Raw genomic sequence first — 144,179 nt, 5'->3', positions numbered from 1 at the left:
CATTCTATCATGACTGATCCTGTATCCTACTCAATCTCATACACCTGCGTTCTCGCCAATCCTTTGATACCCTGACCAATCAGGAAACTATCAACTTCTGCTTTAAATATACTCATGGACTTGGCGTCAACCATAGACTGTAGCAGAGCATTCCACAGATTCACTAATCTCCGACTAAAAACATTCCTCTTTATTTTTGGATACCTCCACCATAGCAAACAACCTCTCCACATCCACCTTATCTAGTCCTTTCAAAATTTGGTAGGTTTCAACGAGATTCCTCCACGTCCTTCTAAATTCCAGTGAGTACAGGACCAAAGCTGCCAAATACTCCTCATATGTTAATTCCTTTATTCCTAGAATCATCCATGTGAACCTCCTCTGGACTCTCCCCAATGACAACACATCCTTTCTGAGATACAGAGCCCAAAACTGTTGGTAGTATTCCAAGTGTGGCCTGATGAGTTTTCTTATAAAACCTCAGCATTATCTCTTTGCTTTTACGTTCTATTCTCCTTGAAATAAATGCCAACATTGCACTTGCCTTCTCTACCACAGACTCAACCTGTAAATTAACCTTCTGGCAGTCTTGCATGAGTATTCCTAAGTCCTTCTGCTCCTCTGATGTTTGAATTTTCTCCCCATTTATTGAATTGCATTGAATTGAATTTACTTTATTTCTTAAATCCTTCACATACATGAGGAGTAAAAATCTTTACGTAATATCTCCATCTAATTGTGCAATGTGCAATCATAGTAATTTATAATAATTTAAAATAAATAGAACAGTCAATGTAGCATAGAAATACACACAAATCAGCGTGAGTTAATCAGTCTGATGGCCTGGTGGAAGAAGCTGACCTGGAGCCTGTTGGTCCTGGCTTTTATGCTGTGGTACTGTTTCCCAGATGGTAGCAGCTGGAATAGTTTGTGGTTGGGGCTCAGGTCCCTAATGATCCTTTGGGCCCTTTTCTCACACCTGACTTTGTAAATGTCCTGAATTATGAGAAGTTTATAACTATAGATGCGCTGGGCTGTCTGCACCACTTTGTGCAGAATCCTGCGATTAAGGGAGGTACAGTTCCCATACCAGGCAGTGATGCAGCCAGTAAGGATGCTCTCAATTGTACTCCTGTAGAAAGTTCTTAGGATTTGGGGGCCCATACCAAACATCCTCAACCGTCTGAGGTGAAAGAGAGATGACGTCTTCCCTGAAGGCCACCTCATTATTGTATGAGATTAGGCCATCAACGTAACGTCATCGGAAAATTTAATTAGCAGATTAGAGCTGTGGGTGGTGACACAGTCATGGGTATACAGGGAGTAAAGGAGGGGACTTAGTACACAACCCTGAGGGGCTCCTGTGTTGAGAGTCAGAGGGGTGGAGGTGAGGGAGCCAGCGATCTGACAGGAAGTCCAGGATCTGGCTGCACAAGTTAGGGTTAAATCCAAAGTCTCTAAAAGCATTATCATACATTTTCCAACACTGCATTCCATCTGCCACTTTTTTGCCCATTCTTCCAATTTGTCTAAGTCCTGCTGCAATCGTATTGCTTCCTCAGCACCAGCTATCCCTCCACCTATCTTCGTATCATCCACAAACTTTGCCACAAATCTGTCAATTCCATTATCTAAATCATTGACAATCAATGTGAAAAGTGGCCGTCCCAAAACTGACCTCTGAGGAACATCACTAGTAAATGACAGAAGAGGTCCCCTTTGTCCCCACTCGGTGTCTCCCGCCTGTCAGACATTCCGCTATCTATGCCAGTATATTTCCTGTAACGCCATAGGATATCACCTTGTTAAGCAGCATCATGTGTGGCACTTTATCAAATGCCTTTTGAAAATCCAAGTAACTGACATCCACTGCTTCTCCTGTTTGTTACTTCCTTGAAGAACTCTAACAGATTTGTCAGGGAAGATTTCCCCGCTCACTTTGACTTATTTTATCAATAGTCTCCAAGTACCCTGAAACCTCATCGTCAATAATAGACTCCAACACTTCTCCAACCACTGAGGTTAGGCTAACTGGCCTATAATTTCCTCTCTTTTGCCTTCCTCCTTTCTTAAAGAGCGGAATGACATTTGCAATTTTCCAGTCCTCCGGGACCATGCCATAATCAAGTGATTCTTGAAAGATCATGACCAATGCATTTACTCATACGTACCTGTGCACAAATACGTGTGTGTGCAGGTCCAATGAACAACTTTTTTGCAGCAGCATGACAGATACATATCATGAGCAGCACAACATTCATAAGAGAAATGTAAGTTAAATATAAATTATACGACATTTTTCACATTCTGGCAATTTGTAGAGCTCCAATATAAACTACTCAGGGTAGCTAATGGAAATAGATTTATATTTCTCTGACATTCAGAAGATGATTTTGAAATATATAAGAACTTTTGGGTACATATCAAGATGTTTGCATTCAAGGGAGAACCTTGAACGAGGGGAGATAGTTACAAGATTAAGGATGGAGTTACTTCAAAATGAGGTGTATAGAAACTTCTCATAAAGGGCAGTGAATCTGTGGAATGGAGGTTTGTTTACTGGGGGGTATTTAAAGAGAATGTAGGTAATTTTTTGAAAACTCAGGAAATGTAGACTGTGGGGATCTGGGACAGAAGAAGAGATGAGGCCTGGTACAGATCAGTTTTAATTATATTGAATGGCAGGGAAAGTTTTGAGGAGCCAAGTGGCCTACTTTTGCACCTCTTTTTATGCTCTTATGCTCCTTATAGTTGTTCTTTCGGCTTGAAGGAGAGACAGATAGACAGAGAAACAGAGAGGGAGACGCCTTTAGAAAATGTCATTGATGGTTAGGAGACCTGTGCTCATGATGGAGCTGGCTGAGTGTACAATCCACCGAAGCCCCTTGCGACTCCATGCATTGGTGCCTTTGTACTAGACGGTGATGCAACCAGTCAGAATGCTCTCCACTGTACAACTGCAGAAAGTTGCTAGAGCCTTTGGTGACATACTAAGACTCCTAATGAAGTATTGTCTCTAGAATGCCTTCTTCATGATTGCATCAATATGTAGGGGTTATGAAAAATCCTCTGAGATATTGAAGCCCCAGAACTTGAAACTGCTCATCCTTTCCACTGTTGACCCCTCAATGTTAATTGGTCTGTGCTCTCCTGACTTCACATTCCTGAAGTTCACAATCAATCCTTTGGTTGTGGTGATGTTGAGCGCAGTGTTGTTAATGCAACACCACTCAATCAGCAACCTTTTTTGTTCCTGTACTCCTCCTTGTTGCCATCTGAGATTCTGCCAACAGTAATGATGTCATCAGCGAATTTATGGAGTGTTGAAGGAGCAGAGTATGCAGTCTTGAGGTGCGCCAGTGTTGATTGTCAGAAACGAGGGGATTTTATCACTGTTCGTACCTACTGTGGTCTCCCAATGGGAAAGTCAAGTATCCAGATACAGAAGGAGGTACAGAGGCCCACTTTCTGATGAGTACTGTGGGGATGATGGTGTTGAATGCTGAGCTGTAACCAATAAAATAGTTTGATATAGGTATTACTATTGTTTAGATGGTTCATAACTGAGCAGGTTGTAGGCAAATTGCAGTGGTTCCAGGTCCTCGCTCAGGCAGGAGTTGACTTAAGCCAATACCATCCAGTCAAAGCAGTTCATCACCATAGATATGAGTGCTGCCGGGTAATAATCGTTGAGACACTCTGCTCTTCTTGGGCACCAGTGTGATTGAAGCTCTGACTACAGCCATGGGAGGTCAAAGATACCCTTAAACACTCCAGCCTGTTGGAGTTACAGTACCCTGCAGGGTACAGAATTGGGGCTTGACACCTTGTGAAAATTCACCTTATTGTTGGCCTATGATCAGCTTTCAAACTATTTCTATTTTATCCATATTGTTATCACAGAGCTTCAATCTCCACTGATGTTACAAGCGATATTTAGTAATTGAAATCACCTGTGTCAATAAAGACTGCTGATGTTTAGAATGGCAGCTATGAAGTGTTTATAGTGACTGCAATCACTTGACCCTAATGCTAAGCACAGTATTTATACATATTCTGATTGGTTGTCAAATATATACATATCTCATCAATACTGGAAGTGACAGCAAATGTGACAAGTCACAGATGATCTGCTGGTAGAAGTCAACAGCTCGACCCAAAAAGTGGACTGTTCTTTCCCTTGCATTGATGCTACCTGACCTGTTGAGCTCCTCCAGCAGCTAATGTTTCAGCTTTTTGACCATAAGGTTTTGTAGGATACACAGTTATATCTGTGGTCTGTCAATCACTTGTCAAACCTTATAATTGACTATAATGTCTAAGTAATGCCCTGGTTAAGATTTCTACTGCTATGCTGTGAGCTGTATTTTTTTTTATTTTAGCAGTTTTCTGCAAAAACAGTGTCCTGTTGTAAGAGTGTTTGGGCTTTGGCTAAAGATAAGGAGCCATGATGTCCAACTTAGGAGTGTTGTGTCAGCCAATCAGGATTGTCCAGGTATGCGTTGTAATTCATATTTCTGAAGGACAGTATTCTGGTTTGGGGTCTTTTGGCAGGAGCGGGACACAAGGGAGGATGCCCGCAGTATGCTGCCCGAAGGAGAACCCATTGTAAGAAGTACATTGTACAGACAAATGGTTACAAGGAGGACTTGTCAATACTTTGGAGTTAGCTAGTTTGTTCACGATGGTCTTTGAGGGAAGTCTGAACTGGGTTCTCAGGAAGTGGGTTCAGCGCATGAGTAAAGTAATACACCCGACTACTTCAGAAAGGAACTCCAAAGTTTATGTACACATTGGACTGGTTTAACTGTAGGGGGCCTTTTTATCTTTCTTTTCTTTGCCTGTTAACTGTTTGATAAAGTGGAAAAAATTAGTAAATACACTTTCTTTATAATTTGATACTGGTGTACGATCTGTCATTTCTTGGCAACTGTTTATTGTGTGTGAGCCAGTCTTTACACAGCATTCACTATAATCAATGTTCCTTAATTGGAACATCCCAACCTTCCAGTTTGGTTGATCGCAAATCATTGCAACCCTAGATGTATTGTGCTTATGTAAGGAGGCCTTCTCACCACTCAGTCACATGGCTGTTAGCAGAGTTAGCAAACGAGCCAAGTTGGTACCTAAGCCCTGGTGAGAGGGTTACATTTATACAGTAAATGAGAATATATTTTGATTCTCCCAACTGATTTCCCTGAATTTTATATTAAGATTGCATAAAAGTTTGTTACATCTACTACCACAGATATGAGTGGCTCCTTATCTACAACACAAATTTAAGATAGTGGGCTGGCTACTAAACGCAAAGCCTTGAAGGCGGATGATACGATAGATCTTGACGTAGTCTGCAAAGCAAAAAATGTACCATAATCAAAACCATCATCAATATATACTATAATGTTACGTAAAACCACTTTAGTGCTGCTGTTGGAGAGGAGGTCCAGTTGGTGAATTTGAATCAGAATGAAAAGTTATAAGTACTGCATTTGAGATTTCCCCTTAGTGTGCCACAGTAGTGTAGCAGATAGCACGCAGGTTTCCAATGGGTGCTCCGGTTTCCTCTCACAGTCCAAAAAAGCAACGGTTAGTAAGTTAATTTGTCATTGTAAATTGTCCTATGATTAGGCTAGGGTTAAATAGGTGGGGAGCCAGGCAGTGCAGTTTATTGGACTAGCATTCTACGCTGTAACTCTAAATAAATTTTAAAAAAAATGTTTGCAAGTGGTAATTTTCTGCAATGAGTTTTGATGTTAAACACAACATTTACTGTGGTTGAAAAATGATGGAGAATAGGATCTGAAGGAATCGTTCCGAATGTTTACTTCTACCACCAAATATAGTGAATACACGAATGGATGGTGTGATAGTGTTTCATCTTGAGCTCAAACTCTCTCTGTGATTGTGTTAGTTTGTGCTGGGTCCTCTGGGTTCTTCCCATACGACAAAAGTATATTGCAAGGTTTATATTATAATTGTACTTACTACTGTAGATTATCATTTAATGTAGGTAAAAATCAAAGGGGAGTTGATGGGTATGTGGGAGGGAAAAAGATGCAGCGGAAAAGGAAGGGAATTGGGACTGATGGGATTCTTTTGCTGGACACTCACTTAAGCCTGATGAGATGAATGGTCTTGATCTGTGCCTCAAAGAGCAAATAGAAACCAGATTTCAGATTATTGGAAATGGGATTAAGTGACTAATTAATGTGTTTTGTATACCAGATAAATTTGGAATTGCACAAGGGTACTTAAGAAGAAAACTCAAAGTGCAGGGTCATTACTCCATTAATGTCCTTTTCTTTTTCTTTGATCTGAGAAATGCTAAGATGTCAAGAATACTTTGACTAATACTTGATCGGATGAAGGGTCTTGAACATAAAACGTTAACGCCGTTTCTGTCTCCAGGACACTATCTTTCCTGTTCTGTAATTCTATCTTTTTTTTATTTTGGCTTTCATTTCAAATTTTCAGCACCTGCAGTTTTTTATTTAATTTACTTTGATTATCATTATTGTTCCAAAAAACATCACTGACTGGCGATTGTTGAGATGTTGGATAAAATATGAGCATTTTATCTGGTGACTACATTTAAATTATTTCCCACTTTACCCTCTTAAGATTTAACTTGTTAATCTTTCGATTGCTCACCCTGTCCTTCAATCATAAAGTGACCATACCAATATTAGTCAGGAGGAGTCTGAATGAATTTAGTCTGGTTTAAGCTCAATTAGGCTGTAGTATCAGGCTTAATATTATTAGTAATTTTCTGTTATTAAATACACCGATATGATTAAAAGATGAAGGAATATTCCGGGACTCAGTGTAACTTTCCTTTCTGATGTCAATATCAGTATCAAGCATTAACAGCTTTGGTACAATAGTGGCCAGGTATAACGTGAAGCTCCATGAAATATTTTTGAATAATGTACCTTTTATATATAAAATCCTAAAGACAAAAAATTTATGATTCTGATTCTCTCTCTCTCTCTCTTTATCCAACTTCTGGGACAATGAATGCCTCTAAACTATATAAACATTAGCAACACACACAAAATGCTGGAGGAACTCAACAAGTCGTGTAGCATCCATGGAAATGAATAAACAGCTGATGTTTTGGGCCAAGACTCTTCTTCAGGACTGAAAGGGAAGAGAGACGATGCCAGAATAAAAAGGTTAGGGGAGGGTAAAGAGGCTAGCTAGAAGGTGATAGGTGAAGCCAGCAGGTAGGATAGGAAAGGTAAAGGACTGGAGAAGCAGGAAACTAATAGGAGAGTAGAGTGGATCTTAGGAGAAAGGAAAGGAGGTGTGGACGCAGAGGGAAGTGATAGGTAGGTGAGAAGAGGTAACAAGGCCAGAGTTCAGAATAGAAGAAGAGGGGAGGGGAGGGAAGCATTTTTTTAACCACAAGGAGTAATCAATATTCATGCCATAAGTTTGGAGACTATGCAGATGGAAGATGAGATGCTGCTCCTCCACCCTGAGGGTGGCCTCATCTTGGCATAGGAGAGGCCATGGACTGACATACTGGAACGGGATTAGGAATCAGAATTAAAATGCTTGACCTCCAAGAAGTTCCACTTTTGGCGGATTGAATGGAGGTACCCGACAAAGCAGTCCCCTAATTTATGACGGGTCTCACGGATGGAGAGGAGGCTGGATTGGGAACACCGGACGCAATAGATGAAATATTGCCTCACCTGGCAGGACTGTTTGGGGCCCTGAATGGAGGTGAGTGAGAGGTGAGCGGGTAGGTGTATCACTTAGGCCACTTGCAGGAGTAAATGCCAGGAAGGAAATTAGTGGGGAAGGACAAATGGACAAGGGAATTGGAGAGGGAGTGATCCCTGTTGAAAGCAGAAGGTGGATACTTAAGGATATGTTTAGTGGTAGGATCCCATTGGAGATGGTGGAAGTTGCAGAGGATGGTGTGTAAGATGCAAAGGCTCATGGGGTGGTAGGTAATAACAAAAGGAACTCTATCACTGTAATGGTGGTGGGAAGATGGGGTTAGCATGGATGTTTTTGAAATGGAGCAGATACAGGTGAGGGCAGCATCAATAGTAGAGGAAGGGAAACCTCATTCTTTGAAGAAGGAGAACATCTTTAATATTCTGGAAAGGAAAGCCACATCCTGAGAATTGATGTGACAGAGGTGAAGAAACTGAGAAAAGGGAACAGCATTTTTATATGAGGTAGGGTGGGAAGAGGTATAGTCAAGATAACTGTGGGAATTAGTTGGGAATTACCTAGATTAGTACTAGGTAATGAACCGGGTCAGGTCATAGATCTCTCAGTGGGTGAGCATCTGGGGGACAGTGACTACTGCTCCCTGGCCTTTAGCATTATCATGGAAAAGACAGAATCAGAGAGGACAGGAAAATTTTTAATTGGGGAAGGGCAAATTATGAGGCTATAAGGCTAGAACTTGCGAGTGTGAAGTGGGATGATGTTTTTGCAAGGAAATATACTATGGACATGTGGTCAATGTTTAGAGATCTCTTGCAGGATGTTAGGGATAAATTTGTCCCAGTGAGGAAGATAAAGAATGGTAGGGTGAAGGAACCATGGGTGACAAGTGAGGTAGAAAATCTAGTCAGGTGGAAGAAGGCAGCATACATGAGGTTTACGAAGCAGGGATCAGATGGGTTTATTGAGGAATATAGGGAAGCAAGAAAGGAGCTTAAGAAGGGGCTGAGAAGAGCAAGAAGGGGGCATGAGAAGGCCTTGGTGAGTAGGGTAACGGAAAACCCCAAGGCATTCTTCAATTATGTGAAGAAAAAAAGGATGACAGGAGTGAAGGTAGGACTGATTAGAGATAAAGGTGGGAAGATGTGCCTGGAGGCTGTGGAAGTGAGCGAGGTCCTCAATGAATACTTCTCTTTGGTATTCACCAATGAGAGGGAACTTGATGATGGTGAGGACAACATGAGTGAGGTTGATGTTCTGGAGCATGTTGATATTAAGGGAAAGGAGGTGTTGGAGTTGTTAAAATACGCTAGGACGGCTAAGTCCCCAGGGCCTGACGGAATACTCCCCAGGCTGCTCCATGAGGTGAGGGAAGAGATTGCTGAGCCTCTGACTAGGATCTTTATGTCCTCGTTGTCCACGGGAATGGTACCGGAGGATAGGAGGGAGGCGAATGTTGTCCCCTTGTTCAAAAAAGGTAGTAGGGATAGTCCGGGTAATTATAGACCAGTGAGCCTTACGTCTGTGGTGGGAAAGCTGTTGGAAAAGATTCTTAGAGATAGGATCTCTGGGCATTTAGAGAATCATGGTCTGATCAGGGACAGTCAGCATGGCTTTGTGAAGGGCAGATCATGTCTAACAAGCCTGATAGAGTTCTTTGAGGAGGTGACCAGGCATATAGATGAGGGTAGTGCAGTGGATGTGATCTATATGGATTTTAGTAAGGCATTTGACAAGGTTCCACATGGTAGGCTTATTCAGAAAGTCAGAAGGCATGGGATCCAGGGAAGTTTGGCCAGGTGGATTCAGAATTGGCTTGCCTGCAGAAGACAGAGGGTCATGGTGGAGGGAGCACGTTCAGATTGGAGGATTTTGTCTAGTAGTGTCCCACAAGGATCTGTTCTGGGACCTCTACTTTTCATGATTTTTATTAATGCCTGGATGTGGGGGTAGAAGTGTGTGTTGGCAAGTTTGTAGACGACACAAAGGTTGGTGGTGTTGTAGATAGTGTAGTGGATTGTTAAAGATTGCAGAGGGACATTGATAGGATGCAGAAGTGGGCTGAGAAGTGGCAGATGGAGTTCAACACGGAGAAGTGTGAGGTGGTACACTTTGAAAGGACAAACTCCAAGGCAGAGTACAAAGTAAATGGCAGGATACTTGGTAGTGTGGAGGAGCAGAGGGATCTGGGGGTACATATTCACAGATCCCTGAAAGTTGCCTCACAGGTGGGTAGGGTAGTTAAGAAAGCTTATGGGGTGTTAGCTTTCATAAGTCGAGGGATAGAGTTTAAGAGTCACGATGTAATGATGCACCTCTATAAAACTCTGGTTAGGCCACACTTGGAGTACTGTGTCCAGTTCTGGTCACCTCACTATAGGAAGGACATGGAAGCATTGGAAAGGGTGCAGAGGAGATTTACCAGGATGCTGCCTGGTTTAGAGAGTATGCATTATGATCAGAGATTAAGGGAGCTAGGGCTTTACTCTTTGGAGAGAAGGAGGATGAGAGGAGACATGATAGAAGTGTACAAGATAATAAGAGGAATAGATGGAGTGGATAGTCAGCGCCTCTTCCCCAGGGCACCACTGCTCAATACAAGAGGACATGGCTTTAAGGTAAGGGGTGGGAAGTTCAAGGGGGATATTAGAGGAAGGTTTTTTACTCAGAGAGTGGTTGGTGCGTGGAATGCACTGCCTGAGTCAGTGGTGGAGGCAGATACACTAGTGAAGCTTAAGAGACTACTAGACAGGTATATGGAGGAATTTATGATGGGGGCTTATATGGGAGGCAGGGTTTGAGGGTCGGCACAACATTGTGTGCCGAAGGGCCTGTACTGTGCTGTACTATTCTATGTTCTATGTTCTATGTTTATAAAAGATGTTGGTTGACAATTTCTCTCCAGTGATAGAGACTGGAAAATTGAGAAAGGGGAGGGAGTTTCAGAAATGGACCAAATGAATTTAAGGGCGGGATTAGAGGCGAAGTTGATGAAACTGACGAGATCAGCATGGGTGCATGAAGCAGCACCAAAGCCATCATCAATGTAGTGGGGGAAGTGTAGGGGAGTATTACTTGGGAAGGTTTCAAACATGGACTGTTCTACGTAACTGGGGCCCATGCGAGTGCCCATGTCGACCCCTCGAGTCTGCAGAAAGTGGGAGGAGTCAAAGGAAAAATTGCTGATGGCGAGGACCAGTTCTGCCAGACTGAGGAGGGTGGTGGTGTAGGGGATTTGGTTGGTTGTCTCATTAAGAAAGAAGTGGAGGACTCTGAGACCTTCCTGATGGGGGATAGATGTATATAGGACCTGAACATCAATGGTGAAAATAAGGCGATCCGTGCCAGGGAATTAAAAGTTACTGAGGAGATCAAGAGCATGAGAAGTGCCACTGATGTAGGTGGGAAGGCACTGAACCAAGGGTTATAGAATGGAATTGAGGATTTGAGGGCACTGGTCTAGAGGGGTAGGAGCAGGCAGAGATAACAGGCCTACTTGGACAGTCAGATTCATGCAGCTGTGTGGGGTAAGACAACTATGAGGTTGGTGGCAGTAGATGGGAGTTCTCCAGAGTTGATGGGGTCAGTAATGGTGTCCGAGATAGTTTTCTGATGGTCCAGAATGGGGTCCTCTTCAAGTGGTAGGTATGAGGAGGTACCTGAGAGTTGCTGTCTGGCCTCAGCAAGATAGAGGTGAGTGTGCCACATTACAACAGCACCCCCTTTGTCTGCAGGTTTGATAGTAAGGTTAGGATTGGTGCAGAGTGTGTGGAGGGGTTAGATAAACATTATACTGAAAGCTGTATTTAAGTGAATAGCTTCAATACTGTGGTGAAATGGAATAAATTCAGGTAAACATATTTTATTTTTAATGCTTAAACTTATTTTAATTTTATTAATCATATTACCTTTTAATTTTATTTGAAGGACCCAGAAACAAATGTACAAATTTCTACATAAACACCTTCCCTGAGGGTTGTAACTTTAAATCATTTTCTGAAATTCTTACTCATTCAGTGACATAAATGTGAATAAGATTTTGAATGGTTTGAAGAAGTAATTAGTCATTTGTTCTTTTGCTATTATACTAGGTGAACAGCTAGTCAAAAGAATATATTTTGAGGACCAGAACTATGGGTAAGATTCTATACTTTCCACAATGTGACCACATTGTGCTTTAAATATTTATGACAAACAATATTTAATATGACCTGAACAATGTTCAAATATTATGAACATATCTTCTCATTTTGTTGACATTTTACTTTACTAGATGTTCATTTGCTGAGTAACATAAACCATACATAAATCTGCCAATGTAGCTTTGGGACAAGTATCCATTTAGCTAATAATAGCTAAAATCTATGATTTGTATGGAAACATCTCTGGATTTTGTCCAAAATATGCCAGTGACTAGGATTTTTGAAAATAAAAATAGAAGGTATGTAACTGTAACTGGCTTCCAACATGCTATCCTCCAACTGATACATTAATTTCATGCACAAACATTTTCATCCATATCCAAAGTGATTTGAACTTAGACAGGGTCATTCTTGTTCTTTAAATTAGTGTGATACGACATATTAATGGGATGTTACTGTATGAAATTGTGATTAATCTTCAGGAATTATCTGTAGCAGTTTCTTCTGCCCTGAGAATTAATGCAAAAATTCCTGTTTGACTCAGTTGGTCAAGATTCCAGTTTTGAAATGAAATGGTTGATGAGTTAATGTTTCAAGATTACCTGCACTTTAATCCACCAACAATGACATGTGTGGTGATTTTCATCAAGCTTATTCTACAGCAAGGATTCCCAATATTTATGTCATGGACCAATACCATTAAACAAGGGGGCTGTGGACCCCAGTTTGGGAGCCCCTGCTCTGTAGCTACAGTACCTTCTGCTGTCAGCTTTGTTGAGGTCATGGAAGAGTTGAGGGCCTGCTCATGACTTTAACAGCTGAATAAAGTTCCATATAAGTGAACAACTGTGGAAAAAAAGAGTTGGGAAAACCAAACAGGAAAAAAAATGCAGCTTTGATGGAGTGAACAGCTTTTCTTCTTTCCCTTTATCATTCTATATCCTGCTTGTGTAAAAGTAAGCTGTCACTTTGATTTACAGATACTTTGCATTCTGTTCTTAATACTCTGATCCTCTGTTTGGAAGCTGAAATTTGGTATGCTTCCTTTCAGAATAAGCACTTTTGACAGCTTGAAACTATGCCAGATAGTTAGGCAAAATAAATCAAGCTCAGATGTTTAGCTGGCTAAGTAGCCTTTTGGCCTTCCATGAAAGAATTGTTGATGGGTACATGGAAACCAATGACAGGAACTCGGCATAAAATTAATTCGATATTGCTAAAACATTGACTATACCTTTTTTGGCAAGGCTAGTCAAGCAGGATATCAAAATGGTCAAAACTAAAAATGAGTGCTTGAGACACAAGGTTTGGACACAAACTTTCTTGTATCAGTTTTATATATATAAAAAGCCCTTTACATACATTGAAACAAAGCAGCATATTTCCCTGATTATATTACATAGTTAATTATCAGTACTCATCTAGACTGATGCGGAGATTTGAATCAAAGGTTAGTAATTCAGGATCTTGGACCTTCGATATAAATCTGGAATTCACATTTAAAATAGTTTTAAAACAAAAATAGTTCTGTCTCAACTTAAAACACTGTACTGCATATTAATACACTGGCTGGTGGTATAGTGGCATCAGCGCTGACCTTGGGGTGGAAGGTCCTGAGTTCGAATCCAGCTGGCTCCCGTGCACACTTTCCATCCATGCTGGGTTGAGCGCCGAGCTAGCAACTCGACCTCGTAAAAAACAAATTGCCTGCTACAGAAAGCTGATAGCCTATGCTCTCTAGTGAGCTTAAAGGCAATATCGCTTCTCTCTTCTTGTATATTAATGCAAAATAATCCATATGCAGAGTATATTAAACAGAATAAAAACAAATATCATGTACAAAAAGATTCTGAGGGGCAGTAATTTGAGATTTTTGGAGTTTAGTTTTAAAAGTCAGATGTTTAAAAATCAACAGCAGTTGTCTGACAGGGTGGACATAAAGAAATATTCTGAATAGGTCACTAGAGATTTAAACTAGAAACCATCTCTGGATTGCCAGTGAATCAGATATGTACCTCTACTGCCAAAGAAAACAGATGAATATCCATCTTTAGATTGTCATGGAAAAATGCACAAGAACCAATAAATCACCATGAATGCTTTTGGCCAATTAAACACACCATGGTGCACATGCAAAAAGGTTACATAATAATATACTGTACTATCTATTTGCATTATATTTTAAAGAGGTGCATGATTTCCCATCTAAACTGACCCCAATTTGGGGAAAAGTATGCTAGCTAGGATTTGACTTTACTGTTTAAAAATAAATCAGACAAATTACAAAGTAATTGGTTTTTGAAATCTATCAAATCACCACCTAGAATATTTCTATAAGATTTCTGATACACAGTATAAACCATAAGCAAAGTTATTTATTTATGTATCTAGATATAGAGCGTGAAACAAGCCCTTCCGACCCTTTAAGCTGTACCACTGGCAATCATCTATTTAACCCTAGCCTAATCATGGGACAATTTACAATGATCAATTAATCTACCAACCGGTGTGTCTTTGGACTCTGTGAGGAAACCACAACATCCAGAGGAAACCCTGGTTGTTTATTATAGTTAAATAAAAATGTTTGAGTATCAATGTCAAGATCACACAATTGACTTCCTACATTCTAAATGAATACTTAGTTTCACCTCGAGAGCATGCTGCCACACTCCACAGCAATTACCAATAAGCCCGATGATAATAACTCTCTGACCTCTGGGAATGAGTACTTTATTGTCCTTATTTAAAATTCTTCAAATGTGCAGAATTTAGTTACTTTAGTGCATTTTCTTGAAGTCAGTGCAATATATACACTCTTCATGTTTCCAGGCACGCATTAAGATTGTCTGGGGAGGCTCATGCTTGATGATTGTGTCCTTTCTCAGTAAAAGGCTTTGTTTCTCTCATCCAAACAACCTAATCCAGACTGGAGAGGTTCGCCCTCTACTGGAAGATTAAGTGTTAATATTAACAGAATCTGGGATTCTACAACATACCAACCTACCATCTTCAAGGAAGGAGATGCCCAAGTGTGCTCATTACAAGAGTGGAATTTCTGTTGTCTCTCACTGGGAATATCATTACCAGGGTCTACCTTCACTGCCTCTCCTCAGTAGTTAAAAAGATGCTCACCAAATTGTATTATTAAGGGGCAGAGTGTATATGATCTTTTCTGATTAACATCAAGAAAAATGTAAGCATCAGCATCAACCACTACATTTGACCTTTTCTGACATCACTAAAGCATTTGATAAACATTTTGGTCGAACTATGGTACACACTCCTCGAATTGATGTGCACATAAAATTCATCTCCATTTTGTAATTGCCCCTTGAGAGCTGGTAAGACTTGACACTAACAACCAGGTCTAAAGCAGAGCCAATCTCAGTGAAGATTGGTGTCAAATAAGATTGCATCATTGTCCAATCTTTCCTGATTGTCGGAAAGTGTATGGTCATGCATTTTGTTGGAAGAAATAAATAGGCAGACTATTATTTAGATGGGGGGAGAATTCAAAATGCAGAGATGCAAAGGGACTTGGGAGTCCTTGTGCAAGATACACTAAAGGTTAACCTCCAAGATGAGTGGGTTGTGAAGAAGACGAATGCAATGTTGGCATTCATTTCTAGAGGTATAGAATATAAGAGCAGGGATGTGATGTTGAGGTTCTATAAGGCACTTGTGAGACTACGATTAGAGTATTGTGTGTAGTTTTGGGCTCCGTATTTTTGAAAGAATATACTGACATTGGAGAGGTTTCAGAGAAGATTCATGAGAATGATTCCAGGAATGAAAGGGTTACCGTATGAGGAATGCCTGGCAGCTCTCGGGCTGTATTCCCTGGAGTTCAGGAGAATGAGGGGGGATCTCATAGAAACATTCCGAATGTTAAAAGGCCTGAACAGATTAGATATGGCAAAGTTATTTCCCATGGTAGGGGATTCTAGGATAAGAGGGTATGACTTCAGGATTGAAGGATGTCCTTTTAGAACTGAGATGTGGAGAAGTGTGGTAAATCTTTGGAGTTTGTTGCTATGAGTGGCTGTGGAGGCCAAGTCACTGGGTGTACTTAAGGCAGAGATGGATAGGTTCTTGATTAGCCAGGGCATCAAAGAGTATGGGGTGAAAGCAGGGGAGTGGGGATGACTGGAAGAATTGGATCAGTTCATGGTTGAATGGCAGAGCAGAGTCGATGGGCCGAATGGCCTACTTCTGTTCCTATATCTTATGGTCTTATGGTTTTATGATTCAATGTTTTGCCTCAGCTGCAGCTAACTTCCATGCTAGGGAAGATAACCTTCTGACCCAATTCAGAACTACATCTCAGAACTAAGGTCAACAAAACTACAATAGATGAGCTTTGATACATTGATGATGTTTGCTCTAAGCAAAGTCCCAAGCCACTGTCAGCTTTTTCACTGAAGCCTACAACCAATATCTAGTGGACAAATGTCCTTGCTGTACATATTTCCCCTCATCTTTTTTTAATATGCTCCAATAAAGATTCATGTTAGGACCCTAAACATGAACCACTTCTCATCTCACAGACATAGATAGTAAAGTTCTTCACTGCCTTCACTGCGCTAACAGGTGGTCTTTTGTCAAATAAACTAATATTTGAAGGATAATTCATCAGGCTTGACCCAAAAATCAAGGACTATTAGGCTGCAGTGATCTCTGTCCTCTATGCTTCTGAAACCTGGACTGCATGCAGCAGGTGCCTACAGGTACCTGAAAGATACCATCATGCCTGTTTCTACAAAATCCTCCAAACTCACTGGAAGGGTGGCTGAACCAATATCAGTGTTCTACTTCTATGCTAAAATTTCCTGCATTAAATCCTGGTTACTCTCGGTCATCTATGTTTCAGCATTATTAAATCATTGCATTATCTTTAGCATCGGGTGAGGTACCAGAAGACTGGACAGTAGCTCATGTTCTCCATTCAAGAAAGGTGGTAGGGAATAGCCAAAAACTGCTGGTCAGTGAGCCTAATGTCAGTCGCAGGGAAACAGTACTTACAATCACTTGGAAAGGCAAGGACTGAGGAGGGGAAGTGAACATGGGAAATCCTGCCTCACAAATCTGACTTGAATGTTTTGAGGAGGTTACTCTAAAAAGCATTGAATTGAAGACCGTAGTTGGGCTATACGTGGACGTTTGCAGTCTTTTGAGGACCTTATTCAGAACATTAATGAAGTCAAGTCAGTAGCTGTGGTATACAAGGACTTCAGCAAAGCTTTGACAAGGGCATAGATAGGGTCGATAATAACTATCATTTTCCAAAGGTATGAATGGCTGAAACCAGAGGATATAGTTAAGGTGAGAAGGGAAAACTTTAAGGGAGATCTGAGGGTCAGTTTTACTGCAGACAGCGCAGCAGGTATATGGAACAGAGTCCCAGAGGGGATGACAGGGGAGGTGCAATTACAGTGCTTATATAACATTTGGACAGGTACATGAATAAGAAACGAATCAAGAGATATGGGCTAAATACAGGAAAATAGGATTAGCATAGACTGGGATCTCAATCAGCATGGGCAAGTCAGGCTGAGGGGTCTGTTTCCATGCTGTATTTCTCTACGCATATGACTTTACATCTGGTAGGCCACAGCAGTATATGCCCATCACTAGACTAGTGAAGTGCACACTCTGTGTTAACTGCTGTCATGAAGACATTAGGTGCACAGAAGAAATAAATCCAATGAGAGGCTCAAATTCTCCTTGATAAAGTACACCATCACAGCTGATTCTTGGGAACTGTTGTCCATTGACCACTCAAAGTACAGACTGAGAACTTGGGATGAGATAGAGAACCTCAAAGTACATTGCAAGAACACACAGAGGCCTTGGATAAATAGTAGAATGAGAGACCACCCTATCTAACCTTTAGGGCATCTTCTGATTCACCACTGGAAGGGAATCCAATTCCCCCCTTCCACCACCCCCCCTCCCCACCCAACTGTATCAGCTCCCTCAGTACTCGAACAACCAGAGTAGAAGCAAGTCACTCTCAATCCCACGGGGCTTCCGAAGGAGAAAAAAAATGACTAAGTTTAAACCAGGTGTAGAAACGAGGCAAAGAAGTAAGTGGGACCAGATTGACACTGACACTCTAGATATATCAATACTAATAATGTAAGAGAAATATCTCTCTTTCACTAATAGTACAGTGGGTTGTGAGAGACTGATAGGTGATGGTGTTCACAGGAACTTAGCTGTATAGCCACACAAACCACTGAAAATTCATATACAAATTTATTAACCAATTAGGTGGAAAAGATGTATTAGTCTTTATTGTATATTTCATAAGAAGAGAGAGTCACTTTGAACCAGTTATGGAGAGACCGGAGAGATTGTATTTTGACTATTGTGCCCTGGTTTGCTCTCTACTTATTGAAGGATATACTTCAATAGTACATGTAAGAAGGGTAATGTAGTTTCACCAGATTAGGGGGTCAAATTTTATATCACTCAGCATTGGATTTCATCTCTGTAATACAGGGATGTTGGGGATGGATGTCAATTAGATATCACTATGTAACCTGTTGGTCAAGTTCTTCCCAAAACTAGTGAGTCCTGGGTCGTGGCGATGCGATGACACAGGACAGGGTGGAGATAATAAGTGGACTGTCAGTATCCTACCACATTTTTACAGGAGTAGAAGGGGCAAGTCTAACACTGAAATCAACTCTGATGGGAGTTAAAAATATATTCCTCAAAATGTTCCTTTTAGTGAAAATTGCAAAGGCTTGCAAAATTGAGTACTTGTGCTGGATTTGATGGCAGATGTCTTGCTGCTGATTTTCAAATGTAAGAGGTATAAAGGTAGTTGTAGAGGGATGCCCATGGTCACCGGTTTCCCATGGTGGGTACAGCTGTGGGAGAGATGAAATCTGACAAGAGAAGAAAGCATGAAAATTGATCAACTATATGTGTATTTCTACCCATAAACCACTATAATGGGGATCAATTCTTCCTGCCCCGGTTTCATTTCTAATTCTCTTCCATGTTAGACTTTAAACACTGTATGATGTCTGATTTGAAACATGGTACTGTTCTCAGAAAAACAGGTGACAGCCATACACATCAAGACTTTTAACGGTTCCTGTCAGCCACCAGCGCTCAGAAGTCAATAAACTGTTCAGATCATTAAAAACAACTAGGCCACTTTGGAGGCATATGCGTACAACACAGTTTGTGCTTTCTGAAGTGGAAGTAGATTCCTGAAAAGAGCAGAACCTTTCTATTTTTAACCCTTGCCTTTCCATCTTGTTTATCATCTATCACTTGTGGCAACATGGTTAAACAAAGCTTTATGTTTAGATATGAACTTTCAAAGCCTATAACAATTTAAATCAGATATATTTCCCTGCCAAGGTTAGGACCTAATACACTCAACTGCTACTTTCAGTAAATTCAATGTCAGTGATGTTGGCCTTTCTTCATCAAAACTATTCTTGTTGCAAATTTGGATTCTTCAACATCTGTCAAAGAAAGGCAGCAAAGATTACATGAAAAATCATCACTAGCTAATTTATCTCAGAATTAAGACCAAAATGATGGGTAATTTAAGTTTATAAAGAGAAAAGAATGCTGTGTGATAGTAGGAGAATTGCCAAGGTGACCAATAACACTTCAGGTAAGGTTGATTTATCACGAGCTTTCAAAAGTCTTGGAGAGGATTGGCAAGTCTGGGGATTAAGGATGGCAGCTGGAGAGAGAGGAGAGAGTAAAAAATCACTGCTGTGGACATCCATAGGAGGCTGGAGTTGCATTGCAGGGATACTTGAGGTAGATTATACAAGGCCAAGTAGAAGTTAATCAAAAGGAAGAAAAAGTAACGACAAACAACATGGATGTATGCTGCTTTATTGATGAAAAAAAAGATTCCAATATGCTTCACAGGAAAGTTATCAAATGAAATACCGTGCTAAGCCACATAATGAGAAATTAGGTTGAATGCTTTGCCAAAGGGGTAGCCTTCAAAGCAAGTCACACCAAAATAGGTAAAGAGGCAGAGAGTTTCAGGGAGGGGCTTCCAGAGCTTAAAGCCAAGCATCCAAGATGGTGTCGCCAATAGTTAATTGAATAAAATGTGAAGTATTTAGAATCAGACAGACATAGCAGTTAGTAAGAGCAAGGCAACGAAGGGGTCTGAAATTTAAAAATCTAAAGTCAGTATACCACGGATAGCAAACCCCAAGTACAACTAGAATATGTTGATAATAATGAATCCAAACACAAAGAAATTATTTATTTTCAAAGCTTTATAATACATTGGTTGATTGATGAATATCAATGCTCAAGGTGCTTTACACAGCGCTGAGAAGTCGGAATGAAATGCATAAGGAACTGCAAACTGAATTGTCATTTTGCTGTCATTTATACTAAAAAGTTCCTTAATGAATCTGAGAGTAACCAACAACTTTACTCTGACTGCTTCTGGACACCTTGTCCTCATTAAACAGGCATCAGTCATTTGATGGAGTACTTGCGCATTTTGGAAATTAACCTGATGCGAACTCTTAATAAAAAACATATTGTGACTGACAAAACACGATTAATGCAGTTCAGGAGAAACTCACCCTTACCTATTTGGCTTTGTAAAATAAGTACATAAGGGATAGAACCGGAATTAGGTCATTTGCTCACTTGCTTTGCCATTCAGAAAGCTTCATTTTGCTACATTAACCCCATAGGTTTAATTCCTTTAATACATAAAAAATATTTTCTCCAACCTGCCTCAACCAGTTCCTTGAAGGTAAGACTGTTGTCTTTGCCATCCCATTTAGAATACCATTCCAAGACTTGGTCATTTTTTACATGAAGTTCTTCCAAATATTTGAATTAAATGTTCTTATGCACCATTCTTTCTTGTTTCAGTATGTAAGTCTTCTTTGAAATACTGCTTTAGATTTTGCTAAAGAAACATCTGTTTTGGTCCTAGAGCAATAAAACAAGCAATTCTGAAGGTGGTGAAGGCATTGGGTGATGGGTGGTGCCAGCATATATTACTGCACTCATATGGGGTAGTCTTTGGGATGGAGATACTGGTGGAATATAAGAGGCTGAGGACAATTTTGTTGAACTCGAGACAAGGACCAAATAAGAGAACAAGTCATTTGGTAAAGCTGTCAAATTTGTGTGTGTGTGTGTGTGTGTGTGTGTGTGTGTGTGTGTGTGTGTGTGTGTGTGTGTGTGTGTGGTGTGTGTGGTGTGGGAGTTGCGGGGAGGTTGAAAGGCTAAAAGTATGGTTTGATCTTTCTAGTATATAAGCAGAATAAGTTGTAGGTTTCAAAGATTAGCTTTTTAAGTATGATAGCACAGAGGCTTTGCTTGAGGAAGACTGAAAATCAGCATAGATGAATGTAGACATTATATCCAGAGAAAAACGAGGAAAAGGATGGAGGGTAGATACAAAGCCTTCAATGATTTTATGCGTAAAAGCTTTGAAAGGTAGAGTTACAAGGCAGAACAGAGTCTTGTATCTACGCTAATATACATGAATATCCACAGGGCAAATAAATGGACAAGTGTTTATTACCAGTGAAAAAGTGGTGATGAGTTCCACACTTAAAATACTAATGTCTTTACCTGAGCAGGCAACCTTCGTGTATGCACATCACACTATTTAAGAAATGAGGTCAACCTTATCTTCACCTGAAATTTGCACACGGGCAGGCGGCATTGGATAATGTGAGGAATAAGGCCACTGGACGCTTTCCCCATTTCCAGTCCAAGAATAGCAGCCCTGCAATGGAAAGCAGTTAACATACCACATAATGATAATCAAAACTGGCATCTTCCCACCATGCACCACATGGGGTAGCATGCCGAAGCAAGGAAGGAGAGTGCAAATAAGTGTTAGAATTTTTTTTTCATTATGACAGTTAATTATCATCAATTGTCTTATGAAGCCTTCTGCAGATATCTGGAGCCTACATGGGCCTATGTGAAGAGAAAATAGAAAAGGGGTTGTGTCAGAGTTGTGAGACAACCATAGGGGCATTTGAGACTGCCTTAAAATTCCCTGCAGGAAAGTTATTGACAGGTCTTGGAAATTATAATCACTTACATTTTTGATGCAGAGAAAGGAGTACAGACCAGTTTAGACAGTAGACTACTCCATTACTTATATGTCCCAATCACAGTTGACAGTAAGCTCATTTCTTCTGGGTATCCTATGTCCTCAGATATAAAATCTCCTTCATGTACTAAAAGCTGACGTACTGGTGAAAACACAGAATATAATAGAAATATTACAAAATGAAGACAATGGAAAGCAACCTTTATGCTTCATTAAGGATCTCAATCTTTGTAAAACAGACATTTGAAATAATCAGGTCTCCTTACACTGAAATTGAAACTGAAAATGTTTGCATAACTATGCATTTATACATTGTATTTCATCTTACAGAGCTAGTGCTCCAGTCTCTGCACAATCTGCATAAATTCAGACCTGGGGCCTTTTGCACACACTTGCCAGTTTGAAGGTTATAGGCATAAATGAAGAAAAGTAGTGAGTCCTGGGGGATAGCCCTTTGCATGCTTAAGGGTTTAAAGATGACATTTGATACTTTAACCTGCTGAAGGCTGCTGGGGAGGTAAAAGCTGATTCAGCAGATAAGTTAAGATTTCAGATACTGATGTGGAATTTGAAATATGCACTATGTCAAATACGCCTCAAAAAACTTGCTTCTATCTAATCCAATTGCAATAGTATACTGACAGTGAAAAGCCACGCCATTTTTCGTACCACTGTCTTCCCCCGAACTAAGTTGTCATCTGAAACTCTGCACAATTCTAAAAGATGAGTTTATAGAGATATATTAGACCATCTGTATTTCGAGCTTGCCCAACAAAACTTCGCAAATATATATACATTTGGTAGCCACTTTATTAGGTACACCTGTACACCTGCATGTTAATTCAAATATCTAATCAGCAAATCATGTGGCAGCAACTCAATGCATATAGGCATATAGACACAATCAAGAGGTTATTTTGTTGTTCAGACCAAACATCAGAATGAGGAAGCAATGTGATCTAGGTGATTTTGACTGTGGAATTATCGTTTGTGCCAGATGGGGTGGTTTGCTGGTCTCATGGGGGTTTCATGCACTGCAGTCTCTAGAGTTTACAGAGAATGGAGTGGAAAACAAAAACTTCTGTGAGCAGCAGTTCTGTAGTGAAAATGCTTTGTTGATGAGAAAGCTCAGATGAGAATGACCACACTGTTTCAAGCTGACAGGAAGGTGACTGTAATTTAAATAACCACGCATAATAACAGTGGTGTGGAGAAGAGCATCTCTGAACACAGAACACGTTGAACCATGTTGTGGATGGACTACAGTGGCAGAAGTTCACGAACAAACTTTCAGTGGCCACTTTGTTAGGTACATATGAATACACATATAAATATATGTACATATAAATACTTCTGTACTACTGAGATATTTCATAATATCTATATTACCTGTAATAATTATCCTTCTCTTGAATTTATAGGATTCATAAGGCTTCCTTCAGTTCCAATAGGCAATAATTTCCTCTATCCCACTTTGCTAATACTACTGATTTGAAAGATTTTCATCCTTTTTTATGTTGTTGTGCTTCATATTTTAAATAATAAATATAATACAAAAATGCATAAAGATTTTGTTAAACCATTACATAGAGAAGTAATATATGGTTAGAGATAATCACAGTTATAATCATAACTTAAAGATCATTGCAACCATCTCAAACGGAACAAGTGATTGATTCAATTATTAATTGAAGCAACTAAAATACAAATCTTTTCTTCAGTTAAGTAGATAAAAAGTTGAGTTCGTAAATTTTCATTTATGCCTCACAGAATATGCTATATAATTGGAAAATTAATCATTTAGGCAGCTGTAACTTGATTGCGAACAACAAGTAGTTAAAATGCTTCAACATTTTAATAATCTTACAAATGGTCTTATCCCAGCCTTGCCCTGAATCCATTGGACTAGGGAATGTTTTAATGAGCATCTGCAGTCTTGTTTGATAAGCGTAACTTTCAGCAATAAGGATATATTCTCTGAATTTATCTGAATGTCTCATAGAGGCTACTTCCAACTTGTACCACATGTTGTTTGTGGAGAGGTGATTTCTGCAAAGCTATTTCATGAGTCCAATTTTCTGTTTCATGATTTCCTAGGTGATGCATAGTAGGAAGTGCAGTCTAGGTTGTGAAATTACTGTCTTTCTCTCAAAATAATATAATCACAGATATACATATAGACTAGTATTGGCTGCAAAGAAAAAAGAATATAGCCACCTCAACCTCGAATTATTTATCTTATTTCTAATAGATCTGGATTTTTAGTGATTAAAACACCAGTATATTTACCATATACAGTACTTGTTGTAGATTAACTTGCCATTTGGAGTTATTGAAACAGCAAAATCTTATTTGATTAGTGCAAGTCAAAGGAGTTCAGCTGAGAAACAGATGTGAGTCAAAATACAGTAATTTTTATTCAGTTTGAAACAAAGGCAATGATCGGATAACGATATGGCCCATACAGAGTGACTTGACAAAATATTCAGCCCCCCCAGCAACTTTATTCACATTTTACTGTCTTGTGTTCTAAATTTAAAATATATTGAAGTAAATTTTTAAGCTGATCTAGAAAATGTTGTGCATCTTGTCAAATCAAAAGAAAAATTCTAAACCTGTCGATATTTTACTAAATTATTTTAAAAATATAAGTGTGAGACTCACAAAATTGTTAAAAACAATGAATACTAAAAAAAAAATTCATGCCCTATGTAATTATTATGCTAATTTTCCTCAGGAGCAGTATGTATTCCCTTAATTGTTCATCTTTAATATTCATTAATACTTTTGATGTAGAAAATTTAAGGATCATCTATTTTCAATGAATTCATAAAGAAAAAAATACCCCCTCACTCTATCAGATCCAACAGTAATAATAGAGAAGCACAAATCTAGGGAAGGGTACAAGACCATATCAAAGGGGCACTGAACATACCTCAGAGCTCATTGCAGTCCTTCATGAAAAAGTGGAAAAAAATATGAAACCACTGCCACACTGTCTAGGTCAGCCTTCCCTTCTAAATTTATTCACTGCAGATGAAGGTAACTTGTAAAAGCAGCTACTATGATGCCAACAGTCACTCTGAGTGAGGTGTAGAATTCAGTGACTGCAAATGGAGATAAAGTTCATGGCTCTACAATCTCGAAGACTTTGCCTAAAATGGATCTTTGTTGAAGAATGGCAAGGAAGAAGCTCTAGCTAAAAAACAACGCATATCCTTGTCCATAAAGACTTTGTGAGACGTCACTTAGAAGATACTGTAGAGATGAAGAAGAAGGTTTTATGGTCAGATGAGACTAAAGTGGACGATTTTGGCCTCAATACCAAGTGGTATGTGTGGCGTAAATCTAATACTGTGCATCAGCCAAGTAATATTGTCCCTACTGTAAGGTATGATGGAGGTAGCATCATGCTATGGGGATGCCTTCAGCAACAGGGACTGGAAGTCTTAACAGGATTGATGGGAAAAAGACTGTTGCTAAATTCAGAGATCCTGGATAAAAACCTGCTGGCCTCTGCCAGAAAACTTAAACTGAAAAGGAAGTTCATCTTTCAACAGGACAGGGAACCCAAAGCATACTGCCAGAGTAACCATGGTGCAGTTTCAAATGAAAAAAAAATTGATTTTCTTGAGTGGCCCAGAGTCCGAACCTGAACTCAATTGAACATGTCTGGTAAGACCTCAAGATTGTTGTCCACTGCCACTCCCCAACTAACCTGGCACAGCTCAAGTAATTTTGCAAGGAGGAATGGGCAAATTTTTTTCCATCATATTGTGTAAAACTAAGAAGAGACTTATCCAAAACTACTAGTGGCTGTAATTGCTGCGAGTGGTGGTTCAACTGAATACTGAGCAAAAGGGGATCGATACTTTGAACTGCTGGCATTTAAATTTTTGACTTCTAGTTTTCCATGCATTACAATTTTCCCTGTTATTTTTTGGGCTGTATGGTGAAAAAAAAGGAACATGTGATTCACAAATAAAAATTCTCAGTTTAATTGATCAAAATCCTTGGTTGTAATACTCATTTACATGAACAAAGTATTGTGGGCTGAATGATTTTCAAGGTACTGTATGGTTGTACTATCTCTCTGGCTAGCCATCCTATAGGATGATGATGGTTCCTTTCAGTCAGTTAGTGGGGTGGTACCCCACTCCTCAGAAAGGAATAGCATGTGTATGAATGGATTTTAGGTGAGTAGGGGTTTGCACGGGTCCAGAACTACCCTCTCCACATCCCCTCCCGGATCCAGCAGCATGGTGGGGTCCAAGACGGCTGGGGGAATGTCTGTTGCAGTGAATGGCCAGACCAAGCTTCGATGCAAGGGATGCCCTTTCCGCGCTTCATGGAACGTGTTTGCTAGATGGCCGTTGACCCGACGAGAGGGTTCATCCGCCGTTTGACAGGTCTTGTTTTTCGTGCTGCAGTGTGTCTAGCCACCCTCCTCACCAGGCAAGCCTGGTGGGGGAGCCGGTTTAGTCGCCGACCATCTGACTATGCGTCAGGTAGTAGTGGGTTACATGGTCAGTAACACTCAGGCGAGTGACCTGAAATGGTTGTACTAGTGGGCAGATGGACAATTGCCCGTCCCATTGCATTGCACACAGGTTTGAGTCAAAGGGATCTTCTTGTTACATTTTATACCAGGCACCTGAATTTCCACATATATTGGGACTCTGCAACCCAACCCACACATTTATACATAAACTATACATAACACTACTGCTCACAAATATCTAGCTAGTATTCACACCCTGTGCATTTGTTCACTGCTCAACCACTCTTTGATCCCCATCCTTCTTTTCTCAATGCACCTGATGCTCAAGGCTCTGTTGCAGGTCATCATTCTTATGTTGCCTGATGCCATGAATCCCATCCGGACAGAACTGCTGAGCTCAGATTGGGCCCAAGTATTTCTTATTTAAAGTCAAGCATTCCACTTGCTCCATGGTTATCTTAAATTCGCAGTTTATTATAGCACAGAATGTTTATTTAAGACTCATGTATTTTTATCAGAGGCATTTAAATGTGATCATAGAGAGGATCGAAGACTGGTGTCTTAAAGTTTACTCTATATGTTCCACCAACCTCTGACTAACCTACATCTATAAATAATGTCTGTCCCTAACAATAGTTAAATAAGATGAAAGGCTGTGATCTGATTTTTGATTATTTAATGCCACACAGAATAAGAAATTTGCTTAACATATAAAATAGTGTCAGCAAAAACTACAGTACGTAATGTAATGTTTCACTCTCAGCTTAAATCATCCTCATACTCTCTTGTAATTATATTTTCTAACAGCATAATAGTAAACATACAATAATCTGATAAAGTGAAGAGTTTCAGCTTAAAGGTTGACTTTAAAAAGTTAACTCTTGTTTTTCTTTCCACTGATACTATTTGACATGCTGGTAACATCTACTGTTTTCTGTAGGAGTGACAATAACTCTTTACCAACATTGGTATTTGTGGCATTGCTGATGGAACCCACATGTGCTGATTGACCAGGCCATTGTCTTACCAATACTGCCTTTTCAACACATCACTTCAAATTAGTACACCAGGTAAACAGTCAACAGTCTAAAAGAACCTTTACTTTAGCATTTTCATAATTATTCATATTTAAAGGAGGTGGAGCTTAGGAGACAATGGTGCCTAACGGTGATTCTTCTGTTTGCATATTCAGAAAAAGCTCTATTTCTATCTTTCATATCTCTACTTTTCCCTGGAGTTACACATTGACTTTGTTTCTTTGCGAGAATGGAACCTGCTCTCAGGGTCTCACGACTGGCCACTATTCAATATGCCAAGGACACGGCCTAGAAGATTAGCGCGTCTTCAGATTCTGGGATTTCGTGGCTCTGGAGGCGGGCACACATGAGGTCGGTGCCTCCGCTGGAATTTGGTGTGTCGTAGGAGTACGTGGAAGATTGAAACCACCAAGCTGGCTGCTGGCTGTGTGCCCAGAGACCTGAGTTCTTTGGGCACAAAGCTCGGTAAAAGCGATGCAACAGACTTTACCATTGTAAATCAGCAAGTTGTTTGTTATGTCTCACCTCTTGCTGTGAAATGAGGATACTTCTTTTTCCCTTATTAGGGAGAGAGAAAGCCTGTGGTATGTCGAATTACCGGGTGAACGAGTAGTGTTAGGGGTACTGCAAGTCTGTGTCCTTATTGATGCTTTGCTGCACACTTCAGTGCTCGGTGGGGGGTGCTGATGCTTTTTTTTTTGCTGGTGGGGGAGGGGGATTGTTGATTTGCTGCTGCTTATGCATGGGAAGGGGGAACTGTGGGGTTTGCTTTGGGGTTCTAACACTTAACTGTCATTCATTCTTTGGGGCATTCCTCTGTTTTTGTGGATGTTTGCAAAGAAAAAGAATTTCAGGATGTAAATTGTATACGTTTCTCTGACATAAATGTACCTTTGAAACCTTTGAATTTCACTTTTTTTAAGTTCTGATGACCCTGTTTGAGAACTAGCTGTGTGGCATTATTGTGTTGACAGGGGGCCAGAACCAAATTCGCACACACAATTGAAATACAGGGCTGTTGCAGTATTCTTGCATGGCAAATTTCTCCACTAATTTCAACTTAATTCTCTCAAACTAATTTCCTTTCTATATGATTATTTCACAATAAAAAAACTGCTTAAAGAAAATATGTCAAGATGAACAGATATAACCACATTCCCAGGAAATGTCAAAATTAAGTCATTTTTATTTCAAATGATTGCTATTACTGTCTAGACAGGGAACAGACTCTAATTTCATAAAGAGTGTAGAGGACAATACCAGAAATTGACAAAATGTATCTGAAGCTAATGTGCCATCCAAATGAAGTTGGAACACAAGTTAACATGTTTGCTAAACAAGTCTACAAACAATAAATTCAGTCAAAGTCCTGCACTCCTGTTGCATTCAGTCCGGAATGATGGTGGACAATTAAACAAGGGAATGCCAAGAAGATTACCATCCTTGGTGGTGGAAGAGACGAGCACACCAGACATCTGTGGCCTCTGTAGGACCAATGTTGATAGTCTATTAAGTCACCACTACCTGTTCAGATGCAGTTATGGATGGGCTATCAAAACTACCTTACCAGTGTCACTCTCATCTTAAACATTAATAGCTCTGTTTTAAAGTTCAACTTTTAACCCATTAAGTATGAGAGATCTGAGGTCATGTTTATGCAATAAATATTTGCTTAATATGTTTTCTTTGTTCATATTTCAAATTGACTCATCTTCCATTCAAGGAAGTTGAAATTAGGAAAAACAGTTCTTTTAACTAAAGGAATGTTACTGCTTCAAGCTAGTTTCCCCATGAGACATCATCAGACCATCCACTTCATGATCTTTTGCTGAATTCATTTCAATAAAATGTCTCTTTCTCAACCTGGAAATGTCACAAAAGCCAAATGTGACGTTCAGAGGAAGTTCAGCACTCACAGGAATTGCTTTCAATAACACACAAGCTGGTGGAAAGTCTGACAGTGGTACAGTTATATAACAAGCTTATTTAGAAATCTTCAAGCCACTTCCACAAGCTGAATGCAGTACCCATTTTTAAATATATTCAAGTATAGCATGCATGCAAACGTCTACATAATTATTCTAAATGTTCTGTTGTACTGGACAATTGAGAATGAATGACCCCAAGAAAAAATTATTTTTTCAAATAATCTGCATGTAGATTTCCACTCTGGTAAGTTTGAAATGGATAAGATGCTTTGTTTCAGCATTTTGGAACTTCTCATATAAGATAGTAACAAAAACTCGATTTATCAGAAGTAAAGGATTGTCACTTTGAGCTTGTTAGAAATTTGAACAAAGTCGTTCATCAGAACTGATTCTCAGCTTCCAAAAACACATATGTCACTAATATTGTTATCCATGAGAAGGATATGAACTGATACTTAACATCTGGTTGACAGACCAGAAGCATTTTTTTATGAATGGGAGTATGCTGTGTATCATCTGCTTACAATATTTTTGGAAAATGGATGGACTTTTTGATATAATCTTATATCTTGTACAGAAGAACATATTTCTAAATAACATTTGTTTAGATATTGTGCATAATGCATGCAGCTCTCTCAAATTTTGGGAAATTGGTGACATGTTAACTTTCAAACTTTATTTTCCCTGTAAGTAATGCATTAAAAGTTTCCTCATTATTTGCCAGGTATAAATAGAAACTAGATCTCGGGATCAAGCATTTGCATGCTTAGCTTGATTGCAAGACACCCAGATGTTGGCAACATCAACTCAGTTACAAATTTAGCCAAACATAATGTATATATTGGCACAACATTACTCATCTCACTTGAAGAGGATCTTTCAGGTGGAAAATAAAAGCATTTATAATGATGTTCTCCTAATGTTAGAAGCATATGTATCTTGTTAGAAGGAAGTAAAGGAACAATTTTTAACCCTGAGGCATAGCTAATCAAAATTGGAAAACCTTTCCTTTCTTTAGCAACAGCATTTTTCATGTTGAAGAGTGGAAAATCACAGCAGAAATATCCTGCTGCCCAGCAATCACTGGCTGCTTTCCCTAGATTATCGAGAATGGCCATGGGGGTATTGTTTTGTGAGAGTGTTGACAGAATGGCTTTGACTAGGGTAATGCCACAAATCCAGATTCATTAGCTGTCAAACTTTCACCCTCATCAAATATTCCTGGATATTCTTGAAATGTACAAAAAACCTTTAAAGTCACCCAAGATCTATTAAAACTGTCAGAGCAATGAAAATATTTTTACGTAATAACCTGAGGAAAAAAAACAAATGCTTACACTTGTGTGTATACACAGTACCTATCCATCCCTTTCTAGCACATGCACTCACACACATACATGCACATATGTACGTACACACACATATGCACATATCTTTAAAAACAATTTAAAACATCTACAATAATTCAATTAAATTCAATTCCTTCCCGCCGCTGTTGTAAAGAGTTTGTACTTTCTCCTTATAACCATGTGGGTTTTCTCTGGGTTCTGTGGTTTCTCTCCACATGCCATAGACAGCAACACTTGCGGGCTGTTTCCAGTACATTCTCGGACTATATTTGTCATTGATGTAAACAACACATTTTACAATATATTTTGATGATTCAATGTACATGTGACTAATCAACCTTTCAACTTTAATTTTTAATTACTCATCTTCCCCAGGCAGTGATTTCTTCCATTGATCTTGTTGAGGTTCCTGCATCCTGATGGAGGTCAAGATGCTCATGGTGTTCTGTTGGACACCATCAGTCCACCAGTACAACTCTGCTATCCTGAGCTGAAACACTGCTTGGGAATTACCCAGATACAAGCATTATGCTAGCAGATTTGAGCAGATAATGCAGAAAATTTGCCCAAATGAATGTTTGGAAATATCTAGTTTTATGCAAATCTAATTGTACAGAATTAGATGTCTATATTGTTCTATAAGCATCATTGCATTCAATTTATAATGAGATTATATTTTTTTTATTTTTTGCTTGATCTATAAAAGAAAATCCTTTCAAATTTATTTTGCTTTCTTTGTTTGCAATTATTTGGTGTTTTATACCCCTCACACTCATTTGCATGGCTTTATAATTTGTAGTAGAAAATAAGAGCAAGAAATCTAAGATTAATTGTTAGTTTGTTGGCAGTAATGTTTATTGTGATACCCATTGTGGACTGTATGCCTGGAAAAGCAGAGTGGTTTTAAGCAATTGAAAAATATTTCAAGATAATTTAATTCGCATATAAGGATGATTGTTTTTGTAGACAAGCTGAACTTTGACTCTCAATGTCACTGTATTTATACATCTGCCACTGTTAATTATGGCATCTGCCTCATGAAAAATCATGATGTTCTTCAACATATTGTGAGCCAGAAGGAATGGGGGCAAATGAATACAAAATAACCAAAGGTTATCAGGATAAATCTTTGAGGGTACAATTTGTTTTCAATAGAAAACTCTAAATTAATCACTTAGAAATGTAATAGAGATTTCACACTTTATAAATATTCAGTATATTTTAAGAATTTGAGTATTGGAATCTAAATTGAGCATACTTCTTGAAGTCAGCACTCTCCACATAAAGATTATTAACTGTGATGCCCATCACTTTCAATTCTTGTGTCGAGGTCATTGCATGCTGAATATCTTTGAATGTAATGGTTGGGTTGGAGTCCATCATGGCAACTTCTGTCAGCAAAATATTAAGCAAGTTTCAAGATAAACCTCATGAACTTTGCAAGAATTTTGTGTACCCTGGAGTGACTTTGCAAGGGAAATCCACTTCATAAGCTATGATTACTGCCTTATAATCAACATCATTTTGTTTTCATTTGTTTAAGCATGTGGTCACTATTGACTGGATGGAAATGCAACAATTAAAATAATGACCATAAAAATTGATAAATCCTTTGCTTTAGAGCTCCGTGAGCAGGAGGACCTCCTGTTGCTATGTTGCAAAAAGTGGTCTGTTTATTTGTATAATCTTTGATATTGAAGTATTCTAATTCAAAAGTAAGAAGTGGACTGAAGACATGTAAAACTCTAAACCCTAAACATGCTGTTGTCTTGCATTCGTTCCAATAATTCTGAAATTCATAACACTAGTAATAACCCTTTATGTCTGTGAACTAGCACAAAATGCTCTTAATACCTCAGGATATTCTTAAACTGATAGTGTATAGATCCCCTATTGCACTTGGAAGGCAAATAGAACCTCTCACTTAGAACATGCTGAGATCTGTGTTGTCTCTAGCCGATGGGGAGCTGCTGCCTCTGCAAACTGTCCTGATTTCCTCATTAGCATCCTGACAGAAAGGTTAACAATTCCCATTCCATTGTTTGAGAAATGCACAAATGTATTTCTACAAATTGGAATGACTGAAAGATAGCAATATGATTGGTTTTATTGTTCCATCATGACCACTATCCAAACATTGAAATGATTGAACAAACTATGAACTCACTTTAAGGACTCTACAACTCATGTTTTCAATTTTATTTTATTTTTTATTTGCAGTTTGTTGCCTTTTGCACATTGGTTGTTTGTTCATCTCTGTCATGTGTGTTTCTTCATTGCTGCTATTGTGTTTCTTTCTATTTCTTGTGAACTGCAAGAAAATGAATCTCAGGTTAGCATATGGTGACATATATGTACTTTGAAAAAGGATCTGGTGCTTTCCTGGCATAGATGACGAATAAACTCTTTTCGGGCTTTCAGCCAGGTACAGGTATCGATTTTAACTGACGTTTCGAAGGCAAACTCTGCAATGTCATTGAAATGTCAGTTAAAATCAATACCTGTACCCGGCTGGAAGCCTGAGAATAGTTTATTCGTGATATGAATCTGATAATAAATTGACTTTGAACCCCAATCTTATTCTCCCAAATTTGATCCATACAAAGATTTCATTTTATGTCGAGTTGCATTACAATTGTGTAACTAAATCACATCTAGGGTAAGGCTAACAGTGCTTCAGACTCTGATGGGCCCTTAGTCTAGCAGATGGAAGTACACAAGAGTGTCAATGTTATATTTCAAATCCTCTCAGGCTATCACTAATTTACTTTTCAAACTCTGGGCTGCAGTCAAAGGATACTTCTACTGTCACAAAAACAAACATGCTGGAAGAACTCAACCAGTCAAGCAGCGTCTATGAAAAGATAAACCAGTTAATGTTTCATGTTGGAGATCATTCATCTAAAGTTCTGATGATGAGTCTTTGACATGAGATGTTAAACGTTTTATCTTTCTACAAATGTTACTTGTCTGACGGAATTCTTACAGCATTTTATCTTCGTGTCAGATTTTACCACCTGCAATTTTATTTGTTTTCCGATACTTCTGTGTGTAACCTAAGCTAGATTGCTTGGATGTGTCTAGGATTCAAAGGTACCAAATGTTCCCATTAATAAAGAATTCTTCACAATTGAAAAGACACCACAACCTACAGGATCCCAGCCAACTCAGGCACTGATGTTTTGTCACATCTGTTGTAACTAAATCCTGGAACACTCCACCCAACAACCCTACAGATTCCAGTGTTTCATGAAGGTGCTCAGAATAATTAATGATAAGAATAACATACGGCCTTGCCAATGATGCCTACATCCTGAAAAATGAATACAAAAATCTTGTCTTTGCTTGCTCAATATCTAAGTTAATGTAGCATGACTCTGAGATCATTACTGTACCCTGGTTTACTGGAATATATTTGCATGGTCACCTCATCTTTGTTCACTGTAAGATTAATCAATCTTTGACATAAATAACCAGAGGGAATAGTTACCAAATTTTAAAGAGAGCATTTAGAAGAAATGGCACTTACAGTAACTTGAAACTTTATTAAGCTCTGTAGAATGCCAAAGCAATAAAAAGCACTAGTGCTGAAAATGAATCTGACCCTTGCAAAATGTGCCTTTACCTCTTGTTGCAGTAATGTGGAATCATTGATCCATCCTCCCTCTCTCTGCTGGCTTCAGGCTAATTGCAATCTGACAAAGTTCAGAATCCTTTTAAAATATGGCGATGTTGGAACATGGGATGTCCATTCATCTCATTGGACCTGTTCAGCCATTCCATTTGATCAGTCTGATTTGATGCCTGTCCTAAATATTTATTTGTTTCGGTTCTACTGATGCCCCCAATAACCTTGCTGAATTAACATTAGTAATTTCAGAACAAAAAAAGTATTAAAACCAAGATATACATAATTGCAATCAGAAGAATTGATATCCACTGGATTCCAAGCAGTGTTTACTCTTACAAATGTAACCAAAGAAACATTCAGTAAACACCTAGCTGAATGTTTATAATTCACTGGATGCTTTGACCCATTGATCAGTTCTAAACACTTTAAATGATCTGTGAGACAGGCCCTCATTCAAGGACGATGACAGCTATCCATCAAACCCTTGTCATGCAGGTCTATATCAGCCAATCTGAGGTATACCTTCCCTGCAGCCTGGAGAATTGATGAACTACAGAAGAGAATACAATATATAATCCTTTATGGACAACAGCACTTTGTATCTGTCATAATTCTATTTTTTTAAAGAAATTGCTTTATCATATTATACTGAAAGTGATGTATCTACTAACACTATAGATCCTATCCCAAGTACTCCTATGCTAATTCCATCTTGGATAATTATATCTCATATTTTGAACTGTTGTATCTCAATAACATTGGAAGACAGAGCAGCAGAAGTAAGCCATTCGGCCCATTTAATCTAGTCCGCCATTCCATCATGGCTGATTTATTATCCCTCTCATCCCCATTCTCCTGCCTTCTCCCCATAACTTTTGATGCCCTTTTGATGCCTGTGGCAATGAATTCCACAGATTCACCAGCCTCTGGATAAGGGAATTCGTCCTTATCCCTGTTCTAAAGGGACAATCTTTTATTCTGAAACTATGCCCAGTTTATGAGGCTTCCTGCTTAAGTGTCCAACAATAATCAGCCAGCATTGATGGATTCCAGTTGCCCTGATACTGTTTCGCATGACTGCAATGTTCTGGTGAAACCACTCACCATGCTTGTCACTGACAGCACGGAGATTTACAGGAAAGAAGCCTAAATGAGAACACAGAAAAAGAATCTTTAGTGACATGTTGCACTTCATGGTTTTAAATGCTTGAAACATGTTGTCAACCAGCTGCACATAGTCAAAATCAGAATCAAAATCATGTGTCGTGGAATTTGTTAACTTCGCAGCAGCAGTTCAATGCAATACGTAATATAGAAGAAAATAAATAAATAAATAAGCAAATCCAATACTGTAATAGGTAATTACGGTATACTCATATTGAATAGATTAAAAATAGCACAAAAAAACCCAGAAATAATAAATATTTAAAAAGTAAGGTAGTGTTCATGGGTTCAATGTCCATTTAGGAATCGGATAGCAGAGGAGAAGAAGCTATTCCTGAATCGCTGTGTGTGTGCCTTCAGGTTTCTGTACCTCCTACCTGATGGTAACAGTGAGAAAAGGGTATGTCTTGGGTGCTGGATGTCCTTATGTCCTGAGTACTTTATAGGCTAGTACCCAAGATGAAATCAACTAAATTTTTTAACCCTTTGCAGCTTCTTTCAGTCCTGTGCAGTAGCACCCCCCCCCCCACCGTACCAGACGGTGATGCATCCCATCAGAATGCTCTCCACTGTACATCTTTAGAAGGTGTTGAGTCTATTTATTGACATACCAAATCTCTTCAAACTCCTAAAGAAGTATAGTCACTGTTGCCTTCTTTATAACTGTATCGATATGTTGGGTGCTCTGCAGTAGCCAAGAAAAATTTCGCAAAACACCTTTGAATGCCTTCCAAGCGATTTTCTCTGATCCCACTAGAAGTTCTTCGAAATATCAGTCATTGATAAACTGTTTGATTTGTGGACCAAAAAATGCCTTCCTTAATCTTTACATCAATTAATCTGATCTGAATTACAAATTTTTAAAAAATGACCAATTTCAAAAAAATGGTCCATGATAAAGAAATTTCATGGTGAGTTTCATGATCAGCAGCCCAAAATCCATAAGATAGGCCCAAAAGTATTCAGGAAGCAAAATTTTTGTTGTCCAGTGTTATTTTAGACAGGACACAGGTTACTAAAAGATGAGAAAGGAGTCAGTCCATTGATTAGAACCTGCATCTCATCTCAGAGTATGCACTTCTGTGCTTGTAGCACTGTGTCAGTTTGATTCACAAGGTTTGTTTTGGTTTCCTAAATATATGCCAAAAGTTACTTTTTCATTAATAATGTTTTATTTTGCTGATTATTGATGTCTTATGGACTGCAGTATTGATATGCTTTCAAAACAGTGATATTACTTTGTTGCCATTCTCTCCTGTACTACTTTGATAACTTGCTTCTACTAATATTGCATAATTAATTAATTAGGGTCACAAACAATATACAGTAGAGTCTTTTCAACTAAACTTTCAATATGATCAATGGCGTCAAAAGGACAACAGAATAAGAGAATTCCAAATTGAGAATGAAGCATTACCCTTCTTCAGAGATCTTAATGCCAAAAGACCAATTGTTTAACTTTAACCAAACAGCAGCATTTTAGGTTCAGCAGAGAAGTTTTCATTGCCAAATGTTATTGATTGAACAAAGACCTACAGTCACCCTTTGAGTTAGCAACAGTGTTACCTATAGCTGTGAAGGTCACTGCTGCCATGAATGTGTATGCTAGTGGCTCTTTACAGGCTGTAAGCTCTAGGGAGTGATTATGCAGGTAACTCACAGTCAGCTATGACCATCAGCATACAGGAGGTCACTGATGCATTGCTGATTAGGGATTCCCAATACATACATTTTCCTAAAGCATGGTAGCAGCAAATTGGCAATGATTAAAGGCTATGCAGTCATTTTCTGAGAATATCTAATATTGTCTGTTTTATAAAATTAAATTGGAATGACTTTGCCTCTATACAGAAGAAAATATTCTATTAAAATCAAACTACAAGAGGATCCTAATGTACAGAAATTATTATACAAGTTCTGCACAAGCCATTATTTGGTTGTATATATGTACAGTCAGGTGGCAATAAACTTGAACTTGGCTTGGACGAGCTTGATAAGATACAGATTCTCACTGTGTTACAGTTTTCATACTTTGCCTTAACTATTGCTAAACTATTCTCATGATTAACAACCATCCTTGAAAATCAAATGTTCTGGGGCAATGATATGCTACCATTTAATGTGAAATTACACATTTCTAAAAGACCTCATGCTCATAATTTTGTTCTATAGAAATGAAATATGGATAATATATAAGATTAGAAAAAAAATCTATCCCTTCACAAGTGCTACACTTGTATTGCAATTATTATCATTTGATATGATGAAGAGAAGTTGTGGATCATGCCCAGCAATTAAGTACTTTTACCATTCTAAATAATATTGGCTTATGCCGTGCTATTTGTCTAAAGAAAAGGCAACAGTATGTGCCCAAATGCATTTTATGTAAGGAGCACTGTTCAGGTTCAAAAATGACTGCAAAACGGACAAGGCATTCAGAGCAAACCAAAGTATTTGGGAAGAAATAGCTGGCGACAAAATCCCACGTGGAAGCAGAAAATAATGATCATTGAAAATGAGTGCACCCAACGAGCATATTACAACATTGATATTGGTATTGGTTTATTATTGTCACATGTTCGAAATTTTAGTGAAAATCTTGTCCTGCATACTGTTTATAGAGATATAATCTAATGATTAGTTCATTGTGCATTCAGCTAACAATGCAGAATAATGTAAAGACTACTGATAAAGTGCAATGCAGATCAATGATAAAGTGGAAGATCATAACAAGGTAGATTTGAGGGGAAGAGTCCATTTTACTGTACAAGAGATCTGTTCAAGAGTCTGATGACAATAGGATAGAAGCGGTTTTTAAGTTGGTGGACATGCTTTTAAGCTTTTGTATCTTCTGCCCACAAGAGAGGACTGAAAAGAGAATATCTGGAGTTGGTGAGTCTTTGACTATGCTGGTGGCTTCACTAAGGCAGCAAAGAGTATAGACAGAGTCCACAGGAGGGGAGTCTGGTTCCTGTGAGTTGTTGAGCTGCAGCCACAACTCTCTGTAATGCAGCATCATAAAAGGATCTGTTATCCCATACTAAAAATTAACATCATAAATGATGCTGCTCACAAGCTCAATAAAGGAAGTATTCAGACTATTATTTATTACAAACATTATGCTTATTGTAATCTATGCACATTACTTTCCATGCTTTTGTTTCTTATAACATTGTAAAAACATTCTTATAACATAGTGTGACATTTAGGCATTAGATGTAACAGTGTTAGATGTTGAATTTATTGCCATTAACACTTATTACACTGTGTAATAAGGATCAGAAATGTTCTTTTCTCTCTGGATGTTTTGCTGGTTTCCATTCTTTGTGGTCCAACACATTGAAAGCAATTACAGAGATGGCAAATAAATTCCTGACTAGAGTCATCTTTTCACACTATTTTAAACAATTTAAGTAAAACAGATTAACTGATGTAAATCACTATGAGATCTTGCTGTGCATGAATTTTATTGCACATCCCCCTTACTACATGAGCTATTTGTCAAAAAACTTACTTTGGTTGTAAAGCACTCTGAAATAGTACTGGCAGTGAAAGGTATGGTAAGCAGGTAAATCTTTATTTGTTCAAGTGAAAAGGGACAGATTATTCAGTTTGACCATATGTACAGATAGACATCTATAAGCTGGCATCGTGTTATGATGTCATTGGAGTTTAATGGGTTCTGTTTACTTAGCTCTCCAGGTGGCTTTTCTATCGCACATTGATCCTCTATGATACAGAGGTATGTTTTGAAGAGGAAGGGAGGACAAAACTGGGGAACATCTTAAACATTGGCAAAATATGGAAGATTGGAGCACGTCCAAGCAGCAAAAGAAAAAGCATAGCATGTTGAAATAGAACAGAGCAAAAATAACCAAAGCCAGTTTATGTCTTTCCCTGACTGAAGCAAAAATGGACAAATATGGTTTCATGCTGGTATACTTTTGGCAATTTTGCATGATTTGTGCTCCTAACACCATTCCAAATGATTAATAATATTAGATGTTATCCAGATTAAACATAATATCCCATTGTTTGAAAAGGAAACTGAGTTTCATATACTTTGCTTGGTAAGAACAGTCATCTGCATATCAAAGGAACCATTCAGGTAGCAGGCCTCTGTTATCTTTTCTATTGGGACAGGATATAGATAATAAACACAGCAGTTTAAGTTATGTCTATTTCAGTCATTCCTGTACATCTGAATAAATCCATGTCATTGTTTTGCTTTAAGCAGTGTAAATATTCAGTGGTCAGGAAAAAGAAAATATTGTATGATTTAAAGTTCCTTGAAGTCTAGGTTTGTGCTATTGTCATAGGGTTTCATATAGTTTGGCAGCAAAGAACTGCAGCTCCCAAGAGCAAGCTTTACTTTGTTATCCAACCTTTCAAACAAAGCACTTCATTTATAACCGAAATCCACATATATGAACTCAAACCACCCACAGTTGTAAGTAGCTTTGAGCAAACACAACATACCTAATTCTTCTGATTTCAGAGACAGAAATTTAAATCTGAAGAAAATTAAAATTTACCAGAATTGAATAACACAGAAGTGTTCTTCAAATATGCAATGCTTATTAAAATAATTTATTCTATATCAACATGATCTATAAACTTTAGGATAACACAATATTTAAAGATTTTATAAATAAATATAAACCATCTCTCTGTACCTTGGGTGCACTTGTAGTCATTGTGGTATTAAAAAAAGCAGTTTCTCAAATTCTTCATCATTGCGATGTGAACTACACCTCTGGAAAACTTGCCCACACATAGGACTGGATTACATTTGTTGAACAAGACTGCTCCTGGGTATGAATTGCAGCTCTGCAAGTGCGACAGAAACCTCCTGGGGAAAATTGTAAAGACACATATTTCCAATTTGTTTTGGGCAAAACTTCAAAGTTCTGCCTAGGTTAAAAGATCGAGCCATAAGTGTTACCATTTTAAAACCAACATCTCCGCTAATAAATCCAAACACAAATGCTGCATCTAACTCTTGACCTTACCTTACAGGAGCCCTGATGTTCTCTTCATACTAAGCTAAGAAAAATACTTCCATTTATTTCACTATTACAATTTATTTCTTCAGATAGTGAGTTCATTGGTTAAGATTCTCCTCCTTTTTTGCTCTCTGACAATATTCTCCCCCAATAATTGCTTCCAAATCCAGCTTTTCTTGATGACATTGGTCATAAAACCCAGAAGCGTGAAATGGATTTCTTTTAAGTAGAACTCTCTTCCTAAACAGCAGATGATCAAGCAGAGTTTTGAAGATGAATGTTATACTCATCTTTCGATATGGATGTGGACTGACCAGAAATGTTATCCTATGGATTCCAAACTTAGTTTTGATATCAAAAGAAAAATAAGAACAAGTTTTATCTACCGCTATTCACTGACCGGCATTTCTTGGCTTATTTTGTGAATATCAAAGGCACAAATATAGTTAATGAGGACAATGTGAAGGGAAAAATGCAGCTTTTGATAGCTAAGAAGAAAAAAAATAGCGATTACAAAGCCAAAGAACACCTTTGAAATGTTGTCAATGCCATAAGATACATCATGGTGCAGTCAACTTGTGCACAGCTCCCTGTAAATAGTACCAATAATAACCAAATTGGTGTCTAGACTGCCAGTTATTGACACCTCATTTTCGCAGCATTGTGCAACTTAAAATCAATCAGTTCCAGAGTGAAACAGAATAACAAACAATTCTAGATCATTTTGTATCACTTCAGAAGGTCAGCTATTTATTTCCTAGTCCCAATAATCTTTGAAGCCCTAATATAATTGTTGAGTCAGGTCATGCAGGATAGATCATTCCTAATACAACATCCTTCTGTAAGACTGAAAGGCAACCAGGACCATATTGCCCCAGGAACTCCCATACTTGGACACTGCTGGGATAATGTACCCTTGCCAGCAGTGCAAGGAAAATCAGTGATGAAGGGGGGCAATCATTTTAATTGTTCAAGGACATATTCCACCTAACTTCATTTTTATGGCTCTCCTGCATCGCACTCATAACTATTCCTACCCTTAACTTACTATCTCATTCCTAGGCAAACTCATAATTGCTTCTCTTTAACCTGAGGTCTGTTTTGCTGAGATCTGTGCTGATGTGTGTCCAGACACCTTGATTTGGCTGACTTAACAGTTCAAAAGCAATTTAAGATGGACTATAAATATTCAGGCAGCAGCTTGGATTTATATAGCACCATTCGCTGCTTTGATTTGTTCCAAAGTATCTTATAGTCAATGAAACACTAATAAAAAGTGGTTATAGTCGTAATGTAGGAAATGCAACAGAGAATTTGTGCAAAGCAAACATTCACAGATAGAGATATTAATTACATAACATTAGTTGGAGAATAAATAGTAGTAGGCAGCTGTTAATCCCAGAGGATCATGGGTTTGCACCTCTGGTGGACTGTGTCCTCTCAAGGGCGCAAGCCTGGATGGGGAGATTTGGAGAACCGGCTGTTGCCCTTGCAGTGGGTTCCCTCTCTCCATTTCACTGATGTAGTCCAAGGGAAGGGCAAGCGCCGATACAGCTTGACACCAGTGTCATCGCAGAGGTTGCCAGAGTGAAGTTGTAAACAACATCAAACTACCTTAGGGACCCCGGCTCCAGATTTCTTCTTCAGGGTTTACTCCCAAAATCTTTCTCATGGATGGGTGTGACCGTAAGGCAGCGGAGGTTTCAAATCAGAGTTTTCCTTCTACAAGGTGGGCTGCCGTCCAAGCCTGATGAGCCTCATCTGCCAGAAGCAATTGGTTTAGAGGCACCAGTGGTCTGTCTTTGCCCCTTCTCTTGTCAGTAGAAACAGTTCCGCTGAACCTAGTAGCTAAGCCACACGTGAAGGCTAAGAGTTGAACTTGGTTGTCAGAGGCTGTTAGAGACACTCGGCATTTGGAGCACTTTATAGGTAGTGGGAGCTTATCCCACTATGACAACTAAGGAGAATAAATATTGCTCAGAATATTGGAGATAAGTCCCCTGTTCTTCTTCAAAGTTATGCTGGGAGAAGCAAAAATAGTTTGATATATTATTTGAAAGGTAGAATCATCCTCAATGTAAAACTCCTTCAGCCATTCTGTCAACTATCCAACTGAACTTTTGTGCTTGAGCATCATGACTGAAACCTGAACATTCAAATCATCATTTTAAACCTCAACTGCACTTTCATTATTAGCTTTCAATCTTCAGACGTTGACATAGTTTAAAGTACTGTGGCTCAGTGTAAATTCAAGGAATACCACATAATTCTTTGAAACTCAGCATTGAGTTGAACAAGTTTAGATAAATGTTTTGCTCTTTCATCTGTTTTATCTAGACCAGGGGTGGCCAACCTTTTATATTCCACGCGTCAATTTTTTTCACTCACGAGTTCAGATGCACCATACAACTCTTGTACCCCCATTCAATTCTTGTCAAAACATGTTCATATAGAACTCGTGTGTGAGAAAATTGATGCATGGAATGTAAAAGTTTGGCCACCCCTGATCTAGACAATCTTTTGTTTCTACCCTTCTCCTGTTAATATACCTATTCCCCTATAACGTACTTCTTTTCTTTTATCATGTCTGACTTGTAATATATGTGTGCAACAACTAATATCAGTCAATGAAAAATAACTGTTGCTTTACTGTTGTCATCTTTTTGAGGATTGTGCTATGTGATTATCCATTGAGATGCATTATATGCAGACAGTTCCAGAGGCAGCTGCCTTGGAAAAAAGCCATAGAAAGAAAGCATTCAAGCTTTACAAGCTCGTTCACCAATATATTGCATTTCTTGATTGCTTGAATGTCTGATTACTTTTCAGTAATCAGAGAGAGAATGAGACTGATACTGAGACATGGCGTGAAAAATGTTCATTAAATGAAATTCAGATACTGATTTCCCAGTATGATCCCTCCCAATTGAACTGATGGGTAGGCATGAGACACAAGTTATGCGATTAATTTACAAGAGTTGGCAATAGAACAAATAATGCCATCCAGACTGTTGGGACTCTAGAGATTTAATCTATCTAAATGAATGGTGGCAGAGGAGGAAGAGTTAATGCCATATACTGAGCTGGCTCCAGTAGATAAACCAGAACAGGTAAAAGCAAAGATTTTATTGATTCGTATCGGTCACAAGGGGTGAGGATTGCAGCATTACGTAAAACTCTCATATGTGATGCTGGGGAATGCAATTGATGTATTACAAGTATGTTTCTACCTGTCTAGGAATGAATTTGTTAACTGTAATAAGTTGTCTACATTGAAACAAGAACAGAGAGATTTTTAACAGAGCTAAGACTGGGTACAGATCATGTCAATTTTGCAGATGAACTCATGATTATCAGAGATCAGATTATATGTGGAATTGGGGAGCCCATGGCTAATACATAATAAAGAGATAATTCCTTCTTATGGAGACAACATGAGAAGCTGAGAGATTGTGTAATGTAGAGTGGCAAATCGTTTCTGCAATTAGAACATGATAAAGAAGATGTTGCAAGCCCACTGAGCGGCTGAATTGAGCTGTGTAGGGATAGAGAGAGGATGAAATGCAGACTTATTGTGTCAAGTGAGATAAATTTATGGAAAGAACATGCTGAAGATGTGCATGCATCAAAATGTGGGTGTAAAGGCACCAGTTAAATTTTATCCAGACTCTGGAGTTACCTATTATGCCTTATTAATGTAAATCATTAACTTACAGTCAATGCAGTTGGAACTAATGAGTTATGCACTATTGATACAAAACAAATCCAATCTATCTAATCATCATTTAATCAGTCATTAGCAAAATGATGAAAGCTTGTATATGTTCAAGAAGCACTTTTTCACCACTGACTTATTCACTGCTACAAACGTTGAGTTTCTCAAGGATCACGCTACTTCATACCTCAGAGGCTCGGCTTGAATATGAACCAGAGATCTGAATTCAGAGGTGAGGTGAGTAGAATTGATATCAAGGCAGTATTTACCATGTATGTTATCAGGCATCCCTGTTTCCAAATGCAACAGAAAATGGTTCAGCCTCAGGCCCTTCCAGGACAAAGGTCAAATTATATCTGTTACAACCTTATAGGACAAGGTGAAAGAGTGAAAATGTGATTATTGGTTATTTTACTACATTCTGGAAAATAGTCTTCTTATAAACTACTCATTCATCAATGATGAGTCCCCTGTTCAAAGGATGTTAGTCCCAGAGTCATGAGGGACTAGGCTATGGTTCAAAATAGTTAACTTTGTGATGACTGCAAAAAGCTTGAACCTCATCATCTTCCTTTCCATGGAGTGATGAAAGAGTGGAGAACAAGGTGAAGGAGGCCTAAGAAAGGCTGAAAAAAGGCTAAGTCAGTGCAGTCAAGTCCCTACTTTATCATGCAGGTCTTCCCCATTAATCCACCAAAAGGACAAGTAAGCAGCCTTGCAAAAAGATGGAAGAGATTGTATTCACAACTTCTAAAAGTTGGGGAGCTAACTGTTGGTTGATGTCGTCATTATCAGAGAAAATAATAGAGTTGCTTTCATTTGTTCCATTATTCAAAAATGAGAAGAGAAAAAATAAGACACAATAGAACACATCTTTTATATTTAGAAATAAAATTATATTGATAATGCAAAGCTCGGCAAAGCTGGTAACATTTTCATGACATTGTACACATGTTAAATAATAAAACACTATTGAAAAATAACACAGTGACCCTTTTAACAAATAAACTTTTCATTATAACTCAATAGAAGGTGAAAGATCAATTTGTATTGTCATTGAAAACCAAAAGCAGCAATAAAACTTTTGCCTGATAGAAATATGATAAAAGCCACTACATAATGCTGACAAACTAGCCTCTTTGACATAGAAATAGAGGTGCTTAGGTCACGAATTTGACCACTTTGCATAATTCAAATTACTCTGTTTTTTTTTGCCTTGTTTATTGATTTTTGTTATTTATGTGAGCTCTTTGGTTTGTTTGCCATAAATAAAGGGAAATTAGTAATCAGAAGATCATGGGGAGTACCTGAGATAAATCATGTGGCATACAGTGATCTCAACACTTGTTAATAATTTATTGATTTTGTCCTACTGTTATAATGTGTTGGCTCATTGGAAAAAAAGAGGGATATTAAATCTGGAAGTATACAAGTTTGAATAATTAAACCTCAGTATGAGTTCAAGGGAGTATTACCTTGCTAAAAATTTATTGCTTGTGAGGATAGGTAACATCCAAATTTAGGAAGTACTAGGCAATTATTTTTGAAATATCCACACAAATTTATATATATTTTAATTCTATTTTATTACCTGCCAACCCTTCACCATCCAAACCAGAAACAATTTACTGTAATCGGTTATCTTACCAGTTTGTGCATTACTATTACCCTGGGTAACAGCCACGTTATCACAAACTGCACATAGGTAGTACCCTAGGTTAGAATTAAACAGAGGTTGTTAGATCTATGAGGCTGCAGCACTCAGCACTGTGTCGCTGTGCCTACAATTGGTAAGTCAGCATTGGCATCAAACTATTTTTGAATAAAATAAACAAAAATTGGAAATTCTCTGCATTTCATGGAGAGAGGGAACAGAAGAATTAATACTCTAGGCAGTTCACCAAATTCGTGTGTGGATTCCAACATGCCAATGCACACCTCCTCCATTCCATTTTCTGTTTTCTCCATCACCTGATCACCACATGCTTTCACTTTGTGTATTTTTCTCATTTGTCATGTAATCTCTGCTGCTTTCTAGTTTAATAGAGAGATTCATTTTGGTTCTATCCTTCTCTCCTCCTTTTCCTTCATTTGAAAATGTGCTTTGTCTGAAGGTCATTGACCTGAAACATTGTCTATTTTTCTGGCCTGTCCTCTGACTTGTTCAACATTGCCATTTCTTTTTTATGTCAGATTACCAGAATCTTTGCTGTTTATTTAGCAATGAAGAAAATACTGAAATTAGCCAGGGATAATTGGTGAAGCCTTGGATTTTCATGAATGTGAGCAAATCTACTACAAATATCCTGGCCAAATCAACTCATAGTGATAAACAAATAAATTATGATATTTTCTGTTTTATAACAAAATCCAAGAGTTAAGAATGTACACTTTCAACAGCTTTTTAATCCTTCAAACAAACTTCCTTTTTAATATTCATGTATTTCTGAAATGATTAAAGTTAAGATTAAAAAATTCCATTGAGGAGTATGGGGAAACTGCAGCATATTTCTATTGATATCTCCAAGTATGCCTCAACCTGATTGCATTGGAATTATGAGGATGATATGCACAATGAAGCATAGATAATTTTAATCTAGCATTTACAGTGGTCCTAGGTACCTGAATTTGGGCATAGCTGACTCCAATGAAGCCATTGACATTTCTTTTATTATTCCATCAAAATCGTTTGCCTTCAGAAGAAGCAAAAGAATAAAGTGTCATTAGGTTCAGGCCATGACAATAAAAGAAGACTGTAATCTTCAGTATGATGTGAAAAAGTTAATACCTTAAAAGGAAAAAAATATGAGTGTGTTTGTAAAGAGGATACTGTTCAATAAGTCTCAATGAATATGCTGAAACTTTCTGAAAGTGTAATTTGCAAATTCTCACAAGGTCATACACTGCAGAAACAGGGCCTTCAGCCAATGAGTAACTATCACCCATTACACTAATACAATCTTATTGTCTACAACTTCCCTCAGATTCTACCACTCAGCTATACACTAGGGGAAACATATATCTAATTAATCTAACTGGACTATCTGAAAGAAACCCACACAGCCACAGGGAGACATCCAAACAGCACCAGAGGTCAGTATTAAACCCAGGGCACTGGAGATATGAGACAGCAGCATCCTAGCTCTGGCTTTGTATTGCTCCCATGAGATTCCAGAAATGTTAAGACCAGAGGACACTGTCTCAGACTAGAGGGGCGACCTTTTAGAAAGAAGACGAGGAGGAATTTCTTTAACCAGAGAGTGATGAATTTGTGGAATTCTTTGTCACAGGCAGCTGTGGAGCCTGCCTTTATGTATATTTAAGGCAAATGTTGATAGTTTCTTGATTGGTTAGGATATGAAGGAACGTGGGGAGAAAGCCGGAGATTGGGGCTGAGAGGATTGGGACTGGGATCAGTCATGGCAGAGCAGACTCAATGGGCCAAATGGCATAATTCTTCTCCTATATCATATGGTTTTATGCACAGGGTTTGCTCTAATTTGATACTGATAGGTGATTTGTATAAAATATTCAATATTTTGTCCATGTTGGGAGGCCACTGGGTAAACTGTGTTACCACTATATGACGCAAGAACAGATTTGTACTGACCAGAAATTTAGCACTTTGGGTTTAAAGCTTTTGTTTGATCATGAGTGAATATTGCAGCTGCGAAGACATGATAACTTAAGTACAGAATATTGGAGTGGGTTTTTCATGCTTTCCAGCTGCCGTATAACTAGTTTGTAGAAACTCTCAGTGACAGCTTTGACAGTAGATCAACAATCATTGCTGATGGATGGGGACCCAATTGAACAAAATTACTTCTCATAGGACAAGATAGCCCAATATCAGTTTCAAAAGCTTCATAGAGGAAGTGAACATTCAAACATTCTAAAGGAAGGAATATCTCTGACAGTTTAACACATTTTGATTAGAATCCTAAGGAAAAAATGTGGTCATCTCTCACACAACTAGAGGTCAACTACCTCATAGACATTATAGAAACAGAATATTTTAATCTTATATTTTCTTGCTGCAAGTTATCATTATATTATACAGTATATTTAGAAGGAGGCAATCTTCCTCTGCTCTTTAATAATTGGTGAGGACAGAGAGTAACAAAAAAGCAGACTACACCTAGTCTTTGGCAGCTTCACAGAGCTCTAAGGTAGAAGACAACCAAGGTATCTCTCATGTTTCACATGGCTGAGCACATTAATCCACTGGTAACAATGTAGCATTGACATTCCATTCAAATACTATTTAATATAACATAATAGTGCACTGACAATAGGTGAGCCAATATATGGAGTATACAGTACAGGCTTACACTGTTACACTGGGCATGATAAGAATTCTTGGAGCAGATAGACAAGTGATTATCTTAAAGATGTTCTAATGACAAAAGTGCTTATCTTTATCTGAAATTGAGATGAATCATAGAATTGTTATAATGTTATCTGATATCAATCCACATAGGCTTCCTAACTATTAAAAACTATCTAAAAACTATTAAAAACTAAGAAAATTATAAGTTTTTACCAGCAATACTGCTCCACTGGAATATTACTTCAAAGTTCAAGTAGAAAGTAAAATTTATTATCAAAGTACATACATGTCACCACAAACAATCCTAAGACCCTTTCTCTGTGGGCATACTTAGCAAATCTATAGAACAGTAACAGTAAACAGGATCAATGCAGAACAAACTGTCTAATGCATTTGTACAGATATAAATAAATAGTAATAAACAATGAGCATGAAATCACAAGATATAAGAGTCCTTAAGTATGTGTAGTTATCCCTTATTGTTCAAGAGCCTGATGATTGAGGGGTAGTAACTGTCTTGAACCTGATGGTGTAAATCCTGAGGCACTTGTACCGTCTACCTGATGGCAACAGCGAAAAAAGAGCATGGCCTGAATGGTAAGGATCTTCGAGGATGGAGGCTGTTTTTCTATGACAATTCTTCATGTAGATGTGCTCAATGGTTGGGAGAGTTTTACCTATGATAAACTGGGCTGAATCCACCTCCTTTTGTAGGATTTTTTGCTCAAAAACATTGATGTTCCCAAACCAGTCCATAATGCAGCCAGTCAGCACACCTTCCACCATACATCTATAGATGTTTGCCAAGGTTTTTGGTGACATGCTGACTAACTTGAAGAAGTAGAAGCACTGTTGTGCTTCTTTTGCAATAATATTTACACAGGTCTTCTGAGATAGTGACATCCAGGAATATAAGCTTATTGACCCGCTCCACCTCTAATCCTCAATGATTACTGTCTCATGGACCTCTGGTTTCCCTCTCCTGAAGTCTACAATCAATTCCTTGGTCTTATTGATATTGAGTGAGAGGTTGTTGTCATTACACCACTAGTTCTGATACATGCCCATGGGAAATATCAAATCTTTTTCTTTCTCCGCAGATGCTATCTAACTTCTTGAATATATCCAGCACTTTCTGTTCTACTTCAAATTTCTAGGTTTAGCATTTGTGTTTGCTTTGGATTTTCAATTGCTTCACAAGCAACCACAATTGAACACATGATCTTATCTTTAGGAAAATATCTCCACCAACATTGTACATCGATGTCATAAGCTCTAATTTGGGAATTACACTGAAAAAAAAACTATCATGCCTCATTTTTACTCAGAACCTTAAGGACAAAAGCTCGATACAAGTATATAGAAGAAAATAGATGACTAGCCAAGGAAAGTAATGGAAATCTTGATCACGGTTGTTAATGGTGGGTAGGAATTGTCTAAAACCAGATGTAGATAAGCAGACATCTCTACCAATATGGGGGGTAGAGGGTAAAAAGATGTACAAAATCTTAAAGAGCAGAGCTTTCGAATTGTGAATGAGGGCTTGGCAATCTCATAGAAATGGGGGAATGGAGTTAAGAAGGATATGTGGAACTGCTGCAAGTCAGTGCAGTGGCACTTGATAAGCTTCCATATTTAGATATGTTTAAATGAAAGAGCTCAAGAAGATAGGTAATAAAATAAGGGGGAGACCAGCCATCCCTTCAAGATGGTCTTGACATTCAATGACCTCATGCCTGGTTGCATCACGGCCTAGTATGGAAACACCAATGCCCTTTTAGAGAAAAGCCTGCAAAAAGCGAAAGTAACAGATACAACCTGGTCCATCACCATTGAGCACATCTACACAGAGCACTGTTGCAGGAAAGCAGCATTCATCATAAGGACCGCACCCACCCTCCCCCCGGCTTATAGGCTGCCATCTCTTCTCGCTGCAACCTCAGGACCGGCACTACCAGGTTCAGCAACAGTAATTATCCCTTAAACACGAGGCTCTTGAACCAGAGGGGATAATTTCACTCAACTTTGTTCGCCACATCACTGAACTGTTCCCACAACCTATGGGCTCACTTTCAAGGACATTTCCTCTCATGTTCTTGATATTTATTACTTATTTATTTATTATTATTATTTTTATTTTTTCTCAACTCAAGCTGGTAAAATCTGAAGTATGGGCATTGCCAAACACATTCATTTCTCAATTGCTAGGATCTTTCAGACTATTCTAGTGACTTTTGAGAAATTTACACTGATATTGCTGTGTAGTCCTAACTGTTTAATATTATTGTTCGGTGACCTTAGGATGACACCAGTAGTCAATATTACCCTGTTCATGTTCCATAGTCTATCAATTTCCTCTTTTAATTCAGCATGTTTCTGGTGTTTTTCACTTATTGATTTCTGTATGTTATGTGTGTTTAGAATGGCTATATCTAGTAAGCAATACACACAAAATTCTGCTAGAATGCAGCAGGCCAGGCAGCATCTATAGGAAAAGGTACAGTCGATGTTTCGAGCTGAGACCCTTCGTCAGGACGAACTGAAAGAAGAGATAGTAAGAGATTTGAAAGTGGGAGGGGGAGGGGAAAGATCCGAAATGATAGGAGAAGACAGGAGGGTGAGGGATGGAGCTAAGAGCTGGAAAGTTGATTGGCAAAAGGGATACAAGGCTGGAGAAGGGAGAGGATCATGGGATGGGAGGTCTAGGAGGAAAAAAGGGGGAGGGGAGCACTAGAGGAAGATATAGTGAGAGGGACAGAGGGAGAAAAAAGGGAGGGAAAGAAAGGGAAAAAAATAAAAATAAATAAATAAATAAGGGATGGGATAAGAAAAGGAGGAGGGGCATTAACGGAAGTTAGATAAGTCAATGTTCATGCTGTTAAGTAAGTTGTTCTTGCTTGTTTATCCTGTATTATTATATCTAAATGGTTATTGTGGATTGTCCTCTATATAATAGTGGATTAGACCATAAAACCATAAGACAAAGGAGCAGAAGTCGGCCATTCGGCCCATCGAGTCTGCTCTGCCATTTTATCATGAGCTGATCCATTCTCCCATTTAGTCCCACTCCCCCGCCTTCTCACCATAACCTTTGATGCCCTGGCTACTCAGATACCTATCAATCTCTGCCTTAAAAACACTCAATGACTTGGTCTCCACTGCTGCCAGTGGCAACAAATTCTATAGATTCACCACCCTCTGACTAAAAAAATTTCTTCGCATTTCTGTTCTGAATGGGAGCACTTCAATCCTTAAGTCATGCCCTCTCGTACTAGACTCCCCCATCATGGAAAACAACTTTGCCGCATCCACTCTGTCCATGCCTTTCAACATTCGAAATGTTTCCATGAGGTCTCCCTTCATTCTTCTAAACTCCAAGGAATACAGTCCAAGAGCGGACAAACGTTCCTCAGATGTTAACCCTCTCATTCCCGGAATCATTCTAGTGAATCTTCTCTGTAAGATTGGTCGTAGTATAATTTGTGAGACTCTGACTCTAAAACTGGACAGTTTTGTATTTACAGGAAGGTATAGTTTCTTTTATGAGTTTGTATTTTAAAGGAAGATTTTGGTGAATGCTTTGCCGCTAATAATAAAGATATTATTTTTATTAGTATTTCTTTGTCTATTATTTGTTTTCTTTTTTGCACATCCTCTTTCATTGATTCTATTATGTTTCTTGTATTTACTGTGAATAAATGTCTCGGCCTGAAACGTCGACTGTACCTCTTCCTAGAGATGCTGCCTGGCCTGCTGCATTCACCAACAACTTTGATGTGTGTTGTTTGAATTTCCAGCATCTGCAGAATTTCTGTTGTTTGTTTTTACTGTGAATACCCACATTAAAATGAATCTCATGGTTGTATGTGGTGACATATATGTACATTGATAATAAATTTACCTTGGACTTTAAACTTTGAAGCATGGACTACTTCGTCTGAAGAAAAGAGGGTAAAGGAACCTAACATTGTGCAATTGCCAGCAAATATCTCCTCTTCTGATCTTATGATGCACAGAAAGTCACTAATGAAATAGCAGATGATAGTCCTCCCTAGGGAATCCTGCAACTCTGGGTCTGAGATGATTGACTTTTAACAGCCACAATTATCTTACTTTCAGAAGATCTGATTCAAGCCACTGACTTCAGTTTACCAGAGTACCTTGATGGCACACTTGGTTAAATGCTGCATTGATGTCAGTTTTACTCATATAAATAACGTAATTCATTGACACAATCTCACAGCTTCTTATTTCATTTTGAATTATTCAATAATATTCTTTGATACACTTTTAATTAAATAAAATAGCAGCTTCTATGTGGCCCTGTATAAACAATAAACCTATTTAACACTGCAGAGGAATCTGCCGCTTAGTCATTTCAAATGTGAAGTGAGTGTTGTCAGCTGGCAGCTTAGCTCCAAGGTGGGATACCTGACTCCCTGAACATTAAGCAGAATCTTGCCATTGAGTAGTCACAGTCTGGAATTTTACTTCTGATTGAATTACAGAGGAACTCAGGCACTGAAAGTCAAATAGAGATTACATCGCTTTCATCAGATGCAACATCGGAGAATGTTGTATAAGACAAGATAAAAGTCTTCAAATAGGTCATTTCACATAAGCATTTGATATCATTTGGATCAAAATAATATATATTAGCTTTCTCCATAAATTATGCATAAGTATAGTAAAATTAATAAATTAGTAATGCTAGTCATCTAAATTAAAATATGCCTGGCATCTGAAGAATGAATTAATATTATAAGAAATGCAAAGGTGTCTTTATCCTCAATAAATCCTCTGTAACTAGTAAATATTCATGTCCTGGTGATGTAATTCTTCATTGAAGTAAATTTATGTTTCTTTAGCATCCTCACTTTATAAGATTCAGAGTGGGATGTAGTATAAACGCTGAAAAGATGGGCCAGTTCAAAGGTTTGCAGGGCATAACAAGGTCCAAACGAAATAAAGAACAAAGAATTGAATTCCAGAGGTGAGGTGAAAATAACTGCCCTTGGCATCAAGGAAGCTGATCAGACTGAAGTATGTTGACATAAAGGAAAGCCCTCCAATGGTAAGAGTCATACACAGAGAAAGATAATTATGGCTGTTAGAGATTAGTTATTCAAGAACAATTCTGCAAAATTCTTTAGGCACTGACCTGCATTCAGACCTCTTCAGATGGTTCATCAGTGGCCTCCATTCCATCATAAGAACAGAAGCGGAGATATTCACTAATGTATACACCAAGTTTAATTCCATTCCTAACTCTTTAGCAAATGAAGCAGTCTAAGCCTGCATCCAGTAAAATCTAGACAACATTTTAGTTTGGGCTGATAACTGATTAGTATAATTTTCACCACAGAAGTGAGAAGCAATGTTCATCTCTAACATAATAGAATGCAATCACTGACCCTTCCAATTCAATGGCTTTACCATTTCCAGTGTTACACTATCAATATCCTGAGGGGTCATTATTTACTGCAAAAGCTATGGCTACAAGAGAAGGGTGTTCTGGATTAAAAAGCTCAATTCCCATTGGGCCTAATTCTTTTCATCGTCAATTTTTAAAAACATTTTTTGGAATTTAATCATTACCGCCTTCTCTAAGATGGGAGGGAAGGGGTAGATCGTGGAGGGGTCCTCGAGTCATTTGGTGTGGAACAAATAATGAGCTTCAGGAGGAACTGATCAAAAATTGAAAGTTGAGCTTACTGTCATATATACCTAGGTGCAATTAAAAACTTACCGGCAGCAGCATCATATAAGCAGCAGTCACAAGAAAAGTGATAAATTGAGTGTAAGCTATACAAATTTTTTTACAGGAAAGCACAATAAGATCAAAAGCATCAAATTCTATATTAGTGCAAGGTGATCAAAGTGGTCATAATGTTGCTAAATTGCAGAGATTGGGGTTTAGCCGGTGGGTTCAAGAGCTGAACGGTTGAAGGGAAGTAGTGGCTCTTCAACTTGGTAATGTAGCATTTCAGGCTTCTGCATCTCCTGCTCAGTGGTGGTTGTGAAAAGATAGCATGGTCTGGATGGTAAGGATCTCTGGTGATAAATGTTGCCTCCTTGAGGCACTGCTTTCTATAGAGACGTACCAATGGTGGTGAGAAATGTATGAGGAATGCAGAGTCCTCTGCACCTTCTTGTGCTCCTGTGCATTTGAATTACCAAACCAGACCATGATACAGCCAGTCAGGATACTTTCAACAGTACATGTGCAGATATTTGTTAGATTGTTCAACGACAAGCCATACCTCCTTAAGCTCCTAAGAAAATAAAGGCACTAGCACACCTACTGTATGAATGCACCTTTCTACTGGGCTTTCTAGTATGTTACCGACCAGGAATTTGTTACTGACTGTCTTTGCTGCTGATTCATCATTGTAGACTAGTAATTGTTAACCCTTCTTTCCCTTCCAGAAGTCAACAACCAGCTCTTTACTTTTGCTGACAAGAGGTTGCAGTTGCGGCAGCACTCAGCCGGGTGCAGTAAGCTGACTCTCCACCATCTATGCTTCTGACAACACTCGAATTGTTGGTGAATTTGAGGATGGCATTGGAGCTGTGCTAGGCTGTAGAGTCATGTGCATAGAGAGAAGAGCATGGGGCTAAGCATGTACCCTTGATGCCACCTGTGTAGACTGACAACGAGAAGGGGATGTTGTTACCAATCCTCACTGATCGAGGTCTGCTGATGAAGGAATTGAGTATCAAGCTGTGATCAGCAGAGGCCCCTGACTTGAAGCTAGATGATGAGTTTGGATGAGATGATTGTGTTGTCTGCTGAGTTGCAATCATTGAGCAACAGCCTGACTGATGATTCCTGGGGGACTGTTTGCCTCCAGTGCTGTTCATGGAGGTCAGATGATAGTGGGACATGTAGCAGACTTTCTGTGTGGATATTAGTACTGTGTTTCCTGGTTAGCTCATCAATGGGAAGAGCTCTGCATCCCTGGTCAAATAAAAAATGCTGTAAAGGCACGAAGCTCAAAGGTGCTATGCGTGTTCCATGTTTACAGCGTCTGTGTTTTCCCATAGCCTAGAAAAGCCAACTGCTGTCGTCAATAGTTGACTATATGTGAATGACCAACTCATTTCCCTCAAGCAAATTGGCCACATCAGCTTCATTTCAGCTCTGGAATAAATCAGAAGAAAATGGCTTCTGAGACAAATTTTGTTACTTTTCCAGATGCTCCTATCTCTAACACAATCAAACCCCCTTTTCCTGGAGGTAAAGTTAAGACCACATTGTCCGAGATAAAGCAAATCCCAGTGGCCCAAGAAGCAGAATTGAAAAACAACCTGGTTACATTTCCTGTCTGAGCAGCATAGAACATAAGGACATTAGAAATGGAGTTGGAAATGGCCGTTTGACACATTGCGGCTACTCTGTCATTTAGTCTCCACCACCTTCCATCTCAAATATCTGCCCAAGCTACACATTAGAGACACACTATGTCTGTATTCTATATTTGGCTTAGTATCTAGAAAAACAACAGTGTACCTCTGAACTGAAAATACTAAATTGCTGGCCGTCACATTAATTGGGCAGAGAAGTCCTGAGATTCAAATGCCTTTGAAGGAAGCTATTCCTCCTCTCTTCAATCAGACACAATATTCTGAAAACTTAACCATTCGTTCTCCAGCCAACGGAAACATCACCTTACTTCTATCATAGCAGGCCCTCCAAGAATTTTATATGTTTCACTTAGTTAATTTGTTCTTCTGAACTTGAGGTATTTCTCAAAGAGCAGCCCTGGTGTACCAGAAATCAATCTAAAGGAACTTTTCTTTGTCGATGAATACTTCAGTCCCAGGTACTGATTATTTTGCTACACCAAGCAAAAGAGTCTTCTAATCTGAGAATGACTGATATACTCCTTGGCCTTGATGTTAGTCTATTAACTCAATCCATGCTGATATATTACCGAACACGTGCACCTTAATTCTATATGTTAAGCTGTGTAATAATTGGCAAATAACATTGATATCACAGAAAAGTTAGCTAATGGTCATTTCTATGTGTTAATCTCTTGTATAATACTTCATGGAATGCATATGTCATATTTTTGTGAGTATGGCTTGTCATTCAAAATTTTGAAAATGCCATTTATTAGGCTTTGATTATAGATTATCATGTTTTTTTCTTAAAGAAATACCATTGAAAGAAAAAGAAGCAACCAGCAATTATATGAGATCCTATACTGTGCTATTTTTCTAGATATCTCAAAGCAGTTTACTGCAAATTTAATTGCTGTTGTAATACAAGAAAAATGTTGTTGTGTTTGTAAGTTCCTTGATGCTGCTAACACAGTGCCACAATGCTTCTGGTCAAGATGGCACCAGAAAATGATTCCTCAGCATCTTCCAGATAGCAAATCTCTTAAATTTTTCACTTTTTCAATGCCCTCTGCTTGTTCTTTTTGTCTTGATGGTTTTTCCAAAAATGTTGAGCCTGTAATGTGCATTTCAAAATTTGTTCAAATGACCTAGCCTTCTGCTGTCCACAGAGAGGACCTTGTGCATGAGCTGCCTCGTGCAGAAGACTAAAGACAAGGCACGGGGCCATGATCGACTGCATTTCAAAGCATTGAGGATGGTTGAAGCATCGAAGTGTATGAGGACATTGCTCTCCACAGAGGAGTCGATGGCAGTTGGTAGCCGGATTGGTGACGTTTGGAAGGCCACAGATCAGTGGCACAGGGGTCCATCTTCACGGAAGGACTGAGTTTGAGCAGCCCTTCCTCAAATCTGACGGGAGGATGTGTTTGACATTCTGGGATTTATGTTATTATTGGACTTCAGTTTATTTTGGTCTCCTTCGGTTTTCTGAGTCTTCTGTCTTGTTGCCAATTGGTGGGTTGGTGCTCCAGGTGGGAAATATGTTAGTTTTTGTTCAAGGAAGGGGTTGGGGATTCGAGGTCTGATGTTCCTGTCAGTGTTTTTCTGTGTGGGCGATTTGTTAGGTTTTGTGTATGAGATACGGGGTTGGGGTTTGATGCTATTGTCACTGTTCTTTTTTGCAAAGGAGGGTGTTGGGGGTTTGATGTTATTGTCACTGCTTTTTTTGTGAGGGAGGCCACTGGGGACTTGAGATTTGATGTTCCAGCTGCCATTTTCCATGTGGGCTATAAGTTAGTTTCTTTGTGCGAGGGAGGAAGGTGGATGGATTTTGGAGGTTGTGAATTTTGCTTATTTTTGCTTTTCATGCAGGGGAGAGGGTTGCTGTCTTTTCTTTCAATGAAACCCTTGTGTTTTTTTTTGTTTTGGCAGTTCATGGCTATCTGGAGAAGACGAATATCAGAGTTGTATTGTACATGCATATTTTGATAATAAAATGAACCTTTGAACCTTTAATGACTGAGGCTAGCAATAGAGGGAGAGTTATCAAAAGCTATGCTTTATTGAATGCAATCAGATCTTAACTAAGAGCAGTGGCTGGTGCATCAACATCTCACAAAAAATTCCCTTCAAAAAAAGAATAAATCCATACAACAACTTACATAGATAAAATTCTTCCATCTGTTAACTATTTGCAGATATGAAATTACATAACTGACTAGTTTTGGCAGGTGGTAATCATTGCAAGAGGTCATTCACCGGTGATGCAGTGTGAGGTTTAAGATGAGCTCACGTGTCTTTTGGACTTTTCAGCAAGCTGCAAACATAACAATCTACTCAGCCCTCAGCAGGGGCCAATGAAAAGTAGTGAAATGCAGGCGGAGAAGCCACTGTAAGAAAAGACGGTACTAAATTGCTCAGGCTTTGGCTCTACAGGCCTTGGCAAGCATGGGCAGAGGTTCAAAGTCAGTTTCTTTTTGTTAGTACATAACTAGTGCACTGAAAATGGGTCCAGAGTTAGTGGCATGTTCCTTGTGTGAGATGTGGGAAACTTGGGAGACTTCCAGACTCCCTGATAACTACATCTGCATGAAATGCACGGAGCCATAGCTCCTTAGGGGTTGTGTAAGGAAATAGAGCTGCGACTGGATGACCTGCAGATCGTACTGGAAAATGATGAGGTGATATATGGGAGCTACAGGGAAGTAGTCACCCCTAAGTTGCAGGAGGCAAGTAATTGGGTGACTGTCAGGAGAAGGAAAGGGAATAGGAAGCAAGTGCAGAATATCCTGTGGCTGTTCCCTTCAATAATAGGTATACCATTTTGGATACTGATGGGGGGAATGACCCACCAAGGAGAGCTGATCTCTGGCACCAGTTTGTCTCTGTGGTTTTGAAGGGAAAGAGGGGAGAAGAAGAGTGCAGTAGTGATAGGGGAGCAGACTGCATATTCTGTAGATGTGAAAGAGACACCCTGATGGTATTTTGCCTCCCAGGTGCCAAGGTCAGGGGTATCTTGGATCAGGTCCATAGTATTCTAAAGGGAAAGGGTGAGCAGCTGGAAGCTATGGTATATCTTGGTACCAAAGACATAGGTAGGAAAGGGAGGAGGTCCCAAAGAGAAAATATAGGGAATTAGGTAGAAAGCTGAAAAGCAGTACCTCCAGAGTAATAATCACTGGATTGCCGTCTGTGCCACGCACCAGTGAGAGTAGGAATAGAATTAGAATAATTTGGTAGATGAATTTGTGGCTGAACAATTGATGCAGGAGCCAGGGTTTCAGTTTTCTGGATCATTGGGATGACCTGTACAAAAGGACGGGTTACATCTGAACTCAAGAGGGACCAATATTCTAGCAGGTAGTTTGATAGCGCTGTTGGGGGAGAGTTTAAACTAATTTGGTAGGGGGATGGGAACCAGAGTGATAGGGCTGAGGTTGGGGCAGTTGGTAAGCAACGAATGCAGTGTATAAAGAGATTATGAGGAAGGACAGGCAAATGATTGGGCAAATTTGCAATTAGTGGGATGACTTTAAGTCTAACATGGGGACAAAAATCAAAAAGGGTGATGAATACAGGACTGATAGAAGATTGGCTGATTGGCAGGAGACAAAGGCAGGGAATGAAGAGGGTCTATTCTGGTTTGTTGCCAGTGCCAGGTGGTGTTCTGCAGGGGTTTGTGTTGGGATCACTTCTCTTCACTTCATATGTCAATGATTTGGACGAAGGAATTGATGGCTTTGTGGCCAAGTTTGCAGACAATACAAAGATAGGTGGAGGGCTGGTAGTGTTGAGGAAGATCGTGTCTGCAGAAGGACTTGGATGGTTTGAGAGAATGGGCAAAGAAGTGGCAGAAGGAAAACAATGTTGGTAAGTGTATAGTCATACACTTTGGTAGAAAGAATGAAGGCATGAACTATTTTCTAATTGGGGAGAAAATTCATCAAAAGTGCAAAGGGACTTAGAATCCTTGTGCAAGAATCCATAAATGCTAACTTTCAGATTTTAATTGGTAGTAAGGAAGAAAAATGCAATGTTAGCATTCATTTCAAGAGGATAGGAATACAAAAGCAAGGATGTGCAACACTCCTGGCAAATAATGGCAAAAGTACCACCTCTCTTAGACAACAAGTATCTAGTGCTAGAAGATTTTGGCAGCCACAGTGTTGGTTGTCAGCATTTCAGCAGTAATGTCATTGGTGGCCTGGCTCATACCATGTGGCACTACAGCTGTATCATTAGGCTGTTTCTCCAGCAGTGCTAAGGCCATGTTAATCCTTTAACAAGCCAGTTTGGCAGGTCCCCTGAACAGGAACACTACAATTAGTTTCTGTACCCCTTTGTTGGTATGTTAGTGCTATATAAGTCTGCAACATGCTTTCAGTCATAATATAGATATCTATCCGTTTCAATAAAAGGGAGGAGTGGCTACCTTGTGCATGGGATATCCCAAAATTATCTCATGTGGAGATAGGCCTGCAACACAGTTTAGAGTGCCGCATGTTGTTATGTGGGCCGGTGCACTTGCCTCTTGTCACTTCAGCTTGGTCTCATTGCACAGTTTAGTTAGTCTGCATTTCAGGGCCCTGTTCTGTCTTTCAGCTGCCCTATATGATCGAGGGTGGGAAGGGCAGGTGAAATGGTGCTTACGTTGCAAGGCTTTTGTCCACTGCTATATAATTTTACCAGCAAAACAAGGGCTGTTATGACTTGAGATTTTCTCAGGAATCTCAAACCTCGTAATAATTTCTGGTAATTAGAGGTTTTGTAAGTTACAGCATTATTTCTCTGAGTTTGATAAACTTCTACCCATGGAGATAACAAACACAATAACAAGTACTTAATCACAACCCATACATTTATGTAACTGCATAAAGTCCATTTGGAGACGCACAAATAACCTCCTGCAGTGGGTCCAGCAGCAGCTAATGACAGTGTCGTTTGGGGTTAGGTCTCTGGCAAATCAGACAGTTACTTCTACTTGCTATGGGTGAGAATCTCTCATTTTCGATTATATCCTTTATAGTCTTGCACATACAATGCTTTAGTTCACAAAGTCTTTTCACCCACTGTTGCATCATGCTGTAATTATACTAGTTCAGCATAGAATTTGGGAAGTCGAAACACCTGATCGCACTAGAGTGTAAAGTGGCCATAAAGATTGCTACTGCTGCCTTATCAAAGGAGTCAGCTCATTCCTTCCCCTTAGTTATTTCATCATTCCTGTTAGCAGGAACCACATACTTTATGACAACAATTGCAGTAAGTGATAGGAATATAAGGTTCATAGTTAAATCAATGTGTTCTGAAGAGTCCACACAGTTTTCATAATTGCCAATTATCATGTGCATAACGAGATTCAGTGTAAATGCTTACAGCAGCTCCGGCTGCAAGAACGCAGGCTTTAGTTCAGGTGCTTGAGCAAAACAGGAGGGAAGGAAGCTGTGCCAGTTCAGCTGCTATAAATAATCTTCTGGAAATACTAGGGGACTGAGGGTCTAGTGAGATGGAGGAACTGAGGGAAATACATGTTAGTAGGGAAATGGTGTTAGCTAAATTGAAGGGATTAAAGGCAGATAAATCCCCAGGGCTAGATGGTCTGTATCCCAGAGTGCTTAAGGAAGTAGCCCAAGAAATAGTGGATGCATTAGTGATAATTTTTCAGAACTCTTTAGATTCTGGATTAGTTCCTGAGGATTGGAGGGTGGCTAATGTAACCCCACTTTTTAAAAAAAGGAGGGAGAGAGAAACCGGGGAATTATAGACCGGTTAGCCTGACATTGGTGGTGGGGAAAATGCTAGAGTCAGTTATCAAAGATGTGATAACAGCACATTTGAAAAGCCGAGAAATCATCGGACAAAGTCAGCATGGATTTGTGAAAAGAAAATCATGTCTGATGAATCTCATAGAATTTTTTGAGGATGTAACTAGTAGAGTGGATAGGAGAGAACCAGTGGATGTGGTATATTTGGATTTTCAAAAGGCTTTTGACAAGGTCCCACACAGGAGATTAGTGTGCAAACTTAAAGCACACAGTATTGAGGGTAAGGTATTGATGTGGATAGAGAATTGGTTGGCAGACAGGAAGCAAAGTGTGGGAATAAACGGAACCTTTTCAGAATGGCAGACAGTGACTAGTGGGGTACCGCAAGGCTCAGTGCTGGGACCCCAGTTGATTACAATATATATTAATGATTTAGACGAGGGAATTAAATGCAGTATCTCCAAGTTTGCGGATGATACGAAGCTGGGCGGCAGTGTTAGCTGTGAGGAGGATACTAAGAGGATGCAGGGTGACTTGGATAGGTTAGGTGAGTGGGCAAATTCATGGCAGATGCAATTTAATGTGGATAAATGTGAGGTTATCCACTTTGGTGGGAAGAACAGGAAAACAGATTATCTGAATGGTGACCGATTAGGAAAAGGGGAGGTGCAACGAGACCTGGGTGTCATTGTACACCAGTCATTGAAAGTGGGCATGCGGGTACAGCAGGTGGTGAAAAAGGCGAATGGTATACTGGCATTCATAGCAAGAGGATTCGAGTACAGGAACAGGGAGGTACTACTGCAGTTGTACAAGGCCTTGGTGAGACCACACCTGGAGTATTGTGTGCAGTTTTGGTCCCCTAATCTGAAGAAAGACATTCTTGCCATAGAGGGAGTACAAAGAAGGTTCACCAGATTGATTCCCGGGATGGCAGGACTTTCATATGATGAAAGACTGGATCGATTAGGCTTATACTCGCTGGAATTTAGAAGATTGAGGGGGAATCTTATTGAAACGTATAAAATTCTAAAGGGATTAGACAGGCTAGATGCAGGAAGATTGTTCCTGATGTTGGGGAAGTCCAGAATGAGGGGTCACAGTTTGAGGATAAAGGGAAAGCCTTTTAGGACCGAGATGAGGAAAAACTTCTTCACACAGAGAGTGGTGAATCTGTGGAATTCTCTGCCACAGGAAACAATTGAGGCCAGTTCATTGGCTATACTTAAGAGCGAGTTAGATATGGCCCTTGTGGCTAAAGGGATCGGGGGTATGGAGGGAAGGCAGGTACATGCTTCTGAATTGGATGATCAGCCATGATCATACTGAATGGCGGTGCAGGCTCGAAGGGCCGAATGGCCTATTCCTGCACCTATTTTCTATGTTCCTATGTTTCTATATGAGGTAGAGGAAAAGCTAAAGAAAATAAGATATGGGCTTACATCAGTCAGCATTTTACAATGGGCAGAATTAAAAATCATACAAGTTCTTAAAAACAAATCTATGGATCTGGTTGTAGTGGAGGCAGAAGCTGTTATCATAGTTGCCTTGGCTGAGGGCATCTCTGAGTCCAGTGTTAAAAATGAAGTTTACAGTGAAATTTTAAGAAGTTCATCTGGGAATGATTCACCAAAACTTGGTCAGATGTACAAGTTAAAATAATATTCAAATTGTCTAGGACAGCTATCACAATACTTTTAAAACAATGTACAATATTGCCCAGAGGCTATAGTGGAGCAGTGGGGAAGTCTCACACAAGTATTGTCTCAATTCCCCTTAACAGCTTTAATCCAGAACAATTGTAATTCCTTTTGGCAATATTATAAAACACTCATAATTTTACTTAACTCTTCTCTTCTCACACAAGTAACAGTATGACATTTTCCTTTAACCTAGATTGCAGTTTATTTACAATAACATTTATTAAGAGGGGCGTATTGGCTTCTAGATTTAATCTGGAATGCTTTTAAAAGAATGTATGCATTCATTCTACATATTCATTATCGTCACTGTCTCCTGTCCAATACTTATTTTTTATGCCAATCTACAGTGCAAGGGGAACATTTTCTTAGTGCTCTTACTAGATCAATTCAAGGTACATTTAAATCAACATTTCACTCATCTCCTCTGTACCTCTCTGCCTCCCATCTCCTGTAGTGCTATTGTGAACCTCCACCTGCAGCAGGGCCTCACCATATACGCAAGAGGTGCCACCTGGCATAGGCCTTGGTGAAAAAGTGCCTGCAAAATCTAGGGGTACAGCACCTAATGCATGCTCAGATTCTGGTGCTAATTGTTTTTTTTAAACTATGATCCTGTGCTTATTGTGGAGCCAGACCAGACCAGGGCATCCCCATTTTCTTGTACTTCCTGTAGGATCCAACTTGAACTAGGGCAACTTTTTTTTTTAAAAAAAAGCACTGCAGCTTTCCTTCTGTCGGTGACTAAGCTGTTGGTGTACGTTGACTACTCTATACAGGAGGAAGTTTCCGTCCCAGCTGCAGAGTCAGTCCCATGCTCAAATATGAGCAGCCTAAAATTTCGGACCAGTTAGCTACCAGAGTCGAATTCCTTTCTCCTGTATATCGAAGCCATCTCAGTGGAACACCTAAGTAACTGTTATCACTGATAGTAAGATCATCATCATTTTCCATGTCGTATAACGCAGCAAATTTTTTTAAAATATAAAAATAGCTTGCCATTGCCTTCTTCTGGTCAGTGTCTTTACGAGACAGGTGATGCCATTCATTATCAATAACCTTCGGAGATTGGCGGTAGTGGCTGCATAACCAGTTTGTGATATGCAACAACTACTCATACAAACATCCACCACTAGGTCCCATGGCTTCATGTGACCCTCAGTGGTGGTGGGTTTGGGGGGGGCGTGGGGGAGGGAGGAAGAGCTGGGAAACACTTGTGCTACACCTTGCCCAACAGTAATCTGCAGGCTACTGGAATACCTTACACTTCCTTTGGTTGAGACATGTCTCCACCTTGCCACTCATAATAAAATAACTTAACATAAAATAATTGAACACAGAACACACAGACTCCTGTGACTCAAACATACTTTATTTTACTTGTGCAGAAGGAGAAGAGCATGGTCCCTGTCACCACACTTTTCTGAAGCCAGGACAGAAAACTGCCATTTTTATACAAAATTGGCTTATCAATTATGATGTTAATCATTTGGTAAACTATGCATGTTTAAATGCCTTACTTGCAAGATCAATCTCATTCACAATGGAGGTGTTAAAAAGTCAATAGAAACTACAAGATGACAACCAATGAAACTTTGAAGTTAGTAAAGCAATTGTCTCTTAGTCGTAAGCAACACCCATAAAAAATACTGGTGAACGCAGCAAGCCAGGCAGCATCCATAGGAAGAGGTACAGTCGATGTTTTGGGCCGAGACGCTTCGTCAGGACTAACTGAAAGAAGAGCTAGTAAGAGATTTGAAAGTGGGAGAGGGAGGGGGTGATCCAAAATGATAAGAGAAGACAGGAGGGGGAGGGATGAAGCTAAGAGCTGGAAAGTTGATTGGCAAAAGGGATATGAGAGGATCATGGGACGGGAGGCCTAGGGAGAAAGAAAGGGGGAGGGAGCCCAGAGGATGGGCAAGGAGCCAAGAACACATCTCTCCCATTTCATGCACAACTGTTGTCACCCCATCTTCCTGCCACCCAACTAGGAATAGGGTTCCTCTTGTCCTCACCTACCACCCCACCAGCCTCCGGGTCCAACATATAATTCTCCATAACTTCCGCCATCTCCAACGGGATCCCACCACTAAACACATCTTTCCCTTCCCCCCTCTCTCTGCTTTCCACAGGGATCGCTCCCTACGCAACTCCCTTGTCCATTCGTTCCCCCCATCCCTTCCCACCGATCTCCCTCCCGGCACTTATCCTTGTAAGCGGAACAAGTTCTACACATGTTCTTACATTTCCTCCCTCACCACCATTCAGGGCCCCAAACAGTCCTTCCAGGTGAGGCGACACTTCACCTGTGAGTTGGTTGGGGTGATCTACTGTGTCCGGTGCTCCCGATGCGGCCTTCTATACATTGGCGAGACCTGACGTAGGCTGGGACACCGTTTCGCTGAACACCTATGCTCTGTCCACCAGAGAAAGCAGGACCTCCCGGTGGCCACACATTTTAATTCCACGTCCCATTCCCAATCCCATTCTGACATGTCTATCCACGGCCTCCTCTACTGTCAAGATGAAGCCACACTCAGGTTGGAGGAACAACACCTTATATTCTGTCTGGGTAGCCTCCAACCTGATGGCATGAACATTGACTTCTCTAACTTCCGTTAATACCCCACCTCCCCTTCATACCCCATCATTTATTTATCTTTTATTATTAAATATTTTTTTCTCTCTCTCTCCTTTTTCTCCCTCTGTCCCTCTCACTATACTCCTTGCCCATCCTCTGGGCTTCCCCCCTCCCCCTTTTCTTTCTCCCTAGGCCTCCTGTCCCATGATCCTCTCATATCCCTTTTGCCAATCAACTGTCCAGCTCTTGGCTCCATCCCTCCCCCTCCTTTCTTCTCCTATCATTTCAGATCTCCCCCTCCCTCTCCCACTTTCAAATCTCTTACTATCTCTTCCTTCAGTTAGTCCTGATGAAGGGTCTCAGCCCGAAACATCAACTGTACCTCTTCCTAGAGATGCTGCCTTGTGTGCTGCGTTCACCAGCAATTTTTATGTGTGTTGCTTGAAATACCAGCATATGCAGATTTCCTTGTGTTTGTGTCCCTTAGTTGTTGTGTGCTTTGGATCACATATCTCATCTCCAGACCCCTAATCTGCAAAGGGAAATTATGTTCTTCAAAATCTTTTCTTACCTGGGCTATCTGCACTCTATCCTTGCCTAGATATTATGTTAATCCTTACCTTACTGCAACTTCCACAATACATTCATTTGGTCACTTAATATTATTAGAAAACTTTTCACTCAAGAGTTGTAGTTAATGCACAGACTCTATTCCAATCACAAGTATTATGCCTGATATGTATCAGTTCGAGGTGTCACTTTAATATAATGTATTCAAATGTATCACTTCAAGCATCATTTGTTAACGTAATACCAACAAACATCAATTACTTCAATTGCTATAGTAATGCTTTGTATTTGGTACTTCTCTGTAAATCATAATTTCTATCCCTGTACTTTTTTTACTTAATGTCCTCCATCTTGGTGCTTCTGCTTTCATCCCGTCATGTATCTGAACTCCCACTGATTCCTCGTTGACCTTTCATCTTTTGCTCTGACGTTTTTGAAGTCACAAAAACATATTCTCTATCTTTCCTTTTCTGGATCATCTCCATGTTTGTATTTCAACCATAATTGTTTTCAGTGTCTTGTGTACCATGTCTAGGTCTGATATAAGTAAGCTGCTGCCTGGTGTGAAATAGACGATGGGACCTTTAGACTATTAAACTGCCTCAACATTCTGATCCTCTTGACACAACCAACTCATTCTGTGCTTGATATAGACCCTGCCGTACTTCTGTAAGCAACTAAACCCTGTGATTGCTAAGCTCTTCCCTAAAACCTGCAGTCTCCTGCAGCTATATCATCAAATTCAGCTGAATTTACTCCTTTACTGCACCCCATGCTGAGCCTTTTGTTTTCTGCCTCTTCTTGTAATGGCACAGCCATTATGCAGAAATACTGGGAATTAACTCTGGAATGCTGTGTGTTCTGATTATTGGCTTTTCATCTAACATATTTGCTATTGATATCATGAAAATTTCTATTGGTCTAAAACTGATTCATCACAGTTTAACTGATATTCCAAAATCAAGTTGCTCAATCAACTTCCTTCACAGGTGCATTTATTCTTTCCTTTACAAGGTTAATTTTACAACACCCTAGTGGCCTCCTCAGACCTGCTGTAATGGTAATCTTTTCCCATAGTATTTCATTGCCATCGTAATGTAATATTTACTACTATCTTTGGTTGGCCAACATGCAAATAGTCAACAGTGCAAATCCTACTTGTGAAGGATATTCTTGATATTGTCATAAAAATGCTACTATTACCATCATTGTGAACTTATTTGATTGTACCTCAGAAATGTGCCATAAGCAAAATGACTTACTTTTTACCACTATTTCCATGCTGATAGTTGTTATGCATGATCACTGAAAGGTTAAGTATGATGAAATTATCTCAATTGTCAACCTGCACATTAAATGACTCAGGAATGCTTGATATGAAGAGGTCTTAAAGTTGCACCTTTTTTCCCCGCCAGTTTCTTTTACTTGAGTATATATTTCCTACATTTCCTCTGCTGCATTGTTATTTGCTGAAACATTCTTAAATGCACTAGATTAAAATGTCTGTTTTTTTTTCATAAATATAAAATCCTGTTCAGAGATCTTGTCTGTAGCTTGTGGCATTATTTCATTCACCAAGGTCTCATGGTCTCTTGTACTGTTATCTGTAATAATATCACCTTTTTCTTTTTACATTTTGTTGCATTAATCTGTTCTGTGGCTCTCCTAGGCCTTCAGTGATATCATATACCTTCAGGAATATCTCCACTCATTTCATACATATGGGAAAATGATTAAGACCAGTTGTAATCTCTCAAGCTCAACAATACAGTATATCTGTCAGCATCATTGTTTTCTCTGCACACTTAATCACAATTTTGCTATTCTGTACAATAACCACATCCTAAAGTCAACATCAATATCCTTCTTAAGCATTGTAAGACATAGAACAAACAAGAAAACATTTTTTACACAGCTTTTATGAAAGGCATTTGACTCCAAATTAATATCTGGGGCTAGCACAACAGCATCTCAAAAGTCAATTCACCTGGTGAAAATACCTAACGAGGTATGCAAACCTTCATATCCACTCAGTGGCCACTTTATTAGGTACCCATTGACTTAATAATCTGCTTCAGTAATGTCTAATAAGTACTGGGCAGAATACTGCCCTTTTTTGAAATGAATACCAGCATCTTTCATCTCCTCCAGCACTAGACTGAGACTCATCCACAAAAAAAATAACAGCACCTTCAGCCATACAGCACTATGGTAGAGTGTCAGCCTTTTGGAGATCATACTGATATTGAGAAGGAAACACAAACTGATGAATTAGCTACTGGATAAACTTTGTTCTGCATGATTGATGCTTTTTTTGAAATCCAGAAGAACATAAGTGTAAACAGGGTTTCTGTTGAACCACCTCTGTACATATAGATTTAGCATGTAACATAGTTAGGGTGGATGACTTAACTATTTGCAATTCCCAGTGCAAATGGTATCTGCACAAGGGGTTCATTATGTAGATTGTAAGCATTTTAAAAAGAACTCTTATTACAACAATAAGCTTTGAGCAACAAACTGTCAAGATTCAATTAAGGCTAGCCAAAGCTAGTAGAAGAATTATGTGGAGGGAACTATAACCAGCCATATCTTTGATTATTCCGTGTTCCTGTTTCAATGGATATAACAAGAAACATGGAGATTATTACATAGAAACAACCAGTAGCTACTCTTCTCAGATACACTCTCTACATTATGTAGCTATTTATACTGTAAATAACTTTGGACATTTCTCTAGTCATGGTAACTCTCCTCTTATAAAGTGTGATTGTAGCTATTATCAGGATTTTCTTCAGAAATGTAACATTTTAGATATACCAGTGAAAAGGAGTGTCATGGTGTGCTCTCAGAGGGCTGGACCCAAACACAGAGGACTGGCAGATTTCCCATAAAGAGACAGAAACAAGAGATTAGACATGGGTATGCCTGCAGAGGAGCAACTGAGTGACACCACAAGACAATTCATTCTCTCCAACACTAAGACTCCACTAAGGCACTCCATGAGAGTCCTCTTTAAATAATCACAGATTGCTAGAAACACATGCCAGCCACAATTAACTTGACAAGATTAAACCGAAAACACAAGGGCGTAATGGCTCTAGTTAATATAACGATTAGTAAATAGAGGTGCTCAAGAATTCTCAAAGACCAATGCTCCACAGCAAGCTGCAGAGGTAATGGGGCTCGTGACAATGAGGTTAGATATACACAGAAGAAGTATTAATAAAGGATAATGTTTTTTATACCATCATAACAATAGCAAAGTATTCTCAATGTATTAATTGTATCTGGGGTATCAAAGAAGTTAATTCCTCCATTTTACTCTTACAAAAAATTATTTTTGTCATATCTCATTGATGACCAGAAGAGACAAGAGTCAACCTCTTTTTTAAAACTGGTTACTCCATTTTTGGAGAATCTGACATGTGTAGTACTGATATAAATGTTCAATTAATGTTCTCTGTTTGATATTACACTATATTATACAGTTCTACTCATGGATAAATGTAGCCAAAGGTAAGAGAAAATAGGCAAAAAGAGATTGTGCAGATGGCGGAAATAGTACTTCCATGCTGGAACCAGCATGGAAGTACTATTTCCTTCTTAGAAATTTGTACATGTCATCTAAAACTTTGAAAAACTTCTATAGATGCATAGTGGAGAGAGTATCCTGACTGATTACATCACAGCCAGGTATGGAAACACCAATGCCCTATAAAAACTGGTGGATATAACCCAGTCCAAAACACAGAAAGTCCTCCCCACCATTGAGCATATCTACAAGGAATGCTGCCAGAAAAAAGCAGCATCTGAGTTCCTCCAGCATTTTGTGTGTGATCCATCATCAAGGACCCCCACCATCAAAGCCATGCTCTCTTCTTACTGCTGCCATTGGTAGGAGGTACAGGAGCCTCATGTCCCACACCACCAAGTTAAGGATCAGATATTACTCTCCAACCATCAATCTCCTGAACCATTGTGGAAATTTCATTCATCTTAACACTGAACATATTCCACAACCTATGGACTCAGTTTCAAAGACTCTGCAACTCACATTCTCAATATATATATATATATATTTAGTTAGTTAGTTAGTATTTGCACAGTTTGCCTTCTTTTGCACATTAGTTATCTATCAGCATTGCTTGTGTGTATTGTTTCATTGATTCAGAAGTATTTATCTTTTTCTACATGAATGCCCAAATCTCAATGAATCTCAAAGTAATATACGGTGACATACACGTACTTTGATAATAAATTTACTTTGAACTTAGGACTTTGAAAAATCCAGAGAAATGCACACAAAATGCTGGAGGAACTCAGCAAGTCTGACAGCATCTATGGAGTGGGATAAATGTTTTGGACTGCAGGCAGTGAAAAATGATGAGAGTAAGGGAGGAAGTACAAGCTGGAAGGTGATAGCTGAGACCAGAGAGGTGAGGTGGAAGCTGGGTTGGGGTGGTGGTGGTGGTGGTGGTGGGGGGGTGGTGTTGTGGTAGTGGGTGATGAAATAAGAAGATAGGAGATGATAGGTGGAAAAGGTAAGGAGCTGCAGAAGAAGGAAACTAATAGGAAAGGACAGTGAACTATGGAAGAAAGAAAAGGAAGAGGGACAAAAGAGAGAGCGGATGGGCAGGTGAGGAGAAGAGAAAAAGTTAGAGGGGAACCAGAATGAGGAATGGAAAAGAGAGAAGGCGGAAGGGGAGTAATTACTAGAAGTAAGAGAAATTGATGATTCTTATCAGTTTGGAAGCCATCCAGATGGAATATGAGGTGTTGATCCTCCACCCTGAATTTGACCTCATCTTAGCAGCAGAGGAGGCTATGGACAGGCATGTTGGAATAGGACTGGAAGTTGAAATGAAATGGGTGACATTTTGTGGTGGAAGGAACACAGGTGCTGAATGAAACAGTGTATTTCAGGTCTCACCGATGTAGTGGAAACACAAGATATGACAGATGACCCTGAAATACTTGCAGGAGAAATGTTGCCTCACCTGGAATTACTGCTTCTGGCTCAGAATGGTGGTAAGGGCCTCATATAGCACTTGTCACACTTGCAAAGACAGGCGGGGGGTGGGGGTGGGGGTGGTGGATCAGTGAAGGGAGTCAAGTGGACAACGGAGTTTAGTAGGTGTTGCTCCCTACAGAAAGCAGAGAGCTGGAGGAGGGTGGTAGAGGAATGTGTTGGATTCTGTAGGAGATGACAGGATGTTCAGAGAATGGTATGCTGGATACAGGGGGTCGTTGGGTAGTAGGTTCCCTAAAATACACTTCCTAATCAACCCACTGAGGTTAAAGAACTTGCAAATATAAACCTAATGCAATGTGAACTGAAAATTAGCCATTTGGTAGAAGAGTCAAATTGAAATGAGTAGCCACTGGGAGATTAATAAGAAGTCAAACTGAAATCTCCCAGAGGCTACCATTTCAATTTAACTTACCATTTCCATTCTGACATGTCCGTCCATAGCCTCCTCTATTGTCAAGATGAGGCCAAACTCAGATGGGAGAAGCAACACCTCATAGTACATCTGGATAACCTCTGGCCTAAAATCAGGAACATCGATTACTGCCCTCTCCCACCTCACTCTTTTTTCATTCCCCATCGGTTACAATTTCACATTTTCTTTCATGGTCCTCTGTCTTTTCCTATTAGATTCCTTCTTGCTCATCCCTTTACCTCTATCCCCGCCCAGATCTTTACTGCAATTCCATCCCACACCTATCCATCTTTGCCCTCACATGCCAGCTTGTCATCCTTCTGCTCTCCCACCTTTTATTCTAGCTTCTAGCTTCTATCCCCTTCCTTTCCAAACATGAATGATCTCAGCAAGAATTGTCGACTGCTTATTCCCCTCCATAGTGCTCCTGACTTGTTGAGTTCCACAATATTTTGTGTGTGATGATTAATGATTTTTTTTCAGCTCTTAAAAATACGTTCCTTTTCATATAACATAAGAAAAGAAGATTGCAGGTGAACTGAAATGTCAGTGACAAAGACTTATAGCTCTAAAGTATTGAATGAGCAATATAAAATGTTATGTAGGTTCACTATTTTCTCTGTGTACGTGTCAAAAATAATGGTTTGACATTTTTGATATTGATCATGGAATTGCTATCAGTTCAGTTTTGTCTCAGTTCTGCAGATGGTGATGCATAAATCTTAATGCAAGTTGTTATCATTCTCTCCTTGACATAATCCATGAGAAAAATTCCATACAAACATTGAACAAAGGTAAGAACACTCCAGTTTTCTTTAAGACAGCATTTTTTAGCACATGTCTGACTTGGAGCTAAGTGTAGAATGTGCTGATGTTGGTTGACTTGTCTGGCAGACAGCATGCTTATACTTAACAATGTACACAAGATGCTAGATGAACTCAGCGAGTCAGGTAACATCTATGAAGGTGAATAAACATTTGATGATTTGGACTGAGACCCTTTATCAGGACTGAAAAAAATGGAGACAGAAGCCAGAATAACAAGTTGGGGGAGAGGAAGGAGCACAAGCTGAGGGGGTGATAGGTGAGACCAGGTGAGGTGGCATGTAGATGGCATGAGGGAGGGGAGATGAAGTAAGAAGCTGGGAGGATAGGGAAGAGACAAGGGATTGAAGAAGAAGGAATCTAATAGGAGAGGACAGTGGACCATGGAAGAATAGGAAGTGGGGGAGGGGGGACAGTGAAACCAGAGGGAGATAATAGATAGTGAGGAGAAATGAATGGTTGAGAGAGTAACCTGAATGGGAAATGGAGAAAGACAGGATGGAGGGAGGATAAATTACTGGAAGTTAGAGTGACATCTGGTGCACCTGCCCCTACGCCTCCTACCTCACCACCATTCTGGGTCCCAAACAGTCCTTCCAGCTGAGTCAACACTCCACCTGCAAGTCTGTCGGGGTCATCCATTAGACCTGGTGCTCCTTTAGATTGGTGAGACCTGACACAAACTGGGGGGAGGACCAATTTGTCAAGCACCTTTGCTCTGTTCAGTGCAAAAGGCAAGATCTTCTGGTGGCTACACATTCCAGTTCAGTCTCCCATACCTTTACTGTCATGTCAGTCAATAGCTTTCTCTGCTGTCAAGATGAGCCAAACTCAGGTTGGAGGAGCAACACGTTATATTCCCGGTCAGCCTCCAACCTGATAGCATACATGCTGATTTCTCTAACTTTCAATAATGTCTACCTCCTTCCTCCTTTTTACTTCTCCCATTCCCCTTTCTTATTATCCTTTTACCCCTTCTCTTCTCCTCACCTGTCCATCATCTCCCACTGGTTCTTCTCCTCCTTTTCTTTCTTCACACCACTGTCATCTCCTATTAAATTCATTTTTCTTCAGCCCCTTCTCTCTACAACCTATTCCCTTCCAACTTCTTACTTCATTCCCTCCTCCTCCAAACACCCACCTTGTTACTCACATGGTCTCACCAATCACATGCCAGCTTGTACTCCTTCAACTCCCACTTTCATATTTTGGTTTCTATCCCGTACCACTGCATTTCTGATTTACATTCTCAGCTTGAAGTGCCGTTTGTTTATTCCCCTGAATAGGTGTTAACTGACTTGCTCAGTTCCTCTAGCATTTTGTGCATGTTGCTCAAGATTTTCAGCATCTGCAGAATCTTATGTGTTTGTACTTAATCCTGATGTGGGAGGGGTGAATTTAGCATCAATTTCTCTTCAGTATATTGGGGAAAGATGTACTTATTGCTTGCAGTTCAGTAATCACCAATGATTCTATATTGTATAGGGGTATAATAGTCCAGATACCATTTAAAATGACACTCCTAAGATGTTGTATCACCACAGAAAGTCTGGCGTATACTGCCCATCCTTGAGAAATTGGCTGTGAAAAATCTTAAGTCATTGCAGACTCTGTGGCGAAACTGCTCCCACAGAGCTGGTGGAAATAAAACGTGCTCCCTTAATTTGACCTAGTAGCAATGAACTGAAAGTCGGAGTTTGTATGATTTGAAAGTGATGATGCCTCATTGCATATGCTGCCTTTGTTCTTCTAGGGTATCTTGCTTGAGAAGTGCTTTAGAAAGACACATTTGTGGGTTACTGCAGATAATCTGTAGCACATCAATCACCACAGAAAATTACCAATGGATTTTTCTAAGTTAGCTGTTATTCAGAAATAGTATTCATGTAAAAGGTAAATTCAAAATAATAAAAAGAAAAGTAAACAGACTGCAAGAGACTTTTTTAATAGTTTGCTATTTATATGACCAGCAAACTGGATTAAGTTGGACTAATGGCCATTAAACTTAGTTCAAACCTACAGACATAAAATTACTTTGGGTGAATATTACTGTATGAATGCTTAATTCATATATTTGAAATTCATTTGAAATTCTTATATCCATTGCTTTAATGGAGACATCAATTACATTTAAAATAAAAACATGTTAATGCCTTTATGAAAATAATGGACAAAGGACTTCACATGATTATATGAGACATTGACACTGATATTCATATTTCCAGGGTTAATGATTTAATTGGTCTTAATTCAGGAATTCTGTTAAAAAAAGTAAGTTGTCATGAATTTATAGATGTAAACCTTTCTGTGAAAGGCTCTGGGAAGTCGTAACTCTTAACCATAGCTTATTAGGATTTAAAGCCTTGAACTTTCTTTTGAACTCACTGGTGAATTCTTTTCTTTATGCATCAAAAAAGGGGATCTTTCTGGTCATGACTGACTTATTTATTTGGAATATTCTCATAAGGCATTAGCACACTATCTCCTCAATTTACCAACAGAATATTGCTATTAGCTAGAAAAAATACAGTGAATTCCAGTTAATTGGGCCATCAGTTAATTAGTCCAGCTACTTACTTGGGACACCTCTTAAAGAACAAAAGCTAATCGTGAAAATAGTGGGGATTCCCTTTATTTATTTGGGACACTATGCCACTTATTTGGGGCAGGACACTGTTGCCAAACAGTTTCTGATGCATGCACTTGTGTGGCCGTTAATCACTACACCATGCTTACTGTAAAAAAGCTTTTGAATAGCATCAGTTGCATATGCTCGTCTTCAAAAAGCAATGATCTTTGTCACTAATAGTTGGTGAGAAATAAGCAGTAAGACAATTAAGAAATGTTTTTCTCACTGCAGTTTCAAGCATTTAGGCTTGGAGATGTCAGAAATGGCTGGGAGTGAAAATGAAATGACTTCACCACTTCAACAAATTAGGAACTATGAAGAAGTTGAAGGTACCAATAATTAAATTGAATGGTATAATGGAAATGAAGATCTGGAGAATGCAATAATTGATAGCATTGTACAAAGGCAGTCCAGTATCTGTACTACTTGTCTACACTGATTTGTTCATTTTGAGGAAGTTGAGGGCCTCCACCTGTACAGGTGGATCATAGATATTGATCATGGATATTGAGTCCCAGCTGTCTAGAAATGCAGGCCTGGGCAGTACAACATAGAGAGCAAACTGTTGCCATATACCAAGCTCCCTCTCTCCACGCATGTGATGAATGCAAAGGAACAGCAGAGACTGATACAGTTTGGTACCAGAAGCATCGGTGCGGTTGCCAGTCATCATTGAACTCAATGTAGGACTGCCTTGGGGACTCCAGCTCTGGAGTTTTCCTTCAGGGTTTATTCCCAAAGCCTTCCCCATAGCTACCAGGCAACAGAGGTTTGAGGTCAGAGCTTTCCTCCTCGTCAATGAGCTGCAAACCACAGCGACGAGCCCCATCTGCACAAAGCAACTGGTTTTAGGGTGCCAGTAACCTGCTTTTGCCCTTTCTCCTGTCAATAGAAACAGTTCCACCGAGCTTAGTAGCTAAGCCACACCTGAAGGCCAGGAGCCGGACTTGGTTGTCAGAGGTTATTGGAGGCGGATGCTGTTGGGAGCATTTAATACATTTACAGTCAATCAAAAGAATGCAGCTTCATACCGTATATGAATTTCTCTGTCAATAATTATTAGGAGCTAATAAGTAGTTTTATAGTACTGGAGGAGTATTGATAATGTTCTAATTTGTTCTGTAGTTCATTTAGATGCACATTTTGTTACTCAGTTAAATGGTAGTGCATAATTATTAACTATTTCCATGAAGCTTCAGTTAACTGGGGCAACCCACTTCAATGGGCTAAAATGTACTGGTGCAGATAAGTCCCAATTAAATCAAATGCACTATATATGGGTACTACTGTATGTACTCTGACTGTGTGCCTTTTAAATTTTATGTTTCCTCCATTGCTGTTACAGAGGCTCTTCTAAGTAATTAGCTTGAATCTCCCCTAAACCGATCACTGATGATTTTGGGGAAGTGAAAGGTCTGCTTAAGATGGAGAAATAAGTATTTACATATGGCTCCAGTAGAGCAGTACTCAAGACAGATTTGTTTCCAATTGGTTTGGTAGGTAACTAACATTTCAAATGCATTTCATGCACTATTCAATGAGTTTTATACTCACAGGTTAACACCCTAAGCCCTAATGTAGGTATTTCATTGGACTCTGGAGAGATAGTAAAAACTTGTAACTTTTGTGAAAGTGATTAAGAGTTTTTTTTATTATTTATCCCATTGCTAACAGAGTGATAAATATAAATACTGGAATTTTGAAACTTATACATCACAGTAGTTATATTTTTATGAATTAAAATAAAATAGTGTAATGGAAAATAACAAAGGAATGTTATTACATTCGCTAATTCAATTAAATCCTAATGACTTTTTCATTTTTAATAGTTCATTAGATTTAGTTCATTAGCCTCATTAGCAAAATAGGTGTAGGAAAATAGGAATTGCTGAAACTTGTCATTACCATATGTTTAAGTTTCATAAATGTTTTTGTCACTATTAGAACCATGATATACAATGATTATTGAATATCATAAATGATAAAGTAAATTGCCCACTACTTGCTCCAAGGGCCTTAATTTTGAGGAAGTAGATAGACAGTATGTAGGCTTGGAATCTTGTAACAACTGTGTTCTACAAGAAATAAATGGATTTTCCTAATGTGAGAGTCATCTCAGGATTATAAAAATCAGGGTGGCTTATCTGGCCAATTCTATAGATTGAAACAGTGTATCACAGGGATCAGGATTATCAACATAATCAAAAGGATTGTCTATAGTAAGCTGCAAATGCGGTACCAAGAGAGAAAAACCCACAGAGTCCTGCAGTTATTTAAGCTCCACACGAGGGTGTCTGATTTCAGGAGAAATCAAGAATTTTTATGAGAGAAGTGTATTACTGGGGGAATTTAAAAGATTGCAATGGAGAAAGTACAGTGGGACATGTGGACGTGTATTTTTTGCATTTGGTAAGAGAGCTAATATTTATCAAAAGTACAGCATCATTAATTGGATGTCTATTGGCTCGTTGTCCTTCCCCACTTCTTCTCCTAGAATGGGCCTCATTTAGACTTTTTTCAGAAGTCCCAATGGAGTGTTGAGGCGTATAGTCTGATCATCCATCTGCCTGTCCCTGAGTCAGGAAGGCTGACATTATCAATTATCATTCTATGGAAGTATCATGACCAGGTAATCAGAATGAATGTAAATCAAAACAGATTCTTTCATAGAACTGCAAGGCTTTCATGGGACTTTGAGTGCACATGCATTCCATCATTTACATGAAAGTTTTAAAAAGGCTGCAGATGCTGGGAATTCACAACCAAAACAGAAAATGCTGAGAATACCCGGAAGATCGGGCTACATTTGAGGGAAGAAAACAAGTTCAGCATTTCAAGTTGGAATCCCTTCATCGCAACTGAAAAGGAGAAAAAAGAAGCTTGCAAAGCTTCAGGGAGAGTGGTGGAAGGTATTTTGCGAGAAAGAATAGCGAGGGTTAATACAGAGTAAACAGGATGTGGATTGAACTAATGTGGTAAAAGTGAACGACATACAAAGCCTAAAAGTGGAAGTATGGAACACAACAGTGACAACACCCAAGTTTTAAGAACTCCATTAATTATGTTATAGTGTGCGCCCATTGTTTGAAAAGAAGGTCAGAATTACTGTTAGACTTGTGGATAAAAATTTTATTATGCCATCAAGGTCTATTCTTCTACTTGATTAAGTCTTTCTGTAACCACCATTCAGTTTTACAGTTAATCAAGTTCCTGTGTACCAAATTTGTGCTCAGTTAGATCAGCTTTGACTGTTCTTCCTGTGGAGCACCATGAGACATGGGCTGCCAACCAGAAAAGGCTCCATTTATTCCTACTCTTTGCCTTCTGTTAGTCACACAATCTCCTATCCATGCCAGCATCTTTACCTTATTAAGAAGCTTTATGTTGGCGTGTGGCCAAGTGGTTAAGGCGTTGGTCTAGTGATCTGAAGGTCGCTAGTTCGAGCCTCAGCTGAGGCAGCATGTTATGTCCTTGAGCAAGGCACTTAACCACACATTGCTCTGCGACGACACCAGTGCCAAGCTATATCAGCCCTAGTGCCCTTCCCTTGGACAACATCAGTGGCGTGGAGAGGGGAGACTTGCAGCATGGGCAACTGCCAGTCTTCCATACAACCTTGCCCAGGCCTGCGCCCTGGAAACCTTCGAAGGCACAAATCCATGGTCTCACGAGGCTAACGGATGCCTATGTGCAGCAACTTGTCAAAGGCATTCTAAAAATCCAAATAAACAACATCCGCTGACTTTCTTTTGTCTATCCCACCTGTTATTTCTCAACTTGATGCAGTGTCACCGAAGGGGGGAATCATTGGGAACACCCAGAGGAAATTGTACGAAGAGGCCTAACTGATCATGGTTTTGCTACATATGATAACTGTTACTTGTTCACTTTACCTGTTAATAACAAAATCTTCCTGAAGTATATTTTGGTGAACAACATCTACTATGTCACAACATCAGGAAAGGCATATTACAAGAGGCTGTTGCAATGCCATTTGACTGGCTATAATGTGGCAGTAGTGACCCCTCAACCAAATTAATGATTGTGGGGCAGAGTGTACCTAAGCCAACTGCAAAAGGGATGCTGGCAATGAATTATGACTTATGGCAATGACACAAGTATATAGCCACAAACCTACCACCCATTCCTCACATTACTGTTGGTTGAAAAGATCATCTGTGAGGATGAGGAGTCATTGAGCAATGGGATGCACTGTCATAAGGGATAAATCATGAGAATAGAGCCAAAATATCTCTCCTTTTGGGATGGTACTTGGAATTGGGATTTGAATGTACAAATCCATGCCTAGATTTGACTTTATCTCTCATATTATCGTTGTTGTATAGCTGATTGTTTTAATGACTGCCATTTTAGTGCATGAACTGCGAAGGCAGATGAAGCATTGACATTAGAGGGACATTCATTTAGAAGGACAAGCATCCAGCTTGTCAGCTGAGTACTTAAGAAAACTACCAAATTCATCCTCAGATATCTCAGCTTTGACTGGTCTCATGGCGCACACTTGTATTAATAAATCACCCGTTATTTTGAACACCAACTTCACATGCGCTTTCAGCTTGCTCCTACAGAGGGTTATGGCTTTGAGAGGATAACATCAGGCTGACCACAGATATTAAGCCATAAACAAGGTGTGCTTGTGCAGGATTCCCTGAAGATTAATTTGCAGGTTGAGTCTGTGGTGAGGAGGTTAAATATGATGTTAGCATTCAAGAGGACTAGAATATAAAAGCAAGGATGTAATTTTGAGGCTTTATAAAGAACTAGTGGAGTACTGTGAGCAGTTTTGGGCCCCTTATCTTTGAAAGGATGTGCTGAAACTGGAGAGGGTTCAAAGAAGTTTCACTAAAATGATTCCAGGTTTGAATGTCTTGTCATAGGAAGAGCGCTTAGTGGCTCTGGATGCGTATTCACTGGAATTCAGAAGAATGAGTGGTGACCTCATTGAAACCTATCAAATAGTGAAAGTCCTTGATTGAGAGGATTGAATGGATGTTGAGAGGATGCCCCCTGTGGTGGGAGAGTCTAAGACCAGAAGACACAGCCTCAGAATAAGGAGGTATCCTTTTAGAACAGAGATGAGGATGAATTTCTGTAACCAGAGAGTGGTGAATCTATGGAATTCATTGCCACATGTCAAGTCTGTATGTGCATGTAAGGCAGGGGCTGATAAATTCTTGACTGGTCAGGGCATGAAGGGGTACAGGATGAAGGCAGGAGATTAGGGTTGAGAGGAAAATTTGACCAGCTATGATGAAATGTTGGAACAGACTTGATGGGTCAAATGGCCTAATTCTGCTCCTACATCTTATGGTCTTATGGCAATCTGCTCAATGAGAGAATGGGAGGAATTAAAAATAAAGTGAGAACACAGAACAAAGGACAAAAAAAAACTGCATAAAATGCAGGTAATGAAGACTAGCCCACAGATTGGGCTCTGCTGTCCTCCACACCCAGAGAAAAATTTAAAGGGGAAAGTATAAACTGAGCTAATAACGTAGGTGGATGACTGGTTCAGACCAACAAATGAAGTCACCTGAATGTGTGGAATTCCACCATGAGTTCAGAAGGCTGCTGCATACCAAATGGAAAACAAAATGCTCTTCCTCAGCCTTGTGTTGGGCCTCATTACAATAGTGTGGGAGGTCACAGATAGGGAGTTTACAGTGGGAGTCAAATGGAGAATTTAAGTGCCAGGCACCTAGGAAGCTCAGCTTTTGCAAATTGAACATGTTTGCTTCACAAAGCAATCAACCAACTTGCATCTGATTTCTCCTGTATAGAGGAGACCATATTGTGAACAGCAAATGCAGTACACAAGAGGGGAAGAAGTAAAAGTGAATCACTGTTTCACCCGGAAAGATTGTTTGTGTCCCTGGATGGTGCGAAGTGAAGAGGTGATGAAGATTTTTATTTGTTGCCTGGATGCAAAGCTTCAAGCATATGATGAATACGTGTGGGTCAGGCCATAATATTCCTCTGATGTAAATGAACTGAAGCACCCAGCCAACTTCAAATATATGAGAATAACCTGCAAGTTGAAGCACAGCATCCCGAGGCATTAACAGTAAGAAATATTTAACTGAATACCAGATGCTTGATGTGTTGATTTCAGGTAGTAGGAATGGAACAAAGTTGAATAGAAAGGACAGTAGAGTCTGGAACTCAAGGCTTGAAAGACTGGTGGGAGAGATAGCCAGGAGTGGTTTCACATTTCCTATAGACTCTATAAGCAGAAAGTGGAATGAATTCTCTATGGTACTTTTCGGTTGGAGGGATAATTCCCTTATCAATATTTAGCAGTACCCTTAAGAGACCATTTTATTTCCAAAATAGGTGGAATATAAGGTGGGCTGGGTTAAGGTTAGGGTGATGGGGGTAATTTTAGTGGATTAGTTTTCTGTACACAAAAATTTGACTGCTTTTTATTTTTCTGGTCGTTCCTTGTTGTCACATAAAATGGAAGTGTGTTTGTTGGAGATGTGAATTCATAGGGCAGTGGTAGGCATTTTCATTTCTTTCAACCACCTCACTAATACTCAGTGCAGGCCTACCAGGCTTTTAAGGATTCCTATGGTCATTGGAAGAGTAGAAATGCTCCTCTAGCTCCCACAATGCTAGTTGCCCATTTAGTTTCCTCCTCAAATATCCCTTCTCTAGTAACCTAATTTCCCGCCCCCCCCCCAAATGGGTGATCTAGGAATTACAAGTGCCAATGATTTGACTCATTTAGTATTCATGATACAGAAGGTTCTGTTTCCTGTTTGGAGCATAGATCACATGACCACTGGGGACACTTGTTATTAGGTCTGAACTGATTTACGTGATAAAGTACCTCAGTTTTGTGCCTGATTTGCAACCAATTGTCTTCAAGAGATCTTTGGCTGTTTCAAAAGCAGTCTGTTGCAGCAAACATATCAAGTTGGTTACAAAAATGACATTACAATTAGGTATTAAGTATGATTGAGAATATAATGTGTCATTTGGTTGGTTACAAATGTGCGGAACTTTTCATTTTCAAGTACTTTCATAACCTTGCACCTGACGACCTTCTTCATAAATTCACTTAGCAACAAGATTAGATGCAGCTGCAGGCTTACAGATTTCTTCATTAGTAATTGAATAAGTCATCTCTTGCTTCTTCTCATGGGATCTTCATTTTTTCTTGGATTGTTATTGGCCAGCTATCATTAAATTGTAAGTACTGTATGGCTTCTTCCCAGCCCTTTTTTTACACACACACACACACACACACACACACACACACACACACACACACAATAAATTTATTGCTCCCTCAGGAAAGCAGCTGGCACAGTCAATAGCCCCTCTCCCATATTGACTATTCTCTCTTCTCTCATCAGGCAGAAGACACAATAGCTTGAGAACGTATGCCATCAGGTTCAAGGATAGCTTCTATCCTACTGATGAACTCTTGTTCTCTCATTCTGCCTTGTCGTGGCCCTCGCTACTTTGTCTATCTGTACTGCACTTCCTCTGTAGCTGTAACTTTCTACTATGCATTTAGGATTTTTCCACTTTTAAACTCTCTCAATGCCCATATGTATGCAATGATCTGTCTGAATGGCATGGAAATAAAAAGATTTTCAATTTAGTTTTGGTACACGTGACAATAATAAACACTAAACACGTACACACACACACACACACACACACACACACACACACACACACACACACACACATACACACACACACGGAGTTTAAGTACTACTGTATACTACTGTATCTAGCCTTCTTTGCTTTTTCAGAGCCACCATATTTTCATCTTACTTCTAAAATGCTACAATTGAACTTATGTCAGATTCACTGTATGATATGCCATGCCTCATTACTAACCAGATCCTTCTATCTTCTGCTTTTGTCTAGAAGTCATCTTCCTTATGCAGTCCGTTTCCTGTGATCTAAAAGCTCCCTTTATGTTTGACATTTATCAGTCCAATCATCTTGTATCAGTTAGCAGCTTGATAGTAGCATTTGATCTCCACTTATACTTTACAAGTCAACGGACAATGCGAGAATGTGCTCCACTGTCTAATCATTGACAAATAGTTCAAGCCACTTACCTGAGCAATTTATGGATTGAATAATATACAGAATCAATATATAGAAGCTGTGTTGAAAAAAAGAAAAGTGGAGATAAACGATTATATGACCATATTTCTTAAATAGTGTAATACATACTGGGAAATTTGGATGAACAAATCAAGTTTTTATCTTCATGAAGCAAAAAACACGTCTACTACAGTTCTCCACTTAGATTTTGTTCTCATTCCAAAGCAACATCAGAAGTTGAGAACAGAATTTTGATTTACGTTGTGCAATCTCTTTTGAATTAAAACAGTTCCTTTGATGTCTCCCTTGCATTTTACTCATTTTCTCTTATTCAGCTTTGCAATATATTCTTGTAATTGCATCACTGCAGCTGTTTGAAGCTTCCACTGCAGCCTTATAAATGGTACCTTCATTACTTTAATAAATTATACTGTTCTAAAATTTTAAATTAACAAAGTGGAAATTGTAAATCACAACAAAAATGCAAATGGACTTCAAACTGACCTCCTTTTACTTTGCTGCAAACTCTTACAATAATAAACTAAAAAGCCCTCCAAGACTGAATTGTGAAATTATCCTTGAGGACATTGGCTGTTTATGAAATCAGATTTCCTATATAAAAAAACAAACCATATTTTTCATCAGTTTATTTGTTTAGAAACATGGTTTTTGTTTGTGGTACATAAACATGTAACCAACTGCAATATAAGTTAGGTGTTGCAGATGAGTGCTATGTTAATTTATGTTAAATATCCAACTTCCTGCTTATTTTACTTTCAGCAGAGCTGGGCACTTTGTCTAAGTGAAACTTGTGAGCCCACCAAGTATCTACTAATGATCTCACAAAACTGAAAATGTTAAACAATGTATTTAAGACTTCCCAATAGAATAGGTGATCTTCATATCATGTTGCTCATTCAACTATTGCTGTATTAATGACTTATATTGTGATTTCAAGTTTTTATATTCAATGCAACAGAGAATGCACAATCAACATGCCATCCATTTTTCCCAATACTGTCAGCTCTCTGCATTGGGGCTTTCTTCTCCACTTTAAATGACCATTGTATGCAGCCAGCATTACCCATTCCACAGAATCTCTGCACATCATGGCTGAGAGCCTGAATGGCTAATATCTGTGTTTAAAATCAAGTACTATTATAGGAGGAACCAATGTCAAAGGGAATTGCACTCATCATTTGAATTTGAAAATAATGGTGCATTAACTCCAAGATTTTCCAGCATTATGCCGGAGTATTAATGGAAGAAGTAAAAAATCAATAACATTGGGCCTAAATAGGTAGTAATGGAAGGGGAGGAGATCCTCCAGACACATTCTTCAAATCCAGTGGGAGCTAATGGTTGCACTGATGGATGCGAGGAGTAGAGCCCCAAGAGCCATCCATTATTAAGGACCTTCATCATGCAAGCCATTGCTGCCATTAGGCAGGATGTACAAGAGCAGAAGTACTGAAGATGCATGTCTACAGATTCAATAACAGCTTCTTAACAATTGCCACTGGGTCATTGAAGTAAGCTTGAATGACCCTACTTCTACCTTGGACTATAATTCCCTCAGTGTGCACTGAGGTCATTATGCAACACACACAAAAAATGCTGAAGGAACTCAACAGGTCAGGCAGCATCTGTGGAAGTGAATAAACAGACAATGTTTCGGTCTGAGACTGTTCTTCAGGACTGGAAAGGAAGTTGGGGGGGGGGGGCTGTGAGGTAATGCCAGAATAAAAAGATAGAGGGGAAGGAAAGGAGAATGGTTGGAAGATGAAGCGAGCTGGGTAGGAAAGGTAAAGGGCTGGAGAGGAGAGCAGACCATAGGAGAAAGGGATGAAGGAGCGGGAACAGAGGAAGGTGGTAAGCAGGTAAGAAGAGGTAAGAGGACAAAGTGAGGAATAGAGAAAGGGGGGGAGGACAATCTTTTTTACTAGAAGAAGAAATTGATTTTATTCCATCAGATTGGAGGCTACCCAAATGAAATATAAAGTGTTGCTTCTCCATCCTGAGGATGGCCTCATTACAAACATAGAATCATTAGAAGACCTATAGCACAATACAGGACCTTCGGCCCACAATGCTGTGCCAAACATATACTTACTTTAGAAATTACCTAGGGTTCCCCTTAGCCCTCTATTTTACTAAGCTCCATGTACCTATCCAGGAGTCTCTTAAAAGACCCTATTGTATCTGCCTCCAACCCAGTCGCCGGCAGCCCATTTCAAACACTCACCACTCTCTGTGTAAAATCTTACCCCTGACATCTCCTCTGTATCTACTTCCAAGCACCTTAAAACTGTGCTCTCTCGTGCTAGCCATTTCAGCACTAGGAAAATGCCTCTGACTATCCACATGATAAATGCCTCTCATCATCTTATACACCTCTATCAAGTCACCTCTCAACCTCTGTCGCTCCAAGAAGAAAAGGCCAACTTCACTCAACCTATTCTCGTAAGGCATGCTCCACAATCCAGGCAACATCCTTGTAAATCTCCTCTGCACCCTTTCTATAGTTTCCACATTTTTCCTGTAGTGAGGTGACGAGAATTGAGCCCAGTACTCCAAATGGGGACTGACCAGGGTCCTATATAGCTGTAACATTACCTCTCAGCTTTTGAACTCAATCCCAAGGTTGATGAAGGCCAATGCACTGAATGCCTTCTTAACCACACAGTCAACCTGCGCAGAGGCTTTGAGTGCCGTATGGACATGGACCCCAAGCTCCCTCTGATCTCCACACTGTCAAGAGTCTTACCATTAATACTATATTCTGCCATCATATTTGACCTACCAAAATGATCTACCTCACACTTATCTGGGTTGAACTCCATCTGCTACTTCTCAGCCCAGTTTTGCATCTTATCGATGTCCTGCTGTAACCTCTGACAGCTCTCCACATTATCCACAACACCCCCAACCTTTGTGTCATCAGCAAATTTACTAACCCATCCCTCCACTTCCTCATCCAGGTCACTTATAAAAATCATGAAGAGAAGGGGTCCCAGAACAGATCCCTGAGGCACACCACTGGTCACCAAACTCCATGCAGAATATGACCCATCTATAACCACTCTTTGCCTTCTGTGGGCAAACCAATTCCAGATCCACCAAGCAAGGTTCCCTTGGACCCCATGCCTTCTTACTTTCTCAATAAGCCTTGCATGGGGTACCTTATCAAATGTCTTGCTGAAATCCATATACACTACATTTACTGCTCTACTTTCATCAATGTGTTCAGTCACATCCTCAAAAAATTCAATCAGGCTCGTAAGGCACAACATTGCCTTTGACAAAGCCATGCTGACTACTCATAATCATATTATGCCTCTCCAAATATTCGTAAATCCTGCTTCTCAGGATCTTCTCCATCAACTTACCAACCACTGAGGTAAGACTCACTGGTCTATAATTTCCTGGGCTATCTCTACTCCCTTTCTTGAATAAGGGAACAACATCTGCAACCCTCCAATCTTCCGGAGCCTCTCCCGTCCTCATTGATGATGCAAAGATCTTTGCCAGAGGCTCAGCAATCTCCTCCCTTGCCTCCCACAGTAGCCTGGGGTATATCTCATCTGGTCCCAGTGACTTATCCAACTTGATGCTTTCCAAATCTCCAGCACATCCTCTTTCTTAATGTCTATATGCTCAGGCTTTTCAGTCTGCTGTAAGTCATCCCTACAATCACCAAGGTCCTTTACTGTAGTAAATACTGAAGCAAAGTATTCATTAAGTACCTCAGCTATCTCCATACACATTTTTTCACTGAGACATGTGATTGCTCCGATTCTCTCACGTCTTATCTGCTTGCTCTTCACATACTTGTAGAATGCCTTGAGGTTTTCCTTAATGCTGCTCACCAAGGCCTTCTCATGGCCCCTTCTGGCTCTAATAATTTCATTTTTAAGCTTCTTCTTGCTAGCCTAGTTTTCTAGATCCCTATCATTACCTAGTTTTTTGAACCTTGCATAAGCTTTTCTTTTCTTCTTGACTAGATTTTCAACAGCCTTTGTACACCATGGTTCCTGTACACTACCATCCTTTCCCTGTCTCATTGGAACATACCTATGCAGAACACCACACAATTATCCCCTGAACATCTGCCACATTTCTGCTGTACATTTCCCTGAGAACAATTATTCCCAATTTATGCTTCCAAGTTCCTGCCTGATAGCTTCATATTTCCCTTTACTCAGTTAAGCACTTTCCTAACTTGTCTGTCCCTATCCTTCTTCAATGCTATGGTTAAGGATTGTGATAGAATTGTGATCTCTATCTCCAAATTGCTCTCCAATTGAGAGCTCTGAGACCTGACCAGGTTCATTTCCCAATACCAGATCAAATACAGTCTCTCCTTTTGTAGGCTTATCTATATACTGTGTCAGAAAACCTTCCTGAACACACCTAACAAACTCCACCCCATCTAAACCCCTCACTCTAGGGAGATGCCAACCAATATTTGGTAAATTTAAATCTCCCACCATGATAAGAGGAGGCCATGGACTCACATGTTGGAACAAGAACTTGAATGGGACTTAAAATGTCTGGCCACTGGGAAGTTCTGCTTTTAACAGGTGGAGCGTATGTGCTTGACATAGCAGTACCCTAATTTATGATGGGTCTCACCAATGTAGAGGAGGCCGCATTAGGAGCATCGGACACGACAGACAACTCTAGCAGATTCATGGGTGAAGTGTTGCCTCAACTGGAAAGTCTGTTCGGGGTCCTATATGAAGGTGAGGGCAGAGGTGAATGGACAGGTGTAGCACTTTGGTGCCAGGAGGGAGGTTAGTGGATAGGGATAAATGGATAAGGGAATCACAGAGGGAGATATACTCGATAGCAGATCCCTTTGGAATGGTGGAAATTGCAGAAAATGGTGTGTTGGATTTGGAGGCTCATGGGGTGGTAGGTAAGGACAAGAGAAACTCTATCACTGTTAAGGCAGTGGTAAGCTGGTGAGAGCACAGACGTTCAGGAAATGGAGGAGATGGAAGTGAGGGCAGTATTAATGATGGTGCAGGAAAGGAAACCCCGTTCTTTGAAGAAGGAGAACAACTCTGGTGACCTGGAAAGGAAAGCTGCATCCTGGGAACAGATGTTTGAAGGAGGACAACAATTCTGATGTCTTGCAAAGGTCATTATGTTATTTTAGTTCATTGCGTCATGTAAGCTAAATATAATTTATGTTAATTTAAGTTTATGTAGTTTATGATTGGCATATTCATAATGCACCATACTGGTGTTACAAAAAAACAAGTTTTTATGGCATTTATACCCAATTTACATGTGTTGAAGTAAACATGAACTTGATTGGTTGCTGTCATTCAGATATAGAAGGCCCAGCCCTGTGCTACGGAATGATCGTTTCATGCTAGAGAAGTAGATTTCCTGTTGTGTATGCAATCTGCAAATGTGTAGTCTATGATATTGTATATAAATATGTAATCCTCATAAGGTGGCATGATTTCTCCACCTTCTGCTCTTGGTGAGACAGTACAAAACATAGCCAGTTCTCCTCCAAAAGTGTGTCCATGGTAACCATCACTACCATCATTATGAAATGGGGGGAATTAAGCAAATATCTTCCATTCCAGCCTGAAAAATGCCAACACCTAAAAGGCAGAGGGACAGATAACAGCAATGCATCCCTGCCTAGTTGTGACTGCAGCAAACAGCAGGTTTCAATAGAGATGCTAAAGCTGTAATACAGGTGTCTCAGACACAATTCTTCACTGGGTTTCATGGAGGTTAATTGCTACTTGATCACTTGCTTGGATTTGACCTACTCTAGAAAACCATATTCCCCTTCCTCGCCTATTGCAATTTTTCCAAGAATGTTTGTGTCTGGTTCATTCTTTCAGTAAGGCAGCATCCTGATAGGAATGGGAATGAGTCTACCTTTGAGTGCGAGTAATTACTCATATAGAAACAATGAAATTTTCTCTACTGTCATCAACTGAACAAAAAGATACCATTCTATCTGTGTACTTTAGACTATATTTCCTGAACAAACATTTTCAGCATTTGCTACTCATTTTACATTTACTTTTGCACCACATACTCTGCAATTATGGCATCAATCAGCAGAAATATATCAGAAATAAACAATAAAGTAATTAAAGACCCAATTGCTATAGGTCAGTATGGCTGCAGCTTGTCCAGCAAGTGATCATGTTTGTGTGAGTGTTTGTGGAGGTTGGACTTCACCACCTCTTAAAAAGAATAAATACTTCCTTAAAGCAAATATATCCCAATTTCACAGTTTTCTGATAACTGTAATTCAGTATCAGAGGTAATCACAATGTTTTTTTTGTGAACAAAGTAAATTGGTAAATTGGTTTATTATTATCACATGTACCAAGGTACAGTGAAAAACTTGTCTTGCATACCGTTCAGACAGATCAATTTGTTATAACAGTGCATCGAGGTAATACAAATAGGGGTGGGAACAAAATAGTTTTCCTCAGGCACACGCAGCTTGAGATAATACATAGAGAAGAATAGAAAATAAATTGAATGCCATACAATAGCATGCTGCATTCTTAAAATTTCAGCTGAAGCTAGGGAGTGAACTATGTCTAAATGAGTGCATTCTCAACAGGAGAGTATCTACTCGTATTCTTCTACATTTTATGCAATAGAAATTTTCACTTGTTAATTGGTTAGCACCATATTTATGATCTTAGGCAAATTAATCTCATTTTAGGCAAGTACGAGTGTTAGCATTATCTGACTGTGTTGTGAATGTTGTGTAACTTCATTGTTTTGTATTCTGTTCAGGCTCTGGCGACTCCATCATACAACAGATATTTAAATATTCTCCTTAGTACTTTTGTGAACTAACTGACGCACATGCCAACAAAAGAATATAGTTGTTCGTGCAAAACTTATATTGAAACCTTGATGCAAAAAAAATAAGTTGTTAATTTAGTTGTCATGTGCCATACAAATTCAAATTTGCATTATGACAGAAGCACAGTGTATTCTATTGACGTATTGACTGCTACATAAAGAAAAGATTGGCAGAAAGTGTTTTCTATTTTAAGTTGTAAACAAATCCAGATGTATCAGAACAAGAATTAGAATATCCACTAATATTTTTATTCAAATCAAAAGAGTTTTTTTTCAATCTAAGTGCGTAGCATTCTTGCTTATTATTGCTCTGATTGAGGATCTATTACTGACTTCAATTTTCTTTGCTGTTTCTTTATTTCATGATCATTGTGGTTCAAATCTAGCATTTTCCTCTTCCTATGATGTGGTCAAGTACAAGAATCAAGGGATCATCACATTATCAACCTGACCATCTATGCCAATAGCCACTGAATAAATAATTGTTCCCAAAAAATATGGCAGCATGTAGATAACTTTCGTGAAATAAGGTGGATCAACTTTATATTATTTTTATGATTTTAAGAATGCCATGTTGTAGATGATTTATTATTACAAACAACACTAATAGGTTTTATGAAAACTGATCAGATTCAACACAAAATAAATAATACATTTCAGGGGAAGATAAGACAGGAAAAGGTGCTTTCTGGAGATGGAATATTATCCTTGCAATTCTTCAAGTCTCTATTTCATCCATCCATAGAGTTAAGACAAAATTCTCTATCTATATGGTATGAAGTTCCTAAATTCATTTCAACAGTTTAATCCAGATCGAGGCTTACATTGTTGATATTTCAATACCATATTTCACTATGTTGCTAATTTTATTCTGAAATTGCACCTTACTATGTCGCGTGGGAAATGAAATGTCATACAACTGCTGTCCAAGGCACTTTTCTAAGGTCAATGTTTAGGGATGTCATTGGCACAGATGGATTGTGCTTTAATCTATATACCACCCAGGCTTTCCCTGATTTGGTGCCTCTGACGCATACATCAGTTGGCAATTTTGAAAAATATTTTTATTTTTGAACATAATTTTCCCTTGCTTTGCTGAAAACAAATATCCACAGAATATTACAAACCACCATAACAACATTCTTATAATAAGAGAAATCTGAATGCTTCTTGAATGCATAAACTAATTAGGTAAATCACAGCAATATGAATACTCTTATTAAGAGAATATAATCTTGTGACTATCAAATTATCCATGAAACAGGATTTCACTTCCATCAGCACTAAGCGTTTAGCTTTGTCATAAATTAATCGTACTGAGCAGTATCTTTTATGAATTTATATTGTAGATTGTAAAATTACAGACTGTGGTTATTAGCCCATAAAGAGGGAATGATCATGCTTCTTTGAATTTCATAGGCTTGCTCTACAATTAAAGGACATGAAAAGCACAGTGTACTCACCTTAAAAAGTTCACTTTGACAAGACCCTCAAAGGTATGAAATTGTAACCAGTACATCTACTGTCACTTCTGTAAAATATGCAATGGACTTACTAAAAAAAAAGTGATCTATCAATGAAATGAAATGAAATTAAAACAAAATGTGACCTAAACATAGTTATAATTTACAGTGTGAGAAAATATATTTTTTCAGTATATTCAAGATACTCTTCATCATCTGTGAAAATTATCACCTTACTTTGCAAATTATAATATTTTATGCTGGAATTTAAACTTTGTGGTACTTTTGAATGTCAGAACACAAATAAAAATAACAAAATCTGTAGATTCATATTAGTAAAAATGAGCTCTCAGAGGGTTTACTTTGTAATAAACTTGAGCCTCATATATTTGGCCTCTTACCAATAGAAAGATAAAAACCTGTGTTTGATCCCTTTCTTTAAGTTAATACAATTTTATTGGTGTGATTCATTTTCACTTTCAACAATTAAGTATTAAGTATTCATGGACCAAGTATAGCTTGGGTCAAATGCTGAATAAATCACCCAGCACTTCTGTCTCTAGATTAAAATCTGAACCTTTAAGTCCAGAAATTGTTGTTAGAGCTAAAGTTTCAAACTTTTTTCAGTGGTTGCCTGGTGTTGTGCATTCATTCCTGCACTGAGCTGAGCTAAGACATTTCATCTTGTGAAATGTGGAAGAAGTGTATTTTCATTCCATTAACCAGGGTTGGAGATAAAGGTTTTTTCAGGTTAAAATTCTTTGTCTCTTTTGACTATCCTGCTACTCATTATGTTTATCCTAAAGGGAAAACCAACCTTTTAATAACAACGTAAGATCTTTTGTTAAATCGTCCATCACATTCTCATGTTAATGATCTACATTTTCTGCTTTGTTTTATTAATAAGCTTCACTAAGGTCATGCATTTAGATCACCTACCCTAGTCTTAATTGCTTAAAATCTTATTCAGAATCGTGGAAGAATATTGATACCCAGAATTCATCGTTGATTGTTAAAGCCTAATTCTAGTTTAGTTCTCACTTTAAAATTTAAGAACAACTATTATGCAAAGTTCAGATAACATCCTTCTACATTCACTAGCTGGGAATGTTCATAGTACAGCAGATGCTGAGCACGCTGTGGTGACAAAAATGCAGGCTGTCTTTCTACTTTTACACAAAAAAAATGCTGTGGGATACATAGCTTGTAATGGGAAGCTTGATCAGCAAATAACTGTCTGATTTAGCCATCACACTGCAGACTGTGTCAGTGCACAGTTTTGCTTTTAGATACCAGATAAAATGCTTTACTGGATGCTTTTTACCAAGTATCAACATCATTTTAAAAAGCAAAAATGTTTTGATCAACTTTATTCTTGAATTTGGAATCATTGCTATCACCACTTACCCAATTATCTTTTAAAATACTAGATAGCAACGGGTCGCAAGGCATTTAAACATAATTTACAGAGAAGTGTTTGTCTTCATCGGTCTTCAGTGATAATTTTAGAAAAAGAAGATAAATCCAAATAAATTTATCATGAACTGGGATCAGTTCAGGTGCAGAACAAACTCTGCGAGTTTCCTATTATTCCAAGAGCATATTGATCCTCTTCTCTATCTGATTCCACTCTTGTGGTAGACAACAATTGTCCAGTTATGCTTTCAGCCTGATTTCCAGCTTTAAGTGATGATTTTGTAGCCAAAAATCCTTATGTCACTGTACCATATCTGAAGATGCCGTTGTGAGTGCAGCCAATTATTCCACAAGCATATTAACTGTGTGTAATGTCTCCTTCTAACAGAATTGCACAACCACATCTATGTGAAAACAGGCCAATGAAGATAAATGGCTTGTCAACTCTCATATGATTTGAATTTGGCTGGTGTTTTTATCTGTTTAAGATGCATAGCTGCAAGTAGTTGAACCCTGCTTAAGCCTCATTGCTAGTACAGGATATCAAAAATAGAATGACGATACCAGGATTATTGAATATCAAGTTACTTTTCAATCACATCATTCTTTAATCTTCAGGAGAAAGTAACTGCTGTACCTCTCCGGGTATATCCATTGTTTTAGAAGCAGTTGAACATGGAGCCTTGACCACTACATGTTTTAATGTGTAAAATGACTCTTGCAGTTCACGCTGCTTTTCCATCATTATGCCAGCGATAGGATGACTCACATTAAGCGGTGACAAACAGCTTTGAGGGTGCTTTACTTTGGAAAGACCATATTTCCTTCTCATTTAAAAATAAGACATTGCAACAATCTGCAATGAATTTCAAAGGTATTTTCAGTTTTCTTTCAAAAATGCTTTGCTTCAATTTTTTGAGGGTGTATTTGACATTCTAGCCCCCAGTCTGTTTAAAATATAGTGCAGATGTTTAATGTTCTTGTAACAGCTGTCATGCTGAGAAGTCAAAAGATAATGTCTGATTTATGTGGTGTTACAACTTTATTGATGTGATGAAAAGGCTCAGGCAAAAATATAAATGCTAACAGCGTTCATTATACTTCAATCTCTTCCAGAAAACTGCAGTTAAGTCCAGTAACAAAACTTCTCAAGCCAGTGCAGAAGAAAACAGCAGCACTTGTATAATTGAAATTAGATTTTTTTAAAATTTGATCACTTTAAATATGATGCAAACAAATGCCAAAGTAAGCTCTTTTTATTTTGAAAACAGACCAAGTGCTATATTGTTATTGATAGCTTCCATCTTTCCATATCACCATTTTCATAACTTGGAGTTTCATGCCTATTGTATACACCACTGTCAAGGAAGGAAAAATTATCCTGTTCTTCAAGGCCACATGGATGTCAGCTATAGTGCTCTCTAAACCTGGAAGTACACTGCTCTGGCAAATCCTTGTAATTGTATCCTTCCTGTCACAGATGACCTAGTTCAACTAGTCAAAGCAAACTTTAAATAAAGTCTGGATATAAATACAACACTGAGATTTGACTTCATGTCTTCTACCTAAATAGCCAGTGCCTGGACAATTTTATCTATTGGGCTGCCTGCTTATTTTGGTAATCATATTAAGCTGACTGACTTGTTACTGTTAGATTATGATGTCATGTTGGTGCTTGTAGTAGCGGGGTCTCTGATCAGATTTTCTTCCAGGATGAAGAACCTCTCTGTGGCAAGCTGTTAGCACAGAAATCTGCGGCTAGTGAGCTGTGAGTAAGGTTGAAATGTGAGCTGTTAGGAGCTATCAGTGCAAATACTGTATTCAGTTCTGTTATATATTTTGTAAGTTACAGTCTGGTGGGCATTGTGATTGCATTAGGAAAAGCAACTGGTAGAGTTTAGCAGGTGTTTACTGCAGTGTGACTGATGTTTGGTTGATAGATCGTTCCTGCTAAGACAATCTGCAATGAAACTGTCATTTTTGCTGATGCCAGGGCAAGCTGAATCTGCAACCGGGGTTGCTCAGAGGGAGAGAATGAGGATCAGCCATGGCATAAGCTGTTGCCCATTTAATGACAATTTCTCAGGACGCCCTTTTGGTATTTACACTAGAACAGATCAGTTTAAATGACCTATTGTGAGAATGTATTGTGGGGATGCCTGAAGCTATGCTTATAAGCAAGCATCATTAAACTCTGGCGGAAATAACATTTCGGTAATTGGAATAATATGTGCTTTTTACAGAAATGCAATGACAAAATCTGGCTGACACTAACAGGTTAAAATTATTTTCATGACACATGCAGTATTACTTTTTATATAATTCAGAATTTTGGAAACTTTGTGCCTAATCCTGTTAGCCGACTTAAAGCATCTCCTCTGTTTGCTCCTGATTGCTTAGTGTTTAGCGACGATCTCTACAGTGGTCACTCAAGCATTTCCTTTGGGAAGAGCCAACAGATGTGAGTGAGACAGCCAGGGACTAAAAATCTATAAAGATTTCTCGGTTTACTAATTCCTTCAGTCTAATGTTTCTTTGTAAATATGTCAGATGGGAATGAAATTGCCTCATAACTCTCGAGATGCGAAGAGCACCACTGCACAAAATTACGTACTTGTCAAAGCAACCAGAATTTATGTTAGTATTACAGGGCCATGTTTTTTAGCAGTGTTATTGCTGTGAGCTTCTTTGTGGTGGGGTGAGACTAGAACAGCAGTCTGTGTATTACTGCGCATCATGGAGGTTGTAATTTAGCATGTAGGCAGCACTGTTAAATACGGTAGATGAATCTTTAGACAAGTTTTCACTATGCACTTTCAAAGTATTCCTATTTTATGATCTATTGACACTTAGAGCAAAGTTATTAAATTAGATTCTATCTGATTAAATGACAGTACACACTGGATTAATATTGAATCGGTTTTTAAAGATGGACCTATAGTATATTATATTTTCTCAGCACAACAGAAATATGAATCTCAAAATTTTGGTATAAAATCTTAGGTATAAATAAAATATATTGTTCTGAGAAGAATGATCGCAATAGAAGTAATTGCAACACAACAGTATTAGTATTGTTTAACATCATGTGACTTAAAACCTAATTCACCAATGTTGCTACTTGTGGAATAGCAACATACAATATGGATGAAATTTTATGACTGCCAACTACAACTATATTTGACTATAGAGTCCATGAAAAATGCAAGTTCTGAATAGTTATAAAATTAATTTACTGCTGACTCGCAATTTCATTTATACTTAGAATGTTTCTGTAAAATGGTATTTTGAACATCATTACATTGAACCACATATATGTTTTGAAGAAGAGATTTAAGAATGAAAAATAACTTAATGCTGGCTTTTGTTCTGGGTTCAGATATAATTATTCAAGTGTGAAAGGAGCCTTGGTTCTCATCATATTTACTGTTTTCTGGTTAAAAGATACCGGAACCATTTTTAGATAGTGAAATGTAATGTTATATAAGCAACAAAATTAATTGCAGAATCATAAAGAAAACTATTTATTTGTATTCTCTATATTGTTACTTTCAGGATAAACTTTATCATTAAAAATCTGGAATGCCAAGTGTTGACTATTTTTCATCACAAAATATCAACTAACCAATGTAATTTAACATCACAGAATAATAACAGAGTAAATCTAAAGCACAACAGGTCCAAGACATTGTGTATGATTGAATATTTTGTGCACTGAAAGGACTTTGCAATCATGGAAATCACTTGGCATGCTGAGTGGGAGAGACAGATGTGATGGGGCAGTGGAAGTTTTGGGGGGAATGCTATGGCTGAGCAGGATTAATCAATGGTAGGGAGGTGTTACCTTTCATTCAGAGGGTTGGAAACTGGGCTCACAGGCCAGTGACTGGAAGTTATTGTTGCTTGGCCAACATATTGGAGGCCAGTTTCATCAGTTTGTTATATTTAGGGTGTTCGAGGCCCAGTTTACATGGACAAATTGCCCAAGGATCTAGGTTCAAAGTTCAAAGTAAATTTATTATCAACATACAGATATGTCACCATATACAACCCTGAGATTAATTTTCTTGTGGCCATACACAGTAAATCCAAGGAATGTAGGAGAATCAATGAAAGACTGCCCCCAGCAGGATAGGAAACAACCACTGTTCAAAAGGCAACAAAATGTGCAAACACAAAAGAAAAAAAATTAATAAATATCAAGAACATGAGATGAAAAGTCCTTAAAAGTGAGAACAGTTCAGTGATGTTGAATGAAGTTATACCCTTTGATTCAAGAGCCTGATATTCCTGATCCTGGGTTGTGTGGGGGAGGGGAGGGGTCCTTGATAATGGATCTTGATAGCACTCCATGTAGATGTGCTCAAAGGTGAGAAGGCCTTTACTCGTGACGGACAGGGCCATATCCACTACTTTGTGTCAGATTTTCCATTCAAGAGCACAGACGTTTGATGCCACCAATCAATACATTCTTTAACACACATCTATAGAAGTTTGTCAAAGTTTCAGATGTCATGCTGAATCTTCATAAACTTTTAAGAAACTAGAGGCTTTCTTCATCATGGCACTTGCGTGCTAGACCCAGGACAGATAATCTAACTTTCTCTACCTCTGATCTCCCAATGAGTACTAGCTCATGGACCTCTGGTTTTCTTCTCTGAAAGTCTATAATCAGTTCCTTGGTGTGGCTGATATTGAGTAAGAGGTTGTTGTTGTGGCACCATTCAGCCTGATTTTTAGTCTCCCTGATTCGTCACCACCTTTGATTCGACCCAATGAAAGTGGTGCCATCATCAAACTTGAGTATGGTATTGGAGCTATGCTTAACCTCAGTTATAAGTATAAAGTGAGTAGAGTAGGGGGCTAAACACTCAGGCTTGTGCTGTACCTGTGCTGATAGAGATTGTGGAGGGGATGTTTTTGCCAATCTGAACTGTCTGGGGTCTACAAGTGAGGATACTGAGGATCCAATTGCACAAGGAGGCATCAAGGCCAAGGTCTTGAAGCTTATTGATTAGTTTTATGGGGTTGATGGTATTGAATGCCAAACCATAGTTGATGAAGGGCATCCTGATCTATGCATCTCCACTGCCATGAGGTTCCAGGGTTAAGTGAAGAGCCAATGAAACGTCATCTGTTGTAGGCCAATTGTGAAGGTAAGCAAATTGGAGAGAATCCAAGTTGCTTCTCAGGCAGGAGTTGATATGGTTCATCACCAACCTCCCAAAACACTTCGTCATAGTTGAGACCAGTTACACCTACTTCTTAGGCACTAGAATAATTGGAGGCTACTTGAAGCAGGTGAGTACCTCAGACTGCTGAAGTGAGAGAATAAAGATATTGGTGAACACTCCGACCAGATGATCAACACAGGTCTTTAGTACTCGGCCAGGTACCCCATCTGGGCCAGAGCTTTCCATGGGTTCAATCTCCTGAAGGATGCTCTCACTTCAGCCTCTGAGACTGAAATCACAGGGTCATCAGGGGCTGTGAATGAGGACTGAGTACTGGGTTAGATTTGATGGAATTGGAGAATGGAGGTGGGTGGATAATATATTGTAATGGAGTAATTTATGATGAAGAGAGACTGGATAGAGAGTCATTATGGTTTTGATTAGACAGATAATAGAACATCATCAGTGAAATAGTTTGGAAGGATAAAGATGAAGGTGAGGAAGTGATACTTGACTTCATTACTGCACTTCATGCACAAGTAAGAGTCAGAAACTGTGTGCTTCCAATACGGTAAGGTGCAAGGTTATGACGAGTTCGATTGTGAGGTCAAAAATCAATCTTATCACATTAAGAACCATTCAATAGTCTTCTGATAGTTGGACTGAAGGTGCCCTTGAGCCTGGTGGTACATGCTTTCAGGATTTTGTATCTTCTGATAGGAGAGGGAGGCAGAGAGAATGTCCAGTATGATTGGGTGATATGTTTGACATACATTATGTTATTACACAGGAATTTAGAACTGCTGTTCCCTCCACTGTTGATTCTTCAGTGTAGACTGGTATATGTTCACCTTCCTTCCCCTTCTTGAGGTCAACAATCAGCTTTTTAGTTTTGCTGAGAAGAGGTTGTTTCTGCGGCACTCTCAACCTCTCTCCAGTAAGCTAATTCATCGCCACCTGTGATTTGTCCAACAGTGGTGCTGTCGGTGGACTTGAAGATGCCATTGGAACTGTAGTTAGCCACACAATCATTGTGTATAGAGAGTAGAGCAGAGGGCTAAGCACACAACTTTAAGGTGCGTCTGTGTTGATGTTCACTGACGATGAAATGTTGTTACCATTCTTCACTGATTGAGGCCTGCCGATGAGGAAATTAACTTACCCAGTTCCAGAGGAAGGTACAGACACCCAGGTCTTAAAGCTTGATGATGAGTTTGGATGGGATTATTGTGCTGACTGCCAAGCTGCAGTCAATGCACAGTAGCCTAATAAATGGGTAATTTTAAGTTTATTCACACACAGCCACATACTTCTCAAGTTCTTCTTTCCAACTGTGATAAGACTGCTGAATGGATCCTGACCCGGATCTGGGCCATACCCTCCAAATATCCTGACCTGCCTCTCGGTTTTTTTGCACTACCTTACTTTCCCTTTTCTATTTTCTACTTATGATTTATAACTTAAATTTTTAATATTTACTATCAATTTGTACTCCAGGGGGCATGAAGAGCAGAATCAAATATGATGATTGTACGCTCTAGTATCAATTGTTTGGCGACAATAAAGTATAAAGTATAAGTATAAAGTTTAAACAATTTTTGCACAGGTCCCTATTTTAACTTCAACAGTGCACCCACACAATATATATTACACATTACATAAACCAAAGTAATATACTATCAATAAGTTAATAAAATATAATTCAAAATACAACACAGGTAAACAGTAAACAATTCACTGTCCTAGTGACGAGACCTCGGTGGTGGCAGGGTATTCATCAGTCTCACAGCCTGAGGGAAGAAGCTGTTACCCAGTCTGGCAGTCCTAATCCTGATGCTTCTGTACCTCCTTCCTGATGGTAGTGGGTCCAAGGCTGTGGAATAGGTGACGGGATCCTCAACAATGCTTTGTGCCCTTTCTGCAACACTTCCAGTAAATCTTACACATAGAGGGAAGGGAGACCCCAATGATCGTCTCAGCAAATTCTATTGTCCTTTACTGGGTCTTGCAGTCTGGTGCCTTGCAGCTTCCATATCACACAATGATGCAGCCAGACAGGACACAGTCAATGGTGCTCCTTACAAAGTTTTTAGAATGGGGGCAGGGAACCTTTTACGCCTCAACCTCCTTAGAAAGTGTAGATGCTGCTGTGCCTTCTTGACTAGTGAGAAGTTGTTATGGGTCCAGATTAGATCATCTGTTATGAAGACACCAAGGAACTTCATGTTCTTTGCTCGCTCCACAACAGAGCCATTGATGTGCAAAGGAGAATGGTCGACCTTTGCCTTCCTGAAGTTCACAATCATCGCTTTTGTCCTGTCCACGTTAAGACTCAGGTTGTTGTTATTATACCACTTGATAAAACTCTCAAGCTCCTCTCTGTATTGCAACTCATCGTTGTTTCTGATGAGGTCAAACACTGTAACATCATCAGCGAATGTGATGATGTGGTTTGAGCAGAATCTGGCAGTTTAGTTGTGAGTTAGCAGCATGAACAGCAGTGGGCTGAGCATACAACCCTCAGTGTGCCCCTGTGCTCCGTGTGATGGTGCTTGAGATGATGCTGTCAACTTGGACTGACTGGGGTCTTCCTGTCAAGAAGTCCAAGATCCAGTTATAGTGAGAGGTGTTGACTCCCAATGAGGATAGTTTACCTGCCAGGCTCTGAGGGATGATCATGTTAAATGCTGAGCTGAACTCGATAAACAACGTCCTGGTGTACGAAGCATCATTTCCTAGGTGGGGCAGGAGGCTGTGGCATCGTCAGCGGTTTGGTTTGAGCAGTAGGTGAACAGGAAAGGGTCCAATGCAGCTGGAAGATGGGATTTTATACGATCCATTACCAGCCACTCAAAGCAGTTCACGATTGTTGAGAATGGTGCCACTTGGTGGCAGTTATCTAGGCCAGTTACCATTGCTCTCTTGGACACTGGAATGTCAGTTCCTGCCTTCAAGTCTGCAGGGAGAGTGGAGAGTTTCAGGGAGATATTAACAATGTCCTTTAAGATCTTTGTTAGTTGGGCCACACAGCCTTTCAGCATCTGACCATGTACGTTGTCCAGCCCTGCAGCTTTGCATGAGTTTACCCTGGCTAGGATTCTCCTAACCTCGGCTGCGGCTAGACAGGTGTCCTTTCCTCAGGAAGAGAGGGGGCTTTTATCGATGTCACATCATTCAGTTGGTTAAATCATGAATAGAAAAGATTCAGCCTAGTGGGAAGTGAGATGTTGCTGTTGTTGACATGTAGGGTGGATGTGTAATTGGTAATGGTTTGTATACCTCGCCACATGTGCTGTGTGACCCTGCTGCCACAAAGGTGTCTGTGGATTTTTTGTCTGTATTCATGCTTTGCCTTCCTGATGGCACTGGAGCGTGTGGCTCTTGCCAGCCTTAGAGTTGTCCTGTTCTCCTTTCTGAAGGCAGTGTCCTGATCCACAAGCAGAGCATGAACCTCTGTAGTCAGTCATAGTTTCTGGTTTACCCTGCCGGTGTAGTGTTTAATCAGGGTAACATCCTCAGTACAGTTCCCCATGTAGCCAGTCACCAATCCCGCATAGTCAATGTTGACGTGATGATCAGAGGTAGCCACCTCCATGAATAAGCTACAGTCTGTGCTTTCAAAGCAGTCCTGCAGTGCTGAGGTGGTAGCTTCTAGCCAGGCTCTGATCTTCCCAAGAACTGGTTTGACTCATTTAACCATGTGGCGATTAGCAAAATGGTCTGAGTAATGATCTGAGGGTGGTGGGCAGCCTTGTAGGCTCTATGACCGTTGGTATAAACGAGGTCTAATGTATTCTCTCCTCTGGTTGCAAAGTTGACATGCTGGTAGAACCTTGGAGGGACTGGTTTTAAGACGACATAATTGAAGACACCAGCAGGGTGAGTGGTGTTGAGGCTGCAGATAGTGTCATAGATCTCCCACAGTGCTTTCCCAGCACTAGCACAGGGGGAGTTGTAAACAGCAATAATCACAATGGCAGTAAACTCCCTCAGTAAGTAGAAGGGCCTGCACTTCACCATTAAAAAACCTTTCTGCAGTGAGCAGTGGGCTATTACTATCGAGGCGTTCGCACACCGGTTCTATTTGATATAGACACCCAGACCTCCTCCATCGGACTTGCAGGAAATGGCAGCACTTCCATCTACTCAAAAGGAGATTAGGTCTTCTAGCCGGGTGACTGAGTTTGGAATGGTGTCTTGAAGCCATGTTACTGTCAGGATGAGTGTGCAACAGTCCCTTATCACCCATTGGTTCAGAAGCAGACACAGGTAATCCAGATTGGACATTAACGAGTAAAATCGACAGGAACATGGGCCTAAAGGGATCTGCTTTAAGTCTCACTTTAATACTGGCGCACTTACCATGCTTCTGAGTTCGAGCGCACATTTCTGATGGCGACTTCCCCGAGTAACTGTAATAGACTGCAGGGCAAAGTGAGAGCACGCTCCCCGCATTAGTCCATAACTGTGCAGCACATTCTGTTCGCTAGCAAGGTAAACTTGCAGTTTCTGGTGTTCTTAATCTTCAGCAGTGTTTTTTGGTTGTAGAAAAAATGAACAGGACAAGAAATTTCACCACTGGTTGGAGCCAGAGTGGCCACTGCGTCTATGCCTGCCTCATCCTATGACAATGTAAAATAAAAACAATAATTTTTTTTACAAACAAAAGAAATCTGCACAGATACTGGAAATCAAGGCAACACACACACAAAATGTTGCTGGAACTCAACAGACCAGGCAGCATCTACGGAAAAAAGTAGAGTCAATGTTTCAGGCCGAGACCCTTTGGCAGGATCCTGCAGCAAGTCTTGCTGAAGGGTCTTGGCCTGAAACATCACCTGTACTTTTTTCCATAGATGCTGCCTGGCCTGCCGAGTTCCTCCAGCATTTTGTGTGTGTTGACTGATTTTTTTTCAACCTCATTACCCCTATCTATATGGTTTGACAATGGCTTCAGAATTGCTAGTGTTTAACATTAAATGGCAACTACCACTGAAATAGTTAAGTCCAAAATGTAGGTGAAAGTTTGTTTAGGAAAATAATTTGGAGCGTAATGAATAAATACCCACTACAGTTTTTAGGCTATGAAGTAAGCTATTGCTCTGGCATTTTGAAGTGGCATTGACTACAATAACACCCACAGCTTTGACAGTTACAGTACACTTTGAGCTCTCAGGTCAAGAGTTTACTGATTTGGTTGAAAACTGCTGTCAATATTTATACTGTAGTTTATAAATCTATACAGACTTTTAATTGTGGAGGATATTTCAGATAATATTAGAAAACTGCAGTTGCTCTAAGACGTAATTTAGCAGTCTTGAGTTTTCTTCAACAGAGTTCTCTCATTGATGTTTAGATGTGGCTGCATGTTGAAGAGATAATCAAGTTAATTTGCAATTGTGAGGTCTTAGAGTACACCTCATTCCTGAGGGCCAATACGAATTGTTGGGGTGTGAACAAAGTCACCGGAGAGACACCAAAGCTAGTCGATATGGGAAGTGTTTTATTCAACAAAAACAAACAATAGGCATCATACTGAGACAGTCTTGGAAGAAGAGGCCTGCTCGACCCAATATTACATGATATTTTATATGCTGAACATCAAAGGTAACATCATGGCAATTCTATAGCTACAATGTATCTACAATGCCTCCTTTCAATTATATATAGCTGTGAAACACTTCCTTCTTCCCACTCACACTCCAGACACCCAAAATGAATGGTAGTCAGCATTGTCTGGATGGCAAACAACTCTAGTCCACAACTCCAGGAAAACTATTATTCAAGGCTGGATTTCAAATTCAATCTACAATTCACACTCCGGTCTGAAGATTGTTTGCTGGTGAAATTAATATTTGCTAAATACCCTAACTCCAGAATACACCCTAACAGAATAAGCCAAGAAGTTTTCATTTGCACAAAACTTACAACAATTAAATGGAGAAACTATACATGTGTCTTTTATTAGCTGCACAGGTTCTTTATAATATTAGTCATTTAAAGCACCTTGGGGTGACATTAGTCAGCAATACTAACTCATAATAGGTGGAGTTTGAATTAGCATCTCCTGCATTGTACTTATTTCATACACTCTTGTTTCTTTGCAAAAAGGATTGACATGATGTAAAATAGAATATGATTTTTAATTGGCCCACTTTATTATAAGTGCCATTCATCAATTCAGACCATGCAGTCCATCGAGTCCATACCAACTACCACGTAAACAATCACATTACTTCCCATTTCCTTTTAAATCTGTAACTCTGTAATCTATTTCCCCTAACACTTTGATTCTATTTCTATTTCCATTCTATATGTGAAAAATATAAACACCACAAGATTTCATTTTCAAAATCTCTGCCGCTTGTGTACCGTAAGAGTGCTTATAACAGTTCTCCAAACGTGTAATTTTAAAATATTTTAACAGCTTTTCACATTTTAGCTACACTTACTGGTATTTCCTGTGGATTAGAAGTGCCGCTATTTCGAAGATTTCCCCATAGCATCCAAACAGAATTATTTACACAACCAACGACTTGCCGTATAAACACATGACAGGCTAAGTATTTTTATGGGTTAGACTTCATTTTTAGCAAAGCTTTCTGGCGTTTAAACATAATAAAAGTCAATCTACATGCCATCAGCTCACAAATATGAGAATTAGCATTCTAAAAAACTCTGTAGGATTTCTAAAATTACAGTAAAATGTCAATATATAGTTATCCATTCAATATGTTCCAATGCTACAAATCCCTCCATTGTCGTTAAAAAGACAGAAGAGAAAATGGTGCTGCTGCACCCTTCAGGACACAAGGTGCAACAGCAGCACCTACTGGTTCAAAATTATACAATCATGACTGCAGATGTTCTGAGTTACTTAAAGGTGCTGGGCTACAATTTTTTTTATTGACTGAAAAAGCAATTTTCTATTTTATAAGCAACCTAATTAGTATTTGGATTATATTTTTTCAGTATGCCCAAAATATTGTAGATTCCATTAATCTTTCTCTCTCTCTAAACTCAACGTGCAAATAATTCTTTTGGGAACGTGAAAGCATCTCCTTGGATTTTCTGCTTTCAGATGTAGCTTTTGCTGAAACAATGCTTGAGGGAAAGAATATCTGTCTGTGGAAAACTGCTTCCTAATACTTATCTGGCACTGAGAAATAAAACAAATCCTCTCCTATACCCATGCATCTTTACTTTCTTTCCCACCAATAACCTTTCTCCCAGCCACAATCATCACCCTTCCCAACTACATTCCCAAATGCTGAGTCTCTAAGTTCACCAGGGAGAAAAATGATTCATCAAAATGGCATTGGCAGTTTGTTGTTGCTGGACAAGACTTGAAAAGGCAGAAAATATGTGAGAAATCTAAACTTGAAAAGACAGCATTATTGAAATAAATTAAAATAAATTAGCTTGTAACATTAAGTTTTATTGCACACCTTACTTTAGAATGAACCCTTGATAATTCAACAGAAGACATTTGAGATGGCCCATTAGTTTGTAAATCTACTTTTCTGAGATATCCTGGTTGGCCTTTTTGGAAATAGGACTTTATCCTACTTTTCATTGGCCTATTTTTTCAGTATTTTCTTTCATTCCCATTCTTTTCCCTTCATCTTTCTTTGAAAGCTAACACATAGTGGGAATTCAGAGATCATGGGTAAATGATGGATGTGATTGGGAGCTGAATGTCCAAGGATACACAGTGTATAGGAAAGATAGGAAGTTAGGTAAAGGGGGTGGCGTGGCCCTGATGGTAAGTAATGACATCAAATCACTAGAAAGAAGGGACATAGGATCAGAAGAGGTAGAATCCTTATGGGTCGAGTTAAGAAATGGCAAGGGTTAAAGGACACTAATAGCAGTTATAGACAGGCCTCCAAACAGTAGCCGGGATGTGGACTACAAGTTACAGCTGGAAATAGAAAAACATGTCAGAAGGAAAATGTCAAGATAATTCTCGGGAATTTTAATATGAATGTGGATTGGGAAAATCAGGAAGGTACTGAATCTCAGGAGAGAGAGTTTGTAGAATGCCTATGGGATGGCTTTTGGAGCAGCTTGTCCATAAACCCACCAGGGGATCAGCTGTTTTGGATTGGGTGCTATGTAATGAACCTGAGGCGATTAGGGAGCTGAGGAATGGAACTCCTTGGAAGTAGTGATCATAATATGATTGAGTTCAGTTTCAAATTTGAAAAGGAGAAGCTGGTATCAGGTATATCGATATTTCAGTGGAACAAAGGAAATTTCAGTGGTATGAGAGAGGAACTGGCCCAAGTCGATTGGAAAAGTAAGCTAAATGGAGGGACGGTAGAGCAGAATTGGATGAAATTCCTACAAGAAATAAGGAAAGTGCAGGAAAAATATATTCCAAGAAAAAAGAAAATCATGAATGGAAAAATGGCAGAAATCTGCCTAACGAGAGGGGTTAAGGCTAAAATAATAGCAAAAGAGACGGCGTACAAAGAAGCAAAAATTAGTGGGAAAACTGAGGATTGGACGACTTTTAAAAATTTACAGAAGGAAACTAAGAAAGTCATTAGGAAAAAAAAGATGAATTATGAAAGGAAGTTGGCAATTAACATGAAAAAGGATACTAAGAGTTTTTTTTAAATATATGAAGAGTAAAAGAGTGACACGGGTAGATATAGGACTGATTGAAAATGATGCTGGAGAAATTATAATGGGTAACAAGGAGATGGCAGAGAACTAAATGACTATTTTTCATCAGTCTTCACAGTGGAAGACATTAGCAACATACCTGATAGCCAGAGGTCTCAGGGAATAGAATTAGGTACAGTCAAGATTACTAGAAAGAAAATGCTTGGGAAGCTAAATGGACTAAGAATAGATAAGTCTCCTGAAACGGATGAGGTGCACCCACGGGTTCTGAAGGAGGTGGCTTTGGAGATTGTAGAGGCATTGGAAATGATCTTCCAGGAACCAATAGACTCTGGCATGGTTCCGGAGGACTGGAAGGTCACAAATGTAGTTCCACTGTTTAAGAAAGGAGGGAGGCAGCAAAAAGACAATTATAGACTTATTAGTCTGACATCGGGAGTTGGAAAGTTATTGGAGTCGACCCTCAAGGACGAGGTTATGAAATACATCGAGGTGCATGACAAGATAGGCCCAAGCCAGCATGGTTTCATGAAGGGAAGATCCTGCCTCACCAACCTATTGGAATTTTTTGAGGTAACCTCTAATAAGATTGATAAGGGAGAGGCTGTGGATGTTGTGTATTTGGATTTTCAAAAGGCCTTCGATAAGGTGCCACATCAGAGGCTGCTTAATAAGATGAGAGCCCATGGAATTACAGGAAAGATATTGAAATGGGTGGAGCATTGGCTGATAGGCAGAAAGCAAAGGGTGGGAATAAAGGGATCCTATTCTGATTGGTTGCCGGTTACTAGTGGTGTTCTGCAGGGGTCGGTGTTGGGGCCGCCTCTTTTTACAATGTATATCGATGATTTAGATTATGGATTAAAAGGTTTTGTGGCTAAGTTTGCGGATGACACCAAGGTAGGTGGAGGAGCGGGAAGTGTTGAAGAAACGGAAAGGTTGCAGATTGACTTGGTCAGTTTAGGAGAGTGGGCAAAGAAATGGCAGATGAGACACAATGTTGAGAAATGTACTGTTGTACATTTTGGAAGAAGAAATAATTGGGCAGATTATTATTTAGATGGGGAGAAAATCCAAAAATTGGAAGTACAAAGGGACTTGGGGGTCCTTGTGCAGGATACCCTAAAGGTTAACCACCAGTATTGGCAGTAAGGAAATCGAATGCTATGTTGGCATTCATTTCAAGAGCAATTGTGTATAAGAGTAAGGAGGTGTTGATGAGGCTCTATGGGGCACTGGTGAGACCTCATTTGGAATACTGTGTGCAGTTTTGGGCCCCCTATCTTAGAAAGGATGTACTGATGTTGGAGAGAGTTCAGAGAAGATTTACAAAGATGATTCCTGGAAAGCAGGGGCTAACATATGAGGAGCATTTTGTCGGCTCTTGGACTGTATTTATTAGAGTATAGAAGAATGAGAGGGGATCTCATAGAAACATTTTGAATGTTGAAAGTGTTGGACAGAGTAGATGTGGAAAGGCCATCTCCCTTGGTGGGTGCGTCCAGGACAGCAGTCTTAGAATTAGAGGGTACCCATTTAAAACGGAGATGAGGAGAAATTTTTTTAGCCAGAGGGTCTTGGGTTTATGGAATTTGTTGCCACATACAGCTGTGGAGGCCCGAACATTGAGGGTGTTTAAGGAGAAGATTCATAGGTATCTAATTAGTCAGGGTATCAAGGGATATGGGGATAAAGCCAGAAATTGGAACTAGATGTGAGAATAGTCCTCAGAGCGGTGAAGGCTTAAAAAGGGAAGTTTAGCTCATGGTGGAGTAGTGGAGCAGACTCGATGGGCTAAATGGCCTACTTCTGCTCCTTTGTCTTGTGATCTTGTGATTTTCCGGTAGGTCAATAACACAAATTAAGCATGTGATTTATATCAACTATAAGATCTTGGTGTGCAGCTTCTATTGATAATTAGATGTGAACAGAGTGGTGGAGTGAACGTTAAGGAGCTCTATGAAAGTTATCTTCACTTAATAATACATAATTGCAATGTAACTCTATGATTGGAGAATGGTAAACTTCTATAGATGTGTCGTGGGAAGTGTGCTGACTGGCTGCATTATGGCCTGGTATAGGAACACAAATGCATTTAAGCAGAAAATCCTACAAAGTGTATTTAGCCTGGTACATCACAGATAAAACCCTCCCAACAATTGAGCATATCTACATGCAATGTTGCCATAGAAAAGCAACATCCATCATCAAGATCCTCACCACCCACGCCGTGCTCCTTTCTTGCTGCTGCCATCAGGTAGAAGGTACAGGTGCCTCAGGACTCACACCACCAGGTTCAAGAACAATTACTACGCCTCAGCCATCAGGCTCGTGAACAAAAGGGGATAACTACTCACATTTCAGGACCCTTTTATCTTGTTATTCCATGCTCATTATTTATTGCTATTTATTTATTATCTGCATTCGCACAGTTTGTTTGCAGTTTACAGATTCTGCTTACAGTGACTGTTCTATAGATTTGTTAAGTATGCCTGCAAAAAAAGAATCTCAGGGTTGTATGTGGTGACTTGCATTTCTGATAATAAGTTTTACTTTGAATTTTGAACTTTAGTATGAGGAGACTTAATCCACTGCCGTAGAAGTTCTACAAATATATTCGCAGTAATGTTACTGACCTGGAAACCACTCACATTCTCTGAAATTATTTCAGCTAATATGGGACTACTTGCAGGCTCCTGAGCGGGACAGCAAATTTAAAACACATTTTAATTATTATCACAGATTTCAGCTTGAATTTCAATGCAAGTCATGATCAAATAAAAAAACTTTCATCTGGAACAAAATAAGAACCTCTTGTGATCTACCAGAATAAACTGAAATCCCAAATACACTTCCATAAGTTTCAGTCTCAAGTGTGATATAGGGAAACAAATAGCTATTTATCAATAGATTTTATCCAATAGAAATGTTCTTTCTGAGAAAGAATGTAAGCCAGTGCAAAAATTGTTTGTTATCTGCCATAATCATTGATATGTGGAATACACATGGTATAGCAATCAGGTTGAAATGTGACAATAATGGCAGAATGTTAAAATACATTCTAGCCTTTTTTCCTGTATGTCAGATTTTGCACCTTCACCAGAATGTATATTTGTATATGCTAAAGGTGTCTAGAAAATTATTAGTGGTCAATCACTGTTTAGCATCAACTACAAATTACGTAAATTCAATGCACAACACATTGTATACTGTAAATTCAAATCCTAGTTGGAAATGCATAAATGTTGTCTCTTAAAGCTAGACATTGTTCTGTCGGAGATCCTTTTTCTTCTCCAGCAATTTTTGGGATTGAAGATGATTTGCTTTCATTCTGAAGCAACAGGCACAAAATGCTAGAGGGAACTCAGCAGGCCAGGCAGCATCAATGGAAAAGATGACACTTTGGATTGAGACCTTCCATCAGGACTGGAAAGAAAGAGAAGTCTGACTTCCTACTTGTGTGTGTTACTTTTTGTGCATCAGCAGGTTTTCTTGTGTTTGTGTTGCTTTCATTCTGGTTTAGTCAGCTCAGAGGTGACCATTGAGACTGATGTAGGAACCACATAGGTAGGTTAAGCAGAAGGTGCCCAAAGGAAGGGCAGGTGCATAGTTTGTAAGATGGTGTGTTCCTCCTGTGAACTACACTCGCTTCTATGTGCACCTGATGCTGCACTTTAGTTCATAATACCATGCTGAATGTTTCTTTTCTACTTTCAGTGACCATGGACCAAAAATTATGCAAAGATTTTGAACTTTTCAAGAAAGCTTTGACCACCTTCTTGAATCTTTTTTTCTGTCTGCTTATTAATCTCTTCCTATGATAGAGCTTGGGACAGGGTGCCTGTTTTAAGAGTCTGTTTCTTTGTCTTTGAATGATGTGTTGAAGGTCAATCATGGCAATTTTGCCTTGCAGAATTAACAGTACAGTCTGAACTAAAAACAAACACATTCCATTTTTTTCCATTGTGGTGTTTATCAATGAAAATATTAAATTTGGCCAAATACTATCCCCTAAAAACTAGGGTTCTTTTTAAACGTTTGAACCTAAATGAGAAATTCAAAAATCATCATATATCATTAGCAATAAACCTATAAAATAAGTACTAACATAACTTTGGCCTAAAGATGAGGTTACAGCTATTGAGTACTTAAGATCTATAGTTCAGATAGGGTCCATTGAAATGCTATTGGTGTTCTGAATTTTCTGAAAAAGGTCCAAAGCATGTCTATCTTGGAAATGCCTACAGACAAAGTAAAGTTTACATATTATGATTATGTGTGAATCCAGAGAAAGGCCCTTTGCAAACACTATGCTGCAACATTTGAAACAAAGACACTAACTTCTGAAAAATCATAGGAATTCCTACAGCTGAAAGCAATGCTCCAGATAATAAAATTGTCTCCTCTTGCAGGGAAAAGGAATTTTCTGTAAGACATTTCATACCCTCAGGATTTCCTGAAAGCACAATGGAGCTGATAAATTATTTCTGAAATGGAGCAACTGTGGCTTCATGAGCAAATGAAATGCAATAAGGACTCACAAACAGCCTCAAAATGAATTAAAACTTATTGAACTGGAAATCTCTCAAGATGTATTTTTATCTATTGAGGAGACTCTGTAAAAGGTCCCATGTCAGTCTGGATGAACTTATAGGCAATCCATATGCCATCACTGACTCTGCCTTGGTGCTTTGTGTGGGTAGTGCAGAGTTTGTATGCATAATAAAAAGAAAAAATGTCAGAAACACTCAACAGATTAGAACGAATCTGCAAATAGCAAAACAGATCTTTAACAGAGAGAAATTTATACGGAACACTTTCTTTGTCATAATGCAGAGCATGATGTGCTTGGAATCAGATCAGGCTTGAGGACATGATGATCAGGATGAATGAAACTGAGAGGGGTTAAAGGGAATTGATCTTTTGGCGGCTGTGCAGACTAGGCTAAGAAGCAGGTGAAAGCATAGGTGAGGTGACAATATTAGAGTGCTGGAAAATGGGCTGGTGGTGGTCAGAGTGGAGATGGGGGGGGGGGGGAGGTGTTGGCATAACCTAGGGATTAAATGCGAAGTTTGGGGAAGAGCTATCATGGCATGATAATACTGTGGATGGCACGGAGAAGATTCAAAGGGCTTTGGAGAGTGTGAGAGAAAGGAAATCAATTATGGGAGTGCAGAGAAATGGGTTGGAGTAGTAGTGGTTGGAATGGGGATGAGAGCAATAAAATAAAAATGTTATTGAAGGAAAATGTATATTTCAGACTCTGGTGATGACCAAGGTTAGAACTGGCCTACTGGAGTTAGCTATCCTCCAGTTAGGATCTCCTCTGGTGGTCAAGGCTTCCACCATTTATGAACAAATATAAAATGCTGCCAACGCCTTTGTGTATTTGGCAGGCTCGTTGTACATGCATATTGTTTGCAAAAAGTCTACATCATTTTTTGCAGCTTTGCATGGGAAGTTGTACAAAGCAAAATAAATATTGTATCAATATATTTTGCTGGTAGTGGGACAAGAGATGGCAGTTGGCCAGGACTATGCAAATTCTCCCTTATGCTTGTGTGAAAAGGATGTTGGCATCTTTAAATCTATATTCACTTGCCTCAGTATAACATCATTTGAAAGATATAGCATAAAGGAATACATTGTCACATATCTTGATACCTCAATTTGCACCTATGCCTGATTGAATCATACTGAAATGAATAGTCGTATCTTCAAATATTCATATATTAAAAATATGTAACAATACCCTCATACTATTGGTTGAAATAATTTGAATACTATGCAGTAACTTTGTTACAAGAAATCCAAAACACCAGAGAGAGTTAAACTTCACAGAGTGTAACAAGATATGACCACTGAGGAATCATAACATTTTGTATCACTTTACCTTGTAAATCCTGGATACTGTATGTGCTGACTCTGCTATCTGTAACAAATTGGCAGTGCTGCCCTTTTATCACTGCACATGTTTCTAAGCAATCAGGCTATCAAGTCCCTGCAGTGAAAATCCATAGTATTGATCCACACCTATCTCCACTGTAATTCTTTAGAAGGAAATCCCTGATGACAAATTATATCTGCACCACTTTTTGATCTAGTGTTTTGATGTAAGTGATCTCTAAGGATTGTATGGGACCATTCATAGACTTTCTCCGAACATTCAGCATTTCTAAATAGATTAAATTGAAATAGAATATATTAAGTGAAAGGAGTCTGAGAAGTACACTGTGGAATAGTACATATTGCAAATAGTTTAGATTTGTCCCTCAAATTCATTTTCTCTTCAAATTGACAAGATCATTACACACTAATATTTTGAAATTACCCATCAAAAGTTTAGATGTTAAGTTTTAACTTAATATTTCAATATTGTTTCATAACCTTTAAAAGCACAGTCCAAGTTTATTTTCTTTCTTCTGTTTGCTTTTTATCTAATAATTTTAAGCATCTGGGTGGTGTTGGCGCAACTAATATCTATTGCCTTTGAACTCTGTGATTTGTTAGGCCACTTCAGAGGACATTGAATGATCAACCATGTTAGTACAGTACATGTGGAGATTTTCCTGACTTGAAAAACATATCAGTGAACCAAATAGACTATTTTTTAAAAAATTTTGACAACAATTAATAATACAGTGCACTCTTTACTGCTACTTGATATTTGTTTAAAAAAATCTAGAATGCTAACTGAATTAAAATTTCAGCAATTATGGGAATTCAACTCAGCTCTCTCTATTGTTAGTGGAGTGTAACAAGTTCAGCATTGTAATACTGATAATCATACCTTGAATTAAGTACTTACATCTTCACTGTTTTCTTGATGTTCCAAGATGATTCTTGGTTGCGACTTCAATAAGAAGTTAGATTTGTATAGTACAAACACATAGTTTTAGTGAAGTCATTATGACTGAGCATAATGATAGTTTTCTTGATTATGTCTTCTGTTCCAAGAAGGTCTGACATCCACTCAAGCTTCCTGATTTAGGAAAGTGTCTGGGAGAACTAGCTCCATGACTTCTGAAGAAAGACTCCCTGATTAATTGTCAAGTGTCTGCAAGGTGCCACAGTAGTATAGCAGTTAGGGCGAGGCTATTACAGCTCAAGGAGTTCCAGAGTTTGGAGTTCAATTCTGGCACCATCCATAAAGAATTTCTACGTTCTCCCTTGACCGCGTGCGTTTTCTCCGGGTACTCTAGTTTTCTTCCACAGTCCAAAGACATACTGGTTGGTAGGTTATTTGGTCATTGTAAATTGTCCTGTGATCAAGCTGATGTTGGCACGTGGCCAAGGGGTTAAGGCATTGGACTAGTGATCTGAAGGTCGCGAGTTCGAGCCTCAGCTGAGGCAGCGTTTTGTGTCCTTGAGCAAGGCACATAACCACACATTGCTCTTGCATGTTTATAGCCCAGAGGTGGCAGTTGGTGCAGTATGGACAAGACAAGACAAGATGTTGAATAGGTGTGCTACTGGGAGGTGAATTTTGTTGAGCCAGAGTGACCTGTTCTGAGCTGTATCTCTAAATAGGCAGATCAATCAATCAATCAATAAATAAATATTAAATAAGGTCCCTTGTCATCTGCAAGGATTTGAAACATTCCATTAAGGCTAAATTTCATACTACATTCTTCTTTGGTCTGCTAAGAATTGTGTTAATATCCTAAGGTTTTATTAAAAGACATGCTAAGATACAGTCAGTGGCCACTTTATTAGGTTCACCTGTACATCTGCTCATTACTGCAAATATCTAATTAGCCAATCGCGCGGCAGCAACTCAATGCATAAAAGGATGCAGACATGGTCAAGAAATTCAGTTGTTGCTTGGAACAAACATCTGAATGGGGGAAGAAATGTGATCTAAGCGGCTTTGAATGCAGAATGATTGCTGGTGCCATACGAGGTGATTTGAGTATCAGAAAATCCTGATCTTTTGGGAATTTCGGCACAAGAGTCTACAAAGTTTACAGAGAAGGGTGCAAAAAAAAAAGCATCCTGTGAGCAGCAGTTTTGTGAGTGAAGATGCCTTGTTGATGAAAGAGGTCAGAAGAGAATAGCCAGACTAGTTCAAGTTGACAGAAAGTGACAGTAACTTAAATAGCCACATGTTACAACAGTGGTGAACAAAAAGGCATCTCTGAATGCAGAACAATCTTTAAGTGGCTAGGCTAATACAACAGCAGAAGACCACTTTGGGTTCCACTCCTGTACCTCATAAGTAGCCATTGAGAATACTTATCACAGTCTTCTATGGCAAAGGTGAAATCCTGGTAGAAAACAAACTCACAGTTTTTCATACCTATTCAGGTTGTAAGCCAGCTGGTTAAAACCATGATTGAAAATATGACCTTGGGTTAACTAGCACAAGGCCAATGGCACTTAAAATGATTTGGTGCTTTATTAATATGCTGTATTTCTTAATACCCAAAAAAATCCACAAATGGTATATCATAAACATTTCAGTCATGTAATACTGCAATAAATTAGACTGTGGAACAACAAGGGAATTTTGACATAACTTAATAAACTTGAATCCTGTTTGATGCTTTCCCAAAAATAAGAGATATGGTCCGTGAGCCAGGACCCCAAATTTGGGCCACCAGTACCATCTGGGGGAATAATTCTTATAGAGATTTTTGGCAAGGTATACATCCCTAGTGCTAGAAAATATGTGATAGCATTGCAGCGGTGGTAGCTTTCATGGTAACCTCCATGCTATAAGAACCATGATCCCATGGTGCTTTGCCTATGATAAGATGAATTATGCCAGGTACCTGTCCCCTTACTTTGCTCAGATGATGAACCTCCCAGAGAAGAATCCTTCTGTGTATGAGGCCTTCAAGACAGGCTAATTCTCAGTGCAGCTGTCAAGTAACAACCCCTTTGAGCAGATCCCTGTGGACCAGGCTATTGAAGCTACAGTGAGCAAAGACACACAGACTCCTGGAGGCACATCATGGTTCAGCCTGAATGCTGGAGCTATCAAGCATTACTACATAACAGCTGAGCACCGCAGTGCATTCCTGGGACAGTTCAGGGAGATGGTGCAAGGCAACAAATCAGAGCTTTGTCATGCGGAGCTATAGCAGCCAAGAATACAGAAAGATGAGGAAACAGTTTCAGCAGTGGTTAGCCTCATACATGAATGGGTCAACCCATTTGCAGAGAAGCGGGACCTCATTAGCATCTCTATGGCAAAGGCAGCCCCCAAGGACATTGTCTCTGACCTGATGAAGGCATATGAGATTGGTGAGCAATGCTATGCAGCCTTCAAGGAAAAGAGACTAGAGGAAGACCCACCAGCAAAGAAATTCCATAACCCAATGAAAACCAACAAGCTGAAAACATTCAGTGATATGTGTAAGAAGAGAGAAGTGAAATCAAATGGTAGGGTGATCATTTTGAAAGCATACAGGGCTTTGTTTAGATGCATCATAGTGATGGCACAAGGGCGCAGTCTACGTATGGAGGATATCCTTTCTTATCCCTTTGGACCATTGCCTTGGGCCCTGTTCACACCAGAAGGATTGCTGAGAAAGACAAATAAAGCTACTTTAGCTTCAACCTTGCAGAAAAATGCAGTAGAAGAGCAACTCTCAGGAAACTCTGCTACAGTGGTTGATGGAATGAACTTGGTCCAAAGAGTGAAAGGTGATCAAGTTACTTTCAGAGATGTTGCCACAACAAGGCAGTCAGAGCAGCAGAATAGATGTTGTGTTTGACACATACAAGGAGAACTCTATCAAGAATAGTGAAGGATCACTACGGGGTGAAGAGACTGGTCATGAGTTGTAAGGTATCACAGGCACACAGATGGTGAGGCAGTGGAGGAGCTTCCTGACCAAAGTCAGTAACAAAAATAGTCTCATTAGCTTCATAGTCCATGAATGGAGGAAGGCGGAGTACAGAGCAAAGCTACAGGACAAGATTCTGTATGCAACTGTGAATGACAAATGTTACAAAATCACATCTCAAGACAGTGAGGAGGTGTCAGCCTTCAGTGTCAACAAGAAGAAGCAGATGGCTACCTACTTTTCCATGCTGCCCATGCCACAAGAGAGGGATACCAATCTGTAGTGATCTGCTCAGAAGACACAGATGCCTTTATCATGTCTTTAGCATATTGTGACAAGATTGAGGCCCCATTGTTCCGGAAGTGTGGCACTAGAACCTGTACAAGGCTTGTAGACATCAGGAAGATTGCTGCCACTGTTAGCATAAAGGTTTGTAGGGCTCTCATCGGATTGCACGCATACACAGGATGTGACACTGTAAGCGCTTTTGCAGACAAAGGGAAGACAAGTGCCCTAAAACTTCTGACCTGCAACAGGGAAACTCAGGACACATTCTTAGAGTTGGGTCAGGAATGAGACCCCTCCCCAGAACTGATAGACAAACTGGAGGCATTTACATGTCTCCTGTAGGCCCCAAAAGCATCGACCACCAAGGTCAATGAGCTCAAAAAAGCTGAAATCGAAAGTCATCAACTCCCACCATGCAAAGACTGCTGAACAAAACATGCGCAGCAAGCCAACTACCAGGCAGGTATATGGAGAAGATGTTTGGAGAAGGGCCCACAAGTGCCAAGCCCTGTTGGCATAATATGGAAGATGGAGAGAGAGGAGGAAGCTGAACAGTTGGTGGTGCACTGGATGGAAGGCCAGCCGGCACCCGATGCCATCTTGGATCTACTGGCCTGTAGCTGTCCAAAAAAATGTTCACTCCCAAGATGTATGTGTGTTGCAAATGGCCTCAGGTGTACTGACATGTGTAGAATGGCAGACTGTAAGAACCAGGCATCCACCTCAGAGAGTGTGGAAAGTTCAGATGAAGACGTGGAAGACTTGGAAAATTATTACGATTATTAATAGGTTATGAAAGTATAGAAAACAAAGTATGGAAAGAAGTCTTTGATTAAATATATTCATTTTACAACCAAATGAGGCCTAGGTTATGGCCGTGTGGAACCCCACATTTGAATTATTGTACTGTAATTCTAAATGCTGTGACAAAAGCTTAAGATTGTTTTGATCTGCTACAACAATATGGAAAATATCATGACATTGATAAAACTCCAGAAATCTCTCCAAATGAGTTTTTTTTTATCTTTGGGGCGAGGGGTAACATTTTCTGCTGTATTGATGTTAATATGGAATATATACAAAAAGCGATTACTTATTTGAAGTAATAAAGCTACCACTGGTGCAATGCTATCACATATTTTCTAACTCTAGAGATGTATACCTTGCCAAAAATCACTATGAGCATTATTCCCCTCAGATGGTACCGACTAACCCTACTGGCTCACGGACTAATAAATTTGTGGAAATTCTCTAAGTAACGTTCCTCTAAAGTGCTTTCAGAATTCTGAATCAGGCTTAACATCACTGGCATATGTCATGAAGTTTGTTGTTTTGCGGTTAAATTACAATAAAAAGTGCACTATATACAAAAAATAACTTAAATATGTAGTACAAAAAAGAAGGGAAAATAATACTGAGGAAATGTTCATGTTTTCATTGTCCATTTAGAAATCTGATGGCAGAGGGAAAGAAGCTGTTCCTGAAACATTGAGTATGTATCTTTAGGCTCCTGTACCTCCTCCTTGATGGTAGCAATGAGAAGAGGATATGTCTGGGATGATGGGGTCCTTACTGTTGGATGTCACCTTTTAGAGGTATTGCCTTTTGAGGTATTGTCCTCGATGCTGGGGAGGATAGTGCCCATGATGGAGCTGGCAGATTTTATAACATTCTTCAGCTTTTTCTGATCAAATGGAGTGGCACCTCCATACCATATTGTTATCAAACCGGTTGCAATGCTCTCCACGATCCATCTATAGAAATCTGCGAAAATCTTTGATGACAAACTAATTCTCCTCAAACTCCTAATGAAATATAGCCACTGTCGTGCCTTCTTTGTAATTGCATCAACAAGTTGACACCTAGGAACTTGAAACTGCTCACCCTTTCCATTTCTGATCCCTCAAAGAGGATGTTTGTTCCCTTGATTTCCCCTTCCTGAAGTCCACAATCAATCCCTCGGTCTTACTGATGTTGCGTGCAAGGTTGTTGTTGCAACACCACTCAACCAGCTGATCTATCTTGCTCCTGTATGCTTCCTCGTAATCTTCTGAAATTCTGCCAACAATTGTATTGTCAGCAGCAAATTTATAGATGGTGTTTAAGCTGCGCCTAGACACACAATTGTAGGTGTAGAGAGAATGGAGCAGAGGACACATACACAACTCTGAGGTGCGTCAATGTTGATTGTTAGCAAGGAGAGGATGTTATTTTGGATCTTCACAGTCTGTAGTCTCCAGATGAAGAAGTCTAGGATCCAGTTGCAGAGGGGCCCAGTTTTGGAGCTTGTTGATTAGAACTGAGGGTATGATTGTGTTGAACACTAAGTTGTAGTAAATAATCAAAATTGGTATTGTCCAGCTGTTTAAAGGCCAGGTGGAGAGCCAGTGAGATTGCATCTCCTGTAGACGTATTGTGTCAACAAGCAAATTACAAAGGCTCCAGATCCTTGCTTAGGTAGGAATAGATTCTGGCTATGACCATCCTCTCAAAGCACTTCACCACCGTAGATGTCAGTACTACAGGGTGATAGTTACTGAGGCAGCTCGCCGTGCTCTTCTTGGATACTGGTATGATTGTCACCCTTTGGAAGCAGGTGCAAACCTCCGACTGCAGCAGTGAGAGACTGAAGATGTCCTTGAACACTCCTGCTAGACAGTTGGCACAGGTTTTTTTGTGCCTTGCCAGGTGAACCATCAGGGCTTGATGCCTTGAGGGGGTTCACTCTCTTAAAAGATGTTCTGATGTTAGCCACCAAGACAGAGATCACAGGGTCACCAGATGCTGCAGGGATTTGCACAGGTATCATTTTATTTGCCCTCTCAAAGCATGCATAAAAGACATTGAGCTCATCTGCAGGAGTGATGCGTCACAGCCATTCATGACGTTAGGTTTTACTTTGTAGGAAGTAATGGGCTGCATCTGACTTGCACCTGATTCCATCTCTAACTTCAATCAAAATTGTTTTCTCACCTGATTTCTGGTCAAGATGGCATTTGCCCACAATCTTCCTTCAGATAGATCATGACATCTTCTGGATAGACCATGAAACCATATATTTCATTTCTTTTATGTCTTTTACATTTGATTTTCACCTAGAATGTGATTCTGACACTGTTGCAGTGTATGATTTGCTGTTTGGATATGATTTAGGTGTTCCAGCGCTGTGCAGTCTCCAAGAAGATTACGGGAGGTAGAGGCAGCATAAGCAAACTTCATAGTGGGTAAGCTATGCGACGTGGCGTGAGCCAATGTTTGACTCCATTTTGCTGAATAAAACTTCCATTTAGAGCGATGAAGGCGATTGAAACATTGGGGCGAATGCAAAAGTTTGGAGTTTATTTGAGTGCATCAGCGCTCTGCAGTCTCTAAGAAGATTCCGGGGGACTGAGGCAGTGTGCGCAAACTCCATAGCACATGGTGCTCAAGCCAATATTTGACTCTATTTCACCAATTAAAGCTTCCATTGTGTGTCGATTAAAGTAACGAGGGAGATTGAAGCATTAAAGCGAGTGTGAAGGGTAAGCACCAACTGCTTGTCTTTTGATGGCACTGCTGCTGGAGGGGGAGAACCTGCTGCTGTGCCTAGAGAGTGTTGCCCAGGTTTTCTGCGTTTTGAATGTGGACTTGAACTATAGAATGTTTTTCTCAGTCTTATAGTTTATTAAATTCTGTGCTTTTTGCCCGGTCTTGTTTTTTTTTTTTTTTTTTTTTGCATAGAGGGGGATTTGGAGATTAATGTGCCTGCTCCATTTTGTTCAGTTTTTTTGTGCGAGGAGGTGGGATTTTGGGGTTGAATGTCATGCTGTCTTTCTTTTCTTTCTTGGTTTAATGGCCACCCAGAGAAGAATTTCAGAGTGTTATACTTTGATAGCAAATGAACCTTTGCGCCTTTGAACCCTTATAATATGCTTCAGTAACCAAAGTTCATGTAGGTGCATTCTATTTGTACAGTTTGTTCTCCATTAACGTGTTGGATTGTATAAATGGCTTTTACTATTGCGATGTGTTGCCATGCTGTAAGTGATCCAACAATACTACCAGTTCTAAATTCGCAGGTCTAATGCCAGTGCAATTCTCCGATGCCTAAAGTCTGTATTCTGATGGCAGCCATACTATGAACCGATGCTAGGAAAGGATTATCCCCTTACATGTCTATTTTAAGATGAGAGTCCTATATGTATGTGTGGGCAATATGTCAGAAATAGTTCAATAGCATTTAGAACTACAAAGTCTTGCTTTTAGACTTCAAACAAGAAGTAGGCATGAATGTGAAAAAAAATTTTTTTATATATTCAACAATGCAAATATTTTCAGCATTCATTCTCTCTTTTAAATTCAACTTCTGGTAGTACCCCTGGTGATATCAGAACATCCTAAAGCTCTTTACTGCTAACGATGTTATTGAAATGCATCAATCAATTTACATATTGAAATCCATTCTATGCCATTTGCTCATCACCCGTTATTTTAGCACTGTTGATTGTGAAATTACTATTGGCTTGGATACCTTTCTCTTTCTAATAATAGCCCAGAGGTCTCTTTTATGTCCATCTAAGAAAGCAGATGGGGATTCTGCTTAACGTTGCCTGAAAATAAAACCTGCTTGACAGTTTATTTCTTTCTTATACTTTCAACGTAGAATCAGCATAGATTATTTATGCTCCAGAATCTGGAATGGGACTCATACCCAAAACATCTAAACGTGACTGAACTCTACTTCCTCAGTGATCAATTCCTTTTTATCTGTAACCCTCACGCACTGGATTCCAGAGATTCAATTGTTTGATCTCTAATTGTCAACATCTTTTTCTCAATAGTTAAGGAAGGAGCTTTTTATTACACAAATATATGATATTTCTTTTTTAATTAATTTCCTAGCTGTACTTGTCTGGTGTGCTTTTCTCATTGTGGACAAATCAGGAAATATATTCTTGATATTTCTAACAGTGTATTGATTATAGTAGAAGAAAATATACTTAAGTTTACTTAATGTTAATAGCATTTATCTCTCCATTTGCCCTCTATTTATTTTTCTCCTTTGATACTACCTTTCTTATTACGTCTCAGTCATCAAAGTATTTCCTCCACAGATGCATGCTGTTGCTAGCTGGAATTTATGAAGTGTTTTCTTGGTTCTTTGTTTTCTTTTCGTTTGAAACTAATTCAAACTTGCTGGAGGATAGGGTGGCAAGGTTAAGCCAGATAACAACAAAACAGTATGTTTTATGCCAGTGTTGGGAAATTATTTGAAAATATCATAAGGATGCTTGGAAAAGCAGGAGCTGATCAAGGACAGCCGGCATGGTTTTGTACAGGGTATTTCCTACCTCGCAAATTTTATTGTGTTTTTTGAGAAGGTAACTGAGAAGATTGATGGAAGCAGGGCAGTAGATATTGCCTATTTGGACATTGATTAGCAATTGACAAAAACATTGTCACAAGGTGGGAAGCAAGGGTGGACCCAAATGCAAGTCACAAACACGTCTTGTGTGGTTAACTAAATTGAGTTTATTGCTTGTTACAAGGAGAGCAAAGCAGAAGCGGGAATAGCGTAATGGACAAGGACTCAGGCCCTGAACTAGGCTGGGACAGGACTCGGAACATGGACCTCGGAGCCGGGACTCGGAACACAGACCTCGGAGCCAGGACTTGATACTTGAAACCCCCAGAGCCAGGGCTTGATACTTGAAACCTCCAGAGCCAGGACTTCATACTTGAAACCTCGGAGCCAGGGACTCTTCTTATTCACGGGACAGACTCAGACACAGGACGTAAAACATTGAGCTGGGAAACCTCCTTAGACACAGGATGGAGTCGGGACCCTTCCAGGGTACAGGCCGGGACCCCTTTTTAGATGCAGGACATGGATACGGAGACCACACAATAATGGACAGTACTATAACTGGGCCTAAGTACGCTCCAAGCAGCGGCGAGCTCTTGACTCACCCCGGCGGGTTAACTTTGACTGACCCGCTCTGGCAAGGGAAGGTGGCTTGCAGGCACTTGCTTTGGGAGGAGACTAGGCTTGCTCCGGCAAGAAAATTAGTTGGCTCCAGCTAGGTGACATTGGCTCGCACTACCTTTGGTGACTTCGTTAACGCTCTCGTGCAGAACGGCTGAAAGCCAGAGACGTATAAACTGCCGGTTCAGCTGAGAGTAAATTGCCTCTAATCACCAAGCCCGAGGGATACAAGAAAACAGGGAGTCAACGGTCCGGATCGTAACACAAACAAAGTAAATTTAAAGGGAACCTGATACGGACCATAACAGTATTCCACCCCCCCCCCCCCCCCAAATGGGAGCCTCTAGGCGACAAACAGGTTTGCCCGTATTATTGATGACCCGGGTGGGTGGAGGGGGTTTTGGCCGGCAGGCAAAACAGAATAACAACACCTTGACCTTATATAACGTTCGTTGTATTTACACCATTCCTCCCAAACTGATACCTGGCAACTCCGAGTCATCTTCTTGAATTTCTAAGTTGCACTCTGGGCGGGATTCCAGTAGGGGATTCAGGCTAACAAAAGTTTGGAAAAACAGTGTTTGTGTCTGCTGGGTCCATGTTTGGTGAGAGCGTTCTGTCACAAGGTGGGGAGCAAGGGTAGACCCAAATGCAAGACACAAACACGTCTTGTGAGGTTAACTAAATTGAGTTTCTTGCTCGTTACAAGGAGAGCAAAGCAGAAGCGGAAAGAGCGTAATGGACAAGGACTCAGGCCCTGGACTAGGCTGGGACTCGGAACACAGACCTCAGAGCCAGGACTTGATACTTGAAACTTCCAGAGCCAGGACTTGATAATTGAAACCTCCAGAGCCAGGACTTGATACTTGAAACTTCCAGAGCCAGGACTTGATAATTGAAACCTCCAGAGCCAGGACTTGATACTTGAAACCTCCGGAGCCAGGACTTGATACTTGAAACCTCCAGAGCCAGGACTTGATACTTGAATTCTCAGAGCCAGGGACTCTTCTTATTCACGGGACAGACTCAGTCACATGACGTAAAACATTGAGCCGGGAATCCTCCTTATACATAGGATGGAGTCGGGACTCTTCTTGACACAGGGTCAGGACCCTTCCAGGGTACAGGGGCCGGGACCCCTTTTAGATGCAGGACATGGATACGGAGACCACACAATGATGAACAGTACTATAACTGGGCCTAAGTACGTTCCAAGCAGCGGCGAGCTCTTGTCTTACCCCGGCGGGTTAACTTTGAACTGACCCGTGTTTGGTGACTTCGTTAACGCCCTCGCGCAGAACGGCTGAAAGCCAGAAACTTATAAACTGTCGGTTCAGCCGAGAGTAAATTGCCTCTAATCACCAAGCCCGAGGGACACGAGAAAACAGGAAACCAAAGGGAAACAGGGAGTCAACGGTCCGGATCGTAACACAAACAAAGTAAATTTAAAGGGAACCCAATCCGGACCATGACAGACATGCATAGTAGGTTGTTCCAGAATGTTAAGGCACAAGGTGTGCTTGCTGATTGGATCCAAACTGGCTTGATGATAGAGAGGCTGAGGCTCATGGTGGAAGGATGTTTTACTGATGGCCCTGCAGAAATATGTGTAAGGACATTTTTCATTTGTGAAGCCTTCAATGTAAATATAAGAGTTATAATTGCAAATGATATTAGAAGTTGGCAGTGTTCTGGCAAACAAAGAATATTATACAGTAGAATATAAATCAAATGGAAAATTGGGCAGAGCATGGCAGATGGAATTTAATTTGCACAAGAGTAAGCAATCCATTTTCAGAAGTTAAATAGATAGAACATTCACAGTAAATGGTAGAATATTATTTCAGACATTTCAAAGGATCTGTCTTGGGTCCAACAATCCTGTTTTCTTAGAAGTTTGTCCAGATCGGCATGCCATCTAAAACACTGACAAACATCTATAGATGAGCGAAGGAGAGTATATTGACTGGTTGCATCACAGCCTGCTATGGAAACACCAATAGTCTTGAATGTAAAAGTCTTCATAAAGTAGTGGATACCACCCAGTCCGTCACAGGTAAAGTCCTTCTCACATATACATGGAGTGCTGTTGCAGGAAAGTAGAATCCATCATCAAGGGCTCCCACCATCGAGACCATGCTCTCTTCTCATTGCTGCCTTCAAGAAGAAGGTACAGGGGCCTCAGAAACCACACTACCAGGTTTAAGAACAGTTACCTCTCAACCATCAGGCTCTTGAACCAGAGGGGGTAACTTCACTAAACGTAACTTTACTCACCCCCAACACGGAACTGTTTCCACAAACTGTGGACTCAGTTACAAGGACTCTTTATCTCATATTCTCAATATTTATTCCTTATTTATTAATTATTATTTCCTTTTTCTCTTTCTTTTTATATTTACACAGTTTGTTGCCTTTAGCACTTTGATTGTTTGTCTGTCTGAATGGATGTGGTCTTAATGATTCTGTTGTGTTTCGTTTAATTACTGGGAATGTCCACAAGATGAATCTCATGATGATACTTTGATGATAAAATTACTTTGAAGTTTGAAGTGCTGATGAACAGAGGAACATTGGGATTCAAGTATATAGTTCCCCAAAAGTGACAAGACAGGCAAACTGGGTGGTAAGGAAGGTAAGGGTTTCATGGGTCAGGGCATAAATGTAAAAGTTGTGACATTATATTGCAATTTTACAATTCATTGGGTAGACCACAGTTTGAGGAATGGGTGAAGTTCTCGTCACTACAGAATAGCAAGGATGTAGGTGCACTGAAGAAGAGATTCACCAGGATATTGCACAGATCTGAAGGACTTAAATTATTGAAAGTGAAAAGCAACACACACAAAATGCTGGTGGAACACAGCAGGCCAGGCAGCATCTATAGGAAGAGGTACAGCTGACGTTTCGGGCTGAGACCCCTCGTTAGGACTGATGAAGGGTCTTGGCCTGAAACGTCGACTGTGCCTCTTCCTATAGATGCTGCCTGGTCTGCTGCATTCCACCAGCATTTTGTGTGTGTTGCTTGAATTTCCAGCATCTGCAGACTTTCTCATGTTCTCATTATTGGAAGTGATTTTGTTTTCCCTTGAGTGAAATAGACTGAGGGGTGATTTGATAGATGGATATGAAATTGTAATTAGCATATATAGGATAGATCAAATCTTTTTTCCATGGTAGGGGTATCAAAAATAGGTCAGTACATGATTAAGATGAAGGAGTTTTAAGGGGAATTTGAGGAACTTTTATATGCAGAGAGTTGTTGATATCGGAATTCACTGCCAGAAGAGGTGATGGAATCAGATGCAACTATTATATATAAGAATCATTGAAACTGGCAGTTTCACAGGCAAGCCATAATGGATATGGACATAATGCAGACAAATAGGATGAGCGTAGGTGGGCAAAGTTGTCAAGATAGATGTGATGGATAGAATGGCCCCTTTTGGTGTGATATGACTCTAAATTTAGGACAATTTGCTGCAGATTGAGGCTACATGCACACTCAAGTGCTATCTTTGATGGTTCTCTGACTCTGAAACTGGCAAATCATTGATGAGCATTATCAACTCTAATCCCAATTATTGCCAATATCTGTAGATAGAGTAATATGTCAAAGGGACTAATGTTTTCAAAATATTTTAAATTACAACTTAAGTTGGATTCTGCTTAATTGGGACACATCAGGACCAATATATTTTTGCCTAATTAAGCGCTGCCCCAGTTAGCCAAAGTTTCATGGAAATAGTTAAAAGGTATAAAAAAAGCAAATGACTGTATAACTGAGAAACAATGTATGTATTTAAATGAAATACAGAACAAATTAAAACACTACAAGTACCTTTAAAGAACTATAAAACTGTGATTTAGTTCCTAATATTTATCAACATAGGAATTCACCTGCCATGTTCTTATGATTGACTGTAACTGAAGAAAACTAGCGCATACACCTAGAGCAGATAATGGACTATCTTTATACAATGCCATAAATGATAGCATCCTCAAAAATCTGCATTTTCATTGTAACATTCAAGACGTTTGTCAATACTTTCATAGTTCCTAAGTTGTTGAAGTGGTGAAATTGTTTTATTTTCACTCCCAGCTACTTATGGCATCTTCAACTCTGAATACTTGAAACCACAGTGAGCAAAACAGTTCCAAATTATCTTACGGTTTATTTGTCAACAACTATCAGTGACAAAAATCGCTCCTTTTTGAACACAAACACACGCACTGACGCTACTTAAAAATGATATTTCTAAGCATGATGTAGTGTCTAATGGCCACACAAGTGCATGTGACTGATACACGTCACAAACTACTCGGCGACAGTCCCTTGCCCTAATTAAGCAGCGTATTGTTCCAAATAAGTGGATGCTCACAATGACTCAGTTAACCAGAATCCACTGTATATATGAAATATGGAGGATTTTCTCTTTTCATGAAATTATAGAATCATAGAAATCTACAGCACATTACAGGCCCTTTGGCCCATGATATTGCACCGACATACAACTTACTCTAGAAACTGCCTAGGATTACCCTAATGCATTGCCCTCTATTTTACTAAGCTCCATGTACCTATCTAACAGTGTCTTAAAAGATGCTATGGTGTACAAATTCCTGTTCCTATGATAACCCATTTAAAGTTGATGAAGTATTTCAATTTTTTAAAATAAATTTAGATCGTAAGTTATAATTATGTGATGATGAAGGTATCCTTCTTCAATACTTTATGACCACCAAAAGGGAGAATATTTTTGTTTTATTTTTCTTCATAGGCTGATCATTCCCAATTATAATCCAGTTAGAGCAAATTATTTAAGGTATGGGAAAGTCTGTGCAATAATTTGCCATTATTTGATAAGATGTTTAAAGAGGGCATTGTACAGGATGAGCAGGGTTCATAATATGCTCCCAGATAGCACTGTTAACTCTTTCAGAGCCAGTGGTCCGGGAGTATGCTTCATGATCAGTTCCTCGTGATGTACAAACATGGTGATGCTGTCCCAGTCCTGTTCACTAGACAAACATTTTACCTGCCCCGGGAGATTTCAGTGATCATTTTGGTAGCGGTGTACCTCCCACCTCAGGTCAATGTCAAGCAGGCTCTAGATGATCTGAGAAATGTAATCAACAGGCATAAAACAACACATTCTGATGCCTTCACCGTCACTTTGGAGGATTTTAACCTGGTCAGCTTAAAAAAAATCTCTAAATAATTATTAAGAACTAATACATGTATTACCAGACGAACCAATACACTGGACCACTGTTACACCACCATCAAGAATGCTTACTATACTATCCTATGCCCATACTTTGGAAAGTTTGATCTCCTGGCTGTACTTCTACTCCCCGAGTATAGGCAGAGACTGAAGAATACAACATCAGTAGTGAGCACCAAGAAGGTATGGACTAGGGAAGCACAGAAGCGCTTACAGGACTGCTTTGAATCAGTGGACAGCACTGTACTCAGGAATTCATCTCCGTGTCTGAATGAGTACGCCACAGCAATCATTGACTTCATTAAAACCTGTGTGAATTAATGTGTGCCTATAAGAACTTACTGTACATACCAAAATCAAAAGCAGGGGGCTCATTTTCTGCTGAGGGCCAGATCTGTGGCATTCAAGTCTGGCAACCTAGATCTGTACAGGAAAAGTTGGTATGACTTGCAGAGGTCTATTTCAAAAGCTGGGGAACAATTCCAAACGAGGTTGGAGATGACTTTGGATGTCTTTCAACTGAGGCAGGGTTTGCTGGCCATTACAAAGCGAAACCAAACATCATGAATGGCAGCGATGCTTCACTCCCAGGGGAGCTCAGTGTCTTTTATGCTCACTTTGAAAGGGAGAATAAAACTGCAGCTTTGGAGATCCTTGTGGCACTGGAGACCCAGTGATCTTTGAGTCGGAGGCTAGCGTCAGGCTGTCTTTCAGGAGGTGAACCCTCACAAAGCAACCGGCCCTGAAGTAGTACCTGCTAAGGCTCTGAAAACCTGTGCCAACCAACTGGGGGGTGTGTTCAACGATATTTTCAAACTCTCATTGCTACAGTCAGAAATTCCCACCTGCTTCAAAAGGGCAACAATTACTGTATACCAGTGCCTAAGAAAAGCAGTGTTAGCTGCTTAGCGACTATTGTCCAGTAGCACTCACATGTGGAGAAGTGCTTTGAGTGGTTGGTCATGGCTTGAATCAGCTCCTGCCTCAGTAAGGACCAGGACCCACTGCAATTTTCCTGTCAATAGATCTACAGTAACACCATCTCACTGGCTCTCCACATGGCCTTGGATCACCTGGATAATACAAATACCTATGTCAGAACTTGGCCTCTACCGCAGTCTGTTGCAGGGTATTCCACAGATTCACTACCCTCTGGATAAAAGAATTCCTCCTTATTTCTGTTCTAAAAGGTCGCTGCTCAACTTTGAGACTGTGCCCTCTAGTTCGGGATACCCCAACCATAGGAAACATCCTCTCCATATCCACCTTACCTTGGCTTTTCAACATTCAGTAAATTTCAATGAGATCCCCATGCATTCCTTTTACCAAAATGCATTAGCATGCATTTCACAGCACTGTATTCCATCTGCCACTTTTTTGCCCTATCTTCCAATATGACTAAGTCCTGCTGCAATCACATTGATTCCTCGGTACTACCTACCCATCCACCTATCTTCATATCATCCTTAAATTTTGCCACAAAGCCATCAATTCTATTATCTAAATCAGTGAAAAACAATGTGAAAAGCAGTAGTTCCAGTACTGACCCCTGAGGAACACCACTAGTCACCAGCAGCCAACCGAAAAAGGCACCTTTTATTCCCATTCTCTGCCTCCTGCCTGTCAGATCGCCGGCAGGTGGTAAGAGTGGACTGTCTCACCTCTGTCCATCTGACCCTCAACACAGGAGTCCCCCAGGGCTGTGTATTAAGACCCCTCCTTTACTCTCTGTATACTGATGACTGTATCACCACCCACAGCTCCAGTCTGCTAATTAAATTTGCAGACGACACTACACTGATTGGCCTAATCTCAAATAATAACAAGGCAACCTACAGAGAGGAAGTCATCACCCTGACACAGTGGTGTCAAGAAAACAACCTCTCCCTCAACATTGCAAAAACAAAGGAGCTAGTTGTGGACTACGAGAGGAATGGAATCAGGCTAACCCCTATAGACATCAATGGATCTGAGGTTGAGAGGGTGAACAGCTTTAAATTCCTTGGCATAAACATCACTGAGGATCTTACATGGTCTGTACATACTGGCTGTGTGGTGAAAAAGGCACGACAGTGTCTCCTTCACCTCAGACGGTTGAAGAAATTTGGTATGGGCCCCCAAATCCTAAGAAATTTATACAGGGGCATAATTGAGAGCATCCTGACTGGCTGCATCACTGCCTGGTATGGGAACTGTAGCTCCCTTAATCACAGGATTCTGCAGAGAGTGGTGTGGACAGCCCAGCACATCTGCAGATGTGAACTTCTCACTATTCAGGACATTTACAAAGACAAGTTTGTAATAAGGGCCCGAAGGATCATTGGGGGCCTGAATCACCCCAATCACAAACTGTTCCAGATGCTACCATCCAGGAAACGATACTATAGTATAAAAGTCAGGACCAACAGCCTCTGGGACAGCTTCTTCCACCAAGCCATCAGACTTATTAATTCATGTTGATGTTACTGGATTTCTATGTTATATTAACAATCCTGTTGTACATAATATTTATTACAAAATACTATAATTGTACATTGCACATTTGAATGGAGATGTAACTTAAAGATTTTTTACTCTTCGTGTAAGTAATAAAGTCAATTCAATTCAATTCAAAAAGGAGAGGTTAAATATATCGGTGAACACTACAGCCAGTTGATCAGCACTGCTGTTCAGTACTTGGGCCATGCACCCATCTGGGCCAGATGCTTTCCATGGGTTCACCCTTCTAAAGGCTGCTCTTACATCAGCTTCAGAGACTGAAATCACAGAGTCATCAAGGGCTGTGGGAGTTCATGAAGTTGCCTTCATATTTTGAAAGTCAAAGTGAACGTAGCAGCCATTGATCTCATCTGGGAGTTAAATCTTGTTGTCACATATGTCAAACAAGAGAAAACCTGCAGATGCTGAAAATCCAAGTTCCACACTCAAAATGCTTGGAACAAGCTGAAACAATGGGTCTTTATGTGTGTGTCACTGGGTTTTACTTTAGATTCCAAATGATTTTGTGAAAAAAGTAAGAATTGTAAAAGAAACAATTAGAAATAAAATTTTAATTTTTTTCTAAGATAAGAAAGAATATTAAAGTGTGTAAACATTAAAAATGATTGGCATGTTAAAATCAGAAAATACATTAATAACATCTTTTGGTTGTTTCTGCATACAGGGATAAGCGTCAGTCTGAATACTAGTTTACTATTAGATATGCACAACAACATCATGGTTTCTGCGAATTGTTAGAAGTAGCATCCCACACTCACTTTGACTTTAATTTTCATATTCAGAACAAGCTGCCTGTGCTGGTCACCCCTCTACAACAGAATTCATTCTCAGAAATTAAAGTCTGTTGTTTTTGTGTGTGCTAATATATGCTGCACATCAGTGCTCCCATTGATTACCTGAATAAAATTGTAAAACATGTGACAATAGGACTATAGCGTCACAATGATCCAGCTGCTAAAATAAGATGGGTTTTGTTTCCCATGAGGATGTCTACTCTACTAGGAAGCAAGTCAAGCTTAAGGAACTCTTCCCATGAGAATGCCTGTGCAGCTGCAGAAAAGAAGACTGTGAAGGTGGAAGAAAGTGGTAGAGGGGGCAGGACAGGGTATTCTTTCATCGGTCTAGGAAACTTTTCCCTCCACTTTAAGTAAAAACTAGCCCAATCAACTGCTATGCTGCAGGTGGTCCCTATGCCACAGTGAACTGTGGCCACGTGATTGCGACAGGCAGGTCACAGGTGATAATTTCAAATGACTGTAATCAGTGAGGGAAGCTCTAGTGAATTATCCATCAAACTGCAGCACATTGAACAGTAAGGCTGTGAGATGATGTTTACAAGACAGAGTGCAGATTCTTTAATTGCTGCCTTATTCCCAAATCTTCCACAAAGCCATCCTAGTTTTTTTTTTGTTTTTTGATAGCTAATAGCAAAGGCTGGTGGCTTACCCTGGAAGCCCGAATTTCTGTTGGCAGTGGAGGAAATGTGCACTGCACAATCTTGGATGTTATTAGCTGTGCAACTGACGCCAGACAAATGTCAGCCTCGTTAAACTGAATTGATGTGCCCAGGCCAGTTTCCTGATGGTCATTAATTGACCCAGAAATGATCACTAGCACAATCTAATGTGCACAGAAAGAACTTTATGTGCAATTTGTGCAAAATGTACACAAATGAATCTAATTTCTAGGCATGTTTATTGTATCTTATTACAAATAGAAGAAGGGTGGGGTTCTGCTCCTCCACCTTCCTGAGGATGAGTGTAAATAGAGAAAAATACAGAATATCTGGTCCTAATTGTTCCCTCCAATCAATATTTTCATTCATACTGATTTTAAAAAATATAACACGTATCTTTGTTACCTAGTGGATGATAGATTTATCTGTAGCCTCTGTTCTTCAAACATGTATACAATGTGTTAATTCTTTATTTGTAAGGTATAAGAGTTGCTTTTCACATTACCACATTGGGTTGGAATCAGTCCAGGAATCTGTGATGAAAGAATAGTACTCTGATCATGGCATCTCTCTTTCCTTTGAACAGATTTATTTTGAGCTTATGGCACATATCTCAATCATGGGTCTCCTTTTCAAATCAGAGTGTTGATGGTATAAAGACTGCAGCAAGAAAACACATCAGTTCTTTATTGTTATTTCGTTTCAAGTCAGTGCAGAATATAGTTTGTTAAGTTGTCAATTAAGAGGAGCCTGAGTCTTCAAATGATTACCTAGGACCATACAACTCTCTGTTTGTAAAGCCAAATTCTTCCACTCAGGTGCCTAATTGAAGTGCTAGTGCTTAGGAAACAATTGTTCTCTTTAGCTATACACACAGAAGATACCCATATCTAATAACTGGTGTTTTATTTTGAGAATGATTAAATTCTGAAAATGTTATTCACCCATTAGGTGTTACGTTACATTATTTCAGACTTGTTTTTTTCTCAGTCGAGATCACAAATATAGGTATTATAAATTGACTTTCTACATCTAGATTATAACAATGTTGTTATATGTCCTTTTCCCCTCAAGCAAGTGACCAACAGATAAACAGAGGGCAGTCTGTACTCTGTTCTAATGTGTTCTGTTATATGAAGAGATCAGTCAGAGAGTGATAGCAGAGAAGCAGATTATTATTGTGTCTGGAAAAGATCAAACACTCTTGGCATCTCACTCAGATGAGGCTGATTTCCAGGTTGATAGATAAAATATTACAGTCCATCATCAACAAAAAATACATTAGGTGTAGTCGCTGTGTATATTCTACTTGAGATTAACCTTTTCTGGTAACTTTGATATTTTTCCCTGGTACAGCAAATTTAACAGCAGCAAACGAATTCCTATTTCCTACACATTGAAAACAAACATGCTTATATTTAAATGAAAGAGGAGTGCACAGTCATAAATGAAGAATATTAACAAAGCCCTACAATTGTTATTAGGAGGGTTAAGGAAATTGATATTTTGATTGTAATAGCAAACACAATTAACTATATAAACTTTTACTACATCAAAAAATAGTTTATGCACAAAACAGATGTTATATTGTAATTTTGGCTTCAGATTTTTTCTATTAGATCTTAAATAAAAATGGATAAAGTAAATGTAATGTCATTCATTGAGGTCTTGCTATTTGTTGCTCACCCTCATATTTTGTACACAAAGTTTCATCACTACTTTTGCAAACACTTGGAAATATATACAATATATACAGAGGCATAAAATAAGTAATGGTTTGGTCATTATATTTGTCAAATTATCAAAGATGGATACATCTTCAGCAGTTCAATGTAAACAAGGAAAAAAGAACAACTGAGTGAAAAAGAACAACAGACAATTGTATAAGATAAAAATAAGTTACTAAGATCTACCCCATCATTCAAATTTATATAGTATATCCATGGTGCAAAGAAAAGAACAAAACCAACTTGCTATTTCATTCCAAGGAGGTTTGAAGCACAATTATTTAGTAAAGGTGGAACACAAAGAATGCTTTTCCTCTCTCTGAAACCTTCTTCTTTCTGTTTCAAGACAGGATGAAATAGAAGTCTCCGTAGGGCTGAATTTGCCAGGACGCAGGCTCCCATCCATCTCATACCCTTATGAGCACAAATAAATATTGGTAGAAAATAAAAACATGACACTACTCGAATATGATGAACCAGCACCATAGGCATTGTAGAACTCAGGAATAATAGCTAGGGGGTCAAATATCCTCTATGCACTAAAAAAATTACTTCAACACTGAAAGAGCAGCTCCAAACAATGGGAAAAAAATCTAATGATACAGCATTGTAATCTAGTGACATGGTTTTAACAAACTGTTTTAACTTTCAGCTGTTAGGCTGTCAATGCATAAAAGTCCTCCACCATTTTTAATTACATTCTGGAGAGCTGAAGGGTGGAACATCAAGCACTGCGGTTTCTCTTGTTAGGTTTTCATCAATTGACTGAATGATGAGGTTAATCGCATAAATTAATGGATGTGATTGCATCACAAGCTTGCATGGCTTCTCATCATGATTAACAGGGATAACAAAGTTGTAATACCACTCTGAAGGTTAGTAACATTCTCTTTGTTAAATTAGAGAAAACCTATATAAATACTCCACAATACTATCAATTGTTACATGATTGGATCTTAATGTTTATCATTCATATGGTTCTACACAGTTGTTTTCTTATTGTATAATTTTTAATAGCAGATTTGACTAAAGTGTGCATTAGACACAATAATCCTTTCCTTTAAAAACTTTTAACATATTACATTTCTCTTTGATATAAATTAAACATATCTGCTCACAAGTAGACATTGAGTAGATTTAAACCCCTTTAGGTTTTCAAGTTGTTCGCCTCATTTTTGTGGAATATTCATATCAATGACAGAAATGTTGTGGCATACAGTATACCATTTTGCAAGATCCATATAATCTGCCTCTGCACTTAACCTAAATACAATCAAACTATTGAAAGTTGCTGGGAAACAGAGCGATAGAGTGACCCAAAGAGCCTCTGCCTCCATCTCTCAGATTACTGGCTTGCATAATTTCACCTATTTGCCTGCCATCGACCCTGAAATGATTTTTAGCTACCCTTTCAACAGCCCCACTGTTGCTGACACAAGTTCATTTCACGTGTTAGAGAAAATGTTTACAAGCAAATGTACACAAATAAATACTTAAAGGCACAGGCCAATTCATTCTGAAATTGTCAAATCTTCAAATGTTTAAACAATAACCTGTACTAAACTCATTCGTATTTGCAATTAAAAACTTTTCAAAGGATCAGCTTTGTTGATAGGGTTTGAGATTTGAAGTCACTTGGTAGTAGTCATATATTGTAACTAGTGTCAAAAGCTACAGCAGATTTTCTTGAAAGAGTAAAATGATGCCAGTAATTCAAGAGACATTATCAATATCTAGAAATTTGTGTATTAGGCTCTACTTATCAGTGAAAGAATTATCCATCGATGACTTAAGTAAGGGATAAATCCAATTTCTGAGACACGATTATATTGGGGATAATGTAAAACGCTTGTGGATAATTAACGTGGAAGATGGGCAAACAGAAAATTTTGAGATTTCACAATAACCAGAGAATGCGAATGTGAATGTCTGATGTTATCATTCTGTTCTTTTCAAGTATTAAGGTGATCTTTATCAATCTGGTTAAGTGTGAGTCCACTATTAAGCTGATTCTGATAAGATTGACTATGTGAGTGCCTTGTGAATGCCAACTTTTCTGTTCCAAACTGCGCAGTCAAGGGATCTAATCACAACTGATGTATATTTTTAATGGCACAAACATGCTTAGCACTCCAATTGAAGCCTGTTAATTAGGACGCCTGGGTGGGAAGACGATTATGTCATTTAAGGATTACCTCCATTAAGCAAATTCATCAGTACTGATTTAAAGACTTTGGGAATCAATTGGCACTTAAGAAATATCCTTAAAAGTATGTCCCCATTGACCATACCACCATTAACAGCTGACAACTTATAAAATATCAAAGTTGCGTTTAAACACTAATTTATTAGTGCATGTAGGACAAAAAAGAATGGCTTCTGTGATGTGTCATTAGAACTCAATAAAAGCCTAAAAGCTCTTTTTGTAACCTCCCATAATAAGATGAAAGTCTAGACTATGAAGATTCATCTTAAGAATTCAAATTTCTGATTTTACAATTAACCAAAAAACTTCAATATTTTCAAAACTAACCCCATGGTTTAAGTGACCTTAAAGACAACCAACAGTTTTAGATAAAGGAATCACAAAATAATTATAGAGTATTTTCTTTAAAATTTTGGTATCTTGTGGCCGTAATTTTCACCAGCCTAACTCAAGTTATGATTTCCTGTCCGTTTCTAGTAAAAAGTTTAATGGTGTTTTTTTTAAATATTGTAATATTGACCTCAACAATATCAGACCACTGGGGTCATCCCTCCCACTGCCTCTGCTGTCTGTAAGGAGTGTGTATGCTTTCCCCTTGATTGCATGGTTTCCTCTGGGTGCTCCAGTTCCCTCCCACAGTGCAAAGACGTACCAGTTGATAGGTTAAATGGTCATTGTAAATTGTCCCGTGATTAGGCTATGGTCAAATCGGGGGTTGTTGCCAAGCCTGGCTTGAAGGACCAGAACGGCATATTCCATGCTGTATGTCAATAAATAAACATATACATTTGTGAGAATTGAAGGACAAGGGCCTGAAACATTGTAGAGGATTCCTAACACTCATCCCACAATCTCCGAGACACACTACCATCAGGAGCATCAGCTTTAGGATTGCCAGACTGGGTAACAGCTTCTTCCCTCAGGCTATGAGACTAATGAATACTCTGCCACCAACAAGGTCTTGTCATAAGTTCAACAAGCTGTTTAATGTTTACTGTACTGTTTATTGTTTACCTGTGCTGCGCACCACATACATTTTGAATTATATTTTATTAACTTAATTATTGTGATATTTAGTTTCATGTGCTGTGTGTGATATATGTTTTGTGGGTGCAGGTGCACCGTGATCTAGAAGAATGTTTTATCGTTTAGTGTATATATGTACAATTAGATGACAATAACCTTGAACTTGAACAATTGCTAAAAATTGTCAACCTATATGGAGTTATCTGAAAATCATTCCGATTCAAAGGAATGGAAGTAAAGTGATAGCTCATTCTGCATTGTTCTTTCTGAAAGGTTATCAGTCTTAAGCGTTAACGTGTTTCTCTCTTCACAAATCCTAGCTGACGTGAGTACTTCCAGCATTGTCTGTTTTTATTTCATTTTTACAACAGCCGTAATATATTGCTTTTCCTGTCTGTATCAGTAGATAGTACAAAATATGAGCCATTAACTGACACACTCTTTCATTTAATAAGTCTTCAAATGCAAGTTAGAATCTCATCCAAGTTCAAAACAAAAAAAAGTCTTAAGTTGTTCTCAGATTGGATGCAATATTGCGATCCCATTCCAAAGACATATGGGTCAGAGAGTTAATCAGTCACATGGGTGTATTGGGCAGTGCAGGCTTATTTGACTAGAAAGGCCATTTGCTGTGCTGTATCTCTAAATAAATGAATAAATATTGCAACACCTCTCCGGCAATGCATGGGAATTTAAAAATCACAGCCACACTGGTGTATACATGTGTGCAATGGGTGTCCAGAATTGTCCTATAATTTATGCAATTCTGTGATCAGTTCATCTTCGAGCTTTGATAATGGAAAAGTAATCGATGTCAGACAGCCTATGACATATTTCAGTCACTGCAAAATATTTTCAGGACTTAAATAATTTCACTATTTAAGGTGAGTCTAGTTGAAAGAAGAATTAACCATGTGTTGATCTTTGGTTTGACTTATATGTTTAATATTTGCCATATTTATTTATATTTGTGTTTTCTAATTAAATTTCAAAACACTCACTTTTAAATAGTTACGTTAGTCTAAAAAAACTAGACTACTTACTTCGACATTCTAAAGCAACATCAATAGTGTGGCTTGATGTTATGTTTAAGACTACGTCTGCGAAAGATTACTGCAATAGTAAGTTAGAACTCTTAGGAATTTTTTAATATTTTAAGAGAAAGTTATTTAAAAAGTCTAACTTTCAGTTCAAATGAGTGAAGCGATACCTGTAGTTTTGCTTACCTGAAAACATAGAAAAGAATTTTCTCAATCTTTTCTTCCCAAAGGTTTGAATGGGTTTTTCACAAGAGATTATAAGGTTTTCAGATGGTGTGGGGACACATATACCTGGAACTAGTACACTGCAGATGAATAGTACAGCTTAGATAAACAGAATAATTCTTCTGGTGTGTTATTTTCAAATTACATTTGAGTCAGCCTATGCTAAAGTAACTTAAAGCATAGAATAGTACAAAGAGTGCAACATGTAAAAAAATAGTGATGACATGAGCAATAAGGTCACCATTTCTCTAACTAAAGTTTGTATACTGGGACATGCATTGCTTTACTTGTATTTACTATTCCTTGACTACCCACTTAAATATGGATGAAAAATTACATAAAATACTTGGGGCAAAACCAGTGTGGATAGTAATTATATTCATTGCCCTTTTCTTCTGGAGACATGTTTGAATTTAACTCAGGGGAACATGGCAAAGGTCTTCTGTTACTGATGGCTGTTGGAACTGAATTAAATCCAGATGCTCTAATGTAATCGGATGCATTTATATATGTAAAATATTTGTGAATTTAGCATTCAGTTCAGCCATTTCATCCCTGACAAACCAGGAATAATTTGAAGAACATGAAGCAGTTCTTTAGTCTAGGAGCCTTAGCTTTTTAATTGATGCTGAAATGAGAAGCAGTACTTTCAGAACTGCTATTGAATATGCAACTTTCTAAAAATAATTAATTATTTTGTGGATTTTCTTTCAATGCAGGTATAAGGTGAACATATTTTTCCTCCTTTAGCTCAATGTGTGCAGTTATTGAACCCAGCAATAAGAGAGATTCTAATGTGTTTTAAGCTGGCCGGTGGTTTAGTGGCATCCGCACTGGACTACGAGGTGAGTGGTCCCAAATCGAATCTGGCTAGCTCCTTGCAGACTTTCATGCTAGGTTGAGCTAGCAATTCAGCCTCGTAAAAATGGACAAAAGAATGCTAAAGGAATGGCAAGGTTGCCACCTGAAGTGCCACAAGACGTGAAAAGGACAACAATGTCTTTTAGGGTCTCTTCTGGTTTGTTGTGTAATTTGGCTCAGTAGTTTACACTAATGTCATCCAACATAAAGCCATTGCACAACATTTAATTTTCATCTTTAAACAGCTTAATCGTAAGCAAGATTCTTTGAGAATAGGAATAAGTAGGATTACATTTTTCATGTTTCCCAGATCTCCATGCTAGGCTACATCCACAGCCAAGGTGGCATATGAGTAACTTGTTCCCTGGCCAATGCAAATGCTCTTCTAAAACGCGTCCAAGAATAAATATCACTTTATCTTTCTTTGAGTCTTCCTTATCCAGGACTATTCGCTATTTCCTCGTAAGAAAATTCAAATGTCGCAACTCTTTCTGAAAGTAATAGTTGAGCTGTGCTGCTCAGTAACACAGTGGCAGGTATAAAGGATTAATCATTTATCAGTTCAATCCATACTCCTTCCCTTGCCCCCTCTCACTGTGACACTGTCCCCAATAATTGATTTTTAAATAAATATTATTGCTAATGCATTTAAAAAAGGAATTTAACACAAATCAACCTTCTCCAGTATAGAATCGCTCACAAAACTGTTAATACATGTTCTAAATTAAGCAAGTGATGGCTGAATCAAAACCTTTGCTTTGTTGGCATAGTTTAATAAGGCTTGGAGACAGTTTTTGTTCATACTCTAGTAGTCAATGGCAACAGGCACACTATTGTAATAATTCTGCCATTGTGTTCCTGTGGATGTTGTTTTCACAAAAAAAATCTTACTTGCTGAATGTCAATTAGCAGACTTTGCATCACAACTTCAAGTGGCTTTCTCTCATTCCCTACCAACCAACCATCTCATTATCAAAGGCAGAAAGTTAACAAGGAGTACCATGTTTAATCATGAACTTGGAGTGAAACAAACTTAGGTTCTATTTAAGCGAAGGGTTGGGCAAAGCATTTGGATATTCTAGTGCACATGTGTTTTTATTTATTTACAAAATCAGAAACAGAACAAAATGAGATCAATATTTAAAGAACCCTTTTTTTCACCTGCTCTTCTAGTACAATTTTCACTCGTGCTGTAACTTTGCTCAGAGGAAAAATTCTAAACCTGTTTTTGTTGCATTTTGATGAACAGAAAGGAAACACATTTCCCTTTGAAACATAGAAGCCCACCCACAATGAAGAGAAAAACAAACTATTCAGAAGGGTACATTATGCAAGTCCTTTGAACAAGTTTTACCTATTCTGAAATTCATTTACAATTGCTTAAGAAGATAATATGGTCGTATGTGGTGAAATCATTTAATCTTACTTCATCTTTATTCTGAATCTCCTGTAGAAATTGTTGCCATGAAAGTTTGATTATATATAAGTTTGCAAATTACCATATTTTCATAATTTTGCTTTGGTCTAAATGTGATGTATACTCTCCTGTCAAAATTACCATGTTATCATCTGGTTTAAGCTATTATATTTGAATTAACTATAAGCAGTTATGTAATCAGATTGTATAATTTCTATCTTAATTTTCTTTCTTTAATTTTTGATAAATTTTTGATTTCCACACTATATCTGCCTCTGAAGTGAATGTAAATGCCACCTAAGCATGTGGATGAAATCAAGACTGCAAATCAGCATCTTGAAACTGTGACACTTTTTGTTGAAAGGTTGTGTTTTACATAAATGACTAAATTTAGCTATAAAAATGAAACACAAAGATAAATAGATTAACTGGTGTTAGCCATACTAGAATCACAAACTATTATTTTGGATTGACTCTTCAAAATTTGAACCAAGATTTTCTCCACAAGGAAATTATATCAGGAGTGTGCTGCTCAGGAAAGTTTATTAAAATGGAAGCATTCGTTAAATGCAATATTATATGGACCTGGAGAACTTCGAGTTTTTGTTGCGGGATAAGCATCACAAATAATAATAATAAATATGTAAAATAAAATGAGTCCATTGAAATTCTTTACTTGGGTCGGTAGAGTGTCCGGCCCTTGGCAATCCAGATTTCGTGTACTAGGCAGGACCATTCAAAAAGAGTTCACAGCAATCAGGAATATATTTCTTCTTTTCATTATGATAATGAACTTCTCCCTCAGTGAACAGTCACAGCCTGTGTTTATGAAAACTAAATCTTCCCACCCAGAAATAAAGAAATCCAAGCAGAAGTTTAACAGCTGACGAGAACAAGCCATTCTGAAGGACCATTCTTCTGATTTATTTTTGAAACTTTTGAAAATATCGCCCATGCAGTTCACAGAAAAGTGATTACTCGCTTATTAAGACCAAAGAAACACCATGTTTTGGCATTATTGTATATAAAATAAATAGTCATGCCATGAAAGGTAATGATTCAGTTGAAGCAGATATATTGGCCTATAAAGCTTTGAGTACGAGGTGCTTGAATTCATGACAGCAAGACGTTTTAACATTGTGTACACTATAATCCATCCAATACCTGCCATATTATTGTAATTGCAATCCCACTCCAAGCTGCTGTCATATTCCTTGAGGGCGAGATTTTAAGCTGATGCTATTATCAATCACAAGGCAGGGACTGTCAAACTTCCTGTTTCCCTGGCAGGAATTTGTTTCTGAACATCGCTGTTTTTTCATCAGCTTTGTCAGTCCTTGAAATGACCTTAGTTTAATTAACTGCATCTTGATGAGGAAATCTACATAGAATGTGAAGGTTAATTAATGATGAATCAGTTCTTACTCTAAGACCATCACTGAATGGCTGACAGCAAGTCTACCATTTAGAATATATCCCAATATTTCATTATAAATGGTCGACAGGATTTGCACTCCAGCTCCAGCCACAGGGAAAAAAAAAGTCTTTTTTCTCCACAAAGAATGCTGGTAATGTCATTGTATAGTTTTCTTCAATAAATATACAGTAGCAGAATTAAATGAAGTAACATCAAGCTTAAAGAATACAAGAACTGTAAGATATCCACATTTTACTTGCATTGCTGATACTCTGAATGGTAGTATTATGAATTCAATCAGAAACGAGTACTCTGAGAGCAAGGTATCACATTCGATTTACAATATGCCTATTGTTTGAATTCACGTCTTTTGATTGCCTTAGGCTAACAATATCCCAAAGCAGCTGCCAATTCATCTAACTGTACACATTTTTAAAAACACTTTAGCCTATGCAGGCTAACAATGGGTGTGGGGGAAATCAAATGCCAGATGTTCTTTGCAAGGAACTGCAGGGAACTCTTAGTTTTGATTTTGTTGTTTCCATTGTACTGTGAGAGAATATGCCTATTACTAAGCATTAATAAGCGTTCATTGGAATTTTCTAATGATGCCTGTAATGACTTTGACTTCAACAGCTTCTCTCTTGCAAGATGATGGTTTGTACTCAGGATATACAATTGCTTTAAACACAAGCCTCACCCAACTGAAATCCTCCATAATGAATTCATCCAATAACTACTAAAAGATGTATGGTACTAGTTCTGACTTTTTTCATATTTGTACATGTATGATTAGTACATTTTCAAACACTTTAGTGGACTGAATTATATTTAATTGGCCTAAAAACTAGGTACATATCATTGTTTCTTTTTTTGTTGAGTGTTTGGATGCAACTAAATGTGAAAATGATCTCGTGAAAGATAAAGTTCACTATTTTTTCATAATTATGTTAATAAATTGAAAAGTTAGGAAGTAACTGCTGAAGTATTTTTAAACTGGTGGTTGTAAATATTTGATTAATAACAATAGTCAAGTCATAAATACATCAAATATATGGCTAAATACTTCAATAGTTAAGGATAAGTAATTTAGCTTAGTTAATAGATTAACATTTCAGATTTTACAGAAATATATAAATAGCATGAAAATTAACAGAAACATGTAATGGAACAAAGACTACTATGACTTCCCTCCGTAGAATGAGAGCTGAATTGCCTAATGATGCAATGACATGCTGTTTATCCCACAATCTCTTGGAAATATATTGCCTTGGATTGCATGTTGCTGTAAATAGTCATTTGGGTATATCAGGATTTTGAAATGTTTTCTTAAAGCCAAGCTCAAGGGAAATATATCCAGAGCCTTTAGCATTGCCCTTGGAAGAAAAGGATGTTTCACATAGGTAATCATGATCAGCATGGTGTAAAAGAATTTGATGATGCCCGGGGAGCTTTGTCAAGTTTATTACACTATGCCTGGGCTGGGCAGCAGTTAATTATAATGATTGAACAATACTCTTTCTCCGATGAGGTCTGCAAATCCAATTGAGAAGCTGAAGGAAAGTCAAGTTTATTGCCTATTATTTTGCTTCTAATGTGAAAATTAGATTCAAGCAAGTTCAGGTATTTGTTGATTCCTATAAATCCTTTCTGAATTCCACAAAACCAGCTGTTGGATCGTAGAGCTGAACTTTGATTTTGCTCCAACAACTGCTGAGATCCCTGAACCATATTATAGTTCTGCTGAACCATATTTTAATTCTTCAGAAACAGCTGTTGGATAAACTGAACTAGTACAAAGTCACTTCATGTTAATTCTCAAGATGACTCATAGTGACTAGGTTTTTATAGTAGTACTCACTTACAAAATTCATTAATGCCATAGAGATGTTGAGTAGTCCTCCAAATGTCTCATCAATTGCCTGCACTTTAATCT

The 144,179-nt window shown here is 39.1% G+C and overlaps 1 long non-coding RNA gene across 1 annotated transcript; it reads right to left on the bottom strand.

Moving 5' to 3' along the window:
• Positions 1 to 32,959: 32,959 nt before the first annotated feature.
• On the bottom strand, positions 32,960 to 93,474 carry LOC140208229 (uncharacterized). Its single transcript, XR_011888700.1, has 6 exons — positions 93,278 to 93,474; positions 91,871 to 91,938; positions 46,875 to 46,945; positions 40,208 to 40,383; positions 35,472 to 35,513; positions 32,960 to 33,047 (listed from the first exon to the last, which is right to left on the bottom strand). It is a non-coding gene; the product is annotated as an uncharacterized lncRNA (long non-coding RNA).
• Between the last annotated feature and the right edge of the window lie 50,705 nt (positions 93,475 to 144,179).

This window comes from Mobula birostris, chromosome 2, assembly GCF_030028105.1.
Source record: "Mobula birostris isolate sMobBir1 chromosome 2, sMobBir1.hap1, whole genome shotgun sequence".
NCBI lineage: Eukaryota > Metazoa > Chordata > Chondrichthyes > Myliobatiformes > Myliobatidae > Mobula > Mobula birostris.
Note: the sequence above shows the minus strand (reverse complement) of the source record. Positions and strands in the feature narration are given on the sequence as shown.